At 33.5% G+C, this 131,756-nt stretch overlaps 7 protein-coding genes, 1 long non-coding RNA gene and 1 pseudogene across 10 annotated transcripts; 4 read left to right on the top strand and 5 right to left on the bottom strand.

The window, feature by feature from the left end:
* Window positions 1-20,162: 20,162 nt before the first annotated feature.
* Window positions 20,163-27,606, top strand: LOC107946314 (protein POLLEN DEFECTIVE IN GUIDANCE 1). The gene is made up of 11 exons (XM_016880579.2): window positions 20,163-20,823; window positions 21,842-21,993; window positions 22,321-22,424; window positions 23,163-23,251; window positions 23,435-23,508; window positions 24,609-24,759; window positions 24,850-25,017; window positions 25,986-26,083; window positions 26,199-26,321; window positions 26,564-26,632; window positions 26,905-27,606. Exons 1-11 carry the CDS (start codon window positions 20,220-20,222, stop codon window positions 27,103-27,105), a joined length of 1,833 nt encoding a protein of 610 aa, XP_016736068.2. The 5' UTR covers window positions 20,163-20,219; the 3' UTR covers window positions 27,106-27,606.
* A 7,940-nt stretch (window positions 27,607-35,546) lies between these two features.
* LOC107946315 (protein RGF1 INDUCIBLE TRANSCRIPTION FACTOR 1) lies at window positions 35,547-37,196 on the top strand. 2 transcript variants are annotated; one of them, XM_041106946.1, is made up of 5 exons: window positions 35,547-35,740; window positions 36,089-36,160; window positions 36,275-36,349; window positions 36,475-36,633; window positions 36,722-37,196. In XM_041106946.1, exons 1-5 carry the CDS (start codon window positions 35,738-35,740, stop codon window positions 36,965-36,967), a joined length of 555 nt encoding a protein of 184 aa, XP_040962880.1. In that variant the 5' UTR covers window positions 35,547-35,737; the 3' UTR covers window positions 36,968-37,196. The 2 variants fall into 2 exon arrangements, with proteins under 2 accessions (XP_040962880.1, XP_016736069.1); XM_016880580.2 differs by having other exon boundaries at window positions 35,551-35,740; window positions 36,089-36,349.
* Window positions 37,197-38,872: 1,676 nt separating this feature from the next.
* LOC107946316 (binding partner of ACD11 1) lies at window positions 38,873-42,928 on the top strand. Its single transcript, XM_016880581.2, has 6 exons — window positions 38,873-39,085; window positions 40,138-40,221; window positions 40,790-40,893; window positions 40,967-41,042; window positions 41,655-41,738; window positions 42,228-42,928. Exons 1-6 carry the CDS (start codon window positions 39,080-39,082, stop codon window positions 42,762-42,764), a joined length of 891 nt encoding a protein of 296 aa, XP_016736070.1. The 5' UTR covers window positions 38,873-39,079; the 3' UTR covers window positions 42,765-42,928.
* Window positions 42,929-43,636: 708 nt separating this feature from the next.
* LOC107943673 (cyclin-SDS) lies at window positions 43,637-47,426 on the bottom strand. Of its 2 annotated transcripts, none has more exons than XM_041106947.1 (7): window positions 46,029-47,426; window positions 45,767-45,934; window positions 44,879-45,045; window positions 44,649-44,777; window positions 44,369-44,549; window positions 44,173-44,217; window positions 43,637-44,002 (listed from the first exon to the last, which is right to left on the bottom strand). In XM_041106947.1, the coding sequence occupies exons 1-7, from the start codon at window positions 47,130-47,132 to the stop codon at window positions 43,991-43,993; spliced, it is 1,806 nt and encodes a 601-aa protein (XP_040962881.1). In that variant the 5' UTR covers window positions 47,133-47,426; the 3' UTR covers window positions 43,637-43,990. The 2 variants fall into 2 exon arrangements, with proteins under 2 accessions (XP_040962881.1, XP_040962882.1); XM_041106948.1 differs by having other exon boundaries at window positions 43,637-44,023; window positions 46,029-47,425.
* A 6,714-nt stretch (window positions 47,427-54,140) lies between these two features.
* Window positions 54,141-55,949, bottom strand: LOC107943681 (uncharacterized). Its single transcript, XM_016877468.1, has 2 exons — window positions 55,898-55,949; window positions 54,141-54,841 (listed from the first exon to the last, which is right to left on the bottom strand). The coding sequence occupies exons 1-2, from the start codon at window positions 55,947-55,949 to the stop codon at window positions 54,141-54,143; spliced, it is 753 nt and encodes a 250-aa protein (XP_016732957.1).
* Window positions 55,754-59,384, bottom strand: LOC107946317 (heat stress transcription factor A-8-like). The gene is given in 2 exon segments (NM_001327506.1): window positions 55,754-56,820; window positions 59,093-59,384. Coding segments are annotated over 2 exon segments (1,074 nt in total). The 5' UTR covers window positions 59,312-59,384; the 3' UTR covers window positions 55,754-55,965.
* Window positions 59,385-63,417: 4,033 nt separating this feature from the next.
* Window positions 63,418-66,702, bottom strand: LOC107946318 (aspartate-semialdehyde dehydrogenase-like; annotated as a pseudogene).
* Window positions 66,703-68,132: 1,430 nt separating this feature from the next.
* Window positions 68,133-83,691, bottom strand: LOC107946319 (ADP-ribosylation factor GTPase-activating protein AGD4). Its single transcript, XM_041106949.1, is given in 20 exon segments — window positions 68,133-68,672; window positions 69,641-70,098; window positions 70,589-70,679; window positions 71,194-71,312; window positions 72,206-72,460; window positions 72,580-72,666; window positions 73,091-73,306; window positions 74,101-74,180; window positions 74,183-74,231; window positions 74,351-74,566; window positions 76,570-76,611; window positions 76,703-76,798; window positions 76,902-76,949; window positions 77,853-77,918; window positions 78,451-78,495; window positions 79,666-79,728; window positions 80,704-80,774; window positions 82,466-82,566; window positions 83,245-83,321; window positions 83,543-83,691. Coding segments are annotated over 20 exon segments (2,340 nt in total). The 5' UTR covers window positions 83,591-83,691; the 3' UTR covers window positions 68,133-68,560.
* Window positions 83,692-102,246: 18,555 nt separating this feature from the next.
* LOC121224181 (uncharacterized) lies at window positions 102,247-104,053 on the top strand. The gene is made up of 4 exons (XR_005921753.1): window positions 102,247-102,290; window positions 102,372-102,427; window positions 103,487-103,525; window positions 103,607-104,053. It is a non-coding gene; the product is annotated as an uncharacterized lncRNA (long non-coding RNA).
* The last annotated feature ends 27,703 nt before the right edge of the window (window positions 104,054-131,756 follow it).

Consider the following 131,756-nt stretch of genomic DNA (forward strand, 5'->3'; position numbering starts at 1 on the left):
TGCCTTATTTTAAAAAAATTTCCTCTTTTTCGAAGTATGGTGTTAACATACATAATGGAACAATAAATATGATGATGTGAACAAAGATAATATGAACAAAAAAGAATAACAATAAAAAAAATCATGTATATATCATAACAAATAAATAAATAAATAAATAAAAATAAACTAAAACATAAAAATGGACATATGAATAAATACATAAATGAACATAAAAGATAATAAAGGAAAATAGATGAAAATTATAAAATATGAACATGTGTATGTACATACATACTTATGTAGCAAGCATCAAATATAAGAAGTATATATTGGTACATATATGAGTCATAAAGTAAAGAGTATATACAAGATATGTATTTTAAAAATACAAAGAGTAAGTAAATATATATATATAAACGTGAATGTAAGCAGGTATGTATAACTATTATAAAATATGAAAATATATGTGTGAGTATAAGAAAAATATGTATGCGAATTATAAAAAATAAAGTAAGATGAAAAATATATACATATAAAAATATACATATTTTAATACGTAAAATATATATGAGTATGTATTTACGCATTCGTGAGAAAAATATGGATATACGTATATATAGATATGTGTATAAAAATGAGAATTTATATATTAAATAAGTTAGAAAAAAATATATGTACGTGTATATATATATAAACAATTATAATGATAATAATATAATAAAACACATATATCTAAAATTTCATAAGTAAATATAAATAAAAACATAACAATAAAACTACTAATAATACTTATAATAATAGTAAATATAATAATAATAATAAAAGATGATAATATATTAAAATAATGAAGAAAATAATAAAAATGCTGAAAAAGGGCTAAATCGAAATAAAAGCAAAAAATACGGGGCGAAATCGAAATAAAAAAGACAAAAGGGACTAAATTATGACGCGCGCCGAAAGAGGGGGGACCAAAACTACAAATAAACCAAAGCCCCCAAAATGCAGCGCTGCAGTGGATCGTATTGTAACAAAGATAAAATTACGGGGCTAAATTAAAAAATAAAAGAAAATAGTTAAAAGAGGCCGAATTGAAGTGCGCTGCAGGGTCGAGGGACTGCGTGCGCAATTATACCCTTTAAAGAAAACACGCGGATCCTCCCCCAGGATCGGGTCACCGCGCGGGTCAGGGGTGCCTTAAACGGCGTCGTTTTGTTTAGGGTATTTAAATCCAATTTCCTTCAAAAAAAAACATTTCAACCGACCCTTAAAAAAATTTCAAAAACCCCATACTTTCCTCTCAAAAGTCTGACTTTTGGGGTTCTAAACCCCCCGTTGCGCCGACCGTCGGCCCACCGCACTATCACCGCGCCAGCGTTACGTCGGCCACCATTCAAAAAGGGTAAAAAAATTATTTTTTTTGTATTTTCCGTAAATATAAACTATTTTTTTTATATATGTATGTATATATGTATAAAAATAAGATAAACAAGTATGAAAAGAGAAGAGATGTGAAAATGAAAAAATCACCTTTGATTTTTGTTTTTATTTCTGTGCAAATGTTACAAAAAGAAAAAAAAGCCCCCCCTTTTCGTGACAAAAAATGGCTTTTTATATAGCCTTCTACACATATTTCCTTTTTGCTCTATTCTTGCTGCTTGCGTGTGGTTCTTTGTTTTGCAGGTGGAGCAGGTGGTGGCATGCGTGCGGCGCGGTGGCAGGGAGTTGGTGGCTGAAGACCCTAGGTGTGACGCACCTAGGGTTGCTGCTACTTGCTCTTTTTTCTTTTCTGAACATGGGCTAGGGTTAGGTAGATTGGGTTTGGGCTTGTTGGGCTATTTTGATTTGGGTTAAACTATTAATTGATTTGGGTTGTGGTGTTTGGGTTTGTTTTGGGCTGTTTGGGTTGAATTTGTTTTGGGTTTGCTTGTTGGGCCGGGTAAAATTGGGTCTGTACATGGACGACATGACTGAAATGGATAGGGCAAAGATTGAATTGCCAAAACAACTAGAAGATCGGTGCAAGTGGTTAGAAGAGAAATTCAAAGCTATGGAGAATGCCGATTACCTTTGCGGGGTTGATGCTAAGGAGTTGAGCTTAGTCCCTGATCTAGTGCTCCCACCAAAATTCAAAACTCTAGAATTTGAAAAATATAATGGGACTAGTTGTCCTAAAGCCTATATCACAATGTTTAGTAGAAGAATGACGGGATACGTCAATAATGACCAACTGTTAATCCACTGCTTCTAGGATAGTTTGATCGAGTCGACCGCCAAGTGGTACAACCAGCTAAGCCGTGCCAAAATTAGTTCATGGAAAGATTTGGTACAGACTTTCATGAAACAATACAACCATGTGACTGACATGACACCCGACAGAATTACGCTGTAAAACATGGAAAAGAAGCAAAGTGAAATCTTCAGGTAGTACGCTTAGAGATGGAAGGAGGTGACAATGTAAGTTCAGCCACCTCTTTTGGAGAAAGAAACGACAATGCTTTTCATAAATACTCTTAAAGCCCCGTTCATTAACCATATATTGGGAAGTGTTACCAAAAGCTTCTCAGATATAGTAATGTCTGGAGAAATGATTGAAAATGTAGTAAGTAATGGGAAAATAGAAGCAGGGGAAAACGGCAAAAGATCAGTCCCGAGAAAGAAGAAAAATGAAGTGAACACCGCGAGCGTGTATAATAAAAGCTATTCAAAATCGGTTACTGTGGGCCAACCAAGGACCGTGACCACCAGCCACCAAGGCCCTTCGTGGCAAGAATCCAACTAAAGACCAAACATGGAATAACTCTAGATCACACCCATCCCGATGACATATAGGGAGTTATATCAGAACTTGTTCGATGCGCATGTGGTATCCCCGTTTTATTTAAAACCCATGCAACCTCCGTTCACAAAATGGTACGATGTGAATGCTCAATGTAAGTACCACTCAGGAATAACGGGACACTCAATTGAAAACTACACCGCATTTAAAAAGCTGATTGAAAGGTTCATCAAGATAGGGATCGTAAGGTTTGATGATCCATCATGACCTAATGTGGCAGGAAATATGTTACCCAGTCATTCAAATCAAGGGGTAAACGCAATAATTGAGAATAGAGAAAAGATGACCAAAACTGATGTGGTGGAAGTAAAAACCCTACTAAAATGGGTTTCGCAAAAGATGATAAACGTAAGATTAATCGTTTAAGATTCAGAGGAGTTACCTAAAGAAGCGAGGAGTTACTATGAGTTCAACGCTGAAGAAGGTCATGAAATTCAGGAGAGCGCTGAATTCAAAACTTTGTTAAAAAATCTAATAGATAACAAAGAGTTGGAATTTTTGAAGAGGTCAAAGGCCTGGAAGGAATGTTGGGAAATTTGAGCATCAACGCCCTATCTGAAAGAAGAATTGGGGAAGAAAACCTATCAGACGTTCGTCCTTATATCCCCGGAAGTGTTTTGAACAATTGGACTGCGGAAGAGATCCCTATAATTTTTAGAACTAATTCAGAGTAATGATTCAAAACGCACTTATTGCTCTAAGCCTGGGAGCATAAAAATCCTTTTGTGCAATAGGCATAGGTCCAATATCTTTATTTCAATAAAATGCATCTTTGTGTCTCATTTTGGTAAATATTATTTTATTTCTTCCATTTCATCATACTCATACCATACAAATAATTATTCTTAGAATCATTTGTTCTCTAGGTCTTGCTTCGTTCCTATAATAGGTATCTAGATATCAATGATATAAGCGACACTGCCACTGACTCAGGGTCTCCTTTTGAGCAAGATATGTATCCGGAGGAACCTTAGGACTTTGAAGATGATCAAAATTGTAACATATCTCCTGATTTGTTAAGGATGGTAGAACAAGATGATAAAAAAATCCTACATTACAAAGAGTTAGTAGAAATTGTGAGCTTAGGAGAAGAAAAAGAGGTGGAGATCGAAGCTTGCATCAGCGTAGAGACAAAGTGAGACCTCATTGAGTTACTCCAAGAATTCAAAGATGTCTTTGCATGGTCATATCAAGATATGCCTAGGCTAAGTATTGATATCGTGGTACACCGGCTCCCCATAAAGGAAAAGTGTAAGCTAGCTCAACAGAAGCTCTGAAGGATAAGGCCCAACGTCTTGATGAAAATAAAAGAAGAGGTCAAGAAGCAATTCGGCACTGGTTTCTTACAAGTGGTTAAATACATAGAATGGGTAGTCAATATTGTCCTCGTCCCTAAAAAAGATGGGAAAGTATAAATGTGTGTAGACTACAAGGATTTACACAAAGCCATCCTAAAAGATAATTTCTCACTGCCTCATATCGACACCTTAGTGGACAATACGGTAGGTTATTCACTTTTCTCCTTTATGGATGGCTTCTCCGGATACAACTAGACAAATATGCATCCTGAAGATATAGAAAAGACCACATTCGTAACCATGTAGGGAATATTTTGCTATAAAGTTATGCCATTTGGACTAAAAAATACGGGAGCAACATATCAAAGAGCCATGGTAACTTTGTTTCATGATGTAATGCACAAAGAAATTGAGGTTTATGTCGATGATATGATTGCAAAGTCCCGACCAGAAAAGGAGCATGTACAAGTCTTGAGAAAATTATTCTTAAGATTGAGAAAATTGCATCTGAAGCTCAATTCAGCAAAATGTACCTTCGGGGCTAGGTCAAAAAATTGCTAGGATTTGTAGTCAATGAAAAGGGGATCGAGATCGACCGAGATAAAGTTAAGGCTATACTAGAGTTGCGTTCTCCGTACACTCAAAAAGAAGTTCGAGGTTTTTTAGGAAGACTAAATTACATCACTCGATTTATTTCACAACTAACTAAGAAATGCAACCCCATATTCCGTCTCCTTAAGAAGCACAATCCAGGTGTATGGGATGAAGAGTGCCAGAAAACTTTTGACAAGGTAAAACATTACCTGTCTAATGCCCCAGTGCTGATGCCACCTAGTCTAGATAAGCCGCTGATACTGGACTTAGTAGTATTTGGAAATTCGCTAGGATACGTGCTCGACCAACATGATGAGTCAGGAAAGAAAGAAAGAGCGATATACTACCTTAGCAAGAAGTTCATTGAATAAGAAACAAGATACTCACCGATCGAAAAGTTGTGTTGTGCTTTAATCTGGACAACTCGAAGGCTGAGACAATACATGTTGTACCATACAACTTGGCTAATCTAAAAAGTAGACCCTCTAAAGTACATGATGGAGTCAACTACTCTGAATGGAAGAATGGTCCGATAGCAAATTTTGCTTTCTGAATTTGATATAATTTATGTGAACTAGAAGGCAATAAAATGGAGTACAATAGCAGATTTTCTAGCCAGTAGAGCTCTAGAAAAGTACGAGCCTTTGAACTTTGATTTCCCAAACGAAGATATGATATATGTTGCGACCATTGAAGAAGATGCTTAGGAAGGATATCCTTGGAAAATAAATTTTGACAAAGTGTCAAATGCTATAGGTAGTAGAATTGAGGTAGTCTTGGTATCCCCAAACAAATATCATTATCCCTTTACTAGTAAATTAGATTTTGATTGTACAAATAATATGGCTGAATACGAAGTATGTATCATGGGTATCCGCACAGCCATAGAACGTAAGATCAAAGTACTAGAGGTATATGGAGATCCTGTACTAGTGATATATCAACTCAAATGTGAAAGGGAGACGAGAGACCCCAAATTGATCAATTATTGAAGGCTAGTTCTTGAGCTAATTGATGAGTTTGATGCAATCACCTTCTGCTACCTCCCGCAAGATAAAAATCAAATGGTTGATGCCCTAGCTAAATTAGCTTCCATGGTCAAAGTGAACAAACAAGAAGATGTAAATCCTATCCAGATGAGTATTTATGAGACTCTGGCTTATTGTTACAACATCGAAGACGAAGAAAATGATGATCACCCTTGGTACCATAATATACTGCGACATGTGAAGAATCGTGAATACCCTAACCAAGCTACTAAGAATGATAAAAGGATGTTGAGAAGACTGACCAGTGACTATGTCTTAGATGGGGAGATCCTATACAAAAGACAAAAGGATCAAGTGCTACTAAGATATGTGGACACTGTTGAGGCTAAGAAAATTTTGGAAGAAGTCCATGAGGACGTTCGCGGAACGCATGCTAATCGTTTTACAACGGCCAGACAAATCATGAGATTTGGGTATTATTGGTCCACCACGGAAGGGGATTGTATCAATTATGCCAAGAGATGCCATAAGTGCCAAATTTGTGGAGACAAAATTCATGTACCTCCTTCACCTCTTCATGTTATGACTTATCCATGACCTTTCTCTATGTGGGGCATGAATGTCATTGGGCCGATCTCACCAAAAACTTCTAATAGACATCAATTCATCTTCGTAGTCATTGATTACTTCACCAAGAGGGTAGAGGTCATTTCTTACGCCAATGTCACAAAGTGAGTAGTCAGCAAATTCTTGAAGAAAGAGATCATATGTCGATATAGGATGCCAGAAAGGATTATATCTGACAATGCATTGAACTTGAACAACAACACTATACTGGAGGTCTATAGTTAATTCAAGATCAAACACCGCAACTCGTCACCATATCGTTCGAAAATGAATAGTGCGATGGAGGCGACCAATAAGAACATTAAGAAGATCATGGGGAAAATGACTGGGACTTATAAAGATTGGTATGAAAAATTACCATTTGCCCTCTACGCTTATCAAACGTCTGTCAGGACCTCTGTAACCCCCCAAACCCGGTCTAAACGTTATGACCGAATCTGACGATGTCACATTGTAACACCCTTTTCCCGCATTTGACGCCGGAATAGGGTACGAGGTATTACTAGAAGACATACATTTGCATACGTATTAAACCGAGTTAAAAAATTTCATCCGAATTAAAACTTTTAAATTATTAACGTGCTTTTATAATTTTTTACAACATATCCTCGAAATATTATATTCATAACAAATAGGGCCTACGAGACCCAATATTTACTCATGTAATTCAAAGCTTCATTTTCATTTCATTCAATTCACAATTTCTCATGTTCACAATTCAAATCAATTTCTCTATCCAATATATATATTTCAATCATCTAAGAATATAATTCAAGTTACACGAACTTACCATGCTAAATTACAGAAATACCAAAATTTAGGGACATTTTGGTAATTTTCTATTTTCCTCGAATTTTCACCCAATCTTAATATAAATTAATATTTCATTCAATTTATTAATTTAAATAATAATAAAATTCATATCATGCAATTTGGTCACTTTTTGACATCTTTACCAATTTACCCTTAAAATATTACTTTTATTCAATTTAGTCCTTGAACCTAAAACATGCAAATTGACCATTTTTAATGAGAACTCATGCTAGTTGAAATCATTTATTTTCCTCCCCCTCCTCTCCATTCCACATCCTTAATGTATAATATGCTTATATGTTAATTCAAAGTTGTCCACTTGAGTCATAGTCACTAAATTATTTATATCTTGAGCTACGGAACTCAAAATTAAGATCTGCTAAATTCTTATGAAACTAGACTCACATATATTCTTACCATAATATTTTCAGAATTTTTGGTTTAGCCAATAAGTACCGTTTATTCTTTAAAGATTCCCTTGTTTCACTGTTTGACAGTTCCGACCCCTCTTCACTAAAAATTAATTATATCTTTGTACAAAATTTTGATGATGTTTTTGTCTATTTTTATTGAAAATATACTCATTCTAGATTTTAAACATATAAATTTAAGCCTCTAATTATTTTTATTCAATTTTTGATGATTTTCCAAAATCAGAACAGGGGAACCCGAATTCATTCTGATCTTGTCTTACAAAATTTATCATATCTCATGATTTACAATTCCATTACTTACACAATTTCTTTTATGAGAAACTAGACTTAATAAGATTTAATTCCATTTTTATTCATACTCTAATTCTATTTCCACAATTTATGGTGATTTTTAAAATTTAACCTACTGCTGCTGTCCAAAACTGTTTTAGTGCAAAATGTTGATTACTAGGTGTATAACTCCCTTATTCCCTTTCTCTATAATATTTCCTATCACTTTCACTTATTTCTCTTCACCAATATATCAAGAACTTAAGACCTTATATAAGAAAACTCTACTATAACATTATTTCCATGCTTTTTCAATAATATCAAACTTAAAAATATATTGAAATCTTGATTTTCTCTTATTCCCTTATTCTATTGATTTCAATCTTTAACTTGATTTTCTCTCTCCTCTAGCTTCTATTTCTTGACTCTAACTTGATATTCTATCTCCCCATTGTCTCCTTATCAATTTTCTCTCTTGGTGGCTATGAAAATTTCTTTGATTTCTAAGTGAAAATGATGAATTTTTTGTGGGAGGACCAAATTGTAAAGAAAGGAAAAATTCTTTCTTTTCCTCTCTTCTCATGCTGGTTTCATGGAAAATATGATGATTTTTTCATCATCTTTCATCCCTTTTATATTAATCATTTAATAATAAAATAATACTAAAAATCTTAATAAAATATTAACTAAATAACATTTATCTATTTAATTAATTAAAAATATCACAAACATAATCATTACCTTCTATAATTCTCTCTCTATTTGACCATTTTGCCCTTTATAATCTTTTGAAATTCCATCCTTGAGTCATCACTTAATTTGGTCAAATTACAATTTAGTCCCTCAAAATTCTTCACCTTTTCAATTTGGTCCTAATTCATCCATTTTTCCTAGTTTCTAGATTATTCCACTCTTAAAATATTTACACTATTGGTCCTTCAACTTTTTCGTATTTACACTTTTACCCCTCAAATTTTGAGTATTTACTCTGGGCAACAAAACTTTTCTCACTTTTGCAATTTAATCCTTTCTTAAATTAATATGTCATAATATACTTCCCAATGTTGACATAACTCAATATTACCCTTTTTATCACTTTATTTCCTTATTTTACTATATTAAGGATATTACCTTACTTTCTTAAAGCAATAATTTTCGGGGTATTACAACCTCCACCGGGGCAACGCCTTTCTCATTGGTTTATGAAATGGAAGTAGTTTTTCCCATTGAAGTCGAAGTTCCTTTTCTCCAAGTTTTAGCGGAATTGAAGTTAGATGAAGTAGAATGGATCCAATCCCGATATGATCAGTAAAATTTGATTGAGGAGAAGAGGATAAAAGGTATACATAATGGTCAGATGTACCAAAAGTGAATGATGCGAGCTTATAAAAAAAAAGGTTCATCCTAGAGAATTCCATGAGAGGGACCTAGTATTGAAAAAAATCTTGCTCATACAAAAGGATTTCAGAGGGAAATGGATGCCGAATTGGGAAGGACCTTATGTGGTAAAAAAAACATTTTCTAGAGGAGCGCTGATTTTGATTGAGATGGATGGTAAAAACTTGTCTAATCCTATGAATTCGGACTCAGTCAAGAAATACTTCACCTAAAAAAAAGAGAGGCCAAGGCGAAAACTCGTAAAGGACGCCTTGAGACCAAAGGGGTTTTGAATTGAAAGCCCAAGAAAGGGCAGCTCAAATTTGGATTGAACATGTGACGGCCGGGTCTTCTCAGAGGGAAGAATGTTACATCTTGGGTATCAACGAAGTACTCTAGATCTCCTAAACACATATCAGGCTCAAAAGGGTCCTTAAGAAATTAGTGCGGAGAAGCTCATGCTACAATATCTGGGGCACCTAGTTTCATCTTATTCATTTTGTATTTTAGCAACGTTTGCTATTTTGATTAATCTATTCAATTCAAGCTTTCCTCCCAATAAATTTCAAACTTGTCCATTGTTACAATCTTTTTCAAGTATTTTTCATTGAAATAACGATTAATAAACTAATAATATTCAAGTAAAAGGATTTCTTGCATATTGTTCTGAAAGTTTTCTAAATAGTACAAGGACCTAAAATAGAACCACTAGTCAGAACTAACCAAATCTAAGAGTTGGAAAGGTTTGGGAATGAATAGTTTAAATTATGATTATTTCCTTGGGTTTTTTGAACAAGAAGACAGGGTAATGCGTCAGTGATAAAACCTTGATGAACAACGAGCAATGTCAACCTAAGCATTAAAAGGGTATCATTCTTGAAAAAAATGACATTCTGCATTCATGCAAACATCATTTATACACATCTAGTTAGGAGCATTTGATTCATTTTGATCATGACATTCTAATCGCTTGGCATAAATATCGGTCCATGAAATGGATTCTAGAGGTCGCGTTCCCTAGAGAATGGTGTAACAATTCAGTGAAGCAACAAATCCTATACCCCTGAAGTCGCAGTGGGACGGATTGAAGTCATCGTGGTGAATCTTATCTCCCTGAAGTTGCAGTGGAGCAGATTAAAGCTACAAATCTTATCTCCCTAAAGTTGTAGTGGAGCAGATTAAAACAACAAATCTTATCTCCCTGAAGTTGCAGTGCAGTAGATTGAAGATAACAAATCTTATTTTCATGAAGTTGCAGTGGAACAGATTAAAGCTACAAGTTACAAACCTTATCTCCCTGAAGTTGTAGTGGAGTAGATTGAAAATAGAAAATCTTATTTCCCTGAAGTTGCAGTGAAGCAGATTGAAGATAGCAAATCTTATCTCCCTGAAGTTGTAATGGAGCAGATTGAAGATAGTGAATTTTATCTCCTTAAAGTTACAGTGGAACAGATTAAAGCTATAAGTTACAAATCTTATCTCCCTGAAGTTCTAGTAGAGCAGATTGAAGACAGTGAATCTTATCTCCCTCAAGTTGCAGTGGAGCAGATTGAAGTTACAAATCTCATCTCCCTGAAGTTGCAATGGAGTAGATTGAAGATAACGAATCTTATCACCCTGAAGTTGCAGTGGAGCAGATTGAAGACATCGAATCTTATTTCCCTAAAGTTGCAGTGGAACAGATTAAAGCTACAAGTTACTAATCTTATCCCCCTAAAGTTGCAGTGCAGTAGATTGAAGCAACAAATCCTATACCTTTAAAGTTGCAGTGGGTTAGAACGGGGCTTCTTGAAAAAGAGAAGCACCAAAGGAGTCGAGATTCAGCGAGACCAGACAAAATTGGCCCTTTTAAAGTCTTTGCTCCATTCCCATTACACATCAACGAGCAAAGAGGGGCAGTTGTAACAGGTCAATTTTATTCGGCTCGAATAAAATAATGCAAACCAAAAATAAAAAAATAAAGTCCAAAATAAAAACAATCCATTTACAACAAATATGACCCAATATACTACAAGCCCAGTGGCCCAAAACACTGAAAAATTTTCAGAAAGCTAGAAACCCTAAGGTTTCTAGCGCCGCTGCCCTTTTGCCACGTCAGCGCTCCTCGTCTCGAGGCCTGACACCCTTTCTGCCGTCATTTTACCAGAGTAGCAAAAGGTCTGCCCTTCTTTCCTCCGTTGACCTCGCCAATGCCTACAAAAAAAGATAAAGAAAGAAGATAGAAAAAGCAAAAGAATAGTTTCAGAAACAACAATGAAACAGGGAGAAATAAAGACAAATAATATGTATAAACGACTATAAAAAGTCGGATCCACAATGTAATTTTTTACTGAGAAGAGAAATAAAAAACAGAATTAAAAAAATTTCAAAAGGTGATTTTTTTCTTTTATTTTTTACGAATTTATTTTACAAAAAAAAAAGAAAACAAAAAATAAAAATAAAAAAGGATGAAAACCTACTTGGTTCTTCATGTTCTACCACCGTGAGTGACCGAGGACCGTCATCTCTGAAGAAAGATGGCATTTTTCGGATGAAAGGGTTTTCGAAACCTAGACAACCAAAAGGTTCTTTAGGGATTTCTGCTATTTTGGCATTTTAAAAAAAAACCTCAAATCTGGATTTGGGAGGGTTGAAAGGATAAAATGAGTTTTTATTGTGATTTTCGACCACCCGAAATGGCGAAGCCCCTCGCCGAACCTGATGGTCGGACATGGGGAGACTGGAGAGAAAAATGAGGGGGTTTTCAATTTTTTTTAATTGAAGGAAGAAATGATTTTTTGAATTTTTTTTGGTTTAAATAGGCGGTCTAAATGGCGCCGTTTTGGGCCGATTTTCAGACGTCAAAACGACGTCGTTTTGAGACGACCTGTGGCTCGACCCAATCCATCCCCTAGGAACTGCGTGTTTTCACCTGGAGGGGATATTTATGCTTTCGGTCCTTTCGCTTTTATGGCCAGTTTCAATTTATTCCTGTTTCTTTTTTCTTTTTTTAAATTTTACCCTGTGATTTTGATTTTGTGTCGTTTCAGTCTATCATAAAACGACGCGTTTGAGGGACTAGGAATAATTTTCCATCCAGTCCCCGTCCCTTTTCGCGCATTTTATTTTGGCCCTTCATTCTGCCTTTTCTTTTTTTCTTTTACAATTTATCCCTTAACTTTGTCTAAATTGTGACTTGACCCTTATTTATTTAATTTCAACCCTTTATAGATTATATATATTATTTTATTATTTATTTATCTATTTAGTATCTTTTACCCTTTTTTATATATTTAAAGATTATAATGTTTATATTTTCTATATTTACGCACTTGTTGTTCGTATTATTTTTATTCTTAATATCATTTTATTACTATTATTTATTTATTTATCCATTTATTTATTATTTGCTTTTTTTATATTTAAATAAGATTGTTATATTTTTCTATTTGTACATTTTTACTCATTTAGTATTATTATTGTTATTATATTATGTTTTATCTTATTTTAATACATTTTTATTTCTTTTATTTTTATTACCTTATTTATTTTATTACTAATGCCATCAATTAATATTCTTATTATTGTTATAATTATATTGATTTTATTATAGCATTCCTTTATTTATTATTTCTCATTCTAGTGTTCTACCCATGTAGTTTTACTTTATTATCATTATATCATATGCTATATTTAAACATATTTTTCTGTTTTCATACTATGCTCGAATAAATTAAATATATATCATCTTATGTATTACATTCGTTTTTTCGCGCGATGCATAAAAAAAGAAATTTTTTAAACCGAAGCAAATGATCATTATTTTGGAATTAGAAAAGTCGTGTTCCTAACTTACAGAATATGACCTCCTTCTAAAACCTAGATAGTCGAATATTTACTTTTTTTTAAAAAAAGAGAGATTTAAGTAATGATCAATCAGCGTATATTCTCGTTTTCGAGGATTTAAGACATTGTGTCCTAACTTACGGGACATGATCCTTCCTTCTCGATTAACTTGAAATAAGCCCTTTTCATGAAAATTAATTTAGTAATGCCTTAATACAAAAAGGGATCATATTTTAAATTCTTTTCAAATTTTTAATTCTCGACAGTAAGACATCAAGTAATCAACTAGGTACCAATTTTGGGCATCACGAGGGTGCTAATCCTTCCTCGTGCGTAACCGACTCCCGGACTCATTTTCTGGATTTTTGTAGACTGAAAATCGTTTTTAATAAATCAAACCTTTTATTAAAACGACCAAATTACGAGGTGATCCGATCACACCTCCTAAAAGTGATTGGTGGCGACTCCCATTTTCACCAAAAGTCGATTTGAAAAAAAAAGATTCGACACATATATTATAGCATAGAAGCATATAAATTACTTTGTTAACCAAATACGTGAAAATTATAATTCTTTATAATTACAAGAAAGTGTAATTACTATACTAATAACCCTTAATCTTAATTTTAATTTTAACCTCAACGTAAACAACGGTGTAATACTAATATATGAGTGAGAAAGAATACAAAATTATAATAGTTTTCATATTTACCAAACATTTTCTACTATTTATATAAAGTAAAAAATGCTAAATAATTATAAATTAAAAATTTTAAAAATATTGTCAATTAATAGAAAATGATAAATATGGAATCATTTTATTTATCCATTTTATGAATTTATTGAAATTAATACAAAATAGATGAGATTATTAATAAGAGCAAATCTTTTCACAATCAGCCTGTACATTAAAACATCTGAAATCAAGTTTTGCAATACAACAATAATAATTATGTAACCCATTGCAAAGCAATCTCCGGCATGGTGACAATGTTATCGCATCGCTCTGAATTTTCTTCCCATTTTCTTCAAACCAATCCATATCATTTTCGGTACCTGCAAGTTTTCTTGTTTTACCTACAAAATTAAACATCCAATATATAATTATTTTTCTAATGAAATAATATATATATGATACGAATATATATATTTTTATTTTTATTGAGGAGTGAGAAATGTGATTTTTCTATTAATTTGAACCTGAAACCTCATATAAATTATGCCAAGCATGTTATATACTTACATTCGTAAAGATTCAAGTTTTCAGCAAAGATAATATATAAGAGAGTTAGACAAATAGAAAAGAACTTGAAATTTGCCATTATATCAATAGACAAAACGATGGTATGATTCAAATTGAGAATTTGGGTTTTCATATATATATATATAGATACATCTTAAGCTTATTATTTTTGCAATGACCTGATAGTTACGGGAATCAAAAAGTATATTTTTGGGTCTCCGTTTTCGTAAAATGGATTCGTAAATATTTATTAAAAATATTTATGAAGCTAGTTGTGTAGTTAATTAGGTTTTGGTTAGGTGAATTTGTATGAATTAAGGGTAATTAGGTATAAGGATTAAATTGCATAAAGAGTGAAACTTGAATTATAGATTAAAGAAAAGTAAAAGTACTAAAGAAGCAATTAATTCTTATTTCAACAAGTGTATGGCAAAAGTATTACATGTGTAAAAATAATATACATATGTATATATTAATAAAATATGTATTACTTAATATTTAAGTATATATATAATATAATAATAAAGTAAATATAATCAAATAAATAAGTAAATGAAATAAAGAAAGAAAGAAAGAAAAAAAGAATTGAAAGAACAAAGCAAAAACGAAACAGAGAAGGAAAGAAAGAAAAAGGAAAGAAAAGGAGAAAGAAGGAGAATTAGGATTTCAAGGGTTCAAAACTCAATTGCTAACGTTGTACCGGAAATATCGACTAAGAAGGGAAAAGATAAAGTCAACGAGAAGTAGCTCGGAAATTCTGGTTTGTATTTCTATAATCCAAATTTAATTATTAATTGTTGTATTTTGATTTAATGTTTATGGTAAGTGATTGAGGTGAGTAATTAGCATTTTGATATTGAATTGAATTTATATGAATTTGTGATTAATGTGAAATTTGAATATTGGATATTTGTTGCATTTGAAAAGTAAATTGAAACCCTATTAATTGTATCGGGTTGAGTTGGATATAGATGGCATGCCATAGGATTGGAAGAGTTCAGAGATTACTTCGACTTCAAGTCGATGAGACACATGGTGTCAATTTATTACTTCGGATTAATTCGATGAGGCACTAGGTGCCAATTTACTTCGGTTTAGCCGATGAGACATTGGGTTTCAAATTATTATTTCAAATTATCCGATGAGGTACTGGGTACCAAACTAGTGTGTTTTGGTTGGATCCGTGTATCCGTTCGAGTCTGAGTCGTGTTAATAGGGGTAATTAAATGAAATGGTACTATGATTGGTATTGGAAAACATTGAATGTGAAATGAAAATGAGACACATGGATTGTGTATCATATTGTGAAAAGCTATTTGAGATAGCAAATGATGAGAATTGAATATGTTATGAATGATTTGTTATGAACTGATTAATTGAATAGCTATTGTTATTGTATGATTAAATTTGCATGTTATATTAATTTTACTTTTAAATATTCGGATTATAGAAATACCACTGAGTTTATACTCAGCGTATGGTTTTGTTTTCCGTGCGCAGGTTAGGAACTTGATTTTGATTGCTGATTCAGCATCCATCAACGATCCCGATCTCAAACGCGATGATCTATATTTCTTTTGTGTCAGCATGTACCTAGGGTGTCTAAATGTTAATTATTTTGTGGTTTAGTTGTAAATAAGATTATAATTTTAATGTTGGTTGATATATATATATATAAGCATATGTTTGTGTTTGAAGCTTTAATATGGTATGTCAAATTGATGTTTAAGTGTTCATGATGTAGGTAAAATTTGATTGAAATTGGCATGATTATAAATTTGATTTGAATGATGTTTAAATTATTATGTTTTGATAATATAAATGTGGAATCTATGAGGGAATTTTGGTTAGGCATTTAAGTTGATTGTTTTGATATGTTTCTAAGGTAATGCTCAGGTAATTTCACACGGGCAGAGACACGGTGTGTGTCTCAGTCGTGTGTAACACACGGCCTAGCACACGGGCGTGCGACTTGGCCGTGTGAGCCCTACACCTTAATATAGCAAGTCAGTATGCTTACACGGCCTAGCACACAGGCGTGTGACTTGGCCGTGTGACCCAAGTCAGTATGCACCTAAGTTTGAACACGAGCTGGGACGCGGCCGTGTGCCCCTATTTCGAATGCCCACATGGTCTGGCCACACGGGCGTGTGTCCCCTATTTCTTTGAAATTTTTTTGATGTTTTCGAAAAATTCTCTAAGTACCCGGTTTAGTCCCGGTTTATTTCTAAAACATATTTTAGGCCTCGAGGGCTCATATAAGGGACCATATGATTTGTTTACAATATATTTGTTAAACGATACGTAATGTTCGTATTTGATCTGAAATGTCCGGTAATACTTCATAACCCTGTTTCGGCGACGGATAAAGGTTAGGGGTGTTACAATTTTTTATTCTAAAGCCGAAATTTTCATCAATATGGAAACAAATACTTTTAAGATTTCGTGTTTCCATTTGCATTAATTATTTCGAACTTGGACTTTTCATTCATATGGAAACATTAACTTATTCTTTCCTTTTTAAAAATCTTATAAAATCTTTTTGAGGATCTTTGTTCTAAATTTTTTCCTATAAAGTGAAGCTTGTAAATACATATAACTCTTTAGTTATTAGTTTAAATATGAAGGTTTGAACAATATTTGAAGGGTTTGAACAAAAATAAAGCTTAAAAATAATTTTAGATAATAATATTAAATCTATTTAAAATATGGGTTGAATTTTACTTCAATAATCAAGGCTCAATTTTTTCCATTTTCATTTTTTATAATATGTTGAAAAATTTATTGTTCTTTTTTCTCTATCGTCTTGCTATCCCAAGGAGTGCTGCTATCGTCGATTCTGTTGGCTTCTCTAATCATGGTGAGAGACGTTTAATTCCTTTCATCTCCTTTTCCCCACTGTACGGGTCACTGTTCTTTTTTTGTTCTTGTTTCCCATCTTTCGCCCAATTCAGTTTGTGGAATAGTTACTTTTTGTTAGGATATTATTTTGTGATATTAAATAATATTATCTCTTAGCAATTTGATTCCTAATGGGATATTATAAGATATTATTATGAGATATTATCTTTTAGCAATTTGATTCCTATGTAACTACTACTGTATAGATATATATATCCTTGAGATCTATCAATAAAAGTCAAGAGATGACCCTATTCTTGTCATGACATTTGACGAAGGTTTTTAACACAATTTTTTTTTCTCTTTCATCATTCTAAATGGCTGGTAGTGAGACTTCTCCTCCACCACCACCACCACCTAAAATTGAACATAAACTCTCCATTTTTCTTGGATCCTGAAGATTGACCGAATGACTTTATTACTATTATTCGATTAAAACTCGACAATTTTAATGATTGGGGTTATGCTATTCGTGTTGCTCTATCTTCTCGGCGCAAATTTGGATTTCTTGACAGTACCATTATAGATCTTGTTTCCTCTCACTCGAAGGATGATTGGGTTACCATCCATTGTATGCTTGTGTCTTGGATTCTCAATACTATTAATTCGAAGGTAAGATCAATGATTTCCAATTATGATAATGTGAAAATTTTGTGGGATGATTTACATGAATATTTTTCTGTTATCAATGGTTCACGTATTTAATAATTAAAAGAAGATATTAGTCATTGTGAGCAAACCAAGACTGTGAGAGTTTCAATTTATTTCAGTAAATTAAAGGTTTTGTGCGATGAATTAGATAATCATGAACCTTTGATTTGTTGCAAGTGTGGACAATGTTTATGTAACTTAGGGAAGGCGCATGGACAACGTCGTGAGCATGACCGACTTCATCAAATTTCTTCTTGGTCTCTATTCTGATTATTATGCCCAGAATAGGTCTACACTGCTTTCCCAATATCCTTTGCCTTCCTTGAATCGAACATTCCAACAAATTACTCAAGAGGAACACATACATAGCATTACATAGGTCAAGGAAGAGAAGCCCAAAATTCTGGGCTTTGCGGTGAACACAGAGGGTCGTAACAAAAGCCGGGCTGATCTTATTGATAAGTCGACCTTGTTGTGCACTCATTGCCATCGCAAGGGGCATGAGGTGGTTACCTGTTTTGACTTACATGGCCGCCCAATTTGGTGGCTCGAGAAGTATGGGAAGTCGGAGATGAAAAGTGATGGCCATAGTGGCAAGACAAGTGTCGCATCTTCCACGTAACGAGTTTCTTGTGGCAAAGGTAGTGTGTGAGCCAACGCTACTGCCGTTGATACCAACCATAGAGCAACACTAGCGCAGAACACAATAGGGGCGACACTTCCTAGTTTTACTGTTGAGCAATGGTAATCTCTTTTGGCGGTGTTCGGTAATAAACAATCAAACTCGGTTGAATGGTAAGTCCAAGAATAATTGGATTATTGATATTGAGTGTTCAAATCATGTTACGAGTGATCTTATGTGTTTGGCGAAATTCGAAAAACCATGATGAACACATAACCAAGATGAACAAAATGAACTAAATCAAGAAAACCAAGTGAGAGGTTGGGGCGTGACGTCTTAGCTAAACAAATAGTGACATCGGAGTGTTGGGGCATTGTTGCAATGCGCATCAAAGTGAAATTCATTTTTGTTGTATTTTTGTGATCAAAATAATCAAGTTGGTACACATGTTGATACTTTTATTCACCCTATTCATAAAACATTAGACTATCAACAGATCTATTATGAATTAGGTAAAGAATGGCTAAAAGAGTGGACTAACTCTTCAAAGGTGTTGACAGGTTTGTTTGGAAGCATAATTGTTCGAGATTAATTTTTTTTGTTAATAGTGCATATGAACATTTATGGCAAACATACTATGGTAATGACACGACTCAAGGTTTTGGATTTAATTAGACTAAATTATGGAGCATAAAGATCCCTTTTAGGGTATGCGTGTTTATTTTGAAGTGCTACAATAATTTCTTACCCTCGAGCATTAAATTGAGGAAACAATCTATTTAGGTAAATGAAAAATATACACATATTACAAAGTGAAGTTTGTGTACACGGCAGTCAGTCCAAAGACGTGCTGTAACATTAAATGGATTGAACGACAAAGTTAGCTGCTAACTAGAGAATCTACTCTACTCTAGCTGCTCATGATTAAAAATTATTTTGTTACCCAAAATTCCTCCAACCACCGAAAAAATAACCCCAATAGAACCGATAGTTTGTTAAAAGAAATTATGTGTAGAAGGTGATTTCTCCAAGGTTGTCACTTGCACCAATAGCACGTGAGATGTTGAAAAACTGAAAGGGATAAGATAACAGTTAGTCCTTAAATTTAGTATTTTTTTCAATTTGATCCCTAAATTTTTTATTGGTTCACATTAGTCCTTAAACTTGACATTTTCTCTAGTTTTGGTCCATGTGATGATGTGGTGCTCTAAGATTGTGCCACATCATCACATAAAAAAATATAATTTTTTTCTAAAATATTTAGGTGATAATGTGACATAATCTCAAAGTGTCACGACCAAAACTGAGAAAAGTTGTCAAGTTTAGAGTCTAATGTGTGTATCATATCATTTTTTGTTTATATACTGTATGCACGAATAATTATATTTATCTAATATAAAAATAAATTGATATATTTATTTATTCAAATGCGTGTGGTTGAATCAAAATTAAAGTTTAATATATATATTTGAACCACAATCAAAATTTTATATGTATAATTATATCAAAATAAATTATGTATCAAATTGCAAACCAGATTAAATTTTATGTCTAATTTTGAGATTTGTCCATAAAATGATGGAACACATTTCTGTAAACTTCGAATTTCCGGTAACAACCCACTTAGCTCCAATTTGGCCCAAAACAAATCATCCGAATCTAATTTTGAAATCTTGAGTATAAATTTTATATCAATTTTATTATAATTATTATTAGTTCTGGATTTCCCTCAGGTGCTTTTTGTGTAACGACTAACCATGGCGTTGAGATCGTCAGGTAGTCGAAAGCTCTCTTTCGAGATTTTAAGCAAGAATAAATATTTAGAAGGAGGAGGCCCATCTTTAATTTACCAATCGAGTTCAGATCCATTCCAATCCCAAAACGGCGGTAATCCCTCCCGCCATAATCGCAAGAAGAAGAAACATAAGAAGAGAAAGGATTCTACGACTGACCTCCCGATTATCGCGGAAGATCTGGTCGACAAACAGCGCGGGAGCAGTGGCGGCAGCGTCTTGGCTGAGTCGAAATCGGAGAACTATGGGAGCAGAGACAATGGAAACGTTAACAGGATCAGTTACGTTGGTGGCGGGAGCGTCGTGGTTCTGGAGGAGAGCGTGTGCCAGAATGTCTGTGGTTTTGGAGAATTGAGGCAGAGGAATGTAAATGGAGTGGTCGCTGGCGGAGGGGATGATATGGAGACCGTGGCAGCAAGGGCGGACGAGAGTGTTGTTGAGGTGAGTAGTTCGAAGGAGCCGTTTCCGCCAGTGGCGCCTCAGTCAATGGCCAATGGGAATGTGGTGAATAGGCTGAAAACATCTGAGTCGCTGGATTGGAAACGGGTCATGGCAGAGGATCCTAACTGTGAGTTTTTTTCGCAATTCCATTCTTTTATGAGTTCCTTTGGTTTCGAAATTGACGAGAATCTATTTTGGTGTATGGAACATAATAGAAACGTAACTAAGAAACAAGTATAAATAAACTGTTCAAAGAAGATTTTTTTTCCTGATAAGCTGCGCAAAGATGGTTTTAATCATTACTTCCTGCCCAATTCAATAAAACAGTTATTATAATTTTATAAATGATGGTGGGTGATGGTAGAGTGTCAATCATATATCAGCATTAGCAGTTATTAAAATGGTCTTGGTTGATGTTGTAGAGACTGAGAAAAGAGATTGCTATGGAGCACAAATTGTAATCTTTTGGAGAAACAAATGTAACTCATTAAAGCGGTTCAATGAGTTAAAGAGCTTTTTAGAGCTCCTGGTCTGATGTCCATCAAACCTCTTCACAAACCATAGTTGAGTCAAACGGAGGAAATCATGCAGCAGACCTGAAGTAGTTTCTGATTGAGGCTCACTTGTATTAATGTATGTTATCAAAATGGTCGCAATCATAATTCTGCAAAACATGAAAGAGAATGCTACTTATGCATGCATTATAGGTAGAGTTTGGCATGCTGTAAAAAAAAGCCTTTGCTTTTCTTTTGTTGTAAGTTGCAACCCCTGTTTTTTGTCTTTGTCTCTTTGATTCAAAGGGAGCCTAAAGGTGCTGGCAGAAGCATGTACCGGTTGTTGAATGGTTGACTATCATATTTTTATATCTCCTTATCTTTTGATTCTCTGAGCGATGCTCCTGATGTTGGATCCAGAAAGTTATGAATGCTGACATACAGTCTAAATTCTTTGTGGAACTTTCCTTAGAAAGATGTCCTCTTTTTTTATTAACTGAGGATTCTGACCTTGAGTTAGGTTTCTTGGGGAAAAATTAGGGAAACTGACAATTATATATTTCTATAAATACATTCTGTGGTTTCTTTCAGTTATATGTTGTGGAAATGTAAGTTTAAGATCTACTCTTGTTTTGGTCCTTGGCTTGTCAGATCTTTATACTGTGGATAAATCGCCATTAAAATATTTTTTGGACGAAATGCATTATGGAAATTCATTGCGGAACACTACAACACTTGGTAGTGAGAAAGAACGAGAAAGAGTATATGACACCATCTTCCGCTTGCCATGGAGATGTGAAGTGGTAATCTTAGCTCTCCTTTTTTGAATTTTAATAGAGATAAAAGAAAATGGAGAAAACAAATAGATGGGTTTTGTTGTTAATTTTCTACCTGTATCTTTATGGATAGTAAGTTTCCTTACACTTCTTATTCAGTCTTTCTTTGATTTAAATTTTACCCCATTTGATTACTTAAATAAGATTGAATTGCGTGAATTGAAAATAAATGTCTACTCTATTTTTTAGAACGCTGAAATAATGGTGTACTACTGGTCGATTGCTTAATCTTCAATTTATGTTCTGGTAGCTTTACTTTTTGAAACATTCTCAAGTGTAGTAACATTATTTCAGCTAATATCTGTTGGATTCTTCATCTGCTTCGATTCATTTCTGTCCTTGTTAACTATCATGCCAACAAGGGTTCTGATTACGTTTTGGAGGCTCCTGACTACAAGGTTAGCTATCATTTTAAGATGTATATGCACATACATACTTTTGCTACATATGATTTGTTGGAAATGCATGCATGGAAATGTACAACTGAAATATATGCAAATAGATGAGCATTATTGGGTTGGTTGATTAATCTTACTACACCTCGTTACTCATTTAAAATGATTTGGATTCCCCATTCCTGTACCAAAATTGTGTCATACAGTTCTGCATTTTCTCTTTTCTGCTCATGCTTGAAAGAGTATAACTATTCCCTTAAATTATGACTCATCCTTTAATTTGAAAGCTTCGCTTTTCTTAAAGACAGTCCTCATAATCATTCTTTTTTTTTTCTTAATTGGGTTATTAGAACTCTGATCCATGCATATATTTAATACTTCCTCTTACTTTTCCTGATTATTCTTTTTATTTTGTTGAGAAAACCACTTTATTCAAATAATAATTATGCTTCAGCAGATATCAGTGTAGATTCTGGCTTGTGATTTCTGGACATTGTGTAGCCCAAAGTGTAGTATTGTGATAGTAGGTGCTAAAATTGGAAACCTGAAAATTTTCAGGGTGTTTTTTTTAATGGTAGGCAGAAATAAATTTAAATGACCCCCGTCCCCCCCCCCCAAAAAAAAAGAAAAAAGAAAAAAGAGAAAGGTGGTGAAATTAGGGTGTTTAATTCTATTTTGGAACATAGCGCAGTTATTGTAACTTGTAATGATTGCAAAATAACCTAACCATGTTTGTGGCAGGCAGTTCAAATGGCCTTCTGCAGCAGAACTGTGTGATTTTGGCTGCTTTCTTGTTCTGGCCTGTGGAGTCATTGTCTTGGGTCGAACAGGTATATCTGCCCTATCACTGCTTGCATGTTTGTAATATAAAATCATTAACATATTGTGTTATTGCTGCTTCTTAAGACTTTGAGGCATAATTAGTGCTCTTCCACAAGTGGACCAAGAGTTGAACCAGTGGTACTGATTTATTAAGCGGTGTTCTTTTCTAATTTTTAGTTTTGGCTTCCCAGATATCAGCCTGATATATCACATGATTCGCGGTCAAGGAACAATCAAACTCTATGTGGTTTACAATGTGTGGGAGGTGAGAATGAACAGCCGAACCTGATTTTTACTTATTTTTAAATTACTTTGAGGGGTTTAGGATATGCATTTAAGGGCACAGACCAGAGGTTACAATAAACCAAGCAATGAACTGTCTGAGATTTCGGTACTTAATGGATTTAGGGGCTGACTTTGATGAATATGTTGGTTAGAAATTTTTTTTGGGGGGGGGGGAGTTCTTTTCTTCCACTTATAGGTTAAAATTTTGCATAAAAGCAGAGAGGGAAAAAAGTGGAAACATATGGGAAAAGCTTTTGGAATTTCTCTCCTAAGATTTTTAATTGAATTTCATCATCAACAGGGTGCAAAAGAACTTCTTCAAGCAGACTTTCTTTGTTAGTAATAGAATTTTCAGATCTCACAGTCTAGTAATGCTAGAATCAAACAAACTCAACAAGTGCTATTAGAGGTGTTTACACTATTGGACTGTGGTGGTGTTTATAATTGGAGTCCACTTTGGTTTTTCTAACTTCAGGAGACACTAACAAGTGCTACTTGTTGAGAATTAAATATTGCTTGTTTCATATATTGAAAAATGAGAAATTTTAGCTCCCAGCCTTTTAATCATTAAGCTCCATAATTGAAATTTGTCTGCACAATTGCTTATTTCTTATATTCTTCCATGCTGTTAATCAAACTATTTAAAGTTGGGAGTTGGAACATTTCTTTTCTGAGGGAGAAGTATAGAAGAATATCTCAAAGGAAAGAGATTAAGGTCATGGATTCAAAGTTTGCTTAGTATGCTGCTTAAATAAATTCTATGCTTTTGGAATTTGTTGTTTATTTTCATCACAGTAAAATAATTACTAGTATGTTATTTTCAAAGAGTCATATGAAGGTTTTCTAAAGTAAGATTAGAAAGTCTTTTAGAGTTTCTTTTTTCTTTTTATTTTCGTTTTTTTTTTGGGAGGGTGGGGGGATTTTTATGATTGTTAGGTGGTATCTAGGGTTTCATTCATTTTGTATTTTATAACTAGCACGTGTTCCTCTAGTATTCATTTTATTCTACCACCATTAGCTATATCTTTTCACAATATCTAGCTGAATTTTCTATACATTATTTCTTGTGTCCACATACAGATATTCGATAAATTATGCCAAAGATTCGGTGGAGATGTGTTAGAAACGCTATTTAATTCTGCAGAAGGACTAGCTAATTGCTCTCAGGAAAACATGGGATTCTGGATTCGCAGATTTGTTTCTGACCAAGCATTGACCATGGCTTTCTCAAATATCCTTATGCTCAAGCACTGTTCTCTATCTCACTTTCTCCCCTCTTCATAAATATTCTTGTTCTATTTGTTTCCTTGACTATTATTACTTCTTCATTCTTTTATTTTATTAGCTCAGGCAATTACTTTATCGACTTGCATCGTCGCTCATAATAATGCACTATTTGCTTTGTTGGTATCCAATAACTTTGCTGAGATAAAGAGCAATGTCTTCAAGCGCTTTAGCAGGGATAACATCCACAGTCTGGCATACTCAGGTGAGTTGCCCTTTGCACATTTCTTTTTATGGTAATTGTGTGTTGTTATTGATGATGTTTTGGATTCTTGTGGAATTTAAAGTATGAATGGAGCTAGTGTAATGTTTGTCAGATGATGATGTTTTTTTGATTCATGGGAAATGTTGTAGATGGTTTCCTATTAAAGTCATTTTGAAAGTTATGAAACCAGAATCCAAGTTATGGCCATGGTCTTTAATGTTCCATATACCTGATAATATCTCATATCTATCATGGTTGTCATATTTGGCTTGCTTTGCTTTAGGCTGTATCTTTTTTTATATTTATTTTTCTATAAAGTACATGTATTCTTTTTTGGCAGCTTAGTTGAAATTTACCGCTTTACACTCTCTTCTTTCCCTTTTTCAATACCTTTCATTCTCTTTCCATCCTTTCCATCCAATTTTATTGTTGACTTCTCTTCCTTTTTTGGTATATTTTTTTTGACTCCTTGTGTTCTACCTTGTTTGTTGCTGCAAACTGCCTTATTCCCTTCCTGTGAGAGATAGTGTTTTTAGAAGGTATTTATGAATACTTCAGGGGAAGGCGATGGACTCCTCACCGATTTTAATCTTTATTCTTGAAACCTATCTTACATGATGGTTAGGATTTTTCTTACTGGCCATTGTGATTGAGTATGCTTGAAAATGCACATATCTTTTGAAAATATTGAGCTGCCAAGCTGATTGAAATATCAGTTAGAAAGCACAAGAAGTAACTGCAGAATGCACACGTCGTATACCTGTATCAGTTAGTATGTAACAACAAACTTGAACTATTAAAATACATGTGCGTGCGCACACACACACACACACACATATATCATTTCGTTTCCATGTTTCCTTTTTGTTGATACCAAAATAACAATGTTTCCTTTTTGTGGTATGGCTAATTGCTGTGGTTTTATCTTTTTTTTCAAATATAAACTATTGAATTATTTTACCTCTCAGACTCGGTAGAGAGATTCCACATTTCAGCATGTCTCTTATTCGTTTTAGCTCAAAATATTTTGGAAGCAGAAGGTCCTTGGTTTGAAAGTTTTCTATTTGTAAGTCACTGTATAAAATCATGGTACTTTATGTTTTAAGATATTTTCTTATCAGAATACTTTAGAGAATTTTCTATAGTTTGCTCATATGTCATGTATGAACTGAATTCTGCAGAACGCGTTTGTGGTTTTTGTTTGTGAAATGTTAATTGATATCATAAAGCATTCATTCCTAGCCAAATTCAATGATATAAAACCCATTGCATACTCCGAGTTTCTCGAAGATTTATGCAAGCAGGTACGCGCTTCTGTAGCTAATGTCTGCTGATCATTTCCCCTGAAACTGTCATTTTGGCAACTAAAACTGCCCTCGTATATAATTTCGTCTGTCATACTTGTCTTCTTCCATTTTTCTTTCTGTAGATTAGCTTCTTTATTTATAAAAGAAGGAAAAAAGTAAAAGAAAAAGATCATTCTTTAGTTGCTTTAACAATCTTGTATTAATAAAATTTTAAAGTTAATCAATGTCAACATTTTCAGACCTTGAATATACAAACTGAAGATTGCAAGAAAAATCTCACTTTTGTACCTCTTGCACCAGCTTGCGTGGTAAGTGCCTGTTATGTTTTGTTCAGTTGTTTATCTTTACATTGTTTTCTCGTATGGCTTTTCTTTTGCAGTTCTTTTTTCTTCTCGTTTTAATGTTAAATGAAAAGGTTTCTCCATGATTACATATTCTTCCCTAAACACACTCTGATGGCATAATAACGTTTGAAAGTAGAGCCCAATTTTTCAAATATTAAGGGAAAACCTGACAGATATTCACCAGCTAACCATATTACGAATTACTTATTGTTTTGTGTTTTTTTGGTGTTTTTAAGGTAATTCGAGTGTTGACTCCGGTGTATGCAGCTCACCTTCCCTGCAGTCCTCTGGCATGGAGATTCTTTCGGATCCTTGTATTGATTTCCATGACCTATATCATGCTCACAAGCTTAAAAGTGATGATCGGTATGGGACTACAAAAACATGCAACCTGGTATGTCAGTAGGTGTCGTAAAAGGAAACATCATCTCGATTGATTTGATTCAAAAATGGTGGCCCGTTACCTGTTGCATGCATATGGTTGTTTTGGGTTCAGCACTTATCAATCAATCATATAATAAATGCAACAAGAAGATGGAGGTTTCAGAATGAGAGTGGTAGCAGGACATAGCATATGATATCGCGATCTGACTACCGACGAGTATACTGATTCTTTTGTAGAGAAGATGTTCAGTTGCTGGGTTCAGGGAGTTAGTCTTTTGATATGATTGAAGGTTTAAGTATTCCAACTCCTCTTTAATCTTATGCTGCTGCTGCATTTCTTGCATTTACATTGCTTCTTCTTCTTCTTCTTTTTTTTTTTTTTGTGTGTAGTGAGGAAGGGGATGGTGAAAATAGAAATAAAAATTATTTGTATAGTTTTAACTAATTTTTGGCTCCTAATGCCTTGTTGGCCCTAATCTTCTAACTAGTGCCACGTTTCCACTTTGTAGTTGACTGTTTAAAGTCCAGTTAATAAAATAAAATTTTAAGTTGAATTATATATGAACTTACAAAAGTTTAAATATTGAAAAAAAGAACTAAATTAAAAATATCTAAACTTGAAAAGTATGTTAAAATGATGATTTAGTTCGCAAAATCTAAAACTAATCTAATTAACTCCAACACTCAAATCGAAAGAAAACATAAATTCTGAAAAAAAAATGTAAGATGAAAATGATACTTAAAAATAGAAATAACCAAACCTAAAACTGCCTAACGTCCCCATTTGCCTCGGACTAAGATTCGAGCCGTCAATTTAGATAAAGGGAATTTTTATAAGTTTTGATTTTAGATATCGAAAATATAAAAAAAAAAAATTGCATTTTGGTTACCAATGATCTATCCAATTTTAGTAGGCTTTTATTTTTATCACTTGTTTTATCTTTTTAACTTTTTATGTTTTCTAGAATTAGTTTTAATTATTCTCAACAAAGGAGAACACCTGGAATTTTACAAAAGATTACCTAAGTTTTTATAGAAGATTTTTAGTTTTTTATACGAAAAGTCATTTTATTTTTTTAAATAAATTTTATTTTTCAATAAAAAAGAGAACTTATGTTTCTACAGGGAAAAATCATTTTGTCTCTTTAATTTCATTTTTTTTAGAATTAATTTTAGTTTTTTCTCATAAAAAAAGAAAAACTATAGTTTTATCTCAGTAGTTGAATAACTCAATTCTTTGTAAATATTCAGATTTTTTAAAAAATATAATAAAATTAGTTCTAAAAAAAGGTATAAGTATCATGAAAACCTACAAAAGTTAGGTGACTAAAATGAGTGTAAAATAACATTGCATAACATCAAATTAACGGCAGATGATTAAAATGAAAACTGTTGTTAACAAAAGTGGCCAAGATGTAATTTTTTTTATTTTCAATGCCCAAAATGAAATTTATGAAAGTTTAATAACTAACTATGTATTTTACCTTTTAGACATTAAGTCGAATGTCATAAGTTATAGTTTAGTCCCTTTTTAGAAGCAAAGTAAATCTTATGAATAATCAACTTAGTTATGAGAGTATTTTTTATTTGTCATTCAACTATAAAAAAATTCAATTTAGCCATTAATATTTTCAAATTTTAATTTTTGATCATTTTGCCATTAAACCTTTAGTGGAAGGCTGACGTGGCCCTTTTGATTTACATAATTACAAATTTAACTCTCAAATATTTATATATTATATCAAATTGGTTATAATTCTAAAAAATCAATAAATTTAGGGGTAAATTTGTAACAGTCTAATTTTTAGTGATGTCAGAAATAGTGGTTCGAGACCACCAAATCCGAAAAATAAGCTCGTAAATTTTTATTATTTAATATTTATGAGCCAAATGTGATTTTTAAAATATTTTTGAATTAGTAATTTGTGTATTATAAGGTTTTATTAGGTTAAGTGATGTAGAAAAGAGGTATCGAGATCTCAGTCCTATAAACCGAGCCGTAAATATTTTTATAAATATTTACGAGTGTCATTAAGGTAGTATTAAAGTTTTGTTAGAAAATTTTAACATTTTGGTAGTTAATTAATTAAAAAGGACTAAATTGAAAAAGGTGCAAAGCTTGCTAATTAAAGAAATAGTAATTAAATAGCCTAAATAGTAAATAAAGGAGGACTAAAAGGGAATTGGACCCACATGGGATGGCTGAGGCGGCATAAGCATAGAAATAAGGGCAAAATTGTAAATTTTGCCAAATTTAAGTGAAATAAAAGGGAAATTGAAATTCTAGACATTTTCATCATCATTTTTCAGTTCTAAAACATTCATTGAAGAGGGTTTAAACTGGTTTTTCAATATTTTCTTCATGTAAGTTTAATTCTTGCTCTTTCCTTGAAATTTTTATGTTTTGGGACTTTTACAATTAGGTCCAACTAACCATTTCATTAGTTTTTGATTTTTTTGAAAGTTTTGGAAGATACCATTGATAAGTTTATATTATTTTAGTTATTAGATGATGAAATTGATATGTTGATGGATATTTAAAGGTATTTTATTAAAGGATTTTGGATGAAATCATGATTGAGGGATTAAATTGAAAAGTTGCTGAATTCATGGAAAATTTTGAAATTTCATGGAATTCATGCGCTGCTATTGATATATATATATGAAAATATCTAGGCTTGGAATAATTATTTAAATTGCATGAATTTCATTTTTCGAGCCTAAGGATGAAATCGTCATTAATTAAAAGTATAGGGGCAAAATGGTAATTTTGCCTAAGATGTGACTTGGATTGAATTGAATGTAAATTGTATTAAATTGATGTTAAATTTACTCGTATAGATCCTAATAGATCAAAAATGAAGTTAGATCGTGGAAAAGAAAAAGTATCGGATTAGTAGTTTACAAGTCACGAACAATTGTTAAGGTAAGTTCGTGTACCTTAATTGTGTAATATTTATAAGCTTATATTGAGTGTTGAATATGTAAATTGTGTAAATGTCATATATGTGTATGTAATTGATCTCATAACTGAAAATCCCTGATAAATAAATAAGTCCTGTTTGGATTATTAGATTCGATTGATACAGGGTTCTATTTCCCGAAATGGCAGTGCCTCTGCATATGTTGCGAACATATTGTAGCTCGAAAGAACGTCCCGTTACAAGCCCTTTCAAGCTTCTCGTTATAGTGTTCTTGCGAGCTTCTCGTTAAATGCTCTTCAGAGCATCTCGATCAGTTGTGACCCTACATGTCTTATGGGCACACCGCAGCTCTTATGAGCGTCCCGTTATATAACTCTTCGTGAGCTTCCCGATTAAAGGCTCTTTGTGAGCTTCCTGTTAGTGCTCGCTTGAACTTCCCGTTATATGGCTATCCGGCGTTACCCGTTAATTGCTCTTTGGAGCTACCCATTATAGACTCTTTGTGAGCTTCCCGTTATAGTGCTTGAAAGAGAGCTTTCTGTTTAAGTGCTCATAAAAGCATTCCCGAATATGAATTGACGAATTTATAGTATTGTACACTTCAGGTGTACTACCCAAGTATCATTCGAGATTTCAAATGATTCAACGGGTAAAATTTTGACATGAGAACATGTGAAATCAAAATGAAACTATTATCTGTATATGCATGAAATACTTGGAAACTCGATACCTGATGAGCTTATCCTTATTCTTGTTATTCACATGAAATACATGACTAACATGTTTGTTGAGGTTATATGTGTTAAGCTAATTGTCAAATTGCTTTGTATGTATTATGCATGTTTATTATATAAGTAAATGAATGGTAAGTTAATTTCCCGTTATACGAACTTACTAAGCATTAACTGCTTACTCTGTCTTATTTCCTCTGCTTTATAGTACTCGGAGGCTCGTAAAGGTTGGAAGCTGGTCGGAGCTACATCACACTATCTCACAAACTTTTTGGTATATATATAAATAGTAAACTAATTTTAGTAATAATGGCATGTATAGGTTAAATGTTACCATTAATGGCAATTTAATGTTGGTTGAAATTAGCCATTGGAATGCCTATTAAATGACATGTTTTGATATGTAAATAGTTTTGATATGCTTGATGAGTATGTTTAAAGAGTTGAATGAGGAAAATCATATAAGTATATTGGATATTAGTTTGTGATAGAGTATTTGGTAAAACATGTTTATAAGTATTAGGCTATCTTGGTAAGTTGGACATTTGATCATAGGTATTAATATGTCATGCATAAGACTTGAATTTGGCTAGGTTTAAATGTCTTGAATTGGCTCTTGAATGTGTTTAAATGTTTATATAGGTGGAATGTAAAATTGGGTGAAGAATAAGGCTTGGAAATGGCCTTATTTTGTCCACATAGGTAGAGACACGGGCATGTGTCTCAGCCGTGTGTGGCACACGGCCTAGCACATAGGCGTGTGTTCTGGCCATGTGTCCCCTGTATCTTAAAATTTAAAACAGAATGCTCAAAATTGATCTCACGGCTTGGCACACAGGCGTGTGGCTTGGCCGTGTCACCCCTGCACTTAAATGTATTGCAAGTCAGAGAGTTACACGGGCTAGGGACACGGTCGTGTGCCCTACTTCAAATATCACACGGCCTAAAACACGGGTGTGTCACTTGGCTGGGTGAGCCACACGGGCATGTGCCCCTTGCACCTTGGAAAATTTTGAAATTTCGCGAAAAATTCTCTGAGTTTTTGATTTAGTCTCGACTTGTTTCTAATGTATGTTTTGGGCCTCGAGGGCTCATATAAGAGACAATATGATAAATTTATGACTAATCTCTGATATGAATGTAAAGTAATATGAAATATTTGAGTCTGATCAGTAAAGCCTGGTAATGCTCTTAAACCCTGTTCCGGCGACGGATACTAGTTAGGGGTGTTACAAAATTACACCCATGGTCACTCTAAATTTTTTTCCTCAATTTAGTCATTCTAATTAAGATAATTGTTCAAAGTAGTCATTGCCATTAAAACTTTCGTCAATTCACCAACGACTTACTAACGTGGGACATTAGCCCATTGAGTGACTGATGAATTTTTTAAAAACTTTTGATTGAATTTTTTAATGGATCCAACATGTCACAGTTGTCTTGGGTTCAGCTTCAGAAAAGGCTTTTCCATCCCTCCAAAAAAAAAAAGCGAGAGAAGAGAAAGAAAAAAAATATTTTGGCCTAATTATAGAGAGGTATCCAAATTTAATCAAAAGTCAAAATATGTCACATGTCAGTCACTCAATATGTAATATCCCCAAGACCTCATTGGTTGAAAATAATATAAGATAGATTTTTAGTGAAATAAGATATAAAGAAAGTAAATGATAAGGGGTGTTAGAGAAAAATGAAACAAGAAGTATGTTGTGAAATATTAATTTGAGTTAGGGATTAAATCGTAAAATATGAAAAGTTTAGTGGTTATAAATATTTAAAATGTGAGAGGTTAAAGTATAAATATAAAAAAGTTGAAGGCCTAATAGTGCAGAATCTTAAGGGTGAAAGGGTCTATACAATAAGGAAAATGGATGAATAAGGACCAAATTGAACAAATAAAGAAATGAGAAGGATTAAATTGAAAATTTTACCAAAAATATGTCATGAAAATGATGGAATTGTAGAAAAAGTACAAGGGTAAAATAGTTATTTCCTAAATAAGATAATTATAAGAAAATATCATGGATATGGACAAATTTGGGCCATTGGATTAAATTAAAAAGTAAAAAAAAATTATGGCCACTGGAATGAAATCATTAAAACTTAGATTGTTTTATTAATTAATAATATTTTATTAAAGATATTTTGATATAAAAATGGAGAAAATTCTCCATTTCTCCATGCTTCAATCGTCCAACACCAATATAAATAGGAGAAGAGTTTTGCTTTTTATGCAATTTAGTCCCTTACCAAGAAATCTCACTATTTCACCCGAAATTCTTGGAAATTTCAATAAACAATGAAGAGAAAAGAGGAAATAGAGTTCCTAGAGAGCATGTTCATCACTTTAGAAGCGAGAAATAGGTAGATGAAACTGAAAAAGATTAAAAGAAAATAGAAGGATAGTGAGGATGATGAGAAAGAAATGGAAGTAAGGAAAAAGGGAAGAAACTCTTGACAAAAAAGGAAAATTTTCATACAAAACCATACTTGTATGCAATAAGTTGAATTAAATATGTTGTGAATAAAATGTATGAAATGTGTATTTTAATCTAAATTCTTGAAATAGAAAGTATGTAATAAAACATGACATGTAGAATTTTGAAATTCTAAGCTTTCAAGTAAGTGATAATATAACGTGTGTTGTGAAAAACATTAAGATTAAGAAATGAGCATCTTGTCCATACATAAATATGAGTGATTAAATTGAATAGAAATCGAATGTATAATGACTATGTATGATTAAATAAAAGTAATGTAAAGAACCTTTTCTGATTTCAGACAAAGATTAGCCTCAGCTCCGACAATTGTTGTCCAGTAATTCTGAATCTTTTGTTTCATTTCATGCTTTCAGAAGTTTATTATTGATATTTAGTTTTTTTAAAAGCTAATATAATGTATTACAAATAATATAAATATATTTCTTGGGTTTCATTTTTTTATGTTTTTTTTTTATAAAATTTTAGAATTTTTATCAAAAAGTTTTAACAATATTCCATTTAAAAATATTTCTACTTATTATTTTTTGAATTTTTTTTAAAATTAAGACTAAATTGATCACCAAGAGTTAAATTTATTAAATTTTTAAAAAATTATGATCAAATTGATAGAATGTGAATAATACAGTTAAAACCATGCAAACGAATGGAATTTGATGATTTGTGAAGCATATTTAATTGTATTGATTGTACATATTTAAAAAAAGGCTTTGGACAAGGAAATAAAAATTGGGTTGCAAAGTAGGTTTGAAGAAAGACGAATGCAAAGTTGTTAGATAAACAAAATCACTTAGAAGTACAAATCCGCATAGTTGCAGAAGAAGAAAAAAAGGAAGAGAATATAAATGAATGTATCGAGCAGTTGCGCAAAGAGTTTGTCCAGAAGCATTGATTGCAATCAAGAAGAATTTTGGGGACTTCCTTTTTAGCTCTTTAAGTAGGTCCTTTGACCCTATTAATGGAGAAGGCCAAAGCATGAGAGGGTTGGAAAAAGGTTGTCCACGCAGAAGAACTGTGTTTAATTATTTGTTTTTTTTAAATAACTCATTTAAATTGACATAAAGAGGAGATTTTATATATAATTATTTGTTTTTTTTAAATAACTCATTTAAATTGACATAAAGAGGAGATTTTATATAGATGTGTATATTAATAATTTTTGTCTTTAAAAATGGATGACATATCTTTATTTCATTAGTTCTTAAAAATTAAAGTTTTTAGGGTCATTATATATAATATATGTAAACTCAACAATAAGAATCGAATCCATACTCAAAACCTTTTTGAAGGTTACACTCAAAATTTTTTTACAATCTCTCAATTTAAGGTTAAGTTATTATTGTTGTTATGTAAAAATGCTTTTAAAAAATTGTATTTGGAAAAATATGGTGAGAAAGTGCTGTAAAAAGTGTGATTTATTAATTTAATGTGTTTAGCATTATTGAAAAAAATTGTTGTTGAAAGTCAAAATGTTCGTATTAAAGTTAAAAAATTCATGTAATAACTAGTGTTAATAGTTCCACAATAACAATTATTATTAAAGTTTCAACTACATTAGTAGTCATTCAACTATGATTTTTTTTTTAGTTATCCAATTATCTTATACTTTTGGGTAATTCTATTTTTACGTTAGTCAGCTGTCAGCTGGTCACAAAAAATAAAATTGAATAGTTAAACAATTATTTTGTAACTTTTCATAATTGGATGATTAAAAAAGAAAAAAAATCATAATTAGATCATATTTATTGTACTTTACCTTTAAAATTAAATAAAATGATATTTATATAATTTAATTTAATTATTTAAGTCATAGATAGTAGTAATATTATAACAATTATTATTTATGCAATTTAAAAAAATTAATATGAGTGATAATATTTTCACATCCCAAACCCCTAAACCCAAAAGTCAATACACTTGAAAAGCTTGGCTCTAAAAGCATTTTTTCAAAAATTAAAGTGATTTCGTATTTTTATATAATTAATATTTTAATAATTAAATTTTTGTTTATTAAATTTTCATTCAAAAAATTATACAAAAATAAATAAGTTGAACAATTTAATCATATAAAAATATTATTTAAAGATGCAAAAACTTTTTAATTTTACATTTTTCATCCAAAAACAAAGTGATTTTAATATTAAGGAAGTTTCCTCAAAACATGTAGTCTAAACAATTTAAATTTAAAATTAATGAAAACATAAATATATTTATAATAGAATTTATCACTTGAAGCTGGTATCAATTATAGATATAGATGAAATGGCTTATGTCTATCAATTGGTAGTCAAAGTCAGAGAATAAGAGGGTGGGTAGGTCACTTCATTTTCTTTAGCACCAATTACTGACAAAATTTTCTCTTTCCATTTCTGTTTCAATAACTTTTACTGCACATTCCTCATTTTACTCTTTCCGCGTTCTCGACTCTCTTCTTCTTTTCCCACCATCTCTTCCTTTCCTTTCTCTATATTTCTTCATAACAGAACACCATTCATCACTCATCATATTTATATTAATCAGTCTCACAGCAAAGAAATGGTGAGTCTATTCTTCCATCACTAACTGTTGCTGTCTCCTTTTATATTGTTTTTTTTTATTTGATGTTAGTTTTTCTCTCATGGCTGGTTCCCAGGAAAATTTAGATTTTTGAGTATTGTATTCATTGCATCACTGATATTCTCAGGAAAAGAACAGGCAGTAAAGCTTCTTGGGTTAATATATATGGTTTTTGCTGAAACTTTTTACTTTTTCATGAATTCAACAACTTTATAGTTGGTGTCGAAATTAATATGTTTCCCAGATTGTGTATTGATTGCATCGTTGCGTATCCTTGGAATTTGAGTAATTATTAAAGCAGCAAAACTTGGAATGAATTGTTATTTGTAGGTGGGCTGCGGGATATACATAAAGAAGGAAAGAGATTGGGTTAGAAGCCTTGTGGAAAGCGAGTTCTTTGGGGTTTGTGTTGAACATCAAAACCTGAGAAAAAATGAGAAAAACGTGTTTTGCATCCATTGTAGTATTGGGTTTTGCAGGCATTGTAAGGCTCACACTCACCATCCCTCCTTTCAGATTTGCAAATATGTCTATCAAGATGTTGTTCGTCTTCAAGAAATCCACAAACTTCTCGACTGTTCGAAAATTCAGGTTTTATTTCTCTTTTTTATTTGTCATAGCTACCTGGGTGATTATGGTCATCTCTATAATTATTTCCCAATTTTAATTTTTTATAATTCCCACAAAAATCTGGGTCTGGTTGAATCATGTGACAGACATACAAAATCAATGGTGAGAAAGCTGTACATTTGAATCCTCGGCCTCAAGGTAAAGATGCCAAGCCATGTACAAAATCAAAAACTGGTGCTGCTTGTGAAATTTGTGGAAGATACCTTCAAGACCCTCCTAATCGTTTTTGTTCCATTGCATGCAAGGTAATTTCACTTTTAATTCTCCGACTGACATAAGTAATAAAGTGACCAATGCCTGAATCCGAGTAATTAATAATATTGAAATGGTCAGGTAACGGCCGTTGATTTGAAGCCTAAAGACCCAAGTCATAAACTGGAGTTGCCAATACAAGAGCTTCCAGATAAACTTTCCTGGAAACACAGTCAAAATGCAGAAACAAACTCGGAAGAAAAGCAATCCACCATCTCGTCAACCGATGTTTCGGAGGAGATGAAACCATGTTTAAGCACAAGTTTAAAGCCTAGGAAACGAATGACCAAAAGAAAAGGCATTGCCCATAGATCTCCTCTCACTTGATACTCAAACAACAGAAATCCATAGCTATATAACAGTTGATATATAGGTAGAATTTCAACTGCATTTTTAAATTATTCCTCCTCAGATATTGTACAGTATAGGATAGAAAATGGATGAAATGTTAGATTGTGAAGCATTATTTTAAGTTCCATTTTGAATATTTTTATGTACCACTTTTTAACAGATCTTGTTTTCATGTTCTTTTTAAATCCCAAACATGATTTAATTATCTTAGTCATGTTTTAATTAGTATTATATATTAAGCATGGGTTGTAATGGACCAACTGCTTGTCTGGATCTTTGTCGGTATAAGGACTGGTGTTTATGTCTCATATCTGTTTTTGGGACCATCTCCTTTGATTGTGGCAGCATATTTATTTATAAATATACACCTCTAGTTTTTTTTTTAATATAAGTAATTAAAATAAAAAATCAAATAACATAAAAACCTTAAATTTTAAACAATTCTTATTACAATCCACTGTCTAGAAACTCAAATTTTTTTTAAAAAATTGATTGCATAAAAATAAAAAATATTAACTTCTGGAAAAAAATAAAATTATTAAAAGTTGTAAAAGAAATAAATTTTGAAAAATTAATTATTAAAAACTTATTTAATTAAAGTTAAATTAAGCTGGAAAATATAGTAGATATAGATATTTTGTTATCTTTAAAATTTAATGATATGACACTATTTTATTGATTCCTAAAAATTATACTTTTTAGAATATACTAATATGAATTATTCCTTAATAAAATATATGAAAATTATTTTTTTAATTTGTACTTCAATTTCAAATAAAAAATCATTTATTGTATTAGAAAAAAATTTAAAATATTAAATTTGTTGATAATAAATGATATATATATTTAGAACTATCTATTTTTTTTCAACATTTAAATAATAAGATAAATATTTTTTAGTGCGTTTGAATAATACATGCTTTACTCACGATATCTTACCTTAACAATAATATTAATATTAATTAAATCTAATAAATAATATTTTTTAAACAGTCAAATTATTTCCAGTCTCCTATACAGCAACAAACAGAGTATTGTATGAATGGATCAGGGTTGATAGATTTGAATCACGAAAATATGATATGAAATCTGTGGCATAAGTGGTGGTGGACCCGCACGTTATTATGATTATTTTTATTATAATAAAAAAAATAAAATTATAGATGAAAAGAAAATGTTCCCGTAAAAATAAGGTGTGAGAATGAGGTCTCAAAGGGGTGGGTTGCAAAATTATTCACTTATGAAGTGAGTCACATAATGTTATTATTTTCATTTTTTTAAAATAAGATTTAGATGTTATCTAGAAATTAAACTTGTTAATTAAAATTTTTACCCCTTTCAACATCTTTACTCTTTTGACCATAAAGTCCAAAAAGGAAGTTAATAAACAAGAAGAAATTGGAGATAAAAATGCAGAGCCTTTAATCTCAAAAAATAATATAAAAAGATAGAGAAAAGGAAGGCTTGAAAGTAATTTGTTATATGGGATCAATATGTTAAATTAATTCCACTAAAACTAATGTAACTATGAAACTACAAGCAACCATTCGTCTAGGAAGCTTTGCCTTTTTTTTGTTTTTCTCTTAAACCTAAAAATATCTGAAAAAAATAAAACCTAGAAATATGAAGTGGGAAAATATTTCATCAGTCCCTGTTCCACGTAACAACAACGTGTCAATTTCTGATACATTCTAACACGGAGTGCCAAAAGACAAGATGGGAAAGAGTACAGGTATTAAAATAACAAATTAAAAGTACAGATGCCACATTGATAAATTTGTCAAAGTACAGGGGTGAAACTTTCTATTATCCCACTATAAAATATGAAAAAGAAAATTACAACCAGTTTTAAAAGAAAAGAAAATTAAATATTGATAAATAAAACTTGGAATCTCAGCCCATTTCCGGGGAAAGGCTGATTATTATCCGTTTTCTTACCGTTGAAAGTTAAAACTCAACGCGTTTTACGCTCATAAAGACGCTTTTGCCCCTATCTCTATCACAATCCGATTCCATCCAAGCTACATTTTTCCATTGATATCGTAGGTTTCTTTGTGAATCTTCTTCTTGGGAATTCTTTCTCCAATCATGTCGGTGAGTTTATTTCTTTACCTTCTTTTCTTCTTCTTCTTTTTTTAAATGTTTTTGATGAATGGTGACCCTTTGTTTAGTTAGATCCAACAGCTTATTCTTTATGGGGTGTTAAAAAAAAAAGGACTTACTGAAAGAGAATTGTGGGTTTTGCTGTGTTTGGTTGCTGGGAAAGTATAGGAAAAATGAGACCGTAAATGCTGGGATTATATTGTAGTTCTTCGGGTTTTTAGACTCCACCTTCGTGGGTTATGAAAACAACTTCGATACAAAGATTCAGTTGGAGATACTTCCTTTAGTTTTTTTTTCTTTTTCTTTTTCTTTTTGAAGCAAAACTTGGAGCTTATGAACTGTTATTGAAAAATCATGAATTGCCCTGTGAAAATTGTAATTTTGATGTTTTTAACCAAAAAAAGATCGTAGGTTTTCCTCTTATGTTGTATGACATTGGAGTTTGATGATCATTTTATAATTACTTGTGTGGATTTGCCTTACATTTCATGCTATTTCTAGTTTATGAATCTTGTTTTATAGTTTTTAATGCAATGTTTGAAACATGATTCGTTGATATATGATTTAATTACAATTGATGTTTTGTTTCCAAGCATTATAAGCATATTCAGCATTGTTTCTGTTGATGTGGCAATGACTAGTGAGCATTTTCCTTTGGTAAATTGTTATCTGTATTCCGCTTTTACTTGCCATCTATATTACTCCGACTCCGGTGCATTGGATATGGGCATATTCAATTGTTTAAAGTTTTTCCATATATTTGGAGGATCCTTGGAGGGTTATATGCCCTTACCATATCCAAATATGCATCGGATACTGTATACTTTAAGAAAAATGAAGAGCCAGGCAATGTAGCTTTCCGTGAATCCTCTGGTTGAATATCTTACAATTGTAATTGTGAACCTGGTTTTTGTTTATGTTTGTGGTGTTCGTTTAGTATATCGATGTCCATCATACCTGTCCCATGCTATTTAGCTCAATATTTCATTTTTTGCCAAGTAGAGCTTCTCTCTTTTACACCTTACTGATTGTGGCATATGCAGGTCACCTTGGATCATATGGATCTCTGTCTTGGAGCAGTACCATGTACAAATGCTACAACGAACTGGATGATCAATGTTTCGGATGTGAGGAAAAAACGTTTTTATTTTTTTTTCTGTTGGTGCAATTAACAATAGAGCTCTGTTGATTATTATTTCCTATAGTTAAACCTCTTTTAGACTTCTAAATTAGATATTTATATTTGCAGCTTTTTTATAATAGCATTTAGTATCGAAAAATCCATGAATTTTTGCCTTCTCGCACACTATTTTTGGGTTGAGAAGAGTATAAATTAACTTAACTTTTATCTCTTTGTTTTTCGAAAGATTTTATACATATCATAACAAGTTTTATCTTGAAATTTTTTGATGAGTATGACTCTTATGATATCCACTGGCCGTAGAACTCGAAAACAAAGCAAGCAGGTTCATATTTTAGCTATATGTTTATTTAATTGCAAATTAAGGTATCAAAAGGTTGAGTTGTGAAATTAAGATACTTGAATCAATTCAAAATGTAACAAACATCAAAACCTGCTTGTGACGTATTCGAACTTTATCACTAGTATATAGGAATAATAATCAGAAATTCTAAAAGCAGTGATCCTTGTTATAAAATGCAAGCATAATTTGTCTGCTCTTGTGTTCTGTACAGATAAGAACAGTTAAGGTCAGTAATATCTCACCATCTGCTTCAGAGAGGGATATCAAAGAATTCTTTTGTTTCTCTGGTGACATTCAGTATGTTGAAATGCGAAGGTGAGTACCGTCGATTGGAGTGCAACTGAGTTGTTTCGGGAAGTGGTGCTTAAGATTGTGAGGAATTTTGCAGGGAGACTGGAAATGCTCAAGTCGCTTATGTTACCTTCAAAGAGTCGCAAGGAGCGGATACAGCAATGCTGTTGACTGTATGTTAATCAGTGAGATTAAACTTGATGGTATCGGACGACAAAAGCTAAATTGTTTTGACTCTTCATTTTTTTCTTGAAATATTCATGTCCAACACATATCCAGACATGGGAATCGAGAAATGATTTTCAGATGACTCTCCAAATTCATTAAAATTTTGGCAAAATTAAGCATATCCATGTCAAACACATAACAATATTCGACAGTCTCTTTGAGTCTAAGTAACATAGGGTAAAAGCGTTACCAAAGGCACTGAGATATCTTGAGATATTAGCTTTAATGCTTTATGAATTTTGAATTGATAGGAAACTTGAAACATCTGGAAATAAATTAATAATGTTTTTGCATGGTCAAACCTATTCGAAGACATCTTTCAAAAAGAGAAATCGGAAGCGAAGAATCAAACTTGACTCAAAGTTTAAAGGTCCGTTCTTTGCAAACTTATATCAACTTTGTCTTTGTTGTATCTTAAAAGGTAAGGGGGTTCTTGTGAGAGAATCACTATCCGAGTCCTAATGGTAAAACCTCGAATATGCAGCTGTACATGCTTGCTTTCTACTTATTTGAATTGAGTGCTCATTTTGATTAATTCAACTTATTCGTTGATTCAGGGAGCTACAATAATTGACTTTTCCGTCAATATCTCACCGGCTGAGGATTATGAGCTACCCCCCAGAGCTCTCCAATCTAACGTGGTATAGTTCCTCCTTTAAACTGTATCATACAGCTTTTATCTCTATAGGATGATTGATGCAGTACAACACTTCACATGACATGCATCAGTGAGAAAAATACCTATATTTAGTTGTCTCAATATGTTTATAACCCTTCTATTGTGCGTGCTTTTAGCTTGTGGAAAAATGCCAGAGTCTATGTTTTGTTTTTGGATGCATATATTAGTTATGCCAGTAGCTACTTACTTCCAGATACTATTATAGCAAATGCATGATCACTCGTATTTCAAAACTGTTGCTTTGATTCTTTATCATATTGAACACATATTTATGAGAACACAACAACTAATTCTTTTGCTCTCGCTCGAGCAGTCTTATTTGTATTTTTGTGCTTATATCTATTTGCAAGTCATGTTTTTCTCAAGCATTCATTAGAATTTGATGGAAAGAAATGACTGCATTTTCGCTGTCTTATGCTTAAATCATCATTTTACGGTTATCTTTATGAAGGAGAAAAAGCCAGATGCTACGGATTCTAATGTGAATAAGGCTGAAGATATGATGAGCACGATGCTGGCCAAAGGTTTTATCTTGGGAAAGGATGCTATCAGCAGGGCAAAGGCATTTGATGAACGGCATCACTTGATTGCAAATGCCTCTGCTGCAGTCACTTCAATTGATGAGAAAATGGGTCTGCGTGAAAAGTTTACCATCGGGACAACCGTTGTAAATGAAAAGATGCGAGAGATGGACGAGCGGTTCCAAGTGTCCGAAATGACGAAATCTGCATTGACTGTTGCTGAGCTTAAGGCAAGTAGTGCAGGAACAGCCATCATGAGCAACCCTTATGTATCCACAGGAGCTTCGTGGCTTTCAAATGCATTCAGTGTAGTTGCGAGGGCCGCAGAGGACGTGAGCATGTTGGCAAGGGAGAAGGTCGAAAAGTCTGAGGCAGAAAAAAAGGACATTATTTACAAGGAGAGAACAGGGATCATCAATGACTTTGCTCATCTCCATCTCGATGAAACTTCATCACCAAGCCTATGATAGTTCCGACTTGTTGATTCAACCGATAGCAAACTGTATGGAATGATATGATTGCTTTTGAATTTTTTCAATTTTCCCTTTAATGCCTTGATTCTTTCCATCCTTGCTTGTTGTACAATACATTGTTACAAGGGGTTATAATTGATTCAAATAAATTTTAAATATAGAGTTTGTGTAAAATATTTTATTATTTGTCTTTTATTCTTTGGTACATATTTGTTGTTCTTCTTTTGAAAAGCTTTTAATAATAATAGTAATAATCAATTGATTATTATCCTTTTAATAAATGATTAATTACATTTTTTCACTTTTAATGAGATGGATTCGTTTTTCAAAAAGGGTTTATTTGTATTTATTTATTTTCTTACTTCTTAAATATGATGCATGTTCTTTGAACTTCATTCCATTGAATTTATCAAATAATTTTGTTAAAGTATAGATATAGTTTTTAACTTCTTATTTATTTGCCTTAGTTTATATTCACATGGGATTGAACCCTATACCCAAGGGATTGACCCCCATTTTAAGAGGTCCATCATTTATGTTTTGGTCAACTTTTGGTAGCTTTCAGAACGTATATAAAAAGCGGGAAAATATTTTCAAATAGAAAAAAAATGGTTAATTTCTCATTGACAAGTTAATTTTTATTTTTAAAAAAACGCCAAACATTGTAAAACTATATTTCGAAATCGAAATCGAAATTATTTTAGTTTTTCTTTCCTTAAAGAAAAACACCAAGTCGATTTTAATGATTATGTTGGAACAGTCATAACTTAAAAAAAAAAAAAAACTCGTCTTATATAACTATATGAATTCTCTTAAATTTATTCTAATTAATTTTAATTAAGTTTAAATTTAGTTATTCAATTAAGTGCTTTTAGTAGTTCCTTCTATGGATATGTTATAAAAAAAAAAATCTGTCTTCCTTATGTTTAGTATTACAAATCTTTTTCAACATACTGATTATACTTACTATTCCTGCACATGCAGAAAAAAAAAATCACATTCGCTTCGGCTACAATTACTTACAACTTAAGACTGATGTCCTTCAACTATCCTAATCTTATTATTCCGGTGAGGTTAAGGTGGCGGTGGGGGCAAATTTAGTAACCTGTAATCGGTGGTTTGATAAGGCTTTGCTGACGTCTTGTAACCCGCCTTCCCACGTGATGGAGGAACGAGGGTAATAGCAAATGATGTTGGGATTCCTTTCTTTTGCCACTATGCTACCTTATATACTGTACCAACCAGTCCAAGCTCTGTTTAGTCAACATTATCAGTAAATTTTAATGTAATGAAATCAGTGATAAATATGAAGCAGAGCAGCAACATTTTTAGGCATTATAACGATGTAATAGAAGATTATCTTTTATAGCAATACTATTCCATTGTGTATTACTAGTCTTACCTTCATGCATTCAGGCAAATCATTATCTTTGGTTCTCATATGAATCTGCAATAAACACAGGTAAAAGTTATGTGAATCTTTGACACTTTTTATTGACAACATCAGAACATAAGGACGTTTTCGCATGAATTTGGATACCATATAATATATATACGATTAATTCAGGTCAAGGAGTCATTTATGCTGTGTTTTTTACCTCAATGACTTGGTGATACGGTCCATGTTGATTGCTATCCATGGAAGCCATGATGACGACACCAGCGGCAACAGTTGAAGGCCAATAACGTAGCTGTTCATGGTCTGACAATGCAAGCACTGCCAGGTACTTGGCCCTTTTTTCAACATCTGCATCGGCCTTGGCTGCTTTCAGATAGAACCTAAGGATGATTTTTTGTAGATAAAATCTTGGTTCAGCACTTGTATAATGTTGTCTAGGATCTTTCATTAGAACAAAATAATAATAAAAAGAAGTGTACCATAAGAAGTTATAGATGGTAGGCAGGAAACATTGGAAGTTGAGAACCTCCATCACCAGCCATTCCATGGCCACCACTTCATTTCTGCTGTACTTGTTGGTTCCTATGTAAATAGTCCTTTGCCGCACACTGACATAGATAATTAGCCACAAGTTCACATTAGCCAAAACCCCTCTTTTTTTGCCAAAAGCTAGGTTCGTGGAAAGAGTGAATGGAACTTAGCTTATAACCTGTTGTAAGGCTGATTTTCTTCGATTCTGGTGGCCAATGCAAGGCAGGCTATTCCAACGATCTGAAGACTCCTTTTATTTCTGAAGAACCCTTTGCTTAAGAATCTGTCAAGCAAGCAAACGCCAAGGAAAATTGTCTCCTGCTGAAACTCCTTTGCAGTACATTGCTGCTTATTCATAATTAGCAAACACGAATCATCTTTAACAACAGATTATCATTAAACAAGTTTACAATATAAAATATACATTAAGTCACGCTACAGTCTAGTTTATAACAAAGACAGCCATAACAAAAAAAAAACCTTCATACATCGTCTATTACGTGGAATTGCTTTAAGAATCGAAAATCGAATTCCAATGCTTTTTGATCTTTTCTTTCTCTATTAGAACTTCAAACCATCTAACTCACCATCTTGATATAAAAGGACGTCAGCAACAGAGAATCGGGTTTAGCTCAAAACGACGAGTTGTTGGACGCTTTGATTAAGCCCATTGAACGAGTTTGATTTTACACACAAGTCTCATTCGGTTACAAGCTAATTTGGGTGAATACGCTCGCTTTAGCACCGAAATTACTTGTCACTGTAAGTGAGAGCAGTCTATCACCCAACGGTTCAAACAAGATAAGATAGCCTTGGCCAAAGCGAAGCAATCCAAGGAAAGCAAACTAACTGTAGATTATTCGAGTAACGACTCAACTTTCATGAACGTAATGAGTGGTAGTATGTCTTTTCATGGACTAAAATGGTGATGTGTCGCAATTTGATTCAATTACACAGGGCTCGTGAAAAATCGTCAATGCAAAGAACATCTAAATGTACTTCTTTGCTTTGATTCAAGCTTATTTTCAAACGTGTTCAGAAAAATTAACCAAAAAAAATGACTGACCTCAACAATCCAGCGGATCATGAAAGAACGTTGCTGGAGAATAAGATCGCCGTAGTCAGTCATGAATCGGTATTCCTCGGCATAATCATGCAAATAAACTTGTCGTCTCTCTCTGTCCCTCAACCTTTTGTAACTCTCCTCGTCTTCCTCATTTTCAAATCTCGCCAACTTAAAAACAAAAAAAAAGAACACAAATCATTAAATTAATTCAAATAAAAAATTCAACATATAACTGTAAAAAAGACTTGAGTAGACTTATTACTGTAGAATTAAGTTGACGCTCATCTTCAGCGTGCGAAGTAAATTTAGGATCTAAATGAGAGGATGATCTGGAGAATTGTTGTTTGAACTCGAGAAAAAGAGAGTAAGTGGCTGAAGTAGGAGAGTCATTTGTTGATTTCTCAGAGAATTGGCTTCCGGAATCATAAGATAGTAAAGGAGTATAATCTGAAAAATCTAAATCCGATGTTTCAGGGAAAAAATCTGATTGCAACTCAGAGAACACGGTCTCGTGACTCGATGAGTAATCAGATACGAGTACGACTTCTTCCAATGAGAACTGTTCATTGCAAGCGAGATGTGAAGAATCTAAACCGGAGAAGCTCTTCGGCTTTTGGTCCACAACGGACTCCGAGTTCGAAACTGTGAAATTGGCGTCCACGACGTCTTTTACATTCTCTTTGATTGCAGCGTCTGAATTCGAAGTTGAGGAGTATTCAAAGCCGGAAGTCACAGAAACGAGGTCGTTTTCTTTATTCTCCGACGAGAGTTTTGAGATTTCATGAGGAATCAGCTCGACGCCGGAAATGTCAGATTGCGTAGCCGCTCCAAGAGAAGCAGAAACCGCGTCGTTTTTCTCAGTTTTCTCCAAATCTTGGCTTGCCTTTCTCAACTTAGAACTTCGTTTCCCAAAGGCAAGAAAATCAGTACCAGAATTCGATTCGACGCATGAAGATTCACTCACTTCAGCAGCTTGTTCATGTCCTTTGGCTTCTAGCTCCTTCTTGTAATACGATCTGGTGATCCTCCTAAACTTTGACTCTCCAATTCCTTCATTTCCTAAATTCTTCTTAGCTTTAGCTACACAGCCACCTTTGATTTCAGCGAACTTCCTCTTCTTTTGATTAGAAACACTGCATGAATCGCAAGAAACATCAACAACGTCGAAGTTGGAGCAAGAACCGGAATCAACGGAGAGATCAATGGTTTGGTTTTGGATAACAAAAGAAGCGATCTGAGAACGTCCTCGCCGAGGTCGCTTCGAACGGAGTTTCTTAATTATGAATATGGACGACGTTGCAGCCAGTGGCAGTGCCTCTGGTTCCATTATCTTTTGGTTCTTCGTTGATTTGATATTCAATTTCATTTCCAGTGATTTTGCTTAAAATTTGATTTAGGATTTTTGAAAAAGAAGTTTTGTTTGGAAATAGGTGTTTGAATTAAGCAAAAGGTGGCGAAGGTGAAGTTGAAGCTATTCGGTTATGGACGTTGTGGGGGGCGTAGTGGGACTGGGACTGGTACTGGTACTGGTACGGGGGACTACTGCGTGATAGATTTTTTATATGCTGTGTGCGGCCTTACGCTAGTACCCATGAAGATGCATTTATACTAATGCTTTAATTAAATTGTTTTGCCTAAACACAGGCCTTTTCCCTCTTTTTTGGCCATTAAGAAGTCACTGCCTGTTAGCTGTTACTCATCTTTAATCATTGAGCTCCTTCTTCAAACTCAACTGAACTAATAGTATCTTTTATTATGTTCAATTTCTGATGTGCAGGATCCATAAGTATGGCAAGCACAGAGTATACTTTTAAACACTCATGAGAGATTTTCTTCCATAGAAACTCTATTTTCAAGTAAGAAGAGACGAGAGAGGTTTAGAAGGCCATAGTTTTATAAAACATGGATTTTATTTCAAGGCTAATTCTTATTTTACAACTGACACTTCTTCATCCTTATATAGAGGAGGAGGATTGAGATAAGCAGATAAGAAAGAATTTGCTTTTACATCACTCATTAAAGTAAATAACATGACTCAGCATACTTTTCAAAAGTAAAGAGACACAATAATTTTACATTGGGATAAGCAGATAAGAAGGAATCTGCTTTTATGCTATTGTCACATCTGTGTCTGTGTCATAGTCTGTATCAATATCAAAGGTGATATTCAATTCTTCAATTTTCTGCCTTTTCTTTTCACGGGCTCTGTAACACTTGAGCTCCAGCTGTTCAATTCTTTTTTCAAGGTCATCTGGTGGTATCACATCATCATTATTGCATCTGGGAAGTAGTGGATCTTTTGGAGTACTTGGTCCCTCTTCATGTGTATCCTTCCAGACATGTGTGTCTTCAATTATTTGACTGCAGTGCATGGGATAATCTTGAGACCATTCTTTTGGATCTGGTATATTAGACCAATATTCTTCTAGGGCCTTTTCAATGGATGGATTTGCTCTGATACCAATAGGGAGCAGGTGAGTGAGAAGCAAGAGATTAACGATTTATAACAGCAGGTATGCTATGTCTAAACACAGGCCTTTTCCCTCTTTTTTGGCCATTAACAAGGCACTGCCTGTTAGCTGTTAATCATCTTTAATCACTGAGCTCCTTCTTCAAACTCAACTGAACTAATAGTATCTTTTATCATGTTCAATTTCTGATGTGCAGGATCCATAAGTATGGCAAGCACAGAGCATACTTTTAAACACTCATGAGAGATTTTCTTCCATAGAAACTCTACTTTCAAGTAAGAAGAGACGAGAGAGGTTTAGAAGGCTATAGTTTTATAAAACACACGGATTTTATTTCAAGGCTAATTCTTATTTTACAACTGACACTTCTCCATCCTTATATAGAGGAGGAGGATTGAGATAAGCAGATAAGAAAGAATCTGCTTTTACATCACTCATTAAAGTAAATAACATGACTCAGCATACTTTTCAAAAGTAAAGAGACACAATAATTTTACATTGGGATAAGCAAATAAGAAGGAATCTGCTTTTATGCTATTGTCACATCTGTGTCTGTGTCATAGTTTGTATCAATATCAGAGGTGATATTCAATTCTTCAATTTTCTGCCTTTTCTTTTCACGGGCTCTGTAACACTTGAGCTCCAGCTGTTCAATTCTTTTTTCAAGGTCATCTGGTGGTATCACATCATCATTATTGCATCTGGGAAGTAGTGGAGCTTTTGGAGTACTTGGTCCCTCTTCATGTGTATCCTTCCAGACATGTGTGTCTTCAATTATTTGACTGCAGTGCATGGGATAATCTTGAGACCATTCTTTTGGATCTGGTATATTGGACAAATATTCTTCTAGGGCCTTTTCAATGGATGGATTTGCTGAAATATCCCATGGGGCTTGTAAATTTCCTGAAGGCCATATTTTTGAAGGAATGACCTTATTGAGTTGGCACAAATATTTCTGTAAGTGTTTCAAGTCAGCTGGATTTTCATAAACCTCCTTAAAATATGTTTTGTGGATCCATGAGCTTGGAAGAGAGGCTAGTTGAGTTGCTGATCCATTCTGCATAAAATACTGAGGCTTATAGAAAATAATGACTATCTATTGAACACAAGTATTTTTAAGAAATTCGAACATGAGCATGTCTGCCCAATATTCCAAAGGATAGAACCATTTGAGAAAAGTTGCTAGGTTCCTCATTTCAGGAGTCTCTTCATTGTGGATTGCTAGGGTTAGGAAATGTTAGAGATCATGGATAAAAACTCAATTCCTATGTGAAAGAGATGAGTTAAGTACCAGAACATCCACTTTAATTCCTCTAGGAATTCTCCAAACTGGAATTTGATTGGGTTTATGAAGGGGTATTTAGGATGAAGACCTAAAGGTTTAAGAAATAATCCTCCAAAATTCCTAAAGACATCTAACTGATAAGCAAGCATCATGTTCATGGCTTCTTTATGGAATCTTTTTTCTAGAATCAAAGCTAGAACTTCAGGAGGATGTTCAGGGTGAGAATTTGGGTTACATGGAAGGGAAAAAGGTGAAGGTGGCTGTTGATATTGTTTCTTTTTTCCCTTTGAAGAAGAAGGTTGGAACATAAAGACTTCAACGGGTTTTGGAGTTTGGACTTGGGCTGAATTTTCAGGTAATCTGGTAAGGATATCTGCAAGAACATTATCCTTGCCTTTAATGTGCACAACATCAAAGGAAAATCTGGAAAACCACTCTGCCCATCTGAAGAGTTGAGAATGTGGAACTTCCTTCTGCTTGAATTTGAGCATTTTTGGAAAAGATGACATATCCATTTCAACAAGAAAATGATATCCTGTTAAGTGAAACTGGAATTTGGTGATTCCATATTTTACAGCAAGAATCTCTTTGAAAGTGGAGTGATAATGGATTTCTGCATCTGTGAATCTTCCACTCTTATATCCGCAAAGTCGTCTTTTTCCATTTTTTTCTTCAAAAAGTATTGCTCCCCAATATTTATCACTTGCATCAGTCTGCAAGATTCTTTTGTCACTGAATGGGATTTGTAACGGTGGTAAGTGCGTTATTTTTTCCTTGATCTGTTGAACAGCCTTTGTCCAATCAGTCTGCAAGATTCTTTTGTCACTGAATGGGATTTGTAACGGTGGCAAGTGCGCTGTTTTTTCCTTGATCTGTTGAACAGCCTTTGTCTGTTTGGACTTCCATGGAGGTGGATCTTTTTTGAGCATTTTTCTCAGAGGATTTGTTAATTTGGCTATCTTGGGAACAAAATCCCTAAGATAATTAACTATCCCGAGAAATTGTTGAACTTACTTCTGGGTGAGGTTTTTGTCAGGAAATTTTTTCAATTCTTCTGCAATGTTCAGACTTGGTTGATATCTTCCATCTTTAATGATCATTCCAAGAAACTCAATCTCCTGCTTGTTGATCTGCATTTTCTTTTCAGAGAGCATTATTCCAAAATCAAGAATAATTTGCTTGAATTTGTTGAGGAGAATGACATGATCATGCTCATCAGGGCTGTAAAGAAGAATATCATCAATGTATATCAGAGCTTGATCCATGATAGGCTGAAAGATTTTGATCATAGCCTTTTAGAATTTTGAAGGGGCTGTCTTGAGTCCAAAGGGCATTACAGTCCACTGGTAGTGTTTATTTGGAATACAAAAACCAGTTTTGGGCCTGTCTTCTGGTTCTATACCCAATTGCCAAAATCCTACTTTGAGATCAAATTTTGAAAAGATTTGGGCCTTTGCAAGACTTGAGAATAGGCAATTTCTGTTGGGTAAAAGGAATTTATCATCTTGAAGAAAATGATTGAGAGGTTGGTAATTGATTACCAATCTTAGCTTTCCACGAGCTTGCTCAGATCTTTTGTTGACATAGAATGCTTCACATGCCTATTGTGAGTCTGAGGCTTCTATCAATCCTTCTGTTTGCAATTGTTGACATTCTTGTTCAGCTAGCTTGAGATGATCTGGATTCATTCCAACATGACTAGCCTTTGTAGGATTGATGTCTTCATTTTTCTTGAAAGGAAGTTTGATGAAGAATCCTGAATTCTTCCATAAAGGATGATTGCATTTTTTCAAGAAATCTGAGTGAGAGTCTGCACATGTCTTTTGTTTCAGTTCTTCAACAACTTCTTGAATTTTGTCAGCATCGATTGAGAATAGCCTGGGAATTGGTACATAAGGCTTGAACATTTTTTTGTACCTTATTCCATCTGGGAGAATTCTTAATTGTTTGGCTTTAAGATATAAATCAAAACCAACAATAAGATATTTTCCAGGAAGTTTTGATCCCAGTATTGTAGTGGTAATGGAACAGGTGGGGAAAAACTGGATCCTGATATGCTTGCTTTTCAGGTTTGTTGTGAAAACCTTTCCTGATGCTGAACTGAAATATCTGGTATGGGGCTCCCAGTATTCTTCTGGCAGAATTTCTGGATTCATGATAGATTCTGCAGCTCCAGTATCAATGAAGGCGATTACAGTAATAGGTTTACTGTATTTGCTCGTATAGATGGAAACTGGAATGTGAGGAGCTGTAATCTCTGTGGAAGCAACTTGAGGAATAGTGGAAACAGAGTTACAATTCATTAATGGCTGGACCATCAATGATTCTGATGAGGAGTAATCTGAGTCTTCTGAGTCGCTGTATGCAAAACTTTGGATTGCACAGATTGATTGGTCATTTGGCTCATCATCAATAGAGAATAAAGATTCTATATCATCTTCATCAGTTATCTTGATTCCTGATTTCTGCTGGATTTGCTTGATCATCTTTGCTCCTTTTTTGTTTTTTGGGCAGTTTTTCGCAAAGTGACCTTTTTTGTTGCAAATGTAACACCTCGTGGATTTTTCTTTGTTGGAAAATTTTTTCTTCCTTTTGAGGTATCTCCATTGGTACTTCTTTCTGGGAATCTTTTTTGAAGACTTTCTTTCCTTCTGAAAATGCTTCTTCTTCCTTGTAGGACAGTAACACGATTTTTCTTCCTTGTTGCATTTGATCTTGAGATGCGAGTCAGTACAGGCTTTGTCAATTCTTTTATCTCCATGAAGATAATCCTTGAAAACCTTTCTTCGATTGCAAATATCTTCGAGAGCAATGAAAGTTTCTTGTTGGATTTCTCCCATAGTCAGATTAAGAACATTCTTGTTTTGCCTGTAGAGGTTCTGATTGATCGCAACTTGAATAGGATCTGGAAGAGATGCAACCACTACTTGCTTAAGGCTTGGCTCCGATCCAAGGGCATAGAAAAGTTTCATCATAGCATAAAAATGCTTAGATAAATCTCTCTTTTGATAAGAGCAGCATTTTCTTTTGAAGAATTCCCTTCTTTTGAGTGTTATCAGATCTTCAGGATTACCAATAAGGATTACCAATAAAGTAACTATGGATAATCCTTATAGCTTGGGAAAAGTCTGTTAACACCAAAAATTGTAATTGATCTGCTTGAGTGACTGAATTCCACCAATCTTTTAGCATTACTGTAAATCTTGAAACAAATTCAGACAGGATGTTATAATGGCTTTCTTCTGTAAGTCTTCTAGTATCAAACCACAAATGAAATTCTTGTAATCTTGCTGGCCATTTGGAAATTGGAATATCATCTAAAGTGAAAACCATCTTTGTTGTGGAGACATACGGTGCTGATCTCGCATTTGATGGTTCTCCTGCTTCAGTCATTTCTTCATCTGATACTTCTTCAATTTTTACACCAGGAGCGACCAAAACTTCTGGTAAATCTGATTGATTGTCATCAATTTCTTCCTGTGAGAAAGGATTGGATCGTTCTTCAATTGATTCTGACTCATTGGTGCTTTCTGATTCTCTTGAGAAAGATTCTGAATCTTCTTCTTCTGGATCAGGATCAAAATCTGGGATTAGAGTTGTCTCTGATTCATGTCGTTCAGCTACAGATATCTTTGGCAGTATCTTATGACTGTAATCCTTTAAAAACCCTGTTAAGGGATTAGAAGGATTTTGTTCATTGATCATCAGAGATTTTGATATCTACTTTGGTGGTGGAGATGTTGGTGGTGAATAAAATTGGCTTTCTTCATCATCATCTTGTTTTTCCACTGGTCTTTTGCCTCGAGCTTTCTCCCTTCTTTTTTCTTCTTCACCTTTTTTCTTTTCTTCTTTCTTCTGAGCCTTGATTTGTTGTAGCAATTCACTGATTGTTGTTTTCTTCTTTGGCTCTGGAGGAGGGAAAATAAGTGATTGTGTTCCAGTATATCGAGGGCTATCAGTTTGTCTTATTGATGGGAAAAGTTCAATCCCATTTCTTGCTGGTTGTGGTGGTGGCAGTTTCCCGTTTTCTTTCAGATATTTTATCTGATCTTTGAGGTTTTGAATTTCTTTCTCTTTGGGCAAGATGAGAAAAGAAATCATGTCCTAAGGCAGCTGGTTCATGAGCAACTTTTTTAAGTCTCTTCTAGAAGATCTTAATAAGGTTCTTGATCATCTCAGAGTTTTCATCTGTTGTTTTTTCGATCTTTGAAACCTTATTATCGATCTGACAGACTTTATGATCAATCTTTTTGATTGCAGCATTCTGGGCTACAGCGTTTTCTGACTGCCAGTTCAAGGTGGCTTCTGCTGCTGCTATCTTGACTTGTTTTCCTTCCGCATCTGTCTGAAGTTTTGAAGAAATTTTTGGCACATGAAGATATTCATTTTTTGTGAATTCTTCAAGTGGCGGAAATTCTTGATCATAAGGAGAAGTTGATGTATACATGTAAATTTCTGGAGAGACTGGAACAACTGGAACTTTCATTTCTTGGCTGCATGTCATAGACTGGCTATTTTTCTGGACCCATTTATTGATTCTTTTGTAACATGGCTGCTTCAGAGATTTGGCTAGCCATTTTTGATCAGGGTCTGTTTTTGGAGGAGATGGTGGAGGAGTTTAAGATAGATTTTGGGCTTTAGGGGGTTGTGGTCTTTTTGCAGAGTAGTCCACAAGATAAACAAATTTGCCATTATCTTCCCCTAATGGACCAATATCTGGATCTCTATTCATCCATCTTTCATAAAAGCTTGCCTGTGTTGATTTTCTACTAGACTTCTTTTTTCTGGTACGTTTAATGTCTTCATCAAGTTCCTCAAAGACATTATTTTTGCACCCTTCACAGGAACAATTTATATCCCAAGGACAATGTCCTGAGGGATCTTTAAAAAAGTATAGGGGCTTCCCATCTGACTGGAAACTCTGGATTAATGAGGCTTTTGGGCCAGATGTCACTTCTTCTGGTGTTACTGGTTGTAACATCATCTGGGTCGTAAAAACAGGAGGAGTTGGGAGCTGCTTTAAGTGGCTGTGATCAAATCTGATTTCACTGGTTCCATCAGCTTTAGTGTTGATTTGGCTTTTGGTAGATTTGATCGCCTGGTTGTGCTGGTGGATCTGCTCATAATTTGTTACCCATTTTTCTGGAAGAAGCTTTAAAAGCTCTTGTTTGGGTATCTGCTTCGGCACATGTATGCAATGAGGTTCTTCCCTTGTGTTGACAGAAATTAAAAGGGAATCATCAGATCCTTGATTTGCCAATTTGAAGGCATGATCTTGGACCCTATACACTATTTGGACCCTATACACTATTTTAGTATCTAATTCAGTTTTATTAATTAATTATAATTTCTCATCAAATTAATTTTTTAATAATATATTCAACATATTTTTTATATAAACTTTAACTTGGCATGGTTGTTTAGACTTTTCTATAAATGTAAAATTGAATTAAGGTGTTAATTTTTATATAAATTTATAATATCATTATTTCATATACTACTAGAATTTAACTTTTTTTATCTTTTATGTCTGCTCTAGGTTTTAGGTTTGAAGTTCGTGATTATTCCTCTTAGTAATGTCATTTTCAAGATTCACTTGTGTTTTCTTTAGAGGTACAATATGCAAGGAGAAAATAACATCTGATTTTAAACAAAAAAACTGAGGCAATAGGTTGTTTCGATTTTGATTTAATCAGGTGATGCGGGTTGGTCAATTTTGACTTCGATTTAATTAATTTTGACAGTTGATTCTTGATTTTTTTAATCTCGAAATCAAATTGATCGAAAAACCCAACTTATTTTATCTTATTTCTAAATCATTTAAAATATATTTATTTTTATAATATATAATAAATATATTACTATATAAATCCAGCTCAATAATTCTAAACCCAACTCAATCAAATTGACCGAATCAATATCATTTCAATTTGATAATTTTTTTAAAATTAAAATCAATTAAATTGATTTAAAAAATCGATCGAATCAACTGATGTCTCCCCTAAATATGTGATATACATCCACAATAATAATAAATTTTAAACGTTTCATCATAAACATGAAATTATCCGAAATAATAATAATTATGAGATTTAACAAATTGCTAGTTAGCCACATTCATGATCAACCTGCTGCATGGATTCAGTATTTAGACATAGCGTAATGAAAAGAAGAAAAGAAACATATAGAAATTTTATATAAATTAGACATAAGATAACAGGCAGCAAGGATGCGCGGCTATTCGAAATTTTACTTTTCTTCAAATATTTGTTTAAAACTGTGTCCGGTACATATTTGAACACCAATATAGAAATATGATTCTTCAAAGATATGAACAAAATTAAACAAAATTTGAACATAACTTGTATCAGACACATTCATATGTTCTTTCAGAAGTTCTAAGTTCTGAGATATCTGCAATTGCCATCCATTTACCAGTTGGTTCAATCTCCACTTTTTGTGATTTCCTCATAATTTTGTAGTAAAAGCTCGAAACTACAAGTTTTTTCGAAAAGAGCTCCAGAACCTGTTATCTCCATTCCCATACCAGAGTAAAGGGATCCGTCTTCATCTCGATTTCCATCATCATCATTATTCCCCCGAAAATCGTTTGCAAGAAGCTTTTCCCATGCACCATCATCGTGCAAATCCGGAGGAAGGAATGGTGTATGACTTTCATCCATAAGTGCCTTAACAAAATCAATATCCATCCAAAAATCTTTGGTTTCAGATTCATGAGGATTTTCAGAATCTATTATTGGTGTCAATACAGGCTTTGAAGTTTCGATCGTTGGTGGCTGATACCGGACTATCATATGCTCAGAAGCCACTGGTTCAGTGTCCTCTGAAACTTGTTCTAACATATTGTTTGCTTCAGTCATGCGCCAATTATTTTCTTTCGGTTGAATCAGTTGGACCAAAAATCCCGGGCTTTGCATCGCCATTATTAAGAATGACAACAACTGTTGCTGACTTTTCTCCATTCCTTGAAGACGATCCTTCAAGAGAAGCAACTTATTGTCCGCAATCTGCTGGTACTGCCCAAGTTTAACTAATTCCTGCGTAAGAGCATTCTTATCGGTCTTCAAATTTTCAACCTCATTCCACAGCCTATTATTTTCATTGTTTTCGAATGATCCAACAGAGTTCTCCGGCTGCTGTTGCTGCTGCAGAGACTTACGCTGCTCAGGTCCCTGAGAGTATTTCCGCCTAGCAATATTCTTCAGCAAGTCTTTTTGACCTCTGACAAATCCATCATTTGCAAATTCCCAACGATCGGTATCAATTTTTCTAAAACCCTGGAAAAACTTTCAAGTGTTACTACTTGTCAATGTCTTCAATAATGGTTAGTAATTCAAATAGAAAACAGCCATGCATTACACACCCCCTCCTCCCAAAAAAATTGTATTCTAATGCAACCGGACAAATATACGGGCATGTACAAAACACACGTACAAAGATGCTATAATTGCTCACTAAATCAAACTGCTTCATTTCTATCATAAGCAAATGTATCCTGAGTATCAAGATTTCTGGTTTATTAATCCACTAGTATTGCCGGTTGACAGAAATGACAAGAGGTACATAATATAGGTCAACCGTGCCTCTAATTATCTAATGATACTGCATCCATCTATGTTGCTTTGACTCTTATTATTTTTCGAAGCACCCATGTCTGGCATTCATGCCTGGCACATAACCAAACATGGGTATGGGACATAACTCTCCATGAACCCTCTAGATACGCAGAAATACTTCAGAACAAAAATTGAACACTCCCTTATCCAACACTTACGTCCAAGTAATATAGGTATAAGCTCATGTATCAGATACGAACTAAGCTGCCTACCTGCTTAGACTCAGCATAAAACATTTAAATTCAGCATTTTATGGGCTTGTGTGATTCAAAATGTCAAATTAATGCCCTAGACAGCAAAATCCCGCACAAACAGCACAACCATTAAGGATTCCATTGTTTGAAAGTTGCCCTAATCGAGAATGATTTAGTGAGAAACCTTCTAGTCCAGAAGCAATTACTTTAGTACATCATGTAAAAGTTTATTGTTCATGGTTACAACAACTATCAGTTGTAAACGAAGAAAATTCATTAGTCGACCAAGCCCAGCCTATATGTTCGGACCTTTATTTTCATATTCAATAGATTTAACTAATGAAAAGGCACCCTGAGGCTATTGAAACTCATTTGACGAATACTTCATGGTGGAACAGATCTAAAAGGGGATCCTTTATCAATCAGCAGAACATTCAAAAACAATGAGAGACCGGAAAAAACAAGAGGAAAGACCGAGATAATGTCAACCAAAATGCCAGCGGAAAAGGGGCAAAAGTAGTTAAAGACTCTGCCTCTTTTACCACCTACAACAAAGTACAAAATCAAGATGGAAAAAGTTTAACAAAGTTGCAGAAATACCTTATGATTACCTTCTAAATAATCATGAAATAAATCACTGAAAATAAACCACTGAAAAAGTATCAAGAACTTAAATCAATAAATCATTTCATTCTGATAACACAAATAAGAACCAAATAGAGCAGGAAAACACGAGGGCAGATGACTGTTGGAAAATAGCAGTTGGATAAAATAATTTCAACAGCTTTTTCTAAAATCTAACCAAAGGGGCATTAGACAACATTTAGATGTTGCTCATTGTTAGAACTGTGATATTAGCCATGAATGACACTAAAGTGCCCTATCAACACAAAGAAATTCCTAATTTCAATTATGCTTAATCACCATTTATCACTCTGCAACTCGCGAATCGCACTTCAGGGTGTATTGTCAGTGTATTCTTCCTAACAGTTAGTCTATGAACTTTTTAAAAACGGTATAGAGAATCATAATGATGATGAATACAAGGCAAGAACTTTAGAGTTCCACCGAAAGCTGACATTTACTATCTCTTTTAACATGTAGTCCTGAATTAGGCACACAATATCAGGATACAAAGCAAATAATTCCCCCTTTTGGTACCAACAAGAAATTTTACACTGTGATTTCGATTGAATCGAATCATTCCCATGAAAATGAAAGGATCAACTAACAAAACTTAGTCATAGTCAAGCTTTGTTAGGCCTAAGATAGATAAATAAATAAAGAAGTCCAACGAAGCCAACCATTTTTACTCTCATAAATCCAATCAATCAAACAAAAAAATTGAGCAAACATTCAACCTAACTGCTAGTGGTAGCGTATAGTCCTTTCCCCATCATTGCTACGTATTGAAACCAAGGCAAGAACCTCTACAAATTTAAATTCCGAAACTTGAATTCCCACTACTTAGAATATAACCCCAAGACTGCAAAGTGAACACCAAAATCAAGCTCTCACAAGCAAAGAACCGAACTCAAAACCACAAATAAAGCAATATTAACAAAATCCCAAATATTCAAAACAATAAAAATTCCAGCACAGATGTACCAAAGAACCCGATTCAGAACTCCAAGAACCCAACCACACATACACACACACAAAAAGGAAAGAAAGAAAGAAACCAATTTTGACGTGTTTTAAAAAGGAAGGAGGAGGAGGAGGAGGGTAGATGTACTGACATAAATATTGAGTTGCCTGATGAAAGAAGAGAAATTGCTGTGCTTGAAGTACTGAGGAAGCAAACGAACTGAAAATTCAGTCATATCCCAGATTACAAAGCTATCATTATTTTGGGTCCATGAAATTATTGAATTGGTAGCCTCATCATCTACCATTTCATAACATTTTCTTAGAAACGGTGCTATTGACTGACACCCAGTTTCATTGGGTTTCACCATACTGAAGTTGGGTAAGAAAAAAGAAGTTAGAACCTGAAAATAGAATGAAAATAATTAATTATAGATTGTTGTTTAAGAAAAGAGAATGAAAAGGGCGTGTTGGGGGTTTTATGAAAAAATCTTTGCTTCTTTAGAACCGCGTGAAGTTTGGAATATGCTGTGGAAAAACAACACCTCCCTCTCTCTCTCTCTCTCGTCTATTTGAAGGGGTCGCAATTGATGCAATGTACGACCAATCACCATAACTTGCGTCACCTTTTGGAGAATTGAAGGGATAACCAAGTTTCTTTGCTCTTGGCTTTGCTTTGTAATTACAGTTTCACTCCTATACTATTCCGTTCGTTTTAATCGATGAATGTCGATTCAATTTAGTGGATCGCTATTAGATCTCTCCAAAGGTGGGGGTAGTCCGCCCGGCCCGGTATTTAATTATTTTTGAATAGTGAAATGAATTTTTTGGGTGGATAAGGTCAACTAAAAAACGGGCTTGGGTATGAATTTTTTTCAGGATTGAATCGAGTCGGACACTTTTAATCGCTATTAATAAATTTTATAATTTAAAAGGATTAAATTAATTGATTTACAATATTTTTTAAATATAATTTTAAATATAATTTTCAAAAAAATTAAATATAATACTTAATCTATATAATCTATACTATATGTCTATAATATATGTATAAGCATGAGTTTGACATATTTAATAAAATTGGGTGGCAGTCAATAACATCGTCCAGTTAAGAAAAACTATTTTGTACATTAAATATAGTGTAAATATTTAATTATAATTATTTTTAAATGTCAAACCCTGTTTGAAATTGGCTCATAACTTATTGTAGTGGCTGGTTTGACCAACTGATTCTATTAACGGTTTATTTAAAAATGTTTGGTAAAACTTAACTGATAGCAAAAGCTGATATATGTAAAATGGAAAATAAATGCATGACACATTTTATTATTAAGTATTTGTTTATTTATAATACTTTAGTTTTTATTGGAGGAAATTATTGAAATAAAACGCTATTACCAATGAATTCAAATATCCATTAATTAGTGTATATTTTTAAAATTTTAAATAAACAAATTTATTAACTTCATTATTTGCAAATATTAACCTTAGAAATTGATAAATAGTAATAGTATATCAATATAATTGTAAACTATATTATTAGTGATAATTATGTCATGTTCTTAATATGTAAATTAATGATAATTATGTCACACTCCGAATAAATTTGTCAAGTAGCATATATCAATTAATATAAAGTTGCATAATAAATCATTTTACACAAGTAAATTGAAAATAAATTAAGAGTACATAAATATTCAAGAAATAGATAAATCTGACAAAATAAGTCATTTTTGAACAATCATGTGGCACAGGAAGTAATTTTTTAGCGTTTTTTGTTTTGGAGATTTTAGTTCAACAAACTCTTACAAATCTCCATTCACCAAACACTACAATTAGAAGATTTGTCTACTCAATCCTCTATTTGTGCCCAAATCAACTAAAAAAACCCAAAACTCTATTTACTAAACACCCCCAATATAGTAATATTCAATAAATAGTATGCAATAATTAGACATATTCAATAAAGTACCTTCTAATAAAAAAGGGTGCTGGTTAGGATTAATAAGTTAGAATTATACAAAAAATAATGAAACATTGAAGCAAGTTTGAAAAAACTTTTAAACCAGGGAGAATACATTTTATTTTCTATTGTATTATTAAATTAATTTTAAAATAATTTAAAATTATTAGTTAAAAATTATGATAATTTAAAAATAGAGTATATAACTCTAAACATAAAATATATATATAAAAAAATTGTGATAATTATAATTTAATTTACCATTATTAGTTAAACAATTTTGAGGTAAAAAAAGTTTTGTCAATTTTTTTAAATTATGCTCATTTTATTTAGGTAAATACTTATTATTAGAATAGAAGTCTAGTATCTTAATTACCACTTAATTAATATTAAAATTATATATCAATTAAAATTAAAATTTAGCTTTATAAATAACGTGCAAACGTTTTTGTTACATCAACACTAAAAGTGGCAACACCGATATTTTTTTTTATTTTTTAGTGCCACCTATTAATGTGGAAATAAAACTTACAAAATATGTTTTTTATAGACCCAAAGTCTCATTTTTCTTGTTTTCTTAAGTGATGTGGGATGTGGGATGTGGGATGTGGGATATGAGTATATATAGACTCATAATTTATTTGCACCTTATTCCTGGAGAATGTGAGATTGCTTACTCTTTTAACTAACAATATAAGATTAAAGGCTACACTATATTTTATAATTTTTTATTTTCATTCATTTTTTACCATGAAAATTTTATACATTACCGTATTTGTTTTATTTTTCATTTTTATAATAATGTATTAATTTATATTTAAAAATATTATTTACACTAGCAAATTTTTTTATCATTTTTTATAAATAAAAACATAATATTAAAGGATACACAAACATGTTTTATCTATAGGAATATATAGAGTATTCTAGAATATATATTAAATTGAAAATAAAAAAATACGAATGTAGAGTGTTGTATTTTTATTTTTATATTGAAATTTTATTTATTTTTAATTAGTTTTGTTGAGTTCATTTCACTTAATTCATAACCAACTTTGGAGTTTTAGTATTTGTGTACACACAAATGAAAAAGTATTATATGATCTCATAATTATCACTAATAGCCATGTTTGTTTGGTTATTATTATTATTATTATTATACTATTGTTATATAAAATAAAAGTTGGAATAAGCAACCTTCAAATTATATATTTTTTGTTAGATATTTAAATTTATTTTTTGTCAAAAAACGATCTAAACAATAATTTCATTACTATTATGGCCTATAAAAAATCTTTCAACTAATTAAGTGTTGATACATGACATTTTTAATAATATTAAAAAATTAAATTTAATTGAAATGTTATTTAATAATCTTTCACACACACAACTTCACATTTCTCTCTCCTTTTATTCATAGCACCAAACATGAGAAAATTTATTGGTGTAAGAGTAAGTAATCTCATATTGTCTAAGAACAAGTTGCAAATGAATTATGAGTCTATATATAAAAACCTGTTTTGTAAGTTTATATCGCTTAAGAAAACAAGGAAAATGAGACTTAAGTTTATATAAAAACCTGCTTTGTAAGTTTTATTTCCATATTAAGAGGTGACATCAAGAAATAAAAAAAATATTGGTGTTGACACTTTTAGGGAAATGTTTTCGTTAAAACAACTTATTCCCGTAAATTTCCCAAAAATCGGCCTAATTAAGTAATCATTTTAAAAAATTGGCATTTATGAGTATTTTAGTCGAAAAATTACCTAAGCTTGTCAAGATTAATAAATTAGAATTATATAAAAAAATTTATATAAAAAATAATGAAGCATTAAAACAATCATTCTTCAAAGAGGCAATATCGAATCATATTTGAACAACTTCAAAAAATGATCAAAGATTGTTTTAATTGATGATAATATAATATAATATTATGAGTACTCTTTAAAACCATTGATTTATCTATTTGTTATTTGTTTGGTGTTGGAGGAAAATATTTTATGGGTTTGTTTTTTTTTTTTTTAAGTCAAATTTTATTAATTATTTTTAATCACTATTCTTAAATGCATTTATTAATCTAGCGTATATGTTTTTAATATTTATCATGAACTATTATTATAATTGTTACAAATTACCGTAATTTTTTTAAAATTAATATTTACAAGTAACAATGATTTTAAATAAATTATTTAAAAATTAATTAAAAAATTAAACGCACAAAATGCAAACTAATAAAAATTAAAAGTGTGGCACGAAAATAGATTTGATAAGGAGCTTTCTAGTGGTTTAGAACGTGCTAGTGTTGAGAGCCATTTGCGGACGTTGGGTTGTCGGAGAATTTCTGCGTAGGTTTGGTAGATTTCTATTTAGTGGTGAGAGATGTCCCATTTGTAAGGACACGACTTCCTTCAAATGATTATCTTATGGTGTATGGCCAATTCAGTTAAATAAACATGACCCCAATACACAGATGATGGCTTCCACCTTTACAATGCAGCCTCTAAGAAGATTCTCTGAACAAAATTTCCCTCCAACTGGGAACATTAATTAATGCACCTACATATACTTTGAGATACAAGACCTCTAGTTGTTTAAGCTACAAAAACACCCTCAAAATTTTTTTCAACTCTCCAAAACATGATACATGTATTTTTAAATACCAAAATTAAATAAACTCAACACAAGTGAAATCCGAATCTAATTGCCTGAATGAATTTACCCCCGGCAAGATCATAAGAGCAACTCAGCGATCTGAACAGCATTGAGGGCGGCTCCCTTCCGTACTTGGTCACCACAGACAAACATGTCCAACCTATTATAAAATTTCGTATTCACATCAAAATTATCTACAAGGGAACACACACAAAAGAAATGTAGGGAAATGAGAAAATTTACCCATGATTGCCTTCTTGAGACACATCCTGGCGAATCCGGCCAACTGCAACCTCATCTTTGTTTGATACCTCCAATGGGGTTGGGAAGCGATTAGAAGTCCGATCATCGATAACTACTACCCCTGGTGCAGTTTTCAAAATTTCTCTTGCTGCGTCCTGATCAACAATTTCCAAATAAAGAATCAAGATAAAACCACTGTTATATTTATCATGAAGAAGATTTATTAGGCCAGAAAACAGTTTGTTCGTCAGTGCACAATTTCTCTACAAGATCAAAGCAATAAACAAGCTTCTAAAACCCCCGAATATTCCAAATTTAGTTTCAATGTGTAACGGATACTCTCATTTCTGTTGCAGTCTGCCCTCTTCCGTTTGATACAGACCACTATGATTAGGGATGATATAAATCAAGGTCCAAGGCCGTTCTTCTAGTACTGTACATTTTCTTATTGAAACCAACATGCTAAGATATCATACTCAAACAATAGTGGTCTCCGACAATGTGGCTTGAAAGTATGAACATGAGATGTTTCTGCCATTTCTAATTTCTCTTGTTCTAGTCATAAACTTAAAACTAAAATGATGAAAGGAAAAAAAAAAGAAAAAAAAAAGGGGGCGACAAACTCATAAATACAAGTAAAATGAGAAGAAGCCCTAAAAACAATTAACAAAGAGCTTCAAAACTTGAAAGATGATGCAATGCATGTAGAAGCACAAAACTAGCTATAATCACAAGAATAAGTCAAATGTTTGTGGCTTTTTACATTACTTTTATTTCATATACTGATGATACAATTGCAAATCTACAACTTATTAAAATATTACCTCGTCAAGGGGCTTCTCAGACTGAAGATTCACGCTCTCAGCATGAGCATGCATCACAGGCACTCGTATGCATGTAGCAGTGACTTTAACATTCATGTCGTTCTGATTAAAAAAAGGAACACAATCATGCAAATAAAACATGCCTCTCTCAGATGATTGTTCTTCACAATAGAAAATTCAAAAGAAAAGAACATATTTGATGATTTATACATACAGAACACTGATTACTTACCCAGATTTTTCTTGTCTCTTTTAACATTTTCATTTCCTCTTCGTTATATCCATTCTCAAGAACCGGAGCATTATGTGGGAACAAATTAAAGGCATACTGCATACGTGCAAGAAATAAGGGAAAACTGTAAGAAGCATGGCGAGACGAAAAGCATTTCGTACAATGTAAGAGAAATATGCATACTTGTTGTTTAAAGATATTACAAGTTGGTGGTTTCCCTTCCAAGACCTAAAATAATGCAGCAATTAACCAATTTAGAAGATTTAGTCAAACTATCACATAAAATAGGAAAGAATAAAATGAAAAGGGAAAAGAAACTGAATCAAATAACCTCACGGGTTTGAAGCTCAAGCTCATGCATAGCAGCAGCACCAGCACCACTGGCTGCTTGATATGTACTGACCACCATTCAAGTCACCTGCCACACATCATGAATAGAATCAATGTTTGAAGCATAAATTGTCGGATGTTTAAGTTGCTTGATGAGGGAACTGAAACTGGCAAAAAGCTCTAAACAATGAACAATACATATCCTACACTAAAGACTAAAAACATATAGTTTTGTTTCTCAATATCTCATGTAAATTTCACACTATAAAATACAAACGACACAAAGCATTATACCATACTAATTGAAACTCTCATTATTCATTTCTTACTTCATGTCTTCAATTTCTTAGTAGAATTCTAATTCATGCAAGTGATTCTATATATTTGGACGGTTATATTCTCATACTCATAAACGGGAAATAGGTGTAGGACATGGATATTTCAAGAAAAATGAAGATTCCCGGCATCATAGTTTTCAACTGCAACTTCTAACAATCATCCATGAAATCCAAATTAAAGCATAAAACAAACAATGCAAAACTAAATTCTATAATTAATCTACCAATCAAAAAGCTTAAATATTTAGAACACCCCCCAAAAAATGATATGAAATGAAAGTTTTTAAGTTATACCTTAGCATGGCGATGAAGAGGGGTAGCAGCCATTAAGCAGATAATAGTAGAACAGTTGGGGTTTGCAATCAAAGCACCCTTTTTATTACCAATTTTAATCCCGGCCATTGCTTCCGGATTTACTTGAGGAATAACTAATGGCACTCCATCAACCATTCGAAACGCTGAGCTATTATCTACCACGATGGCGCCTTTATCAGCCGCAATGGGACCGAACTGTTTGCTTATCGACCCACCAGCACTAAAAAGCGCAATGTCAACGTCGTCAAAGCTATCGGCGGTTAGTTCTTGGACGGTAAAGGTGCGGTCTTGGAATGAAATGGACTTCCGAGCGGAGCGTTTGGAGGCGAGAAGCTTGAGGGACCGGTAAGGGAAGTCACGGTCGGAGAGGACGGAGAGAAATTCTTGGCCGACGGCGCCAGTGACGCCCACGACGGCGATGGAGGGGCCTGATTCTTGGAAAGACATGCGGACTTTGGTGGGGCATTTGTTGGTTTGAAGTTTGGGCTTGGGGGTGGAAAGAAAACGGGGTTTGAGAGGGTGGCTGAGAGAAGCCATTGTTATGAGATCACTGAGATGTAAAAGGCAGAGACAATGGGAATGGAAAGGGTGGTAGCGGCGGCGGTTTGGAGTGATTGTACTATGCAGACTGCTGCTCTTTTTAACTTTGATTTTCTTATTGAGACATGCAACGAGTACTAATCTAATACAACAGCATAAGGGTTTTGGGTGTGTGACATCCAAGTTACAAATAAGGTTAAAGAATTTACTATTAGTGTAGATTTTAAAGGTTAAAGAACTTATGACCCACAAATTTCTTTTTATTTTTAAAGAAGTTTTCTCAACCATTATATGGGCAAATTTAGCAAAGTCTTTCACAGCCTCAATAGCCTCAATATCAAGAGAGTCCAAACAACCAATATGACTAGCACAATTTAAACTCAAATCACTCTTAAAATAATAAAAATTTTAATTATTAAGTTATCACATGGAGTTCACTAAATATTTATTTTTTCATAATAAAACATCAGAAATACTTTTTTAATTTCAACTTTATTTAATATAAATAAAATTTAACAACCTTCTTAATTGTCCAAAAACTTATAAATGGAAATACATTTTCGTCATTAAATTTTTTAGTGTTTTTCTATTTTAATAAAATAAAACGAAAACCACACTTTCATTCAAAAAGTCAAATTAATTACCCTTCCAACCAAAAGTTACATTCATTACGAGATATTTTAGAAAAAAAATAGATAATTATAAGTTAAAAATTATTAGTCAAAATAATTTTTATATTCTTTTTCATATTTGTAAGGATTAGAAATAGAGTCGCTTTATAGTTAAAAACAAACTTAAAGAACACTTAATTAGAACTTTCCTACTTTCGAAAACATCAAAATTTCAAATATGCTTGACTTTTCTAATTTTTCAGAACATTTTAAATAGAATAATGAAAACGTTTTCTTTTCCAGAATTCTCATATATTTTTATTTTCAAAATTCATTTTTTTCAACAGTGCTTGATTTTCCAACAAAATGAAAACAAAAATAATCCGAGTATCTAAAACCATTTTTGGTTCGGTAATTCTAATTAATTATAAACTTTATAAAAAAAACTTTAGAGAATTGTTGTGTCCTATTAAAAGATGTCAGTTAATATTTTTCTAACAATACGCATCATCATTATGTTCATATTCTTTCTGGTTGTATATTTTATAGCATCGTATGTTTCATTAAAGTGATTTCTATAACGTAAACAGCTATTAAACTCTAAATTAAAAAACTTCTATGCTGATGTAGCTTAAATGTTTTTGAGTTCCGAACAACCTGAAAGTTAAACGAGCCAAACCTCTAATTTCCAGTTTAACTAATTAAACCGACCAATTCAATTATAATAAACAATAAATATAATGAAGTTTATCTACCTCTCTTCTCTTTCTAATTTTCTGTTTTGAAATAAATGACCATTTCTAAGCGGAATCAAAAGTTTGCTTCTTTTTTTCTTTTTCTTTTTCTTTTTTAAAAAAGGGAAATCATGGAAATAGAAGTAGAGGGACTAAATTTAAAAAAATCTGAAAAGTACAGGCACTGAGGGGGCATATTTAAACCAGGAATAAAATACTGTTGGAATCTTCTAAGGCTCGTTGGAGCCTCCCAAGTGCATAGGAGCGTCTAAAATTTGCTCTGAACTGCACCCAATAATTTCTAACAAACTCTTACTAGATTTTGGCGAAAAGGATGAATACATATACATCTATCACTAAATCAAATTGCTCGTTTAACGTATTGAAAAGTAATACAAGGGGATGAAAGCTATAAAATCCAACGCCACATACATTAGGTAAATCAACATCAATCACAAAACTCTTCCCAAATCGAATATGAAAATGGATCTATAGGGAAATAACAAGAAAACCCCGCCCACATACCTTCAACATAGTATAATATACCACCACTGCCCCTCTATTTCAAGTTTACCCTCAAGTTCAGGGACTGTTAGTAAAATACAATCAACAGAGAAAATCATCCCACCATTGCAAGCACAAAGGGAAGGCTCCAAACAATTACCATTCAACAATACATCTAGTTTTAGATATTATACGATAAAAAATTCGGTAATGACGACAGATTCCAAGACAATAGCAGGTTCTCGTTATGCTACATGGAACAACAGTCAACATGAGTGGAAACCATGGGAGAGAAAGCAAACTTACAAATTTGGGGTAACCCAAGTTTGTTTCACTAGCTTTCACTTAGCAAAATAAAGAGTTCCTCGTCAGCAATGGCTCCCTTTTCCATAGCCCTTTCTAAAGCACTTAATCCACCCCAATCTTTAATGGTTGATCGTGCGCCTCTGCATTGTATTGTGAAATTAAAACAGTTTATCCATTTGAGATGAGATTAACAAATAAAGCAATATATTAAAAGTGATACGTAGCTCATCCTTTTATCAAGAATCAGAAGAGCAATAAATAAGGTGAATAATGCAACCTATTACCTATATAAAATAGATTTATGAAATAACTTGGTATGTGGTAAAGCATCCATCTCCAAATTTGGGGACAATATGAAATTTCATTGAAGTTAAACCAAAATTAAGCCATGAGTATTCTCACAGCTCTACCACAAACAGCTTCTCAGTTACAGGTATTATACAATTTTCTGGTCAAACTAGAACGATCAGGACCTCCAAGTGAAAGAAGGCTATATACCAAAGGAAGAATTTTAACATTAGAATTATGTAACTAATACATATTTGACGTGGGACTCGGCACACACCTGCACCACATGATGGCTCTGTCTGCCAATGAATTCTCATCAAGGTAAGTCAACACGATTTGGTATACATTATCCTTGTGCGACCAAGTTCACATGATAGTGTCTCCAGAGGGAGCTATAACATCTTCATAGTGAAGGTGTATCGAAGTCCCACACTTCATGCAAATAAACTAGAGTTGTCTTAGGCATATAAATATATAAAAGGCGAACACCCCCACATAGCCCAGTCTTTTGGGTTGAAATCCAGGCTTGTAACAAGTGGCATCAAACCACTCTGGGGGAACTGTGATGTCATAGATTGCCCAGGAGAGCTGTTCAGGGGTGTGCAGGTGTATGCCAAGTCCAACATAAGATGTGTCTACAGAAATATTGGGCATAAGTAGAGGTACGGTCACCTCACCCAATGGGTAGTCATTTGAATTGAGACCAGGCTAAAATTAATATCCATCATTTGGACTAAAGGCATGCTTCGATTGTGTCATCTATTTGTTAGAAATATCAGATTTCTTGTGGATAAGTAATTACGCAAAACATGCAGCCTACCTTCTCAGTAGATGCTTTGCCAATGGGTTGTTCCCTTCAGAAACGCAATGGTGCAAAGGAGTCCTGCCATGGAAGTCACGCATATTTATATCAGCACCAAATTGCAGCAACAGCTCAACCATCACAGGATTGCCACGTTGGCATGCCAGATGCAAAATGGAACAACCTTGTAGACAATTCCCTCGCTCATTCAAATCCTTGATTCTTGGACAGGATGATTGATCCCTTTCCTCTTTGTCACTATCAAGTGATGAGTCTTGTGTATCAACAACATGGTGATACAACTCAATGGTAAAAACATCATCAAAGGTGGTATTGACAATATTGGTGTCTGATATTGCAATTAGACGATACACTTCTCGTAAGTTATCAGCCTTAACTGCTTGCCAAATGTTAGCAGAGTTTGGAAAAACCCCAGGTTGCACTGCATCTCTGACGATTAGCAATTTCTCAACGTACTGGTTAAGAGAAGGAAAAAAGTTAGGCTTTGTATTGGAAATCACAGCATTTCTTATCAGAGGAATGCAGGAAATGAAAGACTACCTAAACAGCATGGCAATTCGCACTTATGCAAAATTGCAATAGTCTAAGGGGACAGGTGTGTATGCAAGTTCACCTGCTTTTCAGCAGTATACATGAATGCTACTGAGGGTATGAGGGGCAAAGAATCCAACATGAAATGATCTTGAACATGAGGAATAACACATAATATCCTAAAATGGTTTATTCCTTTCTTGCGTAAGAAGCCAAATAATCCATCAATCAATATGTAAAAAGGAGGTGAGTATGCAAGAAGAGGCTTCCTGCTGACTGAAAACCCAGCCAACTGCCCCTTAAATGGCACAGTGCAAGGAGAGCAGAGATGAGGCAGAATGAATAAATGCATTGTTTGTTAAGTATGAATTTTGATGCATGAACATCAAAAGAAAAAGAAATCCAACAAAATACCTTAGCATTAATGTATTTCTCTCTATGGGAAATCGGATCTTTGGCGCATGGTTTTGTTATTGATGTGCCATGAGCATTTGATTCATCCACTCTGCGAAGAATTACATTTAGCATGAAATGGAAAGCGATTTATTGTATCGCTAGGTACTAGGAAACAAATAAGCTAACAGGTCAACCATTCATTGATCATAAGTTAAACCCACTATCAGCTTTTGATTTCCTCAAATTCACTCATTTAGAACGTAACCAATTATCATGCTAACATATCCAACAAACACAATGCATCATTTTAGGAAATTTTTGGCTCACATTTTAGGGGGAAAGGGTGTGTTATAGCAAAGAGTAGGACAAAAAGAAAGGATGTGATAACTCCTACCAAATGTCATATTATACAGAATAAACAAAAACAGAATGAGGGTTTTACTTTTCCCAAAAAATATAGAACAAAGCAGAACAAAAGAGAAAAGGATATTATACAGAACATTATTTAACAAAAAAGATAAGCTTTTCCAGTTTAAAGTTCATTGTAAGAAATAGCACTACAAATTAACAAATCAGTTAGGTCGCCGCACTTTCATTTTCTTGTTAGCCTGAGGAAATCTTACCTCTCATTCTTCTGAAGCGAACCTTCCCATACAGAGTTACAGTACGCATTACCCAGAGAACGAAATAATTCCACAATTGAGGATTCCCACACTTTGACATCTAACGTCAAAGATCTCACCTGCATTGAAAAAAAATAGTATATTTTATGAATGAATCTTAAAATAAAAGAAAAGTCATGATAGAAATTCTTATCAGCTATCTCCTTATTTGTACTTTGATTCTTAAATTTTCTTATTATGCTTGTAAAAATAGCAGGTGAACTTTCATTCAACTCATAAAATTCAGAGGTTGGAGCTTTACAGCATGACTTGTATAAAATCCACCATATTTTCACAGAAAAACAACTTGTAAATCAATGACAGGAAAATCATTTGGAAATATAGAAGGTTTGACACTGTTGTCCCAATAGCCTGCTGCAGCACCCAAACGTGTAGAAAAACTACTCAAGTCAATTGCAGCGAAGGTAATTGAAAGTATAAAAGCAGGTTTGAATGTACAATATATTCTCCTAACAGATAGGTTCAACACCCAAAAATGTAGGAGATGAAGGGAAGTAAATACTTAAGGGATCATAATTTGATATTTAATTCAATTTCAACAATCTAAAATGAAAGACTTGTTACCTGGTACACCAACTGTATAGGCAGTAAAAATTAAGACATGATATATAATGCATTAAGTTCAGTTTCATGAAACCAAATGTGGAAAGTGTAATATCCAAAATAACGACAAGAATAGGAAGAAGCCTTTGCTGCTACCTAATATCCTTCAATCTCCCCACTATAGCCTATAGGAATAAATTTTCAGTAGCATAAAAGGAACTACATCAGAGCTAAAAGTAGACACTAATTTTTAGTAATATCAAAGAGCATAACCTATATGTTACTAAGAAGTCTTAAACAGGTTGAAGACCAAATATAGAATATTAACTAGAAACTGAAAACCAGCATAGCAAAATTAATAAAGAAAAGGAAAAGGGAGGTCCCTTTCTCTTTGAAGAATAAATCGCACCTTTGAAACGTGTACACCAAGATTACGGTGAACACCTGAGCATTCGATGCATAATAATATGCCAAGATTAAGAGATGCCCAGTCTGGTTCTGGAGCATTGCATTCTGCACAAACATCATTTCCAGAAATTTCTCTGAGAACAGCTGAGACAGGTTTTGCTCTGTTGCTAACTCGGTCAGTCCCTAAAGGAGGAAGGCTATTAGGTGACCTAGCATTCGAAGACACGCTGAGAGAATAATCATTATTCTCCACGTGCTTTTTTCCCGAATGCAGCCACAACAGACAACCAAATCACCATTAGTAGCAATTTAATGAGAACTGTTGCTTCAAAATCACAGAAAATGGAAAAGGAATGGCTTTAAAGGAAAAAAAACCTGCTGCCGGATACGATAATTGAAAAGAGAAGTAATAACTGCAGTTATTTTGTTAACCCAGTCCATTCTATCTGCCCCATTTTCAGCCTGCCCAGAACAGCGACAAAATGTACCAGCACAGATATCATGAGGAAAATAATACTATCTAATTCAAATATAATCGTAATGATTGTTTCACAACTAAGTTTGGACAAGGGATTCGATCCATGCTTCTTTCTCCTTTTAAGGGCACTATATCAAGCCATCGATCATCAGGAGTTCAAATTTTGGTCAATTTTAAATAGCTAAAATTAAGGTTTCATGAGAAAATTTACCATACACATAATGTCACAAACAAAAATCAAACGATAACACCAAGAAAACTAACCCCTTTTTCATACTATATACAGCTAGCTAAATGGATCATAATGCGCCTTTGATTTGCTTATACCATTTCCTTGATTAGTTCAGTAAAGTGAAGGGAAAAAAAGGAAAAAAAAAAGAAAAACCTTCAATGACCAATCAATGTCACCTGCAATGTGTATGTTTTCAGTGGAGATATGATCCTGAAGCAAAGCCGTAAATCTGTATCTTCTGCATCCATTTTTATTGTTGAAATACGAAGATCAATGGTATGGTAGCCCAAAGTTTCTTCATTAAATGATGATGACCTATTATGATTAGCACGAAATCTTGAAAATACACCACTGTTGTGTTCAGCCGAACCAGTATACTGATGGAGAGAACCCTGGGAATAAAGCAGATAAAGTAAATATCATCCCTCATCAAGATCATTTTCACTTCATTTTCTAATTGCTCTATAGTCTAACCTAAGAATCTATGCAATGCTTCTTTCATGGAACCATCTATTGATTGCAATCTACTATCTATACATTTCATGATTGTTGCATTTCAATTTCAAATTAACTCTAATATCTGCATAAGTAGACAATTTGAAAATATAAGAGAAAACACTGAATCAAACAGCCAATTAGAGGGAAAATGAACCACTTGAATATATTATATGGGTTTCATGTTGCCGATATGTACATAAAAGTCTCCTGTATAATGATATTCATTCAAACAGGAATTACAGTCTCTCCATTTTAAAGTTGAGAGTTTTTGACACACATTTTTATCACTAGAATCATGTAGAATAATAGTAATCATTCTCATTTCTCTCCAATAACCAAATGGAGAGATAAAAAAATGAGTCAAAAGAAAAACTGTATGTCTTCCCTTTTCACTTCTCCCCTGAACTTGCTATGCGAATGAGAAATAACAATCTCTCCATTTCACTTCTTTTCTCTCTATATTTTCTCAATCTGAAAGACACTGTTATAGCACAACAAAACCATATAAACACTCAACTATCTCGTCACACACCCTCAAATTTGTCAAAACAACTGATTAACAAGCAACAAGACCAAAATCCAGATACATGCTCCCATTATCCATAATCATATTTAAAAGACAACATGTTTCATGCTAAATCATTAAACTTGATCAACCAAAGACAGTAATAAAGACAATATAACATACCATTGGTTCAGTACCCTTATTCCTGTAATAGTATAAAGTTCCTTGACTATCAAGTACAAAGAACCTCCTGTTCCAGTCTCCCTCAAACTTGAAGGGCGCTTTAACAAATATCCTTGCTTGATTACCTGGACCTGCAAAATGAATGAAAAAGAAAATATTATTTCATTCTCGAGTAAAACTGTTGGTGAAATAACATGATGCCAATATGATAAAAAAAGAAAACAGAAAGATACGAAGATCAATCACTCACCTCCCCATTTGTAAAGGACTGCATGATTGCCTCTATGTTTTTGTCTGAGTTCACGCCAATAACATGAATGCCACCAGAACTTGTTGAAGGCTCAATGTTACCAGAAGCTCGTAAACTATCTATCTCGGCTTGAGTCCTGAATTCTTGAATACGTTTTTCAAGCTTATTTTTCTCAGCATTTGCTAATTCTTTTGCTTGTTGAGCATATGTCAATACCTGTTATATCAATCATATTAATTTAAATTAGAGGATATACAGGTTAAGGGCATGGAATCCCAAAGTCACCATTCTGAGATGACAAGTGTGCCTGTATTCTACACACAATCTAAGATCATCTGACAGAGATGGAAATTATGCATTTATATAACACAAACATAAATGAATACTATTGCATTCAGGAGATGAAATCTGTTTTATATGGACTTGGTAAAAAACATCAGATACAAGTATGCACCCAGATGTCTGATTTGTCTTTTGCTAAAGTTCCAGACTTATGGATTTGAACAAAAAGTGTCCAAAAATAAGATATGGTACATGGACACTTAAAAATACAAAAATATAATATTATTGGTAAATTTAAAAAAAGAAAAACCCAGAAAAGACTTCGACAAAACTCTTTTGAATTATTTGTTCTTTTACAATATAAAGACTGCATACTAGTTGGCTGACCAAAAATTGTGCTGGCGTAGTGTAAAAGTGTGACCTTGAATTGTGCCTATCTAATTTAAGTTTAAATTGTGCTGGCATAGTGTAAAAGTGTGAGCTCGAATGCACTTGGTATTTTATTACTAGGAGTTCTGAAGACCATTAAACAAAAATCTAAAAAATTTTGATTGAAGAAGTCACATTAACCTCTTATATCCTGAATCTATTGCTCTTCCTCTTATTTAACCTTTCCCTTCTTCCACTTATCATTTTATCTTTTCCCTCTCTTTATATTCTTTTCTTGTTCTACCTTTACTTCTATAGGATGTTTCTTAGATTTCTCTTTTCCTCTTACTTTATCCTTTGTGAGTGTAACTTTATTGTCAATAACTGGGTTTAATCTTATGTATTTAATGATTTTTAGTTTTATGCCAACCCAAATCCTCAAAGGCAACAAATTTTCTTAAGCCAGCAAACCCAGTATCACCTTTAGCATCCATTTTGATGTGGCTTAGGGAAGAAAACAGCAGCAATTAAAGAATTAGGGTTGAACAAACAAATAGGAAAGAAAATGGAACTCTAGAAAACTTAGGGTTATAGAAAACCTCCAAATTTTTAATTGATTCAAAGAAAATAATAAGAATAATAATAATGATAATGGCTGTAAAGCCTACAAGTTATTTATATAGGTTTTCTTTCTTGCAAATAAAATTTTATTCCTAGCCCTAGATTTAAACCCTAAAGATACTTAAAAATACTCACTGTTCAAAGTATATCTAAAACTAAATATTATAAAACTGAAATAATAAAATATTATAAAATAAAAAAAGCTCCTGCATCACTAGTTTTTTTTCTTTTTACTTCTGAATTGATAATTTGCAAGAACCGAAACAGTAAGACCACTGACTGCCAAGTCCTTTTGTTCAACACCATATAGGACTAGTTTTCAGCACTCATTTCCATTTCATTCATGTCAACACAGTAAGGTGCATTAAATAGCTGAGCCTGAATAAAAAACTATGAAATTTGTGATACAAGAATCACTAAGAAGGATAAACCATACAACTAGATGATTCTAGGATATACGATAAATTTACAAGCATTGCACAGGCAGAATATCCTTTGACAAGGTAACCCCCAAAAGAACAAACACACAAGAATACAGCTGTGCGTGTCTTGTATGTGCCAATCTATTTACGCTTTGTAACCAAAAACACTTCTAATCATATGCTTGACAAAATAAAATGGGCATGCAAACAATATCCACACTAGCCTCTAAAAGGATAAACAGTATTCAAATAATTGTATGGATTATTTATATTGATGAAAATTCTTTTCTAATTTCCAATACAGCATCCAACACTGCTGTATTCATACTTCATAGGCTCGTAGCTAATTGCAGAGCCAACTTTTCTATGGAAGAATTTCCGAAACCATTGATTCTACTTACTACATATCATTGACTTATTTTAACATCGTGGAGCACAACCATCATTAAATAATTAATTCAGCTAATGGATAGTGGCAATCAACATTTCTCCCATTTTTTCTAAATAAATAATGTAATATATTACCTGGTGAATAAATGGTTCCAACTGGCTCAATAATTCATACCCCTGCAACAAAAGCAATCAATCATATTCAGTCCACAAATGCAACATGCATAACTAGCAAAAAATAAAATAAGTCATAAAAGAAAATACAAACCAGCTTAAAATATCTAAGATGGCCATCCATAATTGCACTTATAGATTCTAGAAACTCATACTTCTTTTTTGCTTCAATATTCATTAGAGAATTTACCTGTTTTCCTTAAACCAAAAAGAAAAGTCACGAAATCGTGCATGAAATATAACGAGAATTGAACATAAATAAGCAGGGAGTTTAGCAGCCGAAGTGAACATACTAAATTGAAGCGGGTTCTTTCAAAAGCAGATTTTGAATTCTCTAGATCCTGTGAAAAACAAAATCCAACCCAACCCAGAGCACAGCCAGGTTAGTTTTATTAGGGAAAAGACAACTGCTCTCTACAGACAAGGTAGGATGTTATCATGAAAACACAAGAGATGTGGAAAATGATATGGCATTATCTGAACACATAATGCATCCATTACCAAAAAAACAAAGCTACTTTAATACAAGGGAATGATTAGTTAGTTAGGTTCCAAATTCTTGAAGAGAAAGAGGGAATGATTAGTTACTTACGGGATCTTGGAAAGAATGCTCAAGATTTGCACCTAAAATATCTAATATTTGCACCTAATATTCAAGATTTCACCTAGTGGACTCAGAGGTATTTAAAATTTTATCAATGCAGATCAGAATAAGCTATCAGATACTGGAGACAACAGAATAGATACCTAAGCAGAAAAGACCAGATTGTGTAAACATTCCATCCAGGTAACTAGAAACATACTTTTTCATATTAAGGTGAGCAAAGAGAACGAATCAAGCACATAAGTTTTCAAGAAAAAGGCATAACATCAGGATATATAGTTCAAATACAAAAGAAGTACAATTATTACAAGCTAATGTGATAGCAGATCCATAGTTCAATGATCAAGAGAAACATGTATTCTCTTTCTTTCTGATGGTACAGAAACAGTTAAATATTTACCAAATAATGGACCAGGTTCAAAATGACAGAAAAGTGAGAGAACTAGTGAAAGACAAAGAGGATACTATACGAATATCATCCCTCAGCCTTCTTTAAAACAAGTACAATAATTACATCCTGACTAAAGACTCCGTTATGAAGAGTCACTTTCCTCTTAAAGAGATGATCGATCAGCTGGTATTTTTGTATGACTGACCTGTAACAAACATGTGGGAAGTCAATAATTAAGGAAGAGCATACCTCTTCTAGCACAGCAACAACATCTCCCGGTGTGTTCTTCTTCAAAGACATGAACTTTTCACGTGCCTGGCCGTACAGAGCATTTAGCAAAAAGCATTATCTACTAAAAAAATCAAGGAACATGATGCTTTTAATGGTTTTATTATGCTTACTTGGTGATTTTTCATTAAATTTTAGAGGAAAAGCAGCTAATATTTAAGACTAATATAAATCCATCCGCATAACTTTTGAATTCACAGCACTTGTATCAGTAAATCCACTGGAGAACATTGAAGATAATAAACTAGCAACTAGTCTTTTTGCAGCAAAGAATACTCAAGAGTTTATAACACAAAAGACATTTCATCAAGTTGCTCAATCAGTTTCTCAGTTATTCATGGCTATTAGTTAGCTCTTGATTTAGAAGAATTCTGTGGTAGCACAAATAACAGTCTGCTTTTACCAAATAATTGGTTAGTTCCAAAATTTACTTCAGATGATCTCAAGGGTAAGGGGGTGAAAGAGCGAGAGAAATGGTGAAGGAGATACGAACTGTCATTAACATAAAAACCCAAAATTAACTTCATGTCAAAAAGTAAGTTACCATCATCTTCAATACCTGAGAATATCCATTCGTAGCTTTGTCAAATCGTTGACGAGACTCCTGAAAAAGACAGGAGGACAAGAGCTGTCATATAAAATTTTTTTTTGGGGGGGGGGGGCAGGAGGAATGAAGACATGAGTTTAGCTGTTGACTCTAATCTGATTAGCAAGAAAAAATCATCATAAAAAATGTTGAGCTACTTTCATAATGAATGTAATCAATATGTTTTCCCATCCGATTCAATCTCCACCCTGCACACCCACCCACCAAACTCCACCATCAGAATTTATTGTATTCTGACAAGACATCTCAACCCAAACTGCAACTATTTGGCCTCCACAATTATCAACAAGTCAATCCAAATGTTTCATCCACAACAAGTTCTTATGCAGACAGTATACAATCCCTCCTAAAAGACCATAATGTCCATGATTTGGATAAGAAACACTATCGTATGTCCTCTGTAAAAATGAAACATAATATGGCTCAATGTTTCATTCTTCTATTCATTTGAGGATCCCATTTTTCCTGACATTCTGAGTTTCATATTCCCAAGTGGATTACTCAGGTTTGTTCAAGACAGCTCCACTATCAAGACAAGAAGAAAAAGGAAAAGAGGCAAATTTAATGTAAAAAGTAAAGGAATATTCTTACTTTAAGTGCATGGATTAAAAAAACATATTTTTAGGCTAACAGCAAACTACATGGCTACGTAAGGAGGTAGGATAAAGGAAAAAGATAAGCTTCAACCCGAAACAAGGGAGATGAGAAAACATAAAACAAAACCATAGAAGTAAAAAGACCATAAAAGAGTATGTAATAAGTTGTTTATAGTGGAGGAAATATTTCAATGAGGCATGCTCCCCCCTCTAAAGTGTCTCAACTTTTCCAAACATAGCACATGAATAGACTAAAGCAAACATGACAAGTGATTAAGTTGGTTATAAAACCAAAGTGGCTTGTTTAACAAAAATCCAATGTACCTAGATCAAATTTAAAGATTCACAAGAAAACCCAAGGAAAGTGTGGCAATCATTGCCAATCCCCGGTGCAAACACATCCAATTTTCAATGCAGAATCTCAACTAGGGAGTAATCAAGTTAATCTCTTAATGACCCAGACTAAATGCGGCAAGTTAATAACAACTTCAATTCCAAATTGATGACCAAAACCACCAAATTTCGAAAAAAGGAAAAAAAAAAAAAGAGATATTAGCTAAATTATCTTCACCTTTGCATCTTGCAAATCAACAGTTGTAAAGTGCATTAGCCGATCAACTAACACATGCTCCACCTGTAATGGATATTCAAATTTCAAAATCAGAAACAAAATTGAGCATCCCAAACAAAATAAACCAAAGATAAGTTACTAATCTCTTCGGCATGTAGCATGGCATGAGGTAAAAGGTAATATTGGCTCTCCCATATAAAAATTGTTTCTGAAGTCATGCAGCGGGTGGCCTCAAGATTGTTAGCCTTCAGGCATCACATATTTAATGCTCAAAATACTATGATATTAAAGAGTAACGTAAACTAACCAGATTGAACAAAAAGACATCTCACACAAAACGTAGAATTTACAAAGTAGTTGCACATGTAGAAATTAACGTGTTAAATAGTTTTTAGAGCAAAGCTACAATCTGACCAGGTGACTCTATTTGGTAGAAGATATAATTCATAAGACCGTTTGTAATAAGGTACAGGTACCATACATAAGTGCACTTAGCATGTTTTTTAAAAGACAAACTGCAAAGGTCTTTGATTTTTATCACATGTCACCTAATTTCCTCAATAGAAGCAGGTTAAAGGAGTTGATGCCTTATATAGGCAAACCTTTTACAAATGCAAGCTTTAAAGGTCCATGATATATATCAACTAGGAGCTTATCTACGATTAAGTACGTCTTTAACACTCATGTTGGGAGTAAATCCGTGGTGATTATGACATCTGATACAAACTTTTCCCATGTAATTTCATTAAGAAATATCACAAATGGTTTATAACATCAAACAGCTTAAAAATATACACACGCATATCAATCCTTAGAGACCTATATATACCTGAGGCACCAAAACTAGGTAATCATGCACAATCAAGTCAAAAACTGAAAGGAAACTTGAGTTGCCAGAGAAAATAACATTAAGTAGAATGTTGGTAACAAACCAGATACATTCGTAATAAGCATTAATAAGACAAAGACTATGTATCCCAGCCTTATTCAATTGCAGAAGAAAGAATTGCTTTCTCTAGATGGTAAATTGATACCCACTTGTGAAAAAAGCAACTCCTTATAGCTAGCAAGCTCACGAAAGGCACTGATGAACTTGGACATGATCGGCCCTACAAAAGGAAACATTCAAACTTTCAGCTAGGTAGTTCTATCTTCAACAGCACAATTTTGAAATCAGGCACATCATCTTCTCTATTTTCATTTTACATCTTAATCTTTGATGAGTAAATTTGCGTAAGACACAAAAAAGGGGGAAAAACATTATTGGAACCTACATATGGCCATCACATAAAGAAATAGATAACCAGATCAATTAAAAAATAAAGCATCAATTAAAATTCTCAACCTCCTTGTACAAGAACAGTAGAGAAAAAAATCTCAGTCAACAAACAAGCAAGCTCCTAAGAAGCAGTTTAGTGAGAGGAAAAGCTTAACCCTTATTAGTAATTTAATGGAACAAGAGGATAATCTCCCCATCATCTTCCAGGAGGACAACTCAACCATCAGAAGAGTTTTAGCCAGCAAAAATAAAGAGTAGGAATATAACACACAATCATTGCCAGCAGCCAAAGAATGAAACAATAAATCATAGACCACTCTTTCACCATATCCTTTCCAGAAAAAAAGAAGGCTTATATACCCTCTGCCTTCTGAATTGATTAAAATCTCCTCAAGCAAAAGTTCCAGGCAGCTTTCAGACAATGATCTTGAGAGGTCCTATGGCATTCCAGACACACATCTAAATATAATATTTTACAAGCACCAGCATCAGTAAATTGTCATAGAGCATAATGCCAAATCTTCCTGGCACAACTTTTGGGGATTTTACATGGATCAGAGGGTTAGTCAATACAGAGAAGTAAAATCCTCCCAACTAATGGGTGTGTAGCTTCTTTCTACAGCTAAACCAAGCAACTAAAAAACAAAAGCTTCATTGGTCATTAGTAATGGTAGAATAGGTTCTTAGGTTTCTCCTGATCCACAAGAAAGTAAGTATTTTGTATATAAGCATCTGAAACACAGGGAAAGCTAACCTTATAGAAGCTTGTCATTACCATTGTACTCACCCATATAATTCATCCCCACGATAACATGTCTTTCTACCACATATTTCACATCGGCCACACAACCCCACAAGAAATTATTGGGATATTTTCCTAAAAGTCTAAAACCTCAACTGGATAACATAACTTCTAATCTGGAATGGGAAACATCTTTTAGTGAACTAGAATATCCTGAGATAAGCTGGAGAGCTAGATGCATCCACTTCTGATCCAATCTTGTTCAGGCTTCAGCCCCAAGAGCTCTACCTTTAAAGTTAAGAGGTCAAATATGTTGCATCATGCCTACATCAACAACTCTGAATAAGAGTACATAGTTCTAAATATGCACCAAATAATCTGCAAACTAACTTCATTTCCTAACCAATTAAATCTCCTAACTTCTTTTTTTTTTTTTTTGCCTTCATGTTTTAAATACATTATACTGTAATAAACGCAAATTAAGTGGCCAAAAAGCAATTACCATTTAATAACATTTGCTGTGCAAAATGGAAAAATAAAATTTTGTTAAATGGTATTCAGCTTTTGGCCATTGATTATACACAGTAGTTTACTTGAGAAATGTTATTTTGGCAGTCAGTAACACAGATACATGCAGAGCAAAATGCACATTTGCATTCATATCCAGTAATTAACAGAACTTGTTACACTAGAACCAAAACTTGTTAACATTAACTAGTAAGAAACAACCAGGCTGACTGGTGATGTAGTCAAAAAATTGAATAAGAGACATTGGTTACCTCCTATGGAGGCACTAAGAGGATCATCATGTCCACAACCAAATGCTTCTAAAGACTCAGCAAAGCTATTGTCTGCATTATATGCTTCTCCAAGAGCTGCTCTGCAAAGGAAACAGAGATGGAGCAAAATAAATAGATAAATACACATAAGAAGAGAGAGAGTGAGGAATCTTAGATAATTCTTGTATTTTACAACTTAGGTAACTAAAACGACCCTTGAACCTTTTTCTCATGCTTTTATTTATTGGTTTTGGGCAATAATATAACCATATACTGTTTTCTTATTACAGCTGAAATTATATAACAGTAGCAAAGAGAGAGGATAAATTCAAGGTTGGATGCTAAGGGAAATAAGACCAAATTTTTGAACCCTCGAGCTCCAAGCTTGCTAAGAAACTGATGCTTTTGCATGTAACTTTGGGCACATTCAGAATATCTTTTGGTCTATGTTACTCGAACTCGAGTGTGAGATATGTTTAATCTTCAAAAAGTTTTTGTTATATTCAGAGGTTCAGTGGAGGGTCATATTCCCATGCCCTAGTGCAAATGTGTGTCAGACATGGAGTAATTAAAGAAAAATGAGCAACATAGTTGTAAGTTATTATCGTCTGGAAGCAACAAGAGGAAATGGAAATCAATCAGAACAACCCTAATAAGAATGAAACTTACTAGTCAGAAATCATAACCTCCATAAATTATAACAGACAACAATTTAATCCAAGCATTTGTAGCAGGAGAAAATGAATAGGTGAAAATAGAAAGAGAAAAAGTGTGCATACATATATTTTCTACTTCCTTCGGTCAGTACTTGACAGCGATTTTTCAACTCATCAGCCATCGACTCCAAAGAACATACCTGTTCAATCAACAAACATAAGTTGTTTACTTTTCAGAAATAAAGAAAAACGGAACAACAAACTGCTAATCAGCAGAGATTCAACGGAAATTTTATTATTCGGTGAATGGATTTACACTCGACTGATTAACTAATGAAACAAATTTGAAAAATAAACAAAAAATAATTCTGGAATCAGAAAGGTTAAATAAAGTCGAGAAAAAGGAGAATTCTGGAGTTACCTGCTTTTGAAACATAGGAGAATCTTCTAGCTTGAGAAAAGCCGCCATTGCTAATTTCGAATCTCAATACTGCAAAATCTCAGGGTCTCAATCTCGGATCCAGAAACGAAAATCTTTGAAAGCAAAATCCTTGTCGCTGTTGAATTAAATAAATATAAAGGAAGGATATCTCATGTTTGGTATCATATCATGTGTTTGCGGGTCATGGGTCTCTATCTGGGCCTTCATATTTTGGGCTTATAACCGACTCTATATTGGGTTGGACCATCGGGTGGTTAATCATCTATAAAACACAAAACTACATTCGGTTCGCTAGAATTTGAATAGTTGTTACTCGGGAATAAAAAAAATAAGTAGTAGTATTATCTTGATTTACTTGAGTAAAACATGTATACCATTGCATTGTTTGGGGTTAGCATGGAAAAAATTCATTTGTATTTTCGTTACATATTAAATTTATAATATTTTTATAATATTATTTTTTTTAAATCATTAATAAAATAAAAAGTAATGTAATTATAAAATATTTGTAACATTCCTAAAACCCCTTTAGTCAAAAATAATATGAGATAGACTTTTAGTGAAATAAGATATAAAGAAAGTAAGGGATAAGAGATGTTAGAGAAAAATGAATAAGAATTATGTTGTGAAATATTAATTTGAGCCAGGGACTAAATCATAAAAATGAAATATGTTGTGAAAATTTTTATGATTCAAATGTAAATATTTAAAATGTGAGGGTTAAAATATAAATATGAAAAACTTGAAGGGCCAATAGTTAAAATATCTTAAGGATGGAAGGGTCCAAAAGGATTAAATTGAACAAATGAAAAAATGAGAAGGACTAAATTGTAAATTTTACCAATAAGATGTCATAGAAAGGATATTGTAGAGAAAGTATAAGGGTAAAATAACCATTGCTTAAATAAGGTAATTATGGGAAAATATATTTGGTTATGGACAAACTTGAGCCATTAGATTAAATTGAAAAATAAGAATAAATTGTGACCAATGGATTCAAATCATGACTAATAGATTTTTTATAATATTTTAATATTAATTAAGAGATTTTTTTATCGAAACATGAAGAAAATTTTTCATGCTTCATCATCCCACCGTCCATCACTAGTATAAATAGGGGAAGTTTAGCTTTTTATGCAACTTAATCCTTTATCATGAAATTCTACCGTTTCTCTCAAATTTCTTGAAAATTTCCCTAGGCATCAGGGAAGAAAAATGAAAAAGAAATCCTAGAGAGTATGTACATAAATTTAGAACAAGGAATTAGTAGATGGAAGTGGAGAAAATTTTGAAAGAAATAGAAGGATGGTCATGATTTGAAGAAGGAAAGGAAAAGAAGCAAAAATAGAAGAAATCCTTGGCAAAAGAGGTAAGTTTTCATGTTAGCTTTAATTGTATTTCAAATAATTGAGTTAATTGTGTTATGATTAGAATGCATACTATATGAATTTAAATAAAATAGTATAGTAAGTAAGTAAATTTATACAAAGCATCAAGTTTCCATGGGAAAAATAAGTGTATTTACTAAAGCAATTTTGGATAGTAGCAGTAGCTTAACTTTGAAAATTTACCAAAAATTGTAAAAATTGAATAATATGATTAATTAAATATAAAATTAAAGCTTACTGAGTCATAAAAGAAACAGTGTAAGTAGAGGAGTAGTACATTATGAGATATATGAATTTTTGTGAGACAATGTCAGAATGATTTTGGCTTCCTCTGTTCTAAATTTGAAAAATCATTATAAATTGTACAATAATTTTTAGGAAATTAAATTTATATGGATGAAATCTTAATGAATCTATTTTCAACAGAAACAAACAGTAACTTAATACGAGACTTATACTGAAAGATAATAGATTTTTAGTAAAGAAGAGTCAGAGTTGCTTAACAGCTGAATAGGGGAAGATTTGAAGAATAAACTATATTGATTGGCTTAAGTAAAAATTCTAAAGTTTTTATGGTAAAAATTTCATTGAGTCTAGTTTCAAAAACAAAAGGCAGATATTAATTTAGAATCCTCTAGAATGAGGTATAAATATTTTAGGGATTGTCACTCAAATGGACAACCTTGATAAGAATATGTGTATGTGATTAGAAAATCCTTAATTAATATCATACATAGGCATGGTAAGTTAAGAACCAATGATTTATGTATATAAAAAACATTAAGGATGTGGATTGGAGAGGAGGAGGAGGAGGAAAATAATTGAAGAATTATAATACTAAGAAATTGTTACAAATGATGGTTTTGCTAATACATAAAGGAAGTGATTATTAAAATACTAAGTAGTTGATATAAGATGAATTAAGGAGACCCTAATAGACAAATTGATTGGTAAATGTTAATAATAATGTCATGTAGAGAGGATAAACTATTTTTAGTGTAAGTCCTTTAAAGGATTTTTTTTGTAAACTGTTGATAATTGTGTTAAATTTATAAATTTGGAATTAATGGCATGTTCATAAGGTTCATTACAAAAAATCATATGTTTAAGAAATAAGTAGTTGGGTAATGATTTTTTTAGAATAATGTTGATATATTTTAAAGCTGAAATAAAAAGGGACTTAATTGTAAAACTTGATATTTGCTTAAAATTATATGAGATAATTATATGCTTAAGAATTGGTACATAAAATTAGGATTAAAGGATGTTTGGATATAATTTGGTATATGGATTGATATGGTTAAAGTTGACAAGTAAACAAAGGCTAAAAAGGGGTAAAATATGAAGGACTAAGGTGGTAAATTAACCCTGGCATAAAATAAAACATCAAATGACATTTTGGTATCGATATCAAGCTCATAGCATCGATAATCTGATGGAAATATCTATACATTGGACAAAGTATCGATACATAAGGTATTTTTCTTGAATTTTTCAACTTCGAAACTCAAAACAGTATCGATACAACACAGAGGCATTGATACCTAAGCCCATGTATCGATACATTAGTGCTAGTATCGATACTTTAGGCCTTGTTATGCATATATGTAACACCCCTAACTCATATCCATCGCTAGAATAGGGTTACGGAACATTACCATAAAAACGTAACTTAAAATCATTCATTTCAAAAACATTTCGTAAATCATATCATAGCCCAATCAAACACATGCATATTATCCCTTATTCGAGCCCTCGAGGCTTTAGAAACACTTTAAAAATGATTCGGGACTAAATCAGAAACATGTGAAACCTTAAGGAAAAACTTAGAAAAATTTAAACTACAGTGGTCACGCGGCCGTATAGCCAGGCTGTGTGACTCACACGGCTGAGACACACGCCCGTGTCGTAGGCTGTGTAACTGCCTGACTTACTACCTTTTGAAACTTACAGGGGACACACGACCGTGTTGCAAGGCCATGTGTCACACACGACTGAGACACACGCCCGTGTCTTAGGCCGTGTGGACAAGAAATAGGCCAAATCCAAGCCATTTCTTTCACCCAATTCAAGTAAACACCTACAAGTCATTTGCACACACAATCAAACATTAAAACATACCTAAAACATGCATAATAAGACCAATTCGAATGACCAAATCTCATTCAACCAATATGCCATATAATGCACCTCAAAAGCAAGCATTCAACTTAACCAAACAAATGCATAATTGGTCATCTTGCTAACATTTTATAACATACCATAATTGACTTATACCATGTCAATATAACTTACCATTTGAACCATTATTCTCATGCATTTCAAACACATATATACCTAAACTTATACATATTTTATCATAACTCATCCATATATATTTTGCTTCATTCCATACCAAGTCATACCATAATCGACCACATTGAACTACACCAACATATACCTAATTGGTCATTTTTCATACAAACACAATTAACTAAATTTCATATTCAAGCATACCTTAATTAACCATATTGTAAACATGCCAAACTTACCTCTTTGGTCATAAAATCATGCATCAAGTTAAGAATATTAACACCAACCATCAAGATACCATACATAATGATACTTATACATACCAAAACAACCACTAGATTATTTATACACAAATCCACCTATACATGCCATTATAACCTTGATCAAGACATCAGAATCTACCAATATAATCATTGGATAGTGTGATAGATCTCCGATGAGCTTCCAACCTGATCGAGCTTTCGATAATCTGTAAAGTAAGAGAAAGACAACTACGTAAACAATGAATGCTTAATAAGCTCGTAAAACATAAAACATAACTTATCACTTCAATACTATAATACATAGATTAAACATGATTCAACACTAGTACTTTAAACTTAGTATAAACCTGTTGAACACCATTCAACTCATAATTGAGTATATTTAATAAGATCACATATACTTTTCATATATAACATACTGGGATTTATAAGTCGTAATACATAATCATCAATCTTTTCATAATACTATAAACCATTCTATTTACATCCCAATTATAAACTTACCGTTTCAATTCATAATTTCATGACATAGTTCATTTAAAGCACATACCTTACTTTTCCTTTTTCATGTCTGTTAAACCAAATAAAACAACATCGGATAATTGAAACAATATTTACCGTACCAGTTATCGAAATAACACGCTAAAACAAAGCCTGTTAAGCTCAAGGCTTGATACAATTACACCAGCACAAAGCCTACTAGGCACAAAGCCCGAATATCACCTGCATAAAGCCTGCTAGACACAAAGCCCTGAATATCACCTGCACAAAGCCTGCTAGGCACAAAGCTCGAATATCACTGGCACAAAGCCTGCTAGGCATAGAGTCCAAATATCACCAGCACAAAGCCCGAATTAACGTTACGTTCCAATTTCTTAAAACATAGCTAAATGACATTTAAGATTTAACAAATAATGAAATAGTATGAAAGATTCAATACAATTAATAATAATCGTATAACGAACTTACCCGGCTAAATTGCAGAAATACTAAAGTTTAAGGGCATTTTGGTAATTTTCTATTTTTCTCGATTTTCTACCCGATCTTGATTTAAATTAAAAATTTCATTCAATTTATCAATTTAGACAGTAAAAAATGTATTTCATGCAATTTGGTCATTTTGACATTTTTACAAAATTGCCCTTAAAATTTTACTTTTATTCAATTTAGTCCATGAGCCCAAAACATGCAAATTAACCATTTTTAATGCCAAATTATAACATTCGAATATTCATGGTACCCATTTCAGCCCATATTTATAATAATTTCACATCAAATCATTGTACTTTTATTATTTTAACAATTTAGTCTCTAATAGGTAAATTCATCAAAAATCACTTAACAAAGTACTTTTAATTATCAATCAACATTCCAAATTCATCATTTAACATAAAAAAACACAAGATTCATCAATGGCAACATTCAAAATCTTTAACAGTTTTCAAATCGAAGGTACGAGCTAGCCGAATCTAGTTGCAACAATCTCAGAAACATAAAAATTACAAGAAACAGGGTTAAATCAGACTTACATGCATCCTATGAAGTTTGGCCAAAGCTTGAGCTTTCTTTCATGGAGGTTCGGCATCCAAGAAGAAGAGTGAAGAAAAATGTTGATGAATTTCATTATGTTTTAAGTTACATTTCAACTTATTTACAAATTTGCCATTAAACATATTTTATTTTATATTTTTATTCAAGTTACCGTCCAAGCATATTAATTAAGGCTAAATTACCACATAAGTCCTTTATCAATTAATAATAAAGCCATTTGGTCACTAAATGCATTAAATAACAAATTTTGCACATTTTCCAATTTAGTCATTTTTCTTTAATTAATTATCTAAACGTTAAAATTTCTTAACGGAATTTTAATACCACATTAATGACACTCTGTAAATATTTATAAAAATATTTATTTACGACTCGGTTTATAGAAACAAGGTCTCGATACCTAATTTTCTAAAACCACTTGACCTTAAGGTCATACCACTCGAACTTCATAAATCGCTTAAATTACAAAATTTATCAAATCAAAAACCTTTTTTAAAATCACATTTGACTCGTAAATAGTAAATAATAATATTTACAAACTTACTTGTCGGATTTGGTGACCCTGAAACCACTGAAATCGGGCTATTACAATATAAATGATTCAAAATGAATTTTTACTGAAAAGTTTCACTTGATTTTAAGTTGTACTTTGAAGATATGTTAAAAACATGTTCGTAGGGTTAAAATATGACCGGAAAAGGGTTCAAATAATTGAATTTAGTCAGGATTACTCTAGCACTCAAATGTGACATTCTTATATTCGACTTGGTATTCGAGTCGAGTATAGGGGTATTATAATATTTTTTAAATATTTAACTAGTTTAGAAGTAGTTATATTAATATTATTTAATTTTAAAAATATTTAATATTAAGATAATACAAAATTTTATCATGATTGAATATTAATATTAATATATTATAATTTAAATAATTTTATTAACAGTTTTTACAAATTATTTATTATATGTATTGTCAAATTAATTTGCTTTAATGTTAAATTTATTAATATTCGATATTTTGCACTTTTATATCTTTGCTATAACTTAATTAATGAAGGTAACTAACTCTTATAATATTTGAAAAATATAAATTTAATTTGATAAATGTTATTAATAGGTGTCTTTTAAAAAAAACTATATCTTAAGTTTAACAATTCAATATTTATTAATTTTAATATTATAACATTAAAAGCTAACTCATTTAAATAAAATATTAAAGTAAAGAGGTAATTTATTTAAAATCAACTTTATTATTAACACATAAAAAATTATAAAGAATAATTTCAAAGAAAAGACATGAAATAACTTTAAAAAATTAAAAGGCAGGGAGCAAAACTATATTTCATTCAAGTTATAAACAAGTATTTCAAATGGAGAATGTCATTTCTCAAAAAGTAGTATTGTGATATGACTATTTGTTAACCTCTTATTGCTATAATATATGTACATATATGATATGCCAAAAATAACTATTATTTTTTTTGGTAAATAATAAAACATTAACCAATGCTAAACTATATTAGTATTAATCTTCAGCCATCAATGTACTCATTGCACGATGGATGTCATCTTCTAGTAGACTTCTCACGTATTCCGCTGGATTTACATGGATAAATAACTATTCCATTTCGCCTCTAGCCTCTTTAGCAATACGATTAGCCATTTTGTTGTTGTCCGTCATGATCTGGCAGAATTTTACATCCCAATGTTTGAAGCACCATTCGTATATCTATTGAATTTCACTATGCTTGCTACACGTAGCTAACCCGTTCTAGATGACAGCAATCAATAAAGCATTGTCGCTTTCAATTTCCACTTGGCAGAATCCTTGTGCCCAAGCAAACTTTAATCCCTCAAACAAAGCTCGAGCTTTAACTTGAAAAATATCTGATAGTCCTATCATCATCTCAAAACCCCCCATCCAACCTCCATTTGGTCCTCTCACCACTCCCATTATGGTCGCATTTGGTCTCATTGTTGACATCGAGCTATCCACATTCACCTTAACCCATCCATTAGCTGGAAACTACCAACAACCTTTAGTCATAGAATTACAACTCCAATTATCTGAATCTCCTTTAACACCTAAAGACCTTGTCCAAGCTTCCGTCGAAGTTAACAGAGACTGACTACTACCACTTATCTATTTGAAAATGAAGTCATTTCGGCTCTTCCAAAGAAACCAACTCATATGGAAAAGAATGTAGGCCATTCACCTTTTTGGAAAGGAATGTTCCAGATAATCCATTGAATAGTTGGTAATCTAAAGAAAAAAATTCTAAAGACTTCTAGGTACAACTGATTTCCAAATTGATCTAAACTCGTTGTGGTGCTCTCACTTTCCCTGTCAGTTCATTGCTTGCAATTCTAACAGGCGTATTATTGACAAACAAGTACTTATAAGATTTCGATATGGAGAAATTTCCCCTGGATAGCCATCTCCAAGTTAGATGATCTATTCATGCATTCAATGAACGAGGTGTACATGCCAGGATATGCTCCAAAACCTATTGCAGGAATACTAAGGCTAGCCATTGTCGATCCTACATGTAACACCCCTAACCCTTATTCATCGCCGGAACAGGGTTACGGAGCATTACAAGATTTTACAGATTAAATAAACAGACATTTCGTTTAATATAACATTCATGTCAGAAACCAATCGAAATCAAACATATTATCCCTTATAAGAGCCCTCGGGGCTCAAAATACGCGTTAAAAACAAGTCGGGACTAAATCGAGTACTCAAAGAATTTTTCAAAAAACACTAAAATTTTTCAAATTTGCAGAGGTCACACGGCCAAGTGAGACACACGATTAGGAGACACATTGTAGCAGCCCGAATTTAGGGCTAGTTAGAATAGTGGTTTCGGGACCACAAATTCGACGAGAAAAAAATTATTTTCATTATATTTTTATGGTCTACGATTTCACAAAATGATTTTGTGAAAATTTCGTTCGAAAATTTTGACGTTTGGGCACTCAATTTAGTCAAAAGGACTAAATTGTAAAAAGTGCAAAAGTTGAGTTCTATATGTTAGAGGTGTCCAATTGTAATGAAATTTTAAATTGGAGGTCTTTATATGGTAATTAGACCATTGGTTAAGTTGGTGGACAAAAATGGTTATGGTTAGGCATGTTTCCAAAGTTTTTCATTAAGGGCGTTTTGGTCATTTAGTTATTAAAATGAATTAAAAACAAAATTAAAAGCCAATTTTTGTCCATCTTCAACCCCTAGGCCGAAAATTGCATGGAGAACCATGGATAGGGTTTTTCAATCTTCCAAGCTCGATTGTAAGTCCGTTCTATCCCCGTTTTTAATGATTTTTACGTTTTTAAAATCCTCGTAACAAGATTTACTTATTTTTACCATTGTTTTGAACTAGGGTTTGTGATTAAAAATTTACCCATGAATGATATGCATGTATTTTGATGTTTTATGGAAGAATATGAATGTTTGGAGTGTGATAAACGATTTGTACTAAGTAATTTTCGATGAAAATGCCTAAAAGGATTAATTTGTAAAAGTTATAAAATATGTCACAAGTGTGTGAATAAGTGAGTATTGTGGACTCCTACAATTATGAAAATGGTTCAGCTAGGCCTAAAATGCAAGGAAATTTAATAAAAATTATTTTACGAGCCTAGAGGCAAAATCGTAATTTTGTGAAACTTTAGGGGCAAAAATGTAATTTTTCCAAAGTATGATTTTTAGACTGGAATGAATAGTGTGAAGGTTATATAAGTTAAATGTATTGTTATAATTCAAGAAAGACGAGAAATTGAAATATATCGATAAAAAGAAAAGTGAGAAAAAGTGAAAAATTCCCGAATGAACCTTTGGATAAAAAGGGATACGAATGAAGTGACAGAAATAATCACATGTGTGGCATGGATTGTGTGTAGGCCACTATGTAAAAGTGAAAGTGATGGTCAGGTGTGTAGTACTATGTGCAGGCTACTACGTGTACCAGAATGATAGGTCGCATGTGTAGTACTATGTGCAGGCTACTATGCGTACCGGATAGTTTTGATCACGTGTGTAGTACTATGTGCAGGCTTCTACGTGTACCGGATGGTAATGGTCACATGTGTAGTACTATGTGCAGGCTACTATGTGAACCAAACATCATTGATTAGTAAGGTGGTTGCTATGTGCTGATTCCACCGGACATCATTGATTAATAAGGTGGTTGTTATGTGCTAAATCCACCGAGTATCTGTTATTATTTCGAAGTGTTCATCGGGAAATTGACTAAGTGTAATTGAATAATGAATATAGGTGTGGAATTGAATTGAATATCGACTTAGAAATAGAAAAGTGAATTTTGAATTGAATTGTGATTGAAAGTGAAAAAGTGAAATTATGAAAGAGTACATTTAGCAATAAAACAGTTTAGACAACAACAGTTGTGTGACTTTGAAAAATCACCAAAAATGGTGGAGGTTGAATTAAAGGCTGAATAATATATGAAATTGAATCTGAATGAGTCTATTTTTACATAAAAGAAACAGAGCAAGCAAAAGAGTTATATATTTTGAAATATTTGAAATTTAGTTAGATAGAGTTAGAATGAGTTTGGAATCCCCTGTTCCGACTTTGGAAAATTTTCAAAAATTTTAAAAAAATAATTATAGGATAAAATTTATAGTTTTAGAATCCTCAGTGAATCTATTTTCAATAGAAACAAACAGAAATAATATCTGAATTCTATACAATGAGATAATTAATTTTTAGTGAAGAGAGGTTAGAACTATCGAGCAGTAAAATAGGGAAAACTTTAAAGAATAAACTGTACTATTTGGGTAAACCAAAAATTCTGAAAATTTTATGGTAAGAATATATTGAATCTAGTTTTGGGTAAAATTTACGGATCTTAATTTGGAGTTCTGTAGCTCTGAGTAAAAATAATTTAGTGACTCTGACTCGAATAGACAACTTTGAATATACATGTGAGTGAATAGTGAAATTGTAGTTAATGTTGTTTAAGTGTGTTATACACATTAAGGATGTGAAATGGAGAGGAGGAGGAGGAAAATTGGAAGAACATATGAATTATTTGTGTATAATTAGCCATATGCTCGATTATAATCGATAAACGATTGAAAAGAAATAATGTTTATAATTGTGCATTATTAGTTATAGTTAAAGTTCATGTGAGAAAATAAAGTTTCATAGTATGTGTATGTGGTATACTTGGTATATGATTTGGTATGTAGCAATGTCAGAAATGGTTTATGAATTAACTCATGTTGATAAGTTTGATACATAAAAAAAATGTGGTGCTTATCCATGCTTATAATGCTTATACTATATGTTTATTTGGCTAGCATGTTTGGTGTGTATGCTTAGGGTTTGGCCAAGTTGTGGCTGGATTATGCCACATTAAATTTATAAAATTATGCATTGAGATGGTAAATGTCTCGATGGAAATATGCTTGTGATCATAAAAGGGTGGTAAGGTTTAAAGTTTGTAATCTTTATTAAAATGGTTTATCATGTGGTTAGTCTACAAAAAGACTAGCTTGCAACTATGATTGAGTGTAATGTTTATATCTTGTGTGACATGCATAGGAAACAAGAGTGGAAAGAAAATGAAATACTAGGTTCATGCTTGAAGTATAAAATGATGCAAAAAGGGGACGTTAAGTTAAATGGTAAATATGTATTAGTATTGAACTTAATGAAATTGAATTGTATGTGAATTAAATGGAAATTTCAAATGATATAATTTGAATTAAATGAATTATTGTGGTATTGAAATGTATATTGGATTGAGAAATTGAATTAAATCGTGAACATGAGAAATCATGAATTAAATGAAATGGAAATGAAGTATTGAATTGCATGAGTATGTATTGGGTCTCAGAAGCCCTATTTATTACAAATATAGTATTTTGAAGTTATAACATGAAGATTTATAAAAGCATGTTAAAAATTTGAAGAGTTTAAATTTGAATGAAATATTATAACTCGGTTTAACACGTTTATAAGTGTATGTGTTCTGGTAATGCCTCGTACCCTATTCCGGCGTCGAATACGGGTAAGGGGTGTTACAATGTGACATCGCCAGATTCGGTCATAACTTTTAGACCGAATTTAGGGTGTTACACACGCCCATGTCTCAGGCCGTGTAGGCATTCAAAATAGGGACACACGGCCTTGTGCGTACCTGTGTAACTCTCTAACTTAGTCACACAGCCAACTCACACGCCCGTGTGCTACGCCGTGTGAGCATACTGACTTGCATTCTTAAGAAAATATAGGGGACAAAAGGCCATGTCACTTAGCCGTGTCACACACGGTTGAGACACATGCCCATATCTCTGCCTGTGTGGACGAAAATAGGTCATTTTCCAAGCCACATTTCTCACCCAAATTGACATCAACCTAGACTCAACAAATTGCACATCATCAAGCCATAAGAAGGCATTCAGAACAAGCTAAAATCAAGTCTTAGACATGTATTATCACCACATACAACCAATATGCCCTTAGGCATGCACCTCAAATGACAACTTAAAAACATGTCAACTAAGTATCCAAACTTACCTAAATAATTACCTAACAAAGTTACCCAAGTTCACTACAATTCAAATACATACGTACATACATCACTCATACTAACATCACAATTATACCTTATTCTCATGCCAATATATAAGTTGGTTATATAAACAAAATATTATTCATAATATTTACATAAGCCAAACTTTAACCAAGACCGTAGAAAAGCCTATGCATGCAATATAAACCTTATTTAATGTTTCAAAAACTACTGAGATAAGTTGGATAGTGAGACTTGAGTGCTAATCCGATCGTCCAACCTTCTGAAAATCTACAAAGACATTAAACAATACAAATAAGCTTAATGAAGCTTAGTAAATTCGACGGGTTAAACAAAAATCTTACCGAACCTACTATAACAAGTCGAATAAATAAAATCATTCACGTCAACTCCTTGTTATTCACAACTTCAATTGATAAATACCTCAGTATTCAAATCAATACAAAAAATACATAACATGTCTTTTAAATTCATTAAATAAATCACTTTGCCAAAATTTTTCATTCGAAAAATGACTTACGGATAAGAGTACATCGTCAACAGAAGGTCATAAGAGCTGGTCCTCCAGAATACGCCAACAGAAGCTCGAAAGCTGAACAGAAGCTCGTAAGAGCTAAATAGAAAGTAAAATACGAGAGTTCGCAACAAATTCTGAACCCTAGTTTACTTGAGAAAAATGTCATTGTCTCCTTCCAATACCATCATACACAAAAATACGAATGTACTCAAATCTCACGTTCCATTCAAATCGAAATCCAATTCAATATTATAATTCCAACAATAATTCATTTCCAACAATAGAATAAATAAATAATACCATTCACTAATTTATACAAAATATTAAATTTTAACCGTACGCACTTACATGGATTGAATTGTAGTAATTGTAGAAGCTTAGGGACTATTCTGCTATTTTTTCTTTTTCACAAGTATCTATGAGATCTTGATCTAAAATATAAAATTACTCACTTATTAGCATATATTTCATTTCTGATTCACTTTACAATTAATACCCTTTTATTTTTTGAATTTACATAATCACCCTAAACTTTTGAAATCTTTGCAATTTAGTCCCTTAATTAGTTAATCTATCAAATTAACTATTTTTTCTCAATCAATAATCTATCCAAATATTCTAGGCCTTCATACAGCCCCTAATAAACCCAAAATTCACTATCAAACCCTAATATTTTAACCTTTTCACAATTTAATCCTAAAATCAATATTTAACAAAATCACTTTATAAAATCCTCACACAACATAATCAAAGCTCTAAATCCATGTTATTCATAAAAAAAAATCTAACATTTATCAATGGCAACTTCCAAAATTTTAATAAAATAAAAAACAAAGGTATGGTTTAGTTGGACCTAATTGTAACAATCTCAATAACATAAAAATTACAAGAAACGGGTAAGAATTGAACTCACATGAAGCAAAAATTAAAGAACCAGCTTAAGCTCTCTCCTATGTCTGTTTTGAACCAAAAATTGAAGAAGAAAATGTCTAGAAACTTTCCAATTCCAAATTTGTTTTATTTTAATTTCATCAAAATTACAATTTTGCCGTTGAATGACCTTATTTTATTATTTTCCTTTATTATGCCGCCTTATCTTTTAATTTAGGTTTATTTGCTTCTTAAGTCCTCCCTCATTTATTAATCAAGCCATTTAATCACTTAAATATTATAATTAACAAGTATTGTACCTTTTTTCATTTAGTCATTTTTTAATTAATTAACTATCGAAACGTTCAAATTTTTTAACGAAAATTTAATACTACCTTAATGACACTCCGTAAATATTTATAAAAATATTTACAGCTCGATTTATAGAAACGAAGTCTCAATACCTCACTTTCTAAAACCACTTGACCTAATAAGTCATTATAAAACACAAATTACCAATTCAAAAATCTTTTTAAAACCATATTTGACTTATAAATATTATTCTTTAATATTTACGAATTTACTCGTCAGATTTGGTGGCCTCGAACCACTATTTCTGACATCACTGAAGAATCGAGCTGTTACACCACACTCCCTCTATCATCATATCACAAACCCGGAGTGAGTAGAAGGGCCCCGTGCCTGATATAATAATGTCGTAGAATACCCAAATTTGGTAACCAATCATCCTTCCAAAAGTTCACCAACTTGCCATCACCCATTGCCCAATAGATCCCTTTTTCATTTCATTCCATATATTGGCTATGAAACCCCATATATAGGAGCAATTGCTTCGATGTATGTAATCTGGTAGTATTTCATGTAGTTTGTACTTATTCCTCAAAATTTAAACCCATAACTCTTCTATCTTAGCAACCAACTTATAACCTAACTTCATAAGAAATAATTTGTTTTGATCTTACAATATTCGAATGCCTAAGCTCCTATATTCCCGAGGTTTACAATAAATCTCCCTATTCACAAGTGAAGATTTCCTTTCAGAAAAGGTTGATCCCCACAAGAAACCACGAGTCAGTTTCTTAATCTCATTACAAACCAATATAGGTATTTTGGTTGCTATCATGAAATAATTTGAGATAGTAAGTAACATCGATTTAACCAATGTTAAGCGGCCAGCCAGAGATAGCTCCCTTACCTCCCATCCATTTAGCTAAGTACGAACTTTGTCCAAGATAAACTGAAAAGTATCAATACCAACTCTCTTGTGGAAGAATGGAACACCCAAATATTTACCCAACTCACTCACCTTAGTAAAGTTGAGTTTGTTACAAAAGGATTTAGATTCTTCCGCTGAGACATAATACCTGAGTCTTTTGACAATTAACCTGATGACCTGAAAAGTGGAAAAATACATTAAGAATCTATTCGAGACACTGAACATTCTTATTGTTAGCTCTGCAAAAGAGCACCAAATCATTGGCGAAAAAAATGTGAGACACTCGACCCTATTCTAGAAAGAAGAAGAGGTTCCCAACTTCTCTCCTCAATAGCTGCTTCAATCAGGTGTCTTAAACGTTCTATTGCCAAAACGAACACTACACCAAAACAGGCTTTTAGCGGCATCTTTTGTGGCGTTTGATAAACAAACGTCGCTAAAAATCAAGCATTAGCGGCGCTAATCCTAAAACACCGTAAAAACCCGAACATCTAGTGGCGTTTTTTTTAAAACGCCGTAAAAGAACATCATTAGTGGCATTTATTTGTAAGCGCCGCAAAATACCTTAACCAAAACGCAGCGTTTGGTTTTGAGGCATATTAGAATTAGTGGCGTTTACGAGAAAACGCCACTAAAGAACAGTATTAGCGGCGTATTACAAAAAGCGCCGCAAAGATCTTAACCAAAACGCACCGTTTGGTCTTGAGGTAGATTAGAGTTAGTGGCGCGTATTAAAAAACGCCGCAAAATATTTGGATATAGCGGCGTTTTGAGAGAAATGCCGGTAGAGGTAAGTAATCTGAGGAAAAAATTTCAGCAAAACTGTACCGTTTTATTTTTTCCTATTATTGCTTTAGTGGCGCTCAGTAAAAAACGCCACAAAAGATACGGATTTCGCGGCTGTTGTTAACAAATTCCGCTATAAGTAACTAGTTGTGGCGTTTTCTTTATAAACACCGGAACAAAAATAAGAAAAACGGCTTCGTTTTGTTTCATTATATTGCTTTAGTGGCGCTTGGAAGTAAACGCCGCAAATATTTCGGCAAGATGCTTTTCTTGTTTGGTGGAATGTTCGTTAAAACGACGCCACTTTTGATTTTCTGTATTGGTATTAGTGGTGTTTCTGGCAAAAACGCCGCAAAAATAGCCAATTAAAATTTTAGGTTTTACGGTTTAATATTTAAGTTTTATCGTATACGGTTTAGCGTTAATGATTTAAGGGTTACGATGTAAAGTTTTAGCGTTTCGGGTTTATGGTTTATACGAGTTTAATATATATATGCGCTATCACTACTATTCTCCTATTTGATCATAGTTTAAAAGAAGCAGGCGCATGAAATTCAATTTCACTAAATTTCAGCTGCAGGAGACAATATTTCAGCATTAAAATTAATAATTAAGGTGATTGTTGCTAAAATTAATGGATACAATGTCGTTTATCATTCTTTCCGTTGAAACGCCCTTTCAAACCTGAGTAAAATGCAATTTGCCTTTTTCTTCGACTATAAAGTTATAAATTATATTTTTGAGTTTTAAAATTTGGTTTAATATTCGAAAAATTTCGGGATCGATTGGATATTGAATTCGGATTTATAATATTCAAAGTAAAAACAACGCATAATTAGTAATGTATTGATTTCCAGACATCTCTAGGGTACTAAAATTTTTCTATATGTATAACTTAGAGCATAAAATTAAAATTGTAAGACATTATTGGAATAGTGTCAATAATTTATAAATTGGAATGACGATAGTAGTTAAATAATACATATATACTTACATATATAAAATGGAATTGTTTTTTAAGATTTGTACAAAAAAAATGTTAGATCTGTGTCATAATTTTAAACTATTTTAATTGAAATGAAATTAATAATTTCATATTAATGCATCAATTTAAAATAATGTCATAACATTTATCCAATTTGAAAATCCACTAAAAAAGAAATAGTTATAAATATAGACATATAAAATATTATTAAAATTGAATAACTAGTGGCGTTTTAACTCAAAACGCCGCAATAGGTAGGCTTTAGCGGCGTTTCTTTAAAAAACGCCGCAAATAAATTTGCAAAACGGCTTCGTTCTGCTTTCACTATATTCCTTTACTGGCGTTTTCTGATAACACGCCGCAAATATGTCTGCAATACGACGATAAAACGACGCCACTTTTGATTGGATCTAGTGTTATTAACGGCGTTTTTTGAAAAAGCGCCGCAAAAAAGAAATAATATATTGCGATTTTCGGATTAATATTTATAAATAATTGTATGTGGTTTGGGGTTTTAGGGTTCGTTACACAATGTTTATTATTTTAGGATTACAATTTTGACGATATGGTTTTAGAGTTTAGGTTTACAGCTCGGGGATTTGTGTTCAAGGTTTAGAGTTTAACATTTTAGTGTTAATATCAGGTTAGGAAATTTACGGCTTATAAGATAATGAAATTTAATGTTTTAGGGCTTCATGTTTATGGTTTATGATTTAGCGTTAATTATTTATGGGTTATGATGTTGATTCTTGCGTTTCAGATTTAGGGGTTTGTACGATTTACAGTTTAGGATTTGATGTTGTGGAGTTTTTAGGGTTTTTTACTATTTTGATACAAAAGTAAAAAAAAAAATCGAATACCATGTTTTTAACTTCTTATTATGTCATTATTAGGTTCAGAACCGACAGGGTTTAGGGAAACATATATATATGCATGGCACGATGCATGTATGATGAAACAGTTTAATATTGTGTACGAGGTAGCGTACGTTATCAAGATTTGCATAACTTGGAGCATAAAATTAAAATTGTAAGACATTATTGGAATGGTGTCAATAATTTATAAATTGGAATGTTGATAGTATTTAAATCATAAATATATACTTACATATATAAAATGGATTTTTTTAAAAAAATTTGTACAAAAAAAAGAATATGTTAAATCTGAGTCATAATTTTAAGCTATTTTAATTGAAATGAAATTAATAATTTCATATTAATGCATCAATTTAAAAAAAATATCATAACATTTATCCAATTTTAAAATCCATTAAAAAAAGAAATAGTTATAAATATAGACATATAAAATATTATTAAAATTGAATAATTAGTGGCGTTTTCACCCCAAACGCCGCAATAGGTAGGATTTGCAAATAAATTTGCAAAACGGCTTCGTTCTGCTTTCACTATATTCTTTTACAGGCGTTTTCTGATAAAACGCTGCAAACTTATTTATCAATTTTAATATTGATAGTATTTAAATTGAGAGTATTTATAAATTTGAATATTTATTAAATATGTATAATTGAAAAAAATGTATTAAATCTGTGCCATATTTTAAAATAATAGTATTGAAAAAAATTAATAATTTCATATTAATGTTTCAATTTAAAAGAATGTCCAAACATTTAACCAATTTAAAAATCAATTAAAATTCAAAATGCTTAAAAATAAGGTGAATATTTAGTGGCGTTTTTAACTAAAACGCCACAAACGGTAATTAAATATTGAACGACATGTGGCCTTTTGACTGACGCGTTTAGGGTTCAGTGGCGTTTTTGCTCAACGCGTCGCAAACCCGTAAGATTAGTGGCGTTTTTTTAAGCGCCACAAAAAAAATTTAATTAAAACGGTGTCGTTTTGAGGGGATATCAGATTTGAGGTATACCCCCGCAGCTAGCCCCAAATCCCTTTTCAGCCAAATCCCTAAGTCTTTCTGCGCAGCATCTCCGATTTCCCCTCATCCTTTCTTCATCTCTTTCACACTTCTGTTATTAAGTTTCGATTCCTAGCAAAAAAACCATTAAAAAGGCTCATTACATCGTATTTGTTGAAATCATTTAACATTATTTGCGGCAAAGAGGAGGGAGAACGTGTTGGAACATCATTTAAGGTTCAAATGTTTGATTCTGCGTATTTATACATTGGGTTTTGTCGTATTTTTTACTTTGATTTTGCTTTTTTATTGTTTGGGGATACTAGAATCTAAAAAATTGTATTTTTCGTGTTTAGGGCTTTCGGTCTTTGACTGTTTTGTTCATCTTCCTAGAGGTACATTACTGCTTCGATTGTTCATTTATTTTGTGAACGGTTTCATTGGTTACGAACTGATTTGAAGTTGTTTTTGTTTAGGGTTTCATTGGTTTCATCGGTCTTCAACGGTTTCACTTTTCTTCATCCTGCTGAAGGTACAGAACTCATGCTTTATTTATTTGAGATGCTTTCATTATCAGTGTAACGGGTTAAATGGGTTGGACTAAATGTCAATATTCCATTTCTTCTCTGTTGGTTTCGGTGAAATAATTTGGTGCTATTTTTTTAGTATGAAATTTTGATAACGTATGCCATATAAAAATGGGATTAATAAGTTAATGCCTAAGAGACTGATTCATGCATGGTAAATTATATATTATTTTTATATATAGAAACCTTTCATTTAATGCCTAAAAAGCATTTTGTTTTTTCATCAAGTTAAGAATTGACTTGGTTTTTTACGAAACCGACTCAAAGAAATTTAAAAAATATATATACAATTGACTTGGAAATAAAATCTTATATGAGAACGACTCATTTTTTTACAGTGTCATGGTTCTACTAAAGCACATTGCATTTGGTTTAAATCTTGATTAAGAGTATGATAACTAATGAATTAATTTATTTTTATAAGTACCAACCACGACTACATCATCTGTTATTCCTTCACATGAAATAGTGTAGAATTACAATTTAACAAAAATGGATTTACATTGATATATATGAACTTATCTACCATAATGTTAATGCAAATTCCCGCATCGAAGTCTCAAAATTATAATGTAGCATTGGCTGACAGGTAGTTTTATGCATAAAAATATATTCATTTTTGTTAAATTGCGATTCTCTTTATATTTGTATGTGATTCACAGCAGCAGGCTGATTCTTTCGTTTGCTGAGTAAATTCAATTATTGAAGGTGTTTGAAGTAAAATATTAATTTAAATGTTGCAATAATTAATACAAAAGGGAGACTATGGGTGATTGTTGCCGATCATACCATGATAGAAAGAGATAAAATAGTGGGACAACCAACAAAGCCAAGACTTAATCTATTTATCAAATTCAAATAGTGGAACCTGCTAGCTATCTCGACCATCAAAATATATCAACATAACAATTTACATTGGGTTTTGTCGTATTTTTTACTTTGATTTTGCTTTTTTATTGTTTGGGGATACTGGAATTTAAAAAAATTGTATGTTTCGTGTTTAGGGCTTTCGGTCTTCGACTGTTTCGTTCATCTTCCTGGAGGTACATTACTGCTTCGATTGTTCATTTATTTTGTGAACGGTTTCATTGGTTAGGAACTGATTTGAAGTTGTTTTTGTTTAGGGTTTCATTGGTTTCATCGGTCTTCAACGGTTTCACTTTTCTTCATCCTACTGAAGGTACAGAACTCATGCTTTATTTATTTGAGATGCTTTCATTATCAGTGTAACGGGTTAAATGGGTTGAGTTAAATGTCAATATTCCATTTCTTCTCTGTTGGTTTCGGTGAAATAATTTGGTGCTATTTTTTTAGTATGAAATTTTGATGTCTACTTTAGGGTTTACTTTAATAATTTATAAAATTGTTCTGTTAAATGTGATGCAGCCGATTACATTCCCAGGTAATGAATTGGATTTTTAAGTTAAATTTTTTTAGGCCATGTCGTTTTTTAGTATGATGAAACAGTAGTGTTCGATGTACAGCAGTTTCTGTTTGTTTGTTATACTTGTGTTTCATCCATTTTCTTATTGTACTGTTGGAATATATATATAAAGTACATTGGATTGGGAACTGTCATTTACCTTCTTATACATATATATACATATATATAAGTGACGAAATGAGATAGATCAAAGTGATACATTAGTAAAGAAACTAAATTGAAGGAAATTTTGTGGAATTCCGAGGCTAAATTTTCATATTAATTGGTAAGGGCGGGGATTTAGAGGCAATTAACATTTGCTTATGACATTTAACTCACACAAATGAAATAATAAACCAGGGTTGGATAGAAGCATAATTGAGGAATATCATTGGGAACATGTTCTTCTCATGTGATTGATAATTTTATCTTATCTGCATGAACTGACGTTTTTGAAATTATATAGATGCATCTCACCGAACCCATTTCAAGATCATGTATAGTTTAATTTGCCGAATGAAAATGTATATTGTGTTCTAGAATCAGTGTTATGATTTACTACCTATTCTTGTTTTAAATTGTAATCCATCCATACTATATTTGCTTAAATCGCAAGATGTACCTCATGTGTTAGGTTTTATTTTCCATGTTAATATTTTCCAGCAGCAACTTAGAAAGGAATATGTAATATGTTCGTGCAAAAAACGCAATCATTTGTGCAAGTAACGCAAAAAATTTTGGACAGAAATATTATATCATAAATATGATAATTTATATTCTTTTTACATATTACATATATTAATATTGATATGTAACCTGTATTTAAATTTTGACATAATAATAACATTTTAAATTTTAAAAAAGCTTGTAAATGATAATTTAATATCTATTAAAACCAATAATTATAAATATTGTTTTATTTTCTATATAAGTTTTCTAAATAATTTTTCTAAATTTATTAGTATAAAAATTTAGTAGTATTAAATTTATAAGTTTTCTAAAAAAGTGTTCTAGATTTATTATTGATAAAATTTATAAGTATCAATTTTACACGTTTTGTAAATAATTATATTTTTTTTTAAATTTAAATATTTTATTTATATAAAATATATATTGTTTTAATGTACATAACCAAAATAACTCAAATTTAACAATCATACGATAACTTATAAATAATTTTACATCATACATAACTCTTTGACAATCATTTGCTTACTTAATACATAATAACACAATACATAATTGGTATATAAGCTTGCATAACTTACATAATAACTTCCATAACTTATATATAATAACATAATAAATTACATAATACATAATAACATAATACATAACTTATATATAAGCTTGTATAACTTACATAATAACTTCCATAACTTACATAACTTATACACGTACATAACTTACTTAAATAAACTTACATAACTTACATAACTTATACACGTACATAATAGCTTGCTTAATACATAACTTACATAACTTATACACGTACATAACTTACATAATATATAAACATATATAGAAACTCACATAAATTAAATAACTTACATAACTTACATAAATTAAATAACTTACATAACTTACATAAATTAAGTAACTTACATAACTTAAATAAACTTGCATAAATTAAATAACTTACATAACCTACATAAATTAAATAACTTACATAAATTAAATAACTTACATAACTTACATAAATTAAATAATTTACATAACTTACATAAATTAAATAACTTAAATAACTTACATAACTTACATAAATTAATTAACTTACATAACTTACATAAACTAAATAACTTACATAACTTACATAAACTAAATAACTTACATAACTTACATAAATTAAATAACTTACATGGACTTACATAAATTTTATAACTTACATAACTTACATAAATTAAATAACTTACATAAATTCCGTGGACTTACATAACCTACATAAATTAAATAACTTACATAACTTACATAACTTACATAAATTAAATAACTTACATAACTTACATAAATTAAATTACTTACATAACTTACATTATACATAACCTTCTTAACTTACATTATACACAACTCACATAATTAATATTATACACAACTTACATAATACATTACTTACATAACTTACATTACTTACATTACTTACATAATACATAATACATAACTTACATAACGTACATAATACATAAAAATATATCATATCACAATTTTCCGTAATTCATTTATGGTTATAACTGGCGTTTTAACTTACCTGTGCAAATTATTGTCAACGTCAGACTTCAAGAATTAAGAAATGGACCGGTCTTGGATGAATTTGTCAAGGGTTAGCAACGATTATCGAAATGGAGTACAGTATTTTCTAAATTTTGCATTTCAATATGCAAGCCAAGAGAACATGATTCTTTGCCCCTGTAAGAAGTGTGTCAACTTAAACTGGCATTATCGTGAGGTTGTATACGAGCATCTAATTGTTGATGGGTTTGTTCGGGGTTATAAACAATGGTTATTTCATGGACAATGCCCGCCTAGTACTTCCTTTTCAACGATGGATGTATCTTATTCTGGTACTGCTTACCATCAGTCTGATAGAGGGGATGACATGGAAGGTATGTTGTGGGATGCATTTAATATGCACAATCATGGTGTCCAGTCGTTCCCAGCGGACTTTGTAGCTTCTGATGATTGTAATACTGAGAGAAATGCTTTTACCGAACCGGGAAGTAGTGTACCTCATGAAGAGCCGAATGAAGAAGCGGCGAAGTTCTACGCGCTACTTAATGACCTGTTTTCTATCGATGGATGTATCCCATAGAAAGGTGTTAGTTAAAATTTTTAAAATTTTCCTTCATTCACCTCTATGTCTTTAGTTACAACTTTTGATAATGTTGTATATTGTGTTTAGGTTCCTATCCAAATTAAAGTCTTACTACCGCAACAAGCGATATCCAGAAGGATCGATTGCTGAAGGCTACTTGGCAGAGGAATGTATGACCTTCTGCTCAAGATATTTGGAAGATGTTGAAACAAGGTTGAATAGACCAAATAGGAATGCTGGAGTCGCAGACCATAACTTAGTCGATACTTATTTGTTCCAAAGTTTTGGAGAACCAATCGGCAAAGTTGAAATTGCAGAATTAGATCATTTATCGTGGGTACAAGTACATCGATATGTTTTGTTTCACCACGAATCATTGGAACCTTTACGGAAGTAAGTTCTACAAATTTGATAAATATTTATCAAACTAATAATTGTTTATCTTCTAACAAAGTGAACATTTTTTTAACACAGTGAGTACAAACGAATATTGAGATCTCGTTCGCGCTCCCGAAGAACACAACATCGAGATATCAATAAGTTGTTTACAGAATCTTTTTATGAATGGTTAAGCCAAACGGTATGCAGTTGGAGCTTCCACTTACAAATAATAATGTTTTTTCATAGCATTTTTAATTACTCAGTTTACTTTCCATTCAATAGGTTTGGAGTGGGAAGAACGTAGACGACGAAGTTAAATGGCTCTCCTAAGGTCCAAACCGAGTGGTTAAAAGATATAGTGCGTTCCTCATCAACGAATTCAGATTTCATACAAAATATCGCGAGAGGTTGAGGAGAACGCAAAATTGTGGAATAGTTGTTAATTCTGCAATTACAAGTTATGCTAGTTCTAGGGACAATAATCCTGTCAAGGGAAATGTGGAATATTTCAGACATCTTACTGATATAATTGAGTTGGATTACTACGGAAAATGGAAAATTGTCTTATTTCGAGGTGATTGGGCCGATGTTAATACAGCTCGTGGAATCAAGCAAGATCAATTTGGTTTTACAATGGTGAACTTTGACCGATTGATTCACACAGGACAACAACTGATAGATGATCCGTATGTATTCTCATCTCAAGTCAAACAAGTTTTTTACTCAAAAGATCCAACTGATGAGGGTTGGTACGTTGTACTCCGTAACATCCCTAGAGACTTGTTTGACATGGGCAGTGGAAGTAGAGATAACATCGACGACAGATCAGAAACTTTGTCATTTCCAGAACAAAACTTAAACGATAATATCCCTAGTACTAGTGCACAATTTCAATGGGATCGTTAAGATACGGATGAAGATATTTACGAATAATGATGTAGTAAGATTTTACGATTGTTTAATTATATGTAATATCATAATTTAAATCTTGGTCTTATTATATATTTCAACTATTTTATATGTGCTGTTATTGTTGTAATTAGTTATTAAGTTTACTTACATTTTATGTGTATTGCAGATAAAATGCCTAGAAGAAAAATTCTAAGGGGAAGCATTGTTCAAAATGATCCAAACTCGACAGAAACAAATAGTACTGAACAACAGACAACAATTGGATCTTTGAATGTTCCGATTACACCTGAGGATCCTACGGAAGTTCAAAGTAATTTTACATTTAATTTACATGCGTGTTGACTTATAATTGATTTATTTTTCAAATTCTTATATTATAATATACCATTTGTAGCTGAAATGGTGGGACGCGCAGAGGTCGAAGACGTACGCTACTTAGAGAGTTATACGAGTTAGATCCAGTCGAGCGTGTCAAGGTATGCAGAAACAGTTTTGGTCAGCCTGTTGGATCAGAAGCTCAACTTTTAGCAGGATACATGGGCATTTTAGCACGAAATGCGAATATGTTGCCTATCAACTACGAGTCATGGCGTCAAATGCCCGATAGCAACAAAAACCAAGCTCTCGATAATATTAAGGTAACAAAATGTTAATGTCATCTGTAATGCTTGGGAAATAGTTTCATTTATATTTACTTTATTAACTTGTGTTTTTTGTAGGCGAGGTTTGCTTTAGAGGTCTCGAATGCTTATGTAAAGAAGGCATTGGGAAAAACATGGAGAGACAATAAAAGTACTTTGAAGAAAAATTATTATAAGACAAAAACAACCTTCGATGAGAAATTGCAAAATGTCTCGCCGGGTATGTTGAGGTACCAATGGGAAGATGCAGTTAGATTTTGGCATTCTCAGAAAGACGAGGTACGACGTACTTCCAAACTATTGTAATTATTTTGGTTTATAGTATTTACTATTTACGTATTAAAAATTTTATAACGTAGGATCGTGAACGAGTTGGAAAAAGCAGCCGGCAGCAACAAAAATTCACTTACACAGTCGGGTCGAGAAGTTTTGCATGTGTAGCTGAGGCGGAGGTATTTTTAATTTTTTAATATTCTCAAATATGTATAAATTTCTATTAAATAATATTTTTACTACTATATTGTAGGAACGGTCGTCCGGTCAAAAAGTTGGACGCATTCAACTTTTTGAAATTACACATAAGAAGAAAGATGGGTCTGCTATGACTCCTGAAGCTGGTGACATTATGGTACGTTTACTTAATACGATTTGACTTTTTTAGTTATTTATAGTGTTTATTTTCTAATGGTTTAATTCATTGCTTGTAATGCGACTATTGTTATATTGCATTTGTTTTTTTTTTAATATATATTGTGTTCCTAACTATGTGATTTACTTATTAGGAAAAACTAAAGGATAAAAAGACGGAGTACGAAGCGATTGCTTCTAGTGATAGTTCTGTTCATCTTGAAGACATTGATAACCGGATTATTACTGAAGTTTTGGGTCCTGAAAGGTATGGTCGGGTTCGATTTCAAGAATATTTTATCAACCCAACCCAATATTTTGGATCCAGCTCGCACCAATACATGGCTTTGTGGAGTCAATCTCAAGCTGAAGTTCAGAGCTTAAAAGACCAGATGGTTCAGATGCAAGCGACTACATTTGAGGTTCAAAGGAAATATGAAGAATTTCAGCAACAACTTAAAGTAGAGGCGGCAGCGAGGGAAGCAGAGGCTACAGCGAGAGAAGCAGAGGCCGTAGCGAGAGAAGCAGCGAGAGAAACAGAGGTTCAAAAGAAATATGAGTAACTACAGCTACGACTTCAAGCAGATGCGACATCGAGAGAAGCAGAGCAGAGCAAAAAGTACGACGAACTTCAACAGCAGCTTCAGATTATGATGAAGATGTTTCAGCAGTCGCAACTTCCGCCGTCATAGTGTATATTGCATAAATATTTTTTATCATTTTAACTTTTAACGTTTTTGTAAAGAAAAGTATGAATTCACTTTTATTTATTGATATTAATATTATTTTAGTAATTTAATTTGAAATATTATATAAATTTATTGTTTTTGGTTAGTTTAGATCTGGTTGCTTTTGATTTGTTGTTGCAGGAGGGCTGAAAAAAAACAGAAAATTTTATTTTAAAAAAATCCCAAAATTAGTGGCGTTTTTTAAAAAATCGCCGCCAAAAGTCATATCATATAGTGGCGTTTGTGAAATAAGCGCCGCTAAAGAACACTACTTTTAGCGGCATTTTTTACCAAGCGCCGCTAAAGAACATTACTTTTAGCGGCTTTTTCTTCCTAAGCACCGCTAAAGAGCATGATCTTTAGCGGCGTTTTTTTCCTAAGTGCCGCTAAAGAACATGATCTTTAGCGGCGTTTTTTTCGGTAGCGCCGCTAAAGAACATGAGCTTTAGCGGCGTTTTCCCTATAAGCGCCGCAAAAGTTAGCGACGTTGTCGTTAGCGACATTTTTTGTGGCGCTTCCTCAAGCGCCGCAAATGCCTTTAGTGGTGTTAAGAAGCGCCGCTAAAGGCCTAAAAAAACGCCGCTAAAAACCTGTTCTGGTCTAGTGGCAGATAGAAGATCCCCCCTGTCGTATTCCTCTTGTCAAAGTAAATTTGTCAGTAAGTAAACTATTCCATAACAGTTGCATTAATGAAGTGGAGACACAACTCATAATTATACGATTAAGAGGCGTAGGTAAGGCCACTTCATACAAAGTATCTTTTAAGAAATCCCATTTGACCCGATCATAAGCCTTTTCAAAATCCACCTTAACTACCATCCACCTTTGTTTACCTTTCGTATGTTTCATTGTGTGAATTGCCTCCTGCTCAATTATAATATTATCAGAAATATTATGCAACGGTATGAAACTAGACTGATTCTGCTTAACCAATGTTTACATAATCTGTCGAAGACGAATGTCAATTGTTTTCGTTATCACCTTGTATAAAACTATGCACAAGCTGATTGGCCTATACTGTTTAATCAACTTCGCACCAAATCTCTTAAGAATAAGAACAATGAGTGTACGGTTAATGCAAGGATCTAGTTGACCACCCAAAAACACATTTTGGACCATCTTATAAACACTACTCCCCACTATATCCCAATTTGCTTGAATTTTTTTACATGAAAAACTATCGATCCCTGGTTACTTTAAAAGGGCCATACTGAACACCGAATGTCTAATTTCTTTTATCAAAACCTCTTCCCTAAGTACTCGAAGTGATTGTGATGGAATTTTTGGAAAGCATCCCCTAACAGGAAAATCCCTAATCATGTATTGCTCAACAAAATACAACTCTGTGAAATAATCAATCGCATATTTCTTTAAGGTTTCCTCATCATAGCACTAACCAATATTGTCAATCATCAACGCCTCAATCTTGTTTTGTTTCTGTCGTTTCATGGCTCGACTATGAAAAAAATTTGTATTTCTATCACCATTTGATAACCACTTACTCCTAGATTTCTAAAACCATAACATCTCTTCTTGTTCCAAAATATTTTCAATTTTAGTTCGAACGACGACTTCCTTTTTTTGAAGTCTAGTTGTACTTTGCCTCTCCAACGCTCATTTTATCCTATCTAATTCCTGTATAGTTTGCCCTTTCCTAGCGAAAATATTTCCAAACACCATTTTGTTCCAATGTTGGACAGATTGGGTAAAGTGTTCCGACTTAAGAGCAATCCCCTCATCACCTTGTCATGACTCTACAACCACATCCTTGAACTTTGGGTGCATCAACCAGCTAGTGAGGAATCTAAATGGTCTATTAGCTCTCCCCATTCTCGCTTTATTAGTTGATACCAGGATCAGATGATGATCCAATTTCAATTTGTGTAAGTGTTGCACCATTGAGTTTGGTGCAAAAGATTGCCACAGATCATTATAGAGGCTTCGATCAAGTCTTTGAAATAGATTCCCTTTATTCCAGGTGAAACATGGTCCATAAAACCCCATATCGTGAAAACCATGATCGAACACGGACGAATTGAAATGGTTATAGACTGCTCTACATGACTCTGAACCTCCTTTCCAACGCATAGGTAAAAGCTTGTAACATGTGTACTATATGGTATAACAAAAAAAAGTATATAAATAAATGAGACACTTTTCACTTTTTTAATTATACTTGTGTAATCTAAAAACTCTACAATTTGTGTATTAAATAATTACTTTATTTAGGGGTGAAGCCAGAAAATTTCTTTTAGGGCCGGAATTAGACTATGCACTCTTATAAAATACTAAATTGTAATTTCATCATTATATTAACTTATATCTTTATAAAATTTTAAATTAGAAAATTAAAAAATATTATTTTTGAGGCAAAAGTGTACTAACTAATAATTTTATAGATGTTATGACATCAAAATTCTATTTTTCATGAGAGGCCTTAGCCTTGTCACCCTCGCCCTCACTACCACCATTATTTTAATATACTCTTTATTTTTTAAATTATATAATATTCATAAAACTATAATAATAAATTATTTTAATTTTATAATTTATTAAAAGAATATAAAATAATTTTAAAATATAATATAAAATAATATATTTTCATTTTTATTTATAATGAAGTTTTTTTCCCAATCTTATTAAGTCATCACATTCTCTTTCTATCTCTACAACGATTTCTCCACCTTCTTGTTCACCAAAATTAGAGAATACAACTTACAGTTTTCCATATTCCAACCCAAAATATCATCGTTGACCACCAACATCAAAGCTTAGGAAATTCTCAAAACTTCTTTTCCACCCTCTACTTTACGTATTTTTAGCTGGATTTCCTTAAAAGTCATTAAAATATCCTAAACTTACATTTAGATTTTATAATTTCTCATTCTCTGTTTTGTTATAATAGCCGCCACTTCGAAGAGCCCTAGTTTTAGATATATTGTCTCTTCCCAATCTGACAAACTCGTAATCCCAAAAGTTATAAGCTCTCACTTTGCACCTTTTTGTTATTTTTTCTACCATTTAATTTGAAGTTATCAAATAAAATTAAAATAGTGTTGATGAAATGAAAATAATAGTCTTAAAAGTGAGATTGCGATCAGAGTTCAATCGGACCGGTTGAATAAAAATTGTTGTAAGAAAAAAATTTATATAGCCTTGAATATGGTCGTAGTCATTGTCGTAGTCATTCAATAGGAGGCCACTCTTGTAATAGAGATTGAAACGATAACATCAAGAATAGCCCAAAACGTATGTGAATCAAATAACCTATTGCATCGAATCACTTATTAATTCAACCAAACACGTTACAAGGAATTCAGTCAAATCAACTGTCATTCCACTGGATTTTTTTTTTAAGAAAAAAAAAACCCAGCTACCAATAAAGCAAAATATCAGCTGATAGCAGACAAAACCTAAAGGACGTAGGAAATCTAAAACAGCTGGTACAAGAACCTAAACCAATAGATAAGCATTGGGTAAACACAAAACAAGAATAGGTTCAATCATTCACCATTCCAGGCATATGAACATAGGATAGATAGCTCCAGAAACCCAAGGGGAAGTTCAACAGACAAAGAACACGAAGAAAAAGGAGCAGAAACAGCACCAAAGAATGCAAATTAGTCCCTTAAGCACCTGCCGCTTATCCTCCCGTATCTGCTGCACCAAAAAGCACGGCTCCTCCTTCATCCAGTAACGGTTACCCCCATCCTTCATCCCTGTTGCCGCAAGGAGGTGAGCTGCTTTGTTACATTCCCTGGGAGTGAGAAGAGCCTCCCAAGAGAGGAAATGTCGAAGAAATAACCTGGCATCCTCAATAATGGGTCTGATTGGCGAAAAATCCGGCTACCTCTCTTGCAGCTTCTTGATTATATATAGTGAGTCTCCTTCTAAAACTACTCTCCAAAACCCCATCTCCAACGCTTGAAGGCACGGCTGGCAGCCCTAGCTTCTGCTGCAAATGGGCTTGTAACATTTAAGGAAAATTTTGGAACAGGCTACAAGAACCTCACCAGCATGGTCCGGAACAAAAATCCCGATAGCAGCTCGCATCAAAATTAATCTTAACCATACCTTCTGTAGGCGCCCGCCACAAGATACAACGGCTGGCCATTTCCTTCACTAATGGCTGGTGTAAACATTCAACATCCGTCGGAAAATATATTATTTTTTTAATGGTTATTAGCAATTGGATCAAGATTTTCACTAAGAGAATTAATTCAAAGTAGTAGATTGTTTAGTTGACTAAGTATTTTGGTAAAATATTTGTTAATTCCATATTTTCACTTTAATTGAATAAGATGTTAGTTATTTTTGTATTAAGTAATTTTTTTGGTAAACCTATAAATATAGGCATTTATACTTTATTTTTAATTAATAATATAATAACTTTGATGGATATTATAATTGTCTTTTTCACATTTTCTTCTTCAATAAATTATCTAATTTTAATATATTATTATATTTCTTTAATTAAAATTTTACTTTAAAGGCTTTTAAATCATTTACTAGTTTACTTGTGGTTTTTTTTGTCATAAAGGAAAATATTCATTCATAAAGATGTTTATAGAATCATTCTAAGATCATCAAGAATGGAAACGGCCAACATGGAGAACAAGCACCAATAGTTTTTTGTTTGGCTACCTAGTCAACCACTTTGTTACCAGATCTAAGAACATGATTAAAACAAATAGACCTTAGATAAGAGGTTTGAGAAAAAAATATCACCCAGGACTGCAGCAGCATCCCAAGAAAAATCTAAGCTACCTCTCATCATTTGGATAGCTTTTGAGAAGTCAGATTTAATAGTTACAGTTGCCACTCGTTACGATGAATTAAATAGGAACCTAACCTTATAGCAAGGGTTTCAGCCGCAAACGCATTAAGGGATTAGTCTGTGCATTGATTCGGTCTATCACAACTCCATTATTATCTCTTGCCACTGTCACAAGACCGGCCACGTTCAATTTACCGATAAAAGAAGCGTTGCAGTAAATCTTAACCACATTTGGTGGAGGGGGAGACTAGTGCATTTTTCTTGGCGAGGCTCTTGAGGAAGATTCCTTGGTTGGAGAGGTTGCCTCCATAAATTCAGGAAAGCTTTCAATAGTTTTTCCTAGATCCTAATGGGATCATCTTTCAATTCGCGGAAACTCCAATTGTTTCTAGAATTCCAGATACTCCAACATAGGCAAACAATGAGACTTGTGCTTGGAAGGAATTCAAAGTCAGGGATGTCAAAATTAATTTTGGACCACCAAGTTGCCATCGAGCTAAAACCTGTAGAAGCAGGAGAGTAGCTAAAGGTCGAGGCTCTCCAAACAACTTGTGGCAAAAGGGCAAAAAAATAAAAAATGTTAGATCACCTCTGTTTCGGCTCCCCATCAAGAGCATCCTTTGAAGATAGAGTGATTCTTCTGTGAGGTTTTCATTGGATGCAACTGAGATATGAATCACTCTTTATATACAGGTCTTAATCTTCTTCGGAGTCTTCAGTCGCCAACACAGTATTCCGGTCCATACCACTCCATTTGTGTTGGAAACTTGGTTTGATTGGTTAAGAGAAATTGAAATTGCTTGAAATGAGGTGATAACCTATAGGAATCATGGAAATGGCTTCAACTTCATTTGTAGCGAACGAAAATTGAAGCAGATCTCTATTCCATATTATGTTATTTTCTCTAAACTAATGTTTAACAAGAGTCAATCTCGGTTGTGACTGTTGAGTGGAGGAAATTCTAAAAGATGGTATTGAGGGAACCCATTTCTCCTCCCATTTTGTTTCCAACATTCCATCTCAGTCAATTTCAAGAAAATCCATGCTTTGTGATAAGTTGTTCCAGGCCCAAGAGCAAGATCTTCCTTTTATGTCTTAAGTCGAATTCGAATTGGGATAATAAATCCCTTTAAGAAATTTTGCCAATTTCGCAACCGATTCTGGAGTGAGTCGCCAAGTCTGTTTGGCTAGGAGAGCCACGTTGAAAGGCCTGGAAATCTCCAAAACTCATTCCTCCCACTTTGTTTTGTACAACCAATTTTTCCCAAGACATCTATTGAATAGTGTTTTTGGAAGGATCCGCTATTAATCATCAGAACCAATTGAGAATGATGTTCATTTCATTGCAAAACGTGATATGGATTTTAAAATAGTGCATGATGTAGATCGAAATCGCTGAAATGACAGGTTTGATAAGGACATCACACCCCATTTGTGTAAGAAACTTGTCCTTCCAATTTTTTACTTTGTTCATCACCATTTCTTTCAAGAAAACAAGTGCCTCCTTTTTGTGACCCCAAATGGATGGTGAGCCAAGATATTTGGAGTTTTCAGACACGGAGACACCCCACAATAGAATATTTCATCACGGCTTAAGAATTTGAGAGAAGAAAACTAAAGATTTCTCTTTGTTAACTGTTTTCCCCGTTGTCGCCTGGATTAATTAAATGCATTGGGAGATAGTTGATCCATTGTTCATATCAATAGTATAAAAGAGCAGACAGTCATCTGCAAACAAGGGGTGGGACATCTCTGGACATTGTAATTTGATAGCCGTCAATCATCTCTGAAGCTGCATCTTTATGAATAATATCGAGAAGACATTTGCGACTAAATTGAAAAGACCTGGTGAGAAGGGGTCTCCCTGAAAAGTCCCTTTCCAGGCATGATTACTGCAAGAGATGTTGCCAAAACGCAACTCAAAACTCTCTATCCAAGAGTCAAAAAAATCCCATTCGTATCATGGCTTTCTCACAAAATTTTGACGTACGCCTTGGGGAGATCAAGTTTTATAGCCATAATTCTTTTCCTCCCCCCATTTCTTTCTTTTTGTTCCATGGAAAAATATTTTACACCCGACTCGGTCCCTAGATTCAAATGTATGATATTGGTACATAGTCATGAAATTTAAATCATAATTATCATTTAAATCAATTTAATCATCAATTATACTCACATATATGCATTCATAGCGTTTAAGATTCAATTCATCATATTGTGAGGTTAAACAAGGTTAAATTTAGAGTTAGATTCGAATTTAAATTTAACTATCAAATTTTAATGCTTGTGTCTTGATATGAAGGGCTTTTTATCTCAAGACAGACCTTATTTATTTTAGGCATTTTTGTTTCAATGTTAATATGTCTCAAGACATTAAAGGTGGTATCTCGAGATAAGGTTCTTTATATCTCAAGACCAACCTCCACTATTTCCTTAATTTTGCTTTGATATTTAAATGTCTCGAGACAATATGTTCTTGTCTTGAGGTTTTAATAGGATTGTTTCGAGACACTAAGAATATAGATCAAAATATAAGGTAAATTTTGTTCTTATGGTTTCGAGAAATGTTCATACTGTCTCGAGACTCAATGGTAGAATAACTTAAAATGCACATTTTTAAGTGTCCAAACCATGTCAAATGATACCTTAAACATACCTAAACTTCACATCAAATTAAAACTATCAATTGAACACGTATAAACATAACTAAACATCATCAAATTATAACCATTAGTGCAACATCATTTAACCAACTAATTCACGTAAAAAAAAAACTTATAAAAACTAAGACAATTATCTACTAATTGAAAATTAAAATTCAACTTAAAAATTTATAAGCCAATATACCAAATATACCATGATAACCACTTAAACAATATGCCTAAAACAATTTAGGTACATATCATTTCAACTCAAACACCTATAATCTACATCTATAATCTACATCTAGTCACTTCCGATTAGAGGTGCTCATGGGCCGGGCCGGGCCCAGAAAAAATTTCGGCTCGGCCCGAAATATGGGCCTAGAATTTTACCCAGGCCCGGCCCGAGTAAAAATTCATAAGCCCGGGCCCGGCCCGTTTTTTAAATAAATACCAAAATTTTTATTTTAAAAATTAAAACAAAAATTAAAAAAAAGTATTTTAAAAATATTTTAAAATTAAAAAAAGTAAAAAAATATTTTAAAATTTAAAAAATTAAAAAAAGTATTTTAAAATTAAAAAGGAAAAAAAGAAAAATATTTATTATATTCAAGCCGAGTCGGGCCGGGCCCGGGCAAAAAAAGTAGTGCCCGAGGCCCGGCCCATTTTTTAATCGGGCCTCATTTTTTTACCCAAGCCCATATTTCGGGCCTATATTTTTACCCAAACCCTCCCATATTTCGGGCGGGTCGTCGGGTCGGGCCGGGCCGCACGGCCCATGAGCACCTCTACTTCCGATACCTACGGATAGAAAACAAACATAATCGTAAGCTAAGTGTTGAATACTACTAATTGATGCTAATATAATTCAAATTCAAACATATTGCATGTAACGCCCCTAACTCGAATCCGTCGCCGAAACAGGGTTACGAAGCATTACCGGAGTTTACAAATTAATTATCAGACATTTCATTTCATTTAGCATTCATATTTGAAGCCAATCAAAATCATACATATTGTCCCTTAAACGAGCCCTCGAGGTCCAAATTTACGCATTAGAAACACATAGGGACTAAGTCGAAAACTCAAAAAATTTTCAAAAATATTTAAAGTTTCTAACACTGCAGGGGTCACACGGTCGTATGGTCATGCTGTGTGGCTCACACGGTTTGGAGGCACGCCCGTGTCTCAAGTTGTGTGAGTATTCGAAATAGGGATACACAGCCGTGTTTCAGCCTGTGTCCGTGCCCGTGTGAGTATACTAACTTGAGTCACACGACCAAGTCACACGTCCATGTGTTAGGCTGTGTGAGCATTCTGTTTTGTGCAAATTTAAGATACAGGGGACACACGGTCGTGTTACCTTGTCGTGTGTCACACACGGTTGAGATACATGCTTGTGTCTCTGCCCGTGTAGATGAAAATAAGCCATTTTACAAGCCATATTTCTCATCCAATTTTGTGTCTATCTACAATCAACATTACACATATCAACAAGCCATAATTAGACATTCAAAACAAGCCAAAATAAGTGGCTAAACTCAACACACTACATATAAGTCATCATTAAACAAAATACCTATACATGCCATTATAACCAAAATCAAAACATTCAAAAATACCGATAGTGTGATATATCTCCGACAAGCTTCCAACCTAATCGAGCTTCTGATAATCTGAAAAGTAGAAGAAAACAAATACATAAGCAATGAATGCTTAGGAAGCTTGTATAAACTTTAATCATAATACTTCCTTTTCAAATATGAAATTTATACTTATCAAGAATAATCTAATATTGCTACCACAATACTCATGAAGTTATATTTAACAACTCACTAAGTGAATAAATCTACAGTATCACTTATACATAATATTCCTAGCATAGTAGGATTTTAAACAACTTTAACTCTTCCAAAATTTCTTTATTTTCATTTGTGTTTCTTTACTTTCCACATTCATTCCATATGCATAACACACCAGTCATAAGCATATCATTCAACCATAGATACAAGCTAGTGCATTTAAACATAGACCTTTTTTGAATTAATCACACAATAACTCATTTTATAAGAAATTGCATAACTTAAAAACTTACCACTCTTTCATGAGCACTAGTATATTTTCATTTGAGCACTTACCCTTTCAACACATCATATAATAAACATATTACCATTTAACCAGTAACTTAGCACTTGTCTAAGCGTCAACAACAACACTTGTTAGCATACTTGAACGTATTTCATATAAATTCAATATTGATAAACTTATTTTATCAACATATCACACTTGAGTTTATTACTCATCACAACTTACATAATTTCCATGTTTCAACATATAATGATATTGATATATATACATATCATGACACATATCATTCTCTTACTGTTTCTTCATGTACATATATCATCCAAAAACAATTCCTATTATTTTACCATTCGAAGAATGACTTACAGATATGAGTACATCTTTTTCAGAAGCCCAAAGGTTGAATAGAAGCTCATAAAAGCTAAATAGAAAGTAAACACAAAAGTTCGCAACAAATGCTGAACCTCGGTTTACTTGGGTAATTTACCGTCAATTCATCCTTTACATTTTCCGTCAATTCATCCTGTAATAGGCCCAAACGGCCCAGGCCCTACAAATAATAATGCAAATGACAGTGGCCCAGCAAAACTAACCTAAGCCCAATACAGACCTCAGCCCAAAACAAAAACAAAAAAAGAGAACCCTAGCCCTAAGGAGTGCCGCAGCAAGCCCCGAATGCACCCAGCAGCCTCACGTCGCGCCCAACACCTTCAGCAAGCGTCCAGTCGCCGCAGGACTCGAAGATCGGCCTCCCCACGCGCGCCGTACACACCACGATACCTGCAAAAACGGACTCAAAGAGTCCGGAGGAGAAAAAACAAGCAAAATAAGTTTATTTTTGTTTCTTTTTTCGGCCTATAAAATGCCATTTGTAATCTGTAAATCAGGCACGATTATTGATTAATGAAGAAATAGACAAAGAAATCGAAAAGAAAAACTGAGAATACAGATTCTTTTAAGGTGAAATCGGGTTTCTTTTTTCTCGCGTTTTTTCTATTCTATTTATTTTTATTTTATTTTTGAAAAACAATAATAAAAGAGAAGGGAAGAGGCTTACCTGCGTGGTCTTGCCGATGAAACCCGAAGCTTGCTTCGCCGGCCAGGATCTAAACTGGCCGATTGGGTAAGGGCGATGGCGGCGCATAAACGAAACCCTAGCAGAGGGTATATATATATTTTTTTATTTTTATTTTTCCCTCTCTTCGGTTGTAACTGATTTTGGAAGAAGAAATTTGTTATAAATAATGGATCAAAGTGGCGCCGTTTAGGTGGCCATACCCGCGCGGTGACCCGACCCGGAGGGGAGGATCCGCGCGTTGGGTTTTAAAGGGTGAATTGCGCATTGAGTCCCTCTGGTTTGTGGCGTGTTACAATTAAACTTGTTTTGTTTCTTTTTAAATTGAGCCGCATATTTTATCTGTTTTTCAATTTAGCCCACTGCTGCGCAGCGTTTTTGGAGGGAGGGAATAATTTCCCTTTTAGTCCCCCATAGTTGCGCGCGTGTTCAAGTGGCCCCTTTCTTTTAAAATTTTATTCAAAATTCGCCCCATTTTTTTGTTTTTAAGTTCAATTTAGCCCATTTTAGCTATTTTTCTTATTTTCTTATTTTTAAATATTTATCATTATATCGTTATTTATTATTATTATTTATTATTATGGTTATTATTATTATCTCTATATTCTTACACGCATGGTTTTTACATAATATATTTATATATGCATTTTTTATATATATAGCACATACGCATATTTTTATATATATAATATATAGGCATTTTTTTAATATATACGTTTTTAAGCTTTTATGAATACATGCATATCTTTTATTCATACGATTTTTATATATATTTTTTAAAACCTTTATATACTTTATATTTTATATATACTTATACTTTTTTTGTAAATATATACACATATACGTTTTTTATCTTTATTTTATTTTTATGATTTTCATATACATATATACATGCATTTTTATTAGTTTTTTTGGTTTGATGTATTTCGTTCCTTCTTTTTGTTTGCAAATTTACTTGTATATTGTACTTGTATATATTTGTAAATATTTATTCATTTATGTTTGAAATTAGGGTATCCGTTTCATGTTATACCTTAACCCTTTTTAGCATCCATTTTAAAAATATACATTTTTTGATTTTCTCAAAGTGTTTAAATCATCCTATTTTATAAATTCCAAAATATTTGGCATTCATGATTCTCGTGAAAGATCGTATCCTAACTTACTGGATCGCGATTATTTTTCGATGAATTTAGAAAGCCAAGCATTTGTTTTGCAATAAATTCAAATTTTAAATAAAAGCTTATTCTCAGGAATTCAAAATGTTGGGTCCTAACTTACTGGCATGACAGTTTCTTCTCGAAATAAGAATTTTCAAAAACAAAAGGCAATATTCGAGTATTTTGAAGATTTAAAAACATTGTGCCCTAACTCACTGGGTGTGGTGTTTTATTTCTTTGAAATAAGAATGTCTTTTTATTTTAATCCATTCATGAAATAAAAGTTTCCATTTAAAATCTTTTCAAATTTTCGACACCAAGGCATTAAAAAAATCAATTTGGTACCACTTTTGGGCGTTACAAGGGTGCTAATCCTTCCTCGTGCTTAACTGACTCCTGAGCTTGTTTTCTCAAATTTCGCAGACCAAAATTATTTTTAAGGTGGGCCAATCACACCTTAATAAAGGGTCGGTGGCGACTCCAGTTTTTGTTTTTTAAAGTCGACAACTAATTTTTTTGTTTTTAAAAAACGGTTTCGACAGCTTGGCGACTTCGCTGGGGACATTAGAGAGTCGAGCCACAAACTGATCATATTTGTCTTTGTGTCGAAAATCAAAAGTTTAAAAAAAATTCATGAGTTCCTTTGCATTCATTGATGTTTTATCACGGTATTTTGGTAACTTTGCATTTGCATTTGCATTTGCATTTTACCCTTAAGTGGGAGCGACAAACTAGTCCTTCATGAGGTTTTCACCTCCGTGCAGGGTAGTGGACCACTTCCAGGATACATCCGTACCTATGTCTTCGTGATATTTTCATCTCTGTGCAGCCATAGGGAAATGTGTCCCCCTGAACTGAACTCGGTCCGTATGAGCCTATAATGGGTGAGGATCGAAGAATCTGCTGGTTTGGGTACCCTTACTCTAGAAACTAAACCTCATATTGTGAGCTTTAGGAACTTGCCCTAGGTAGAACTATACCGAACCCTAGTAGATTCTTGAATAAGTGTTCTTGTTATTTTATATTAGATTATATCTTTATATGTGATACTGACTTGGGTTTATTTTGTTTTGATTTCATGACATCATAATTGCATGACATTTCATTATAAAGGCGTTGGTTCACATTCGGTTGCCATATAGAAAGCTTATCATGGAAAATGGGTTTCTTGATAGAGTGGAAGATAATGCGGCTGTCCGGACTTGGTCTGAGAGTTACAGCGTGAAAAAGGTGATAGTTTGGCCGTGAGATACGTATCAGAGTTATGGGACTTCACTCGTGTTAGTGTGGCTCAGAACAACTTGTAGGAGTTGAATGAGATTTGGGATCAATGGGATAATGAGGTTAGGCAGTTATTCTATTTAAATTATGGGGATTTGCCTTATTTACTTGACATGAAGGTAGACAAGCGTCTGTTTCGAGCTCTTGCCCAGTTTTGGAATCCGGCTTACAGTTGCTTCACATTCGGGAAGGTTGATTTGGTGCCTACAATAGAGGATTACACAGCTTTACTTCGGTGTTCGAAGGTTCTAGTAGATAGAATTTATTCAAAAGCGGTAAATGTACCGACCTTCTTGAAAAAGCTGATAAATATAACAGGGATGAGTGAACAATGGGTTACGGCTCAGATTAAGCAAAAATGAGATAGTAGATGTATTCCTTGGAACAGTCTGAGGGATCTCATTTTAGCACACCCAGATGTGAGGAAGAAAGTAGACGTCTTTGCTTTGAGTATATATGGCTTAATTGTGTTTCCTAAGATTTTGGGACATTTGACGAGGCGGTCACTGATTTATTTGATCAACTTGATAAGGGAGTTACGCCAGTTCCGAAGATTTTGGCAGAAACCTTTAGGTCATTAAATGCATGTCGAAGAACGGGAGAGGGCAGATTTATTGGATGTGCACAGCTACTACTTGGGTGGTTCCATAGCCACTTTTAGAAGGTTGATAAGGTTTCATATCAGGTCTTCTCTGGAAGTTATTCACCGTTGAAAGAGATAGTGGCTACGTCAAGGAGAGATGATATTACAGAGGAGAAATGGATGGCAATCTTTTAAAATCTGCAATAGAAGAACGTCAAGTGGAGAGCTCCGTGGTTGCTTTCAGATGAGATCCTATATCGATGTGGGGATTTCGACTGGGTTCCATTGCTCGGGATTTGAGGAGCTGTTGGTTATGCTCCATTGCTAGTATTAAGACAGTACAGGTCAAGACAGTTTGTGCCTGCAACACAGGGATTAGCCGAGTGTGAATTCTTATACAAGGATAATGGCTATAAAAGAAAGGCTCGTGAGATGGCCAATGCATGGAATCAGACTCGCCGAATGAAAAGATTAGTTGTGGGTCCAATGACAACTTCTGAGTACAACGAATGGTATGTTAGGAGGATTAATGACAACATTCCTGGGCCAAGTTCAGAAAATAGTCAGTCGATAGAGGAACATTTACGCCTCATCCCTTCTGGGCTGGAAATCATAAAGCAAGACCTCGAAAGAAAGAATGCAGAATTAGAGAAGAAAATAGAGCAAATAGAGGAAGAAAAGGTGAATTTAATGTTGGACATAGATGTTCAAAAGTAAGAAACTGAAGGCCTGAGAAAAGGGAAGCGCAAAGTCGAGGAAGATCTAAACAGCTTGAAGACGGATTATAAGAGACTACGTCTGTCAGTAAGAACTGCTGGGTTGGGAAAAACCTCAGAGCAGTGGCGTCAAGAGGTTCAAGAAGAAAAAGCCAAGGCTAGTAGATGGGAAGGAAAATTTCAGGAAGCCCAGATGCAAAATAGATCGCTTGAGAAGAGTTTGTTAGAAAATCAAGATGAAAGAGATAGACTAAAGGCTAGAGTGGCTAAACTTGAAAAGATTGTTCATCAATACCGAAATCGTAATTCAGTGGTGGAACTACAAGCAAGTTTAAGCAGAATTGAGCAAATGAAGAAAACTATAGAAGAACTAGAGGTGGCATTGCAGAACTGTGAAGCCAGGATTGAGTATTTGGAGGCAAACAAAGATCATCAAAGCGAACAGCTTCACTATCTCCAGAATCAGGTCAGAAGCAGGGATCGTGTTATGGGCAAGCCTTGGTTCAGATTCGAGAAGTAGCTGATCACTTACAAACTCTGGCAGTACAAGCTGACACGTTGAGCATAAAGTATAAATTGGAGTCAGACCGGGGATGGGAGTTAACCTCGTTGCTTCAAAAAATCAAGGTCTTAAGTATTAGGGCGAAGTCGTATTTGTAGTCTATTCTATGTAAAGGGATTTGTTTTCTAATAAAGTTTCCCAAGTGGAATTGAATTATAATTAATGCCTTTCTTGCATTCATCTCATGCATCGCATCATATGCATTGAAAACCTTTAATTGGTCATAATCAATTAAAATTATTGCTCAGTTAACCTGGAAACCAACCAACCAATCCGACACCGATACGGCACTCGAGCAAAGATAAAATATATGGATCAGATATTAGAAAAGCTAGAACAGTACCAGAAAGAGATGCAAGACCGGCTTCAGCTACAAATGCAGGAGCGGTTAGACAAGATGAAGCAGGAGATGTCGGGGAATATACGAGAATCCCAAGAAGATATAGTGGCAAAGTTAACCCAACTGATAACTAAGGGAAGTGATAAAGGAAAGGGCCCCATGGCAAATGTCGATGAGGGAAATGATGATGAAATTCTTTACCCTCCAGGTTTCACCCCTCCACATATGCGAGCCCAAGCTGAATAGCCGCACAAATCCACTGTCACTATCATGCCTCAGCAGTTTCGGGCTGGTATTTCGAACCTCCAAATTGGGCCGGGTTTTAATCCTGAAAATAATCCTATTAACTCTGTCATTCCTGACTTTGATGAAGTGGTTGAGAAGGAAAGAATGAAGGAAAAGTTATCGAAACAGTTGGAAGAAAGATGCAGGTGGCTCGAAGAGAAGTTCAAGGCGATGGAAGTCACCGAAAGTTATCGAGGCATTGACGCAAAAGAGCTGAGTTTAGTGCCAGATCTAGTACTCCCTCATAAGTTTAAGATGCCTGAATTCGAGAAGTACAATGGGACGACTTGCCCAGAGGCTCATATCACCATGTTCTGCAGGCGAATGGCTGGATACGTTAATAATGACCAGCTATTAATACATTGCTTCCAAGACAGCCTTGCATGGGCAGCATCCAAGTGGTACAATTAGCTGAGTCGTGCCACGATTGGTTCATGGAGGGACTTGGCGCAAGCATTCATGAAACAATATAGTCATGTGACAGACATGACTCCTGATAGAATTACCCTTCAAACATGGAAAAGAAGCCGAATGAAAGCTTTAGGCAGTACGTGCAGAGATGGAGGGAGGTCACAGTCCAAGTTCAGCCACCGCTCCTGGAAAAGGAAATGACCATGTTGTTCATTAACACCCTGAAGGCATCGTTCATTACACATATGTTAGGAAGTGCCACAAAAACCTTTCCTGACATAGTCATGAATGGCGAGATGATTGAGAATGCCATCAGGAGTGAGAAGATCGATGCTGGAGAGAGTAACAGAAGATAGGCTTCGAAGAGGAAGAAAAACGAGGTAAACAACGTAAGCATGTACAACAAGGGTTACTCGAAGTCAGTAACAGTGAGTCAGCCAGGAAAGGTGGCTGCCAATCAGCAAAGCTCGTCGAGACAAGAGGTCGGTGCAAGGTGAAATACGGAGAGGCCCCAATTCACGCTAATTCCTATGTCATACAGGGAACTATACTGAAATTTATTTGACGCACATGTAGTTTCCCCTTTCTATCTGAAGCCCTTGCAACCCCCGTATCCCAAATGGTATGATGTGAATGCACAGTGCGACTATCATGCGGGAATAACAGGGCATTCCATAGAAAACTGTACAGCCTTTAAGAAGTTGGTTGAAAGGCTCATTGGTATGGGTGTCGTTAAATTTGATGACTCGACCAAGGCAGAAAACCCATTACCAAATCACACTGATGGTGGGGTAAATATGATGGACGAAGATAGAATAATCAAGGCAGACATTACGAATGTGAAAACTCCTTTGAGATGGGTCTGGAAGGAGATGGTGAAAAAGGGACTAATTGTCTCAGAAGAAAGTTGTGAAAAGAGGGGAAACTACTGTGAGTTCCACCATGAAGTGGGGCATGAAATTCAGGAGTGTACGGAATTTAGAGCCATGATACAAGGTATGATGGATAATAGGGGGATGGAATTCTGTGAAGGTGTTTAAAATGAGAGTCATGTATGCGCGTCAGAGTTGGTATTGGGAGTCCCGAAGGCTAACCGTCCTGTGGTCATCATCTCGCGACCTCAGAACAGTGAGGTTGGGGCACGAATAACACCAAAAGTAATCATTCAAAAACCGGTTGTGTTTGCATATAAGGATAACAGAAGGGTTCCTTAGAATTACAATTGTAATGTGACAATCCTAGGGAAGGAGGATTTAATCAGTAAAGAGGATCAAGATGAAGGAGTGCATGACGAATAGGTGAAGGCTCGGGTAGAGCCAATGAGAGAAGAAACTTCGGTTGAAAAGAAGAAGAAGGCAGTCGAACCTGAATTATTGGTCAATGAACCAATCAAAGAGGAGGAAGCTAGAGAGTTTTTGAAGCTCATAAAGCATAATGAGTATAGCGTTGTGGAACAACAGCACAAACAACCAGCTCGCATATCTGTGCTAGCTTTACTCCTGAACTCGGAGGGACATCGAAATGGACTACTGAATGTGCTAAATGAAACTTATGTGGCTGACGATATCTCTGTTAACAAGTTGGATCGACTGGTCAGTAATATAAGCGCTGATAATTTCATCTCCTTCAGCAATGATGAAATACCACCTGGGGGTATGGGATCTACTAGAGCTTTACACATCACTGCAAGGTGTAAAGGGTGCATATTACCAGGAGTTCTAGTCAACAACGGGTCGGCACTGAACGTATTGCCTCTATCCACGCTCAACAGGCTACCTATGGATAGTTCACATATGAAGTCGTGCCAGAAAGTAGTGAGAGCGTTTGATGGCACCGAGAGGAAGGTTATGGGAAGAATTCACATACCCTTGTTAATTGGCCCAACTATCTATAAGGTAGACTTCTTGGTTATGGACATCAAGCCTTCTTACAATTGCCTATTAGGAAGGCCATGGATTCATTCAGCAGGTGCGGTACCGTCATCGTTACATCAAAAACTGAAGCTGGTGTCAGAAGACCGGGTAGTGACAATAAATGTTGAAGAAGATATCATTGCATCTGTGACCAACGATGCGCCTTATTTGGAAACAAGTGATGATGTAATCGAGTGCTCTTTCCGTTCCTTAGAGTTTGTAAATGCAACATTCATCCGTGATGGAAACAAGATCCCGATGCCGAGAATATCAAAGACCACAAAGGTGGGTTTGCAATTGACAGTTGGAAAGGGAGCTTTGCCGAGAAAAGGATTGGGGAAATATCTTCAGGGCCGAGTTGAGATTCCAGTGATGAAAGACAAGCAGGACCGTTTTGGCTTAGGATACAAGCCAGATGTTAGGCAGAAGAGGATAGAGCAAGAGAAGAAGCAAGAGAGAAGAAGGGCTCGTTTGACAGGTGATGAAGTCAAATGGGAACCCATGACCTTTCCTCACCTATCTAAGAATTTTGTATCGGGAGTATTTGTCTATCAAGGAATGCTAGGAGTCAGAAATATTAACACGGAGTTAGAGAGTATTCATGCTGTGTACGAAGAAGCGATGGGAGGAAGAACTTTGCTAGATATTCGTCCTTACGAGTCGGGAAGGGCGCTAAACAACTGGACTGCAGAAGAAATACCTGTAGTTTTTAGGATTTCCTCAGAGTAATGTCCAGAACACCTTTATTGCTTTTTAGCCTAAAAGTGATAAGGATTCCTTTGTGAAATAGGCTCATGTCCAAAAAAATCGTTATTTTAATAAAGTTCATGTTTGCAGTCATTTTTGGAGCAAATATTTCTTTCCATAAGAACGGTTATTTTGAATTTTTCCCTCAAACTACACTTGCATTTCATTCATGACCATATTGCACCAAACAAACTCCTGAATTCATATTGTTTTTATAACAGGTCCTATGATATCAATAATACGAATGTTACTCTTACGAATTTAGAGTCTCCTTTTGAATGAAACACGTGTTTAGAGGGATCGCATGATTTTGAGGATGACGAAAATTGTGGTTTTTCTCTTGACTTGTTGAAGATGGTAGAAAGGGCCGAGAAGCAAATCCTACCTCATGGGGAATCAATAGAAATTGTGAGCTTAGAGGAAGGAAAAGAGGTGAAGATCAGATCTGATCTGATATCTCTGCAAAGACGAGACAAGACCTCATCAGACTACTCCAGGAATTCAAGGATGTCTTTGCATAGTCGTACCAAGATTTGCCTGGGTTAAGTACTGACATTGTAGTCCATCGTCTTCTCATAAAAGAAGATTGCAAGCCAGTGCAGCAAAAGCTCAGAAAGATAAGACCTGATATCGTGTTGAAGATAAAAGAAGAGGTCCAGAAGCAGCTTGATGCCGGATTTCTGCAAGAGGTCAAGTATTCTGAATGGGTGGCCAACATCGTACCAGTTCCGAAGAAAGATGGCAAAGTACGAATGTGTGTGGATTACAGGGATTTGAACAAGGCTAGTCCAAAGGATAATTTCCCATTGCCCCACATTGACACATTGGTAGACAATACTGCGGGCTTTTCATTGTTTTCCTTCATTGATGGTTTTTCTGGGTATAATCAGATAAGGATGCACCCTGAAGACATGAGAAAGACTACGTTCATTACGTTATGGGGGACGTTTTGTTATAAAGTGATACCGTTTGGATTGAAGAATGCAGGAGTGACATACCAAAGAGCCATGATAGCCTTGTTCTATGACATGATGCACAGGGAAATCGAGGTTTACGTTGATGATATGATCGCGAAATCTAGAACGGAGGAGGAACATGTGCAAGTCTTAAAAAAGTTATTATTAAGATTAAGAAAGTTCCAGCTCAAGCTTAATCCAGCGAAGTGCACTTTTGGGGCCAGGTCAGGAAAGTTACTAGGCTTCATAGTCAGTGAGAAGGGAATCGAGATTGACCCAGACAAAGTTAAGGCAATACGGGATTTACCTTCACCCTGCACTCAGAAAGAAGTTCGAGGATTCCTCGGAAGGCTGAATTACATCGCTAGGTTCATTTCACAGCTGACTGAGAAATGTGACCCTATATTTCATCTTCTAAAGAAACATAATCCTGGTACTTGGGATGAAGAATGCGAAGAAGCTTTTAACAAGGTGAAGCAGTATTTGTCTAATACTCCAGTGTTGTCACCACCTAGCCCGGATAGGCCTCTGATATTGTATCTGACGGTATTTGACAATTCCATGGGGTGTGTGCTAGGTCAACATGATGAAACAGGGAGAAAAGAAAGGGCGATATATTATCTCAGCAAGAAATTCACTGACTGTGAAATGAGATATTCACCTATTGAGAAGTTATGTTGTGCCTTGATTTGGACAACCCAAAGATTAAGGCAGTACATGTTATACCACACGACTTGGTTAATTTCAAAGTTGGACCCGTTAAAGTATATGATGGAGTCAATTGCTCTGAATGGGAGGATGGCCCGATGGCAGATCTTACTGTGAATTTGATATTGTCTATGTGAGCCAAAAAAGCTGTAAAAGGGAGTGCAATAGCTGACTTTCTGGCTAGTAGGGCTTTGGAGGATTACGAACCATTAAGTTTTGATTTTCCGAATGAAGACTTGTTGTATATAGCCGCTACTGAAGAAAATCCCCAAGAAGGTCACAGTTGGAAGCTGAACTTTGATGGAGCCTCGAACGCTGTGGGCAATGGAATTGGGGCAGTCTTAGTATCCCCAAATGGTGATCATTATCCTTTCACTTGCAAATTGGATTTTGATTGCACAAACAATATGGCAGAATACGAAGCGTGCATCATGGGCATTCGTGCAGCTATAGAGCGAAGAATCAAAGTGTTAGAGGTCTATGGAGATTCAGCATTGGTGATATATCAGCTCAGGGGTGAATGGGAAACGAGAGACCCCAAATTAGTCAGTTATCGAAAGTTGGTCCTCGAATTGATTAAGGAGTTTGAGGACATCACTTTTTGCTATCTCCCACGAGACGAGAACCAGATGGCTGATGCACTAGCTACTTTAGCCTCCATGATCAAGTTGAACAGACATGAGGATATGAAGCCAATCCAAATGAGTATCTATGAAGACCTGGCTCATTGTTACAATATTGAAGAATGAGAAATCGATGATAGTCCTTGGTATCAAGATATACTACGATATGTAAAAATCGTGAGTATCCTAGCCAGGCAACGGAGAATGAAAAAAGAACTCTGAGAAGACTAGCCATTGATTACGACTTAGATGGGGAGATCTTATACAAGAGGGGAAAAGATCAGGTTCTGTTAAGATGTGTGGACGTCGTGGAAGCAAAGAAAATCCTAGAAGAAATCCATGAGGGCATCTGTGGACGCATGCTAGTGGTTTCACAATGGCCAGACAGATTATGAGATCCGGGTATTACTGGTCCACCATGGAAGGGGATTGCATCAATTATTCCAAAAAATGCCATAAATATCAAATCTATGGTGATAAAATACATGCACCACATTCGCCTCTTCATGTCATGACTTCTCCATGGCCTTTCTCCATGTGGGGTATGGATGTCATCGGGCCAATATCACCGAAGGCATCAAACGGGCATCGTTTCATATTCGTGGTTATTGACTACTTCACCAAATGGGTAGAAGCTGCTTCGTATGCCAACGTTACAAAGTCATCAGTCGGTAAGTTCTTGAAAAGGGAGATCATATGTCGATATGGAATGCCTGAAACAATCATATCTGACAATGCGCTGAACCTGAACAACAGCTCAATAGCAGAAGTCTGCAGTCAATTCAAGATCAGACATCACAATTCATCGCCGTATCACCTAAAAATGAATGGTGCAGTGGAAGCGGCTAATAAAAATATAAAGAAAGTTGTGGGGAAGATGACTGAGACT

This window comes from Gossypium hirsutum, chromosome D12 (genome assembly GCF_007990345.1).
Source record: "Gossypium hirsutum isolate 1008001.06 chromosome D12, Gossypium_hirsutum_v2.1, whole genome shotgun sequence".
In the NCBI taxonomy this organism is placed as follows: Eukaryota; Viridiplantae; Streptophyta; class Magnoliopsida; order Malvales; family Malvaceae; genus Gossypium; species Gossypium hirsutum.

Excerpts from the sequence above, each read along its gene's own strand:
- LOC107943673 (XM_041106948.1), bottom strand. The coding sequence starts at position 47,132 with ATGAAATTGAATATCAAATCAACGAAGAACCAAAAGATAATGGAACCA. Across the intron at positions 45,935-46,028 it reads AGCGTCAACTTAATTCTACA|TTGGCGAGATTTGAAAATGA; the intron begins GTAATAAGTCTA and ends TTTGTTTTTAAG. Across the intron at positions 44,550-44,648 it reads ACCATCTATAACTTCTTATG|GTTCTATCTGAAAGCAGCCA; the intron begins GTACACTTCTTT and ends AATCATCCTTAG.
- LOC107943681 (XM_016877468.1), bottom strand. The coding sequence starts at position 55,949 with ATGGCAATTGCAGATATCTCAGAACTTAGAACTTCTGAAAGAACATAT. Across the intron at positions 54,842-55,897 it reads TTCTGAAAGAACATATGAAT|ATACTAAAATAGTGTATAGG; the intron begins GTGTCTGATACA and ends AAACTGAATTAG.
- LOC107946316 (XM_016880581.2), top strand. Across the intron at positions 40,222-40,789 it reads GGATGATCAATGTTTCGGAT|ATAAGAACAGTTAAGGTCAG; the intron begins GTGAGGAAAAAA and ends TGTTCTGTACAG. Across the intron at positions 41,739-42,227 it reads GAGCTCTCCAATCTAACGTG|GAGAAAAAGCCAGATGCTAC; the intron begins GTATAGTTCCTC and ends ATCTTTATGAAG.
- LOC107946314 (XM_016880579.2), top strand. The coding sequence starts at position 20,220 with ATGGCGTTGAGATCGTCAGGTAGTCGAAAGCTCTCTTTCGAGATTTTA. Across the intron at positions 22,425-23,162 it reads TGGAGGCTCCTGACTACAAG|GCAGTTCAAATGGCCTTCTG; the intron begins GTTAGCTATCAT and ends TGTTTGTGGCAG. Across the intron at positions 26,633-26,904 it reads CTCTTGCACCAGCTTGCGTG|GTAATTCGAGTGTTGACTCC; the intron begins GTAAGTGCCTGT and ends GGTGTTTTTAAG.
- LOC107946315 (XM_016880580.2), top strand. Across the intron at positions 36,350-36,474 it reads TCGACTGTTCGAAAATTCAG|ACATACAAAATCAATGGTGA; the intron begins GTTTTATTTCTC and ends ATCATGTGACAG. Across the intron at positions 36,634-36,721 it reads TTTGTTCCATTGCATGCAAG|GTAACGGCCGTTGATTTGAA; the intron begins GTAATTTCACTT and ends TGAAATGGTCAG.